The sequence below is a fragment of the Vidua chalybeata genome, chromosome 6 (assembly GCF_026979565.1).
Source record: "Vidua chalybeata isolate OUT-0048 chromosome 6, bVidCha1 merged haplotype, whole genome shotgun sequence".
Lineage (NCBI taxonomy): Eukaryota > Metazoa > Chordata > Aves > Passeriformes > Viduidae > Vidua > Vidua chalybeata.
In genome coordinates, this window is record NC_071535.1 from 28,303,819 (window position 1) to 28,447,997 (window position 144,179).

Consider the following 144,179-nt stretch of genomic DNA (forward strand, 5'->3'; position numbering starts at 1 on the left):
ACCAAAGTCTTAAGTAATAGAGCAGGCCATTTGTATCTTCTCTCAAACAACAAATCCTTTTAAGATCCCCAAAGCAAAATTAGTGCCATCTAGTATGCACAGGGGGCAGACTGGGGGTAGAGACTAATTCAGAGTGAATTAATCTGCAGTTCATTAGCAAACACTAATGTTGCTTTTGGGAATGAGGAAATTAGCAGGATTATAATTATAAGCAACAAGTGTTTTCATAAACATATAATTGCTTGTCAATGGTGTACAATATACCAGTAAGGCCATTAGGTAGGATTGATGCATGCCATAAATCAAATTTTCAGTAATGCAACAGATTGTGTTTATAAAATAACACCATTTCTGAAGAGCCATTATAGTGACCAAAGCAGTTTCACAGGTGTCAGCAGGCCTGGTGAATTGCAATAAGAAATTAATTAAAGTAAAATTTCTTTCTTTATCTTTGTACATTAGGCACCCTACTTACAGCTGTCAGCTGAATCCCCTAGTAATGACAGTAAACCAGCATTAGGCACTGAAGGAAGAGGTTCAAAGAGCAGATCAGGGTGTCTGGTCTCTGTCAGGGTTTGAGTGTGTGCACGCAAATGCAAGCAGTGGTGTGAAAGAGGCAGCCAGTTGCCAGTAAGTCTCTGTCTGCAGTGGTAGCAAAGTGATTGGCTGCCAGGGGATTCAGCTAAGATATTGTCTCCTATGGGGGCTTGTTAGGTTATACAGCAGACATCCTGCAAAAACATTGAATAACAAAGAAGCCTGGCAGGCAGAAATGATTGTGCTGCCTGTGGCTGCTCTAACCAGGCTCTTCTAGCAGGGTCACTGGATGGGACACTAGAAAGAGCATGAAAGGGATTTAGAAGAGCTACGTTGCCTAGAAACTGACTGAGTCTCTTTACAGGGGAGAAAATTCTACACAAAACTCTTTAAAGACTTCACTGCTTTTAGTGTCTTACAGAATGTATTTTGGATGCTAATTCCAAAGAGTTTTGTGAATGTTACAGAAGATCAGTTGTTTGTAAAACTTGCTTGATACAAATTTCATGAATGTAAACTCCTTTGATTCTAGTAAGGCTTAAAAGACAAACATTTCTACATGTATTTTGTGACTGTTCTAAATTTGATTTGCACTTTCTGCTTCATTTTTATCATTTGTCAGTTTAAAGGCCTGCATCAATGATTCAGACATTTGCAAGGTGATAGCAGTGACATGCAAATACACAAATAAATTAATTTCTGCAGTTACATCGATCTAGATTAATTATTGCTGTGTTTCTTATAAATGTGCTCTTGACAAAATTCTCAGGCAACAGCAAATATTAAATATTCTGTTTTTAAAAACCATAGAAACATACAGAACACATTGAAATGCTTCTAAAATTTAAATATTTACATATTCCTTACTGCTTTTCTTTAAACTAGGGAGGTTGGGGACACAAAATAACAAGGGTGAACTATCCTCTCATGGTTTAGCTTTCAGTTATTGAGCCAGTTCCTGAAAGAATCTCATGCAAAATTCTTTTTGTTTTACCTGGCTAAAGGATAAGTGGGGAGAGATGGGAGAAATTTATGTTTCAGTGAGTTGTAGTGGGACACAAAGACCTCTGAGAAATGTTGAATTCTTTCTAAATGTAAATTGTATAAATAGATAATATTAAAGAGAGATTAAGCCAATCCCAGTGAAAGAGAACTGTTTTGTCCAATATCCTCTGAAATCATGCACCCATACATATATATTTTGAGTAAAGGCAAATTTGAATATGGCAACAGGAAAATTCTCACATATCTCACCCAAAACATGCAGACTTCATATACAGTAAAATTGCTTCTGATTTCTTTTTATTCCAAAGACAAGAATTTGCAAGGTCTGTTAAGACATTTAGACCATGACGGTAATTTACATAGACAACAGAGACTTGTGTATTACAATAAAAATATATAGATACAGTAATATCTACCAAGATACATTGTAAATAACAACAGTTCATAAAACTCCACTAATGATACAGATCATTGTGATAATGTTGTGTTCAAAACCCTCTGGATTCATTAATGATAAGATCTTGAAGCGGGTCTTCTTTGGAAGGCATTTAATTTTATTTTGTTGGCATTTGTTACTGAATTACCTTAAGATCTGGATATCTTGTTAGGTAAAGGAAGTTCTTTGTTTAGAGCATTAATATACTTTATATATCATCACTATTTTCCTTTGGATTAATCTTGTTTGAACCAGATACTATGACTTTTGCAAGGGCATTCTAGTTCTTACAGACACTTTCAGCAGTATGTGCATCTTGAGGTTGATTCCAGAAGTACTCCTAAACAATCAAAGTTTGTTTCCTTCAGCAAAAAAAAATCTGTGATAGCTGTCTATATTTTGATTTTGAACACTGGGATTTCTCTCTTTTAAGGTCAACAAAATAGATTGCTTTGCTGGCACATCTGGCTTATGTATGGCTGAAAGAAAAATACATCTGATGCTTTGTAAATAAAATAACAGAAATTAAGTTTGTGTATAAGATTGAGAGACCTTTCAAATTCCAGCTTGACTCTTGGTGTTGTCTGACAGATTCCTCTTTTGGTGCCTGGAATATTAGTTTGATGAAACAAAACATTTCACAACTTTAGAATCTAATTGTGTTTTTTCGTTGAGAAAGGAAAAATAATTATTTCTAATAATTCACTTCAAAAATTAATTGCCAGAAAAGATATTTAAGTATTGTTTGATTAAGTATATGCACAGTTTTTTTTCCCTATTTGCCTGAAAATAAAGATGACAACACAACTAATTTGGATTCCTAGTTTGATGCTAATTGTGTAGGTCATTGTGAATAGTGTAGTACAATGAAATTAGTAAAAATTTCAGCCCCTCTTCATGGTCTATTAATGTAGCTTAAAGTACATGTATTTATTTTTAAAACAATATAGAGAAAACATATTCCACAGGATAGTATGTTAAAAAGGTATAAAAATTATGTTCCTGACAAGCTTTTAATACACAAATATGAATATGAAAAAACCATGCCTGTTTTATACTTGCATGAAATATGGATAACTGTACATAAAAATGATAAGAAAGAAAGCCAGTGTATATAAATGATATGTCAACAGGAATGAAATTAGGCAAAATTTTCAATAAACACTGAATAATACTCAGGTTCAAAAAATGGAAGGTTTTTCTTTATTTGGATGATATACATAATTTTGATTTCCCATGAGGAAAAATATCACTATTACTTGTTTAATTTTTGTTACAATGCTAGCTAGTTATAAAAAAGAAATATTAAACACCTATTTATGTTTTGCTTGAAGAACATAAAAGTATGTTATTTGTTGGTTAATAACTTTATAATAAAACAAAATTGCAATTTTCTGTTCTTGTTTAGAACACTCAATAATGTATTAGACAAAATCAACAGAAATTTGCCCAATTGCAAGTTTAGGAACATCATGAAAACCTCATGTAAGACCTTTCAGTCTGCTCAGAAAAACAGATGATAATGCTTACTGGCTGAAGAAGAGGTTTAGGTATTTTGCATTGTTCATCAAATTGTGATGATACAGTAGTAAGCTGTGTAATGAGTTGAAAGTGGCCTGTTTTCTATGCCTAGGTTCCCTAAAAACAATGGACAGCTATCATTTAAACCTGTGTAAATGCATCAAATTACAGAAATGGAAATATCACTCTAGAACAAGGGACATCTATAAATCACCATTAGAATGGTGAAATGTCAGGAGCCATTGATTTCAAAATGGCATTTATTTTAAAATATCTACAGTGCTGTATTCTCAAATACTGAGTTGTAGGTGCTCACATTCACCTATTGCCTTGGAGTTTTATAACAGATATTTTGGCATGCTCTTCAAGTAGGATAAACTGCTTTGATTCCAGGATATTTTTTGCTGTATGACAGACTGAAAGATGATCACCTTCCCAGCCAAGCATGTGAAAAAAGTCACTAAATATCATACTACTCTAGATTTGTTCTGCTTGACAAAGGGAGTACTGCAGAGGAGAAAAAATGCAAAAGTAGAACAAAAAGCAAAAAAAAAGCAAAGTAGAACACAGCACTCTATATCAAGTAGGCTCTTTGCCTAATAACATTGCTATAAGACACAGGTCACTTGCTCAGAGAGAATAAGGAATATGTTCATTCAGGCAGTCAGCTGAATCAGACTGCAACTTCAGGGGAAATAGTACTGAGAGCTTGGCATTAAATCAGGTTCCCTTTCCATTAGATTTTGAAATGCCTCCTGCTAGAAATAGTTTTAATGAACAATATGTGGATATGAAAATTAACTATGCAAATTTAAAATGTCAGGTGATGGTTCATCTATGTATTTGCTGTGTTCTTATTCCACACAATCTCAGAATCAACTAGGTTGGAAAAGAACTTGGAGATCATCAAGTCCAACCTATGACCTACCACCACCTCATCAACTAAACCACAGCACTGAGTGCCACATCCAGTGTTTTTTAAACCCCTCCAGGAACAGTGACTCCACTGTTTCCCTAGACAGCCCATTCCAATGCCTAACCAGTCTTTCTGTAAAGAATTTTTTCTAATGACTAGCCTAAACTTCCACTGGCACAGTGTAACAGAAGGATTTTTGTTTGTTCTGATGCCCAACATGACAAAAATGTATGTCTAACTAAACAACTTTCAAGATACTGTGAGTTTGTGTGAGAGAACCTGAGTTGATGAACACTATCATTCTTTTATTCTTTAGAAACTACATGCATCTTTATTCAGTTTAAGAGTCTAAGACGTCTGAATCATTGGAACTGAGATGTCTATATTCAAACACCATCCAGATACAGGTTTCTCAAAATTTTCAGCTCATGCCCAAGCTCAAGAAATACTGATTTTTATCTCTGTTTTCACTGACCTATGTTTTATAAACAATAAGAAATAATTATTCCATATTGTGTGCCAAAGCTTGAATAGCTATGAACCTTAGGAGTCCTACAGAGTCCTTCACTTTGATCACACCATACTTGTTTTGAGTGTTAACCTGATTGGGCCTCTCAGAAACATTAAATAATTTGGATTCAGTGACCTACCTTTGACTTGCCTGTCATGAGTCTGGAAGACAATACACTCATTAGAGTTTTTGATATGGAGGCAGTTTTTAAGGAGAATATTATCTTGTGTAAAAGGTACATTTACCAACTTGCATTGATTACCAGGCTTCATCTCAGGGAAACGTGAAAGCATGTCAGTAGTGACTTGCTACATTCCTGCACCACAATATATCACCAAAATTAAATTTCTAATAATGAAATTATGAGTAAAAGAATAGTTTCATGTGCCAATGTAAAATAAATTATTTAAATTCTAATTAATCATATGTTTAAAAAAATATAAAATAACTGGCTTTTTCCCACATTCATAATTTTTTAACATTTACTTTGAGTTTACATAAGGTCACTCTTCTTCATCTTTATCCTTTTTAAAAAAAATCTTAATGCAGTAGATTGAGAATTATGGTTTATATTGGAAAAATTATTTGAAGTTTGAAGACAATTATATCCACCGTATTAAAATAGCCCATCTTCAAGCACAGGTGTTCCCACTGTACAGAAAAAAAATTGCAGTGTGTTTTGGAGAAACAGGTACTTTATTTCTAGATGACTGATAATTAATTTTTCACCTAGGAGCTGTCTGCAACATTCACCATGGAACAATAGACATTTTTTTTTCCTTTGGTTGTTTCTGTGTTGTTCTGGAGTCCATCCCTGCCATCTTCCATCTGTTTTCTTACAGGTTACTTATGAATACAGATTTTGAAAAGAATGTGTGGAAGTTCTTCTGGAACACATATGTTCCCTTTGCTAACAAGCCTTTGTTTTCCTGTTAAAGAAATGTTTGCAATGGCCCCCCAAAGTGAATTGACCTAGGTAGGTCAGTAGTTTTGCTCAGGTCAGTGTAAGACTGTAGCATCACAAATCTTTAATTCAATAACTGTCTAGCCAGTTGTTTTTCAGCAGTTTGAATATGAAAAATAATACAGTGAAGTTTCTAACAATAACAGTCTCCATTTGTTATTTCTTTGTTGATTCTGTGGTTGTTATTCACTGTGTATTTTAAAGTAACTTTCGTTTGATACTCTATGAAACACATTTGAACCAAACTGCAGTAAGTATCAAGTACAGCGATTATTAAATATAGTTGTACTGAATTTTTCACAGAACAGCTGAAAATCAAGATTGTATACTGCAGGCTTTGATTAGACACACTATATTTTATTCTGGGTGTATGAATGAACTCATATCTACTGTGGATTGTTTAGTGTTTGTAATTAAGTACAGCAGCATCCCACCACATGTCTTTACTGCAGCATTGCTCTTGAGAGAACATTAAACTATTTTGACATTTGCTGTTGTTTGGCATGTTGATAGTTAGAATTCAAGGGAAATAGTAAGGTGGACCATTCTTGGAAGATATTAGGGCATGCAACAATTCAAGTATTAGAGAATTAATGCAATAATTAATCCCGCTCTATTCTGGTCTTCTGTGGCCTCACTTCAAGTCCTGCATGCAGTTTTGGGCTCAACAATATAAGGATATAAAGTTCTTAGAGATTGTCCAAAAGTGTATAAAGACAGCGAAGAGCCTTGAGGGGAAGCCATATGAGGAGCAGCTGAGGTCACTTGGTCTGTTCAGCCTGGAGGAGACTGAAGGGAGACCTCACTGCAGTTACAACTCCTTCATGAGGGGAAGTGGAGGGGCAGGCACCGATCTCTTCTCTGTGGTGATGACCAGTGACAGGACCTAAAAAAATGTTATGAAACTGTGTCAGGAGAGGTTTAGGTTGGATATTAGAAAGAAGTTCTTACTCCAGAGGGCGGCTGGGTGCTGGGACAGGCGCCTCAGGAAAGTGGTCACAGCACCAAACCTGCCAGATGGTGCGATTCTTGGCTTTGGCTTGCAGGGCCAGGAGCTGGACTTTAGTGATCCTTGTGTGACCCTTCCAACTGAGGATACTCTCTGATTTTATGAATTGCAATGTATATTCTTCCAAGGTTGTAAACTGCTGGGTTCCCAGACCATTATCAATGTCTCAATATCTATCATCAGGATACATTTTAGAATACTTGACTGACAAATTGACAGCATGAAGGTGATAAGACCAGAATTACAGGGTGTGTCCATAGCAGTCATAGAATTATTGCTCCTTCAGAAATTTATCCAGTCACTTCCTGAAATCATAGAGGTACTACTGCACTAAATCGCAGTAAAGTATTCTACAGCTTCTCTTTTCCTGTGCACTGGCTGATTATTTTGGAACTGCCTTTTCAAATTTAATGTCATGCATTTCCCCATGTCCTTCTACTGGGAGGACATAACAATCAGTAAATCCACATTTGGTGTCTCCGTGCCACTTATAAGTCTATAAAACAATACCATATTTTTTTTTTATATACAAAAAATCAGTGTCAATATTCCTTAAATGAAAATCTTGATTTTCCTTATATGTCTTCTCTCTATATATTTTTTTATTTATCCTGTCATTTCCTTTTAAACAGAGAGGTCTGAACTGCACACAGAATTCCAGAAGTGGCTGTGAAGGATGTACATTGTGGCATAATTTTTCATTATTTCTTTCTTAGGAAATATGACATATTTCTACAGTAAGTAAAGATTCTTCTCAATTGCAACTTAAATTTCCAAGTCACGCTTGCTGTTAACACAACTTATGCCAAATACATTAATTTTACTACCAGAGTGAAACCAAGTCTAGTTTTGTATTAAAAATAAAAAAAAATTAGGAAAGAGGAATGTTGAAAGGAAGCAAACTGTCAGAGGCAGTTCATTCATAAGTTTAGCATTCATACTTGATTAATCTCCACAATTTTATATTTTCAGTAACACACAAAAGTTACTAGTGGGAAAACACATTATGTAAAGTAAATATCATCTTTAAAAGTAATCAAACTCATGATGTTCAAAATTGGAGGTCAGTAGCTATTTATGATACTTATCTTTTTTTTTATTAATTAATATTTCACAGGGGATTTTGAAAATTATTTTACATGTTTGTCTGTTCCTGACCTGTATGAGAAATATTAAGCCACTTATGTCCAGTTCTGTAAACTTTGTATCTCTCATGACTAAGGAATTGAGTTGTATTCTGCCTTCATTTGAAAAGACAGGAGTCTGTGAAGGAAGGCAAGGGCCTCCTGCTAAATGGAAAAGGTAAACCCCCTCCCTCCAAATTACCACAATTTCAAAATAAAAAGGCTCTCAGGCAAAGATATGGGAATGGGAATAACAGTTCTTTACTAGGAAAAAAACTAAATTTAAAAAAAATGTAATTAGTGCAAACAAAACTACTGATAGAGTCAGAAACCTGACACCCTGAGGAGTCAGGGTGTTAGTGATAGTCCAGTTAAACGGTGGCTGCTCCCCCTGGAGTGGCAGATGAAATGCTGCTGAAGCGATGCTCCAGTAGAAGGGTGTAGTTTTCTCTGAAGGTCTGGTGATAGAGTAGATGGGCCTGGTCTTCCTCTGGGAATCCAGTGAAGAGGCTGCCTTGCTGTCTCAAGAAATACTGATTTTATGCAGGCAGGGATGCTTGGCTCCTCCCTCTGGGTGGAGCATCTTACAATGGGATGATGTAACTTTCTCAGTCATGCAGTGAGCCATTCAATGGCACATTAACAGAAGATATCTCCCTGGAGGGTGACATTGTTCTTGGAAAAGATAAGAAAATTGCCCAACAGATGGCAAATAGAATATATGCTTATCTTACAAGCCAGGACATATTCAGGTGCAAAATATTTTAATTTTAAATGATATTTCAATACTTCAAAAAGATACTACGACAAAAACAAGATGTATATATATGCATTTAGGTCTCTAAACACATAATAAATAAGTCCATAAAATCTATTCACATAGATAAGTCCATAAAATGCATTTTTCCTTTCAAATTTCCAAGCATTGTTATGCCTATTTTGCAGTTTGGGAGTTAAACTCTAGGAACTGAATTTTCAAGCATCTGTGCAAGCTCCTTAGCCATAAGGCTTATTGACCTGTCAACCTTCTACAGATAATTTCACTGGATATGGACATATACTAAAACAAAGATAGGCAGATATATGTGGCTATATATTTATACACATATGTATATAAATGAATGACTGGGGTTTTTTTCTATATGAAGTACAGATAAAAGAAATTCTGTCTGTGTTGTCTGATTTACAGGTTATTGTGAATCCATGAACTCATAAACCTTTAAGTAATAACATTTTCTAATAGTAATGACCTTGTGGTTTCATAATTTGATATTTTTTTCAAGTGGAAACATTGTTCTCTGTGATGATTCTTTCTGTTTGTGTGTATGGGCTGTGGATAAATATTAGCAAACATGAGAGAAGGGTAATAGAATGGTCAGCCATCATCTGCTGTGCAAGTTCTTGTCCTGTCAATTGATCTCAGTCACCATTTAAATCAATTACATTTAATGACTTTTAATTTGAATAGGAAAAAATGATATTTTATTTAAATGGAAAACCAATGAGATGGTTGTCACAACACTGAGGGATAGTAAGAGAGCAGAGCAAAACAGATAAGTGGCATATCAAAAGGGAAAATCACTGTCTCAATTAAAAGAATCTTTTGAATTTTCTGCCTTTGGGGTGCCTTTTTAGTGGAGATTGGTCTTCTTTATCTACCAGTAAGGAGATAATGAAGTTAAATAATCTGTTCATATTTTCTGTTTACATACTCAATGAATAGAACCTGTTCTGTTTTGCTCTAACTGCAGTATGAACTCAAAAATTCCTTTTTTTTTTTTTGTAACAGAAACGGTCAGTATGATTGCTGAAGGTGGAATTTTATGCCAAAAAAAAAGCATCTTTGTCGGTTTGATATGGATTCTCCCATCTTTTACTGAACTCAGAGGTCCTGAATATCCTAAGCAAATTCAGGAGTCATCTTAAATTGCTGTCCTTCATGCTCTTTGCCTTTCCTTCAATAACCTGTACATACTACACTTTGCATTTTTTTTAAAATACACAGAAAGTGCATATTTTATATTAAAAAAAATATATAAAACTGATGATTTCTACAAGAAATATCTCTTTCCCCTCCATCTGAAAACATTCTTTTATTTGGTGGCAAATAGCATCTTTTTTGTCTACTTCAAAGCCAAATTATTCCCCTTTCTAATCTCTAAGATTTGAATTATGTATTTATAAAAAATCTGGAGGCAAAGAGCATTTTGATGGTTTCAAACTATAGTTTGGCTGCTTATGTTTTGCCCCCTTGCATCTGAATATGCCAGTTTTCAAATACAAGGGCATATCTTACATTTCTTAGCCCTCCCCATGGGATCAAAGGAAGGAGGAGCTAAAAGTCACCAAAATATAAGGAATGTTCAAGCAATCCTGCAGTGCTACATTTGAGAGAGATTAGAATGCTCCCCATATCAGTGGATAACCAATAAATATAGTCATCTCAGGGAAGTCAGTTTTAAATTATGTTTAAACAAAGGAAACTAATCATCAAGAATGAGCCGTTTTATTCTCAATGTTCATCTTTGATTTTAAAAGCATTGTTTTACTGCACAGACTGACAGCCTATTTTATTGCTGTTTCCCTCTCTCATGAAGTACCTCTCCCACCTTTCTTTACAATTCCCAAATATTTACAAGAATATCATTGCAAAGGAATTCCATACAGGGAGGTTTTCTGACCTTTCTGATTCCTGCCTATCTAAATGCACTGTTCAGCTGTTCATAAACAAACTCTAAATGACACCAGCACAGTATTTTTTTCTTCTCCCATCAGATGTCACTACTGGACATCCTGCTTCTTTGATGCTAAGGGGGTATTTTTGAATTTTATATTTTTCTTGTTACCAAAATAAGTTATATTTATTGTTCATTATTCTTCATTACTGTTCACAGTAAGCAAGCTGGTAATGAAAGAGGCGCTCTGATCTACAAATATGTTTAGAAGGAATGTGGCATCTGCAAAGGCTAAATTAGTTAGGCTGAATTTTTAGTAGACCAGGTGATACAGTTAGAAAAATCTATCCAACTTTTGGTTAAATTGCTTTTTTTCTAGGTCTGACAATGTAGCAGATAATTTTAAGAATATCATGTGATAATTTCTCTTAGTGTAAAAGTAGATGAATTTGTGTATTCCTAACAGTGATTTTCCAAATCTGTTTGTCACTGTCTTACATGTGGGTTTTATCTGTTTTGGTCCCTTATTTCTGAAATATCCACAGAAGTGTTAGGAGTTTTATCAATCTGTTTTTGAAGGATAATTAATATTCAAATGACCATGGATAATTTTATTTTTCTCTCATATTAACTATAAAATTTGCCCTCATGTTAAGTGACTTTCACAAATTTCAAGATCCTTTGTGGGATTAAAAAGGTTGTACTTTACTCATTTCTTCCCTGGCATACCACTCATAAGAACTATTTTAATCTGGTCAAAATCTGTCTGAGAATTAGGCCCAAAGTCCAGTCTTTAATGATATAAATTAAAATGCACAGAAATTGTTGTATTTTGCAATCAAAACATTTCCTTTCCTTACCCACTAGAGTGAATTTAATTTACAATTGAGCTAGAACTTGATACATATACCTTCAGTACTTGCATATATTACCTTCTTCATATCATAAAACTGCATTGCAGCATTTCAGGAAATGCTGCCCCAGAGAGTGATAATATAGTGAGTGCTTCTTTGCATCAGCTATTCATTTTCTCACTGATTCAGAATGCAATGTTTTGAGCATCATTTTCAGGATGACATAACTGTAGGAGTCTAATAAATGTAGACATACTCAAAAAGAGTGTTTTTTACCGCAGTTTAGTGTACTGAAGAGACAGCTAACCTGAACCATTGTAATTCATCTCAGAAAAGAATGCAGCAAGCATTCTCTCATCAGAGTATGTGGTGGAGTTACACAGTTGCAACTTCATTCCTTCTGAATACCAACATAAAAACATAGCACAGTGCAATACATAGAAGAGTTTGAAAGAACATCCCAAGGAGTTTACAATCTGCATCAGATCATTAAGATTGAGAAAGCAAATCAGTTCACAAGAATGTAAATATTTTGTCAGACAGAATTCTGAGAAAATTTGTAATACATGTGTATAGAATAGAGGTGCTTCACTCTCTCCCCAGTCAAGTGACCTACCACTATGCATACCAAATGACAGATAATACATTTACACTGAGCTGCATGTATCTGATGCACCTACCAGAGAGACATGCAAATCAGAAAAAAAAAGAGAAGCACTGTTGAGATATATCCTGTTTTACTCTTGCTGGTGTATTTCTAGATCACCATCAAAAAGTGGCAAGCACAAAGATTGATAATGATATATTCATTTTTCTGAAGTCAGAAGAGAGCTAGCAGAATATCTGCATTGACATAAAAAAAAATTCTAGAACGTTTCTTTTTGTTTCATAATTTTTGTTTACTCCCTTGTAATTTTTTCTTTCCTTTTCTTCCTAGCTCTCTTGTCCTGTTTTACTTAGCAAAAAAAAGAAACAAAGAAATAAACAAAAAAAAAAAAAAGGAAGGAAGGAAGGAAGGAAGGAAGGAAGGAAGGAAGGAAGGAAGGAAGGAAGGAAGGAAGGAAGGAAGGAAGGAAGGAAGGAAGGAAGGAAGGAAGGAAGGAAGGAAGGAAGGAAGGAAGGAAGGAAGGAAGGAAGGAAGGAAGGAAGGAAGGAAGGAAGGAAGGAAGGAAGGAAGGAAGGAAGGAAGGAAGGAAGGAAGGAAGGAAGGAAGGAAGGAAGGAAGGAAGGAAGGAAGGAAAAGAAAGAAAGAGAGAGAGAGAAGGATGTGGGGAAATATTATACATAGAAATATTAAATTTTGTATCTAAAACTGGGGGCAAAAATAAAATATGCAACATTTGCATTGATATAAAAGTGGTAAAAAATCACTAAAGTACTTTGCTTCTTTTTACAATTTTCCCTCTAGAGTGCCAAATATTTTTTTTATTCACTTGAGTGATATCTTTAAAAGCTGTATTTATGCTTACTGCTCAATTCCACTGCCTCTTTTTCTATAGATGACAAGGAGAATTAGAAAACCTAAAGTCTGCCTACTTTTTTCAAATTTATTCATGTCCTTGTTTTGAATTTCACTTTCTGTTCTCTTCAATAACAGACAGAGTCAATAATTTCTTATAGTTCACTTACACTTGCAAGCTTGGTTTGGTTTCTCTTTCCCCAGATAGCTGTATCCAATGTATATTACCAAATTACTTCCCTTCTTAAATATTCTTTATTTTCACTTAATATTCTTTCCATCATAGCTTCATTTGCAATACCTTCTTGACCATGAACCTGCATGTCAAGTATTAGACTATAATGCAGAGATATAGTATCATTTCAGGCAGATTCATTTAAGGAGCCAAGATATAATTTAATAAAGATAAGTTAGTTAGGTGAAAGTATAGATTCATAAGTTTCAGGACAAACCTTACAAGCATGCCTGAGATCCTTATTACTGCTGGCTGGCTGTAGAAATTATTTTTTTTAAATATCAGACTTTTTTTATGCTCAATGTATAAGGCCTGTCTATATTTACAGCCATAGAAACTGAGTTTAATTTAGTGGCAAAACATGCAGAGATTTCAGTTGCACTTCTTTTTGCACCACTGACATATCCAAACTTCGATTCTGGCAGGCTAAGCCTGAGACCATTTACTTGAAAGAAGTCATAGGAGGAATAAAACCTTCTGAGACTGTATATTTTGGATTCATCCAAGATTGACCTGTTTGAGTATTTTCTTTGCAGAATGCGAAATGTACATTTTTATTCCACAGACTTCTCTTCACCATATCCCATTTTACTGTAGAGAATGAGACAAGAAAACTGTAGAAAAGGGAATACAAAGAAAGGGAGACCAATTTTTTTCTTTCTATTTGTTATATTCTCCTGCAATATTCATGGAAGTCTGCTCTGAGTATTTGTGATTATATCCTCACTGTAAAACTGTGTGGTTTTGATATGAAAAAAAGAGAGATTCTAAGACATATTAATGTCCTTTAGATCCTGGTATCTTTTGCATTGCTCTCTGTGTTGCTTCATGGTCACACACAAAACTATGTTAATTAGTTTTACATAATTTTATTTTTTCCTCTAGTCTTTTTTTTTTCCCTCACCCTTTTCTTCAATTCCATAAATTTACCACTATTATTTATATAGTAAAATATGTGAGTAGAATATGCACTCCTTCATCCAAACTAATAGAGCAGAAAAAGTGCTGGAGTAAGTGTTCCTATTTAGTTTTCTCTAGCATGAATTTTATGAAAATGTGTTCTCTGTATTTTAATCTAGTCTAATGAGATGTACAGCTGTTGAAATTTGTAATGGTGACACAATGCCAACTGTGCAAGGGTTAGGCTGATAAAATTGTGAAATGACAAAAATGATACCAACAATCTCCAAATAAAGTTGAGCTCATCTCAAGTTAACAAGGTAAATCCTCACTTATAAGCCTTCATTAGAATTTCTTATTTCTTTTCAAAGCCCCTGGTGAGGTAGGGATCAGAATCTTCTCTGAAGCAGCAAGAGATGGGAAGAGAAGAAATGGCCTCAAGATGTGACAGGGGCAGCTTAGATTAGATATGAAAAAAAATCTTCATCAAAAGAACTGCCAAGCATTGGAACAGACTGCCCAGAGAAGTGGTTGAATCACTATCCCTGGAGGTGTTTAAAAGACCTGTAGACAGAGCAGTTAGGAACTTTAGTGGGGGATATGGCAGTCCTGGATTAACAGTTGGACTAGGGCATCTGAGAGGTCTTTTCAAAATTAAATTATTCTATGATTCTATGAATAACTACCAAAACTTAATACGTATATATTATGTCTAAGACAGAATTCTAACAGTCTTTGGATGTTTATCTGACTGTTTAATTGACTTTCATTTTTCAGTAGCTAGACCAAGTCTTTAATACAGCAAATCTAAGTTGCTATTGCTTAGCCTTACAGATTTGTATGCCAAGTTGTGTGATTCACATCAAGCAATTAAGTGATCTAATGTTCGTTTCTTTTCTGACACTGTGGATGAACTTCTGATATGATACCCTCAAACCCGCCAGGTTGAGTTACTGCGATAGTTGAAGTTTAATATTGAGATGTTTTTTACTTGTTATTGCAAACATTGAAATGACACAGTATTTTATAGTCAAAATATATATTCTATTTCTTATGTTTGTAGTATTCATGAATTTATAGTGGATAGCTATGATTATTCCAGAAAGGTCTCAAGATGACATGACTATGCCTTCTAATGAAAAAGGATTCTAACAATGACAAACTTATGGTAAACTATAAAACCGATACAGAAATTATATTTTTTCTCAATACTTTTTGTGTCCATCATGTGCCCAGTGTGGCAGAAAATATTGGTAACACAGAGCTCTGCAGGACATCAGAGGCAGAGACCTGTGACAAGAATTCTTTGTGGTCAGACCTGAGAGGGCAGACATTGTGTCATTCCTGATCCTTCTTTAGTCCTTAGGAATCCTATCATCTTATTCTTCTCAGTGTCACAAATGTTATAGTTTGCCCTGTGTGCACAGAACTGCAACAGCTCCATAGCCATTAAACTCACAAGCCTTTTATTTCTCGAGCTACTTGTTACTACTCTCTGTTATGAAACCGTGGTTGTGCCATGGCAAGTAAAGGAAAAGAAGAACAGAATAAAAATGCTTGTTACAGATAAAGGAGACCCATCGAAAGGCCATTGAAAGCAACAAGCAGGTAAACACAAGCTCAGAAATAGTACACCTCAGAGCTGAGGCCTTGCAAACTCAATGCAAAGCTTGCAGGCTGCTTTTAGCAATGGCAGTACAGCAGTATGGAGCTACAGGCTGCATTAATGAACATGTTGCACTCACTGTCCAAACCATCATCACCACTGCAAACAAACCTACATAGGATCATCCATCTTAGCAATAGGAGACAGGTCTTCATTATTATTAGTGATTCTTGTAAAGCATGATGGGCTTTTTGTAACTGAAAAAGAACTTAACTTGGTGATCCTACACATTAGAGCTGCAAGCCAGTAGAGTGCCTATGTTCATATGACAGCCTCCTGACTTCTCAGATTTCTGCCTTTGCAGCTGCTATGAGTCCTTTTTTATTGAATTAAATGAGGACCATACTAAGCCCTAGGACAGGGTATCAGTCAGGTCCATGTTTGATGTAGCTCTGCTCAACATTAATTGTATAAGATTTCCCATTTGAGATTATCACCAAAAAGTATATCTATACATGAGCAAAAAGTTTATTTTAAATGAAAGCTTATTAGATGATATAAACTAGGAACATTCCAGAATGTATCCATGACTTGCAATACAGTTTCATTAATGACTTTATTTTAGTTTCTTCTTGTGTTTGAGAACAAATTCTCAATCATTTTTAGTAATCTAGCAAAAGAGATGCAATTGAACTTGATTTCACAGAGTTTTTTTTTTTTTTTTCCTTAACTGGAGAAACAGTGTGGAATACTGATGGGTAATCTGATATGCAGTCCATACTATGTGGTAATCACAGAGCTAGAACCATCTAATTCTGAGGCATTTGTCTTAAAAGAGAAGGAAGCTATTACAAAAACGTAAAAAGTATTTTTCAAAATTTATGTACTCATTATTTTTCTGGCCAAAACTATTGTCAGGAAACAGTTCTTGGCAAAGACACTAAGGGAAATGAATTTTATCTTCCTTGAGTTTTTTTGTAAGAGTTTTTTGACATTTTCTACCTAAAAAACAATTTAAAAATCCATAGACCATGAACCAAGTATTAATGTTCTTTCACCCCAATTATACCTAACAAGGTAAAATCCTTTGTGAATTTGTTTCCAGTGTTCTCTCTGTTCATTTGGTTTGTAGATGCCTTGCCATATCTTATGAACCTGACAGTTTGGCAATGCCTCCCTCAAACTGTAAATACCCTGACTGTTCTAAAATGTCTTGCTAAACTCAGGTAGGTAGGAGTTGGTACTGGAAAGGCCAGGAAAGCATTCTATAATGAAAACAAAGGCTTCCAAATAAAGGAAATCTCCAAATAAGCTATAAGAGCAGGATTTTTTGCCTCCATATTAAAATTTCCTTTCATGTGGTTAGTTTGCATTAAGTGGCTACCTAGGGATATTCTTTACAATTAGGTGACATATTGTTTGGGTTCTTGTTGCTACCCTATATGTATAACGATCTGAATTCAGATGAAAGAAGTTTTATCCCCCAATACCTGAGAGACTGCAAACCCCCTCCAAGTTTGCCATTTAAATCCCAACTGTGTTGTTGCCTTTAACTGTGTAAGACAACGAGACAGCACATTTTGTAGATTAAACCAATAAACTAGCAAACATAAAAGAAACAAATCTCATAATTGTGGATTTCAATTAAAGAAAGGAAGATCAAAGCAAACATTCTGCTTGAAATTGCACAGCTGCTATCTACACAAAATGAGAAAAAAAAAAATCCTTCTCCAGCTAGCCATAATTTTTGGGGTGGGGGAAGGAGGAGGGAGAGCTCAAACCCTGCAGTAGAACAGATTGCTTATGCTTCTCACGTCCCAATCAGTAATACAGAAATATTGAGTAATAAATTCCCTGCCTCTCCTGATCTGAGAAGCTCCCACCATCTGTGAAAGCCAATTTGTAACAGCTTTAGTATAAAGATTCAGTAAACAGACAATCACAAGCATTGTGCCAAACTGTACCAACATTTGAAGAACAAACATAAAGCCAAAGCATGAGTAACACCACGACCTTTGTATTGCAAAATTATCCAGCAACCAAAACACTTTTGACTGCAGAGATTTTTTTTCCTTCTTTTCCCTGTCAGCAAGGCGTGCTGGAGCCTGCACACAGCTCGGCTACATCTGTGGGCTGTGTACAGGTCTTGTCCTAATACGCTGAATGATTATTGATGGCTGGGGCAGTTCTGCTCTGCTGGTGAACCAATAATGTCAAGGCAGTACCTGCAAGATTAATTATAGGAGAGAATGGGCTCTGCTTTCCAGGGACTGAGACTTTAATAGAGACTGAGCATTAGTTTCAGGGGATTCAACAGACAGCTGAACAAATGCCTCAGACCATGTTATACATGCTAAATCCTGGCACTTACCTCTTAGCAGTACTGAAAGAAAAGTTTCAACAATTGTGCTTAAACTGCAAAAAACAGAGGGCTCTATAAACCAAATGCAAATGAAACAAACCCATACCCAGATTGCTGAAACAGGTTAGGCTCTATAAACCCATGTGAGTTTATTGCCCTCTGCAATTACCAAGGAGAAAAGAGACAGTAGCAAATTAGTCTAGCATAAGCAGAAAAGGAAATGGCTTTTTGGTGATTGACAGTGCTCAGTTTTTCAAAATACATATTATATTCTACACATGGAAATATAAGTTGGATCAAAGAGCAGAATATTTTATGCTGTTTCTTTTGCACCAGTGCAGTGGAAATTTGTACTCCACAGGGCATTTTAACTGAGAATATGCAGTGGATGAAGCTGCAGCCATGGCAACAGCTACATAAATTTTCAGGCAATGGCAGGCACACGGTACACAATTTAAACAGTATAACTCCTACACTGGCCTCAAAAAAAAAAAAAAAAAAAAAAAAAAAAAAAAAAAAAAAAAAAAGAGAAATACAAGGAAAAGAGGAAAAGTGGAGAAGAGGGTTTCAAATATGGCTTATTACCAAGTAATCGTACCTTCCACTTTATCAAGAGCTGGGCTTCCTGTATTTTGCTTGCGTGATCAGAGAGGCAGCTGGGAGCTTAACTGTATCTCTCTTTTACTTAAGCCCTCATAGATATTATTCCTCTTTATTGTTTTCATTATCTCCTATGCCTAATAGTTTTGGAAAACTCCTGGGAATTCTCCTGGGAAAACTCCTGAGGCCAAATTTTCAATGTATTGTCCAGCTGCCCACATCTTGTGTCTCTTTGTAGTTGTGCAATACTTTTGACAAAATAATCCTGAAATTAATGAGACCCACAGGCTGATGTGGCTCAGCACAGCAAAAGATAGGCTTATGAAATTAATCTCAAAAAGGGAATGAAATAAGTTCAGACTTCACTGATTTTTCAGTTTCACAATTGCTAAGTGCTTTACTGCTTTTCTTCAAACTTGAAACACCAACAGAACTATTAAGCAAATGCACTTGAGGCTGAAAGACCTACAGTAGAATGATATATTCAAGCTTTCATCTTCGTGTGCTTAGCTTCTGGGTGATTTCTTTCACAATGTCTTGTGAAACTCCACTGTCAAAATTTCATTGGCTACAGGTACATGGTGGGAGACCCTGAAGAACTTTGCACATCTCAGACTATCTAGGAATTTTGTAAGCCTAAACAGCAGTTTAGAGGTTGACCAAAGGGACTCAAATCCTGCTCCAAAATGAAACAGCAAGGCTCCTAAAAGTTTTTTCTGCATGCACTAAAGAACGACAATTTTAAAAATAATGCTTTCAGAACCAAAAGATGTAATTTAAGCTGGAACACACTGATGTTTTTTCTTGTTTCTTTTAAGATTTGTGTTTTAGTGACTGAGTCCCTGGCAAAGCTTAGAGATGCTGCTCTAAAACACACATAACTTCACAAACCTTGCTGTTCTGACAAAGTGGAGAATGCCAGCAAAATTATTTTGAAAAGAATACAATCAATTTAAATAGTAAACCCATTTTCTTCCTCCTAAGTCCAATTCATTTTTTCACCTAGCACCTGAGTGTAGGAAAGCATCTCCTGTTACAGCATTCCCAGATGGGGCTTGTGAAGGAGTGAAGCTAACATAGCTCGTAGCTATGTACATGAGCTAAGAAAAAGAACTGGTATTTGGTTTGTCCCTGTATCTTTTCATGCTAACATTAGTTTAAGCTGCTCAGCAGTCACACAAATGGTGCTCAGTTTCCTGTCATATGCCATAAAGAAGCAAAAGATATTAGAAGCCTGACTGACAGTAGAGTACATTACTCTGTTTGTTACCACCCCAAAGACAAGACTGGTTAACTAAAATGTCACATTATTACCAGCCATATTTGAATGAAGTACGATGTCATGGCTTTACTCTGTCTTTATCCCACAGTGGTTTGTGGACATGTGAAAAACATGACAAAATTCTGAGAGAATCATTCTCTTTGATGTTCTATTTTATCTTGTAGTCAAAGATTCTAGTGTTTCTCCTTAAACATCAGCTGGTATTTTTCTTACTGATGGTCTGAGTTTTGGATGAAAGACATGCTGAACTCAAAAGCCCAAACCTGGGTATTTTTTTCTCCCAAACACTGAAAAGTTTTAAAAAAGGAAATAAAAAATCTTGAATGTTATAAAAACATTTTTAAAATTTTGTGTAGATACTTCAGAGGTATTTAAATTGAAATAAACTTATAGTCATTATAAAATGAAAGCTCCCAGCAAGAGTGAAAAAGTTGCCTGAAAGAAGGTGGACTCAAACAGAATATGGGTAGGCCAAGTCCATTCAATCCAGAGTAAATCATAGGTAGGATAGGCTATTTTAAAACAAATAGGTCTCTTAACAATCATATTTAAAATTTTCCCCAAATGGCAGAATATATACTGAATGCTGTTGGCATGCAAAAATCACCCAAACTCAAAAAGAAACAGATTTATGTCAGAACTTCAGTGCAAAGCCTCTAGACATTTATAATATGACTTTTGAAGTCACAGACTTCTTATAATTTACTCTGGTCCAACTCTCCCTGGTCCAACCAATAAGAATGCTTCTGTCCCTGACACTTGAAAACAGGTGGTACAAATGTATCAGACACATCTTTGGTCAGGTGATAGGTATTTGGAAACAGTAGGATAAAGACAAAGTCTAGATACTTTCTCCTGTGTTCTGGAATGTATTATGCAGGTGTTATGACCTCATCAACTTTAGTTTGTACTGCAGTACAATGCATCATGCTAAAAATCACGCCCTGTCTGAATTTTCAATCATTCAAATGTTACCGAATCCCAAAACTGAATCCAAAAGGTAAGCAGCCTTTGGACAACATTAGCCAAGGTGACTTACCAAGAAAAGTAGTAAAATAAGGGGCAAGGAATTACAAAACAGAATGGTCATTCCTAAATGAGGTAATTCATCAAACTAAGAATTCGTTATTTAGCGCAGTGGACACTATCACTCTTCAGAAAAAGTAATATCCCACACTAGGCTTGAAGTATCTTTTAAGTGTTTAGCAAATAGTAGTTGTACCACTTTTACCTCATATGAATGTGGTTGCTGTGCTAGAGCACTGATATCGACACTTATATTTTTTTCTTGAGCTGCATGGAAAAGCTCCTGAAGTCTTTTAAAAAGTGATTCCTACTTTTTCTGAGCACCAACTTAGCGAAGTAAAGTACATCAAGTTATTTGAATCAATGATCAAAAGAGGCATATTTTCCCATGACAAAGTCAATTTCTGGCAAAAGATGCGGTAGAAATTTACTGCACAAAAAAGCACTAACAGAATAAAATAGCTTTTAATCTCCACCCATTTTCCTCCCCTCAGAGGATAATCAAGAATCTTAACAACACAACTGCCACATCCACTATGGTGATGTGTCCTGGCTTTTCAGGGTATATTAATTATTTTTTAATTTTTTTTTCTTATAATATTTATATTGTGTTTGTGAACTTCTAGGGAAAATAAACCCTACATTTGTGTGCAATTTTCTTACAGAAATATTTTTTGTGGCTGAGTGGTTTCACAGCTTTATAACTGTATTCATACAGTTTACCTCATGAAAAATGAAGGGAGTTCAAGATTTTTTGTATCTATACTTGCTGTAGTCAAGTGCCATAACTCAGGGAACATTATTCTAGATAGGAAGCTATTAATCAAATAAAAGTGAAATACCTACTTTCAGTAATGTGTGACTAGTGCTCCCCAGCCTCTGCTTGTGGATCTTCATCGTGGATCCCAAAGCCAGCATTTTAGCCCAGATGGCTGTAAGGGATGAAGGGTGACTGCAGTCCTCCCTAAAACAGAGGGTTGTAACACTACATGACTGTGTGTGGGAAAGGAAGACACAAGGATTGTTTTTCCTCACCATCATTTTTTTCCAGTAGTTCTGGGATTTTCTTCTGAAAGTCACATACACAACATTAATGGGAGTCAGAGAGAGCCAACTAGTAAGGGTATTCAGGAAACCAGGCTGCAACTATCCATTATCAGAATTAGGAATGTGTTCGGTTTCAGTGTTTTGAGCCAGGAAGGAAAATGGTACCTGAAGGTATACTTCTGGCTCTTCTGCAAGACTGAATTAATTTTGTCATTATCCTTGGGGTGATAAAATTCAATTTTGCTTACAGTACTTAGAAGCTTTGAGCTATCTGTGTTACTACCTCACCAGAAAGGAAGGATAATTATTTTTGTAGGAATGCCCTCCTGTGACACAGGCATCCTAGATTCTTTCCCTATCTCTAGGCAAAGCTTCTCATGAGGTCATAAACAATTCAGCATGTTTACAGGTTTAGAAGTGACCTGTGTCTTGATCTGGATATGTCAAAATTCAGGAAATAAGGAGTACAACTAAGAACAATAAGACTAGAGCAAGAAAATAAGTATTTGATACCATTTGCAGTAAAAATCTATTTGGGATAAACAATAATAAATGATATTTTATGTACTTTTAAAATAGAAACAGGTTTGGGAAAATATGAGACCTTCTACTTAATTTTCTGTTTTAAAAAAAGATATTTATTGAGGTTTGAGTTAGTCTCATAGAAGTACAGTTGATTCTGAAACTGCGTACTCAAGGATTTCTTTTCTTTGCGGCATCCTATTTCTAGGTCAAATGAGATAAAATTTTATGATTATATGAAAGGTACTGTCTTCTAACTAGATTTAATTCAGAAATTCATGATCTGACTTATCTGAGTTCTTCTTTCAGCAATTCACAAACTCTTCTCATTGCAGGTCAAATTGTGAGACTTCCTCCTCAAAAATTCTCTTTTCCTGCATTTCCTTATTTCTGGACAAAATGAAATTAAAAACTTAAAAGCTTTTTATTTTCTTCTCCAAGTTAATAAAAAATTTTCTAGTTAGTATGTCACTGATCATACCAGTTATCTCCTAACTAAGATTAGTGTGTTTGTTTCATTAATTTCTCTCTTTAGAACAGTCAGTAAGCACAGGGAATCTGAGATTTTTAAGTAGCAAAGGGATTCAGTGCATGGTAAAATAGACAATACATCAAATTCAAATACTTAAATTGAAGAAATCATTCATAATATTTAAAAAATGGATCAAACTTATTTTCAATTAAAATGACAAAGCTGACAACATCAAGCCCATATACAAGTAATGAAGTATGACTACTTTCAGTAGCAGAAGTGAATAAATTCTTTTGGTCTTAAGATTATGTACCTTGGTATAATCATTAGGGAACAGATTCTTATTAGCATAAGCTGCCATAACTACACTAGGAAGTTACTACATGTTATGCCATCTGAGAATCTACTTTGAATATCATACTTATTTGCACCTAATTTCAGCTGCTCTTGGTGTTTTTTTTATTTTTTTTTTTTTTTTTTGGTTTTTTTTTGGTTTTTTTCCCCCTAATATGAGGAGTTTTAGATAACTACCACATAAAAGAAATTTCTTTTGGAGCTTTGCAAAGACAACCTTTGAAACCTACTATGATGTACAGAGTATAATCTACAAATCATGTCAACAGCGTTTATTTCTTTTGATTTCACACTATAGCTCTAGGCATCTGCCATAGCAGATAGAAGCAGCTTTTGATAGCTCACTAAAGCTATCATACCAGCAAATGACTTGAAAAAAGGGCTAACAGATTTTGTAAAAACAAAAATAGGGGAGGAAAGTAATAGTAAAAGAGAAACACAAATCTGGCTTGTGCCAAAACAAAACATGTAGCTAGACCTGCCAGACTGTCTTCAGTAGTGAGGAGAACATGAATGTATGTTGCCCAGTACTCTTAATCTTGTCATGTGAAATAGTGCATAGTGGCAGAGAATGCTAGAGCTGATTGTTAATTGGAATAATAAGACTGGTTTATCATTATCTTACTACCTTTCCAGGACATAAATTTTGTTTGTGGAGGGTGAGGATGGAATGGTTCTGAAGAGGTGTTTTCAAAAACCTGCAAATTATGCTGGTACAACTGGAAATTATTTTGATTCATCTTAGGAAATGGGATTGTGTTTGATATCTTTTATTAGATATCTGAATTTGATATATTGTTCATAGTACCGAGCTCTGAATTTCCTCAATATTTAGAGAATCTAGTTCCACAACTCTTTCTGGTCTACTGAAAAGTTAACCACAAAATCTATGTGTTTTTATAGAAATCTTATACTATATGCTTCAGACTATAAAAGATGGTAAGGACAAAAGGGAAAAACAAACCTCAATACATTAAAATTTTATTGTGGAAAAATGGATTAGACATGGAATTTTCATCCTGCCTAGAAAGAGGGGAGGTGGGAATGGGGATGGTAGGATGTTTCCTTCCACTGACTCATACCCACGTATCTAGTAAAGTCTGAGCTGAACTGACATTGTCTGTCAGTGAGTTTGTTTACACTCTAGTTTTAGTTCTGCATTCCACCAAGCAGCAGGGAAACAGTTTGTTCAGTGTGCTTTGAAGTTAATGATGAGAACTAGATTATGTTAAGGAAACTTTCTCTCCAAACAAGTATTTACATGAAGAAGAGTCATGATTTAGCAGGTCAGAAAAATTCCAGTTGCCAAGGGACTTGCAGACTGCCTAAATGTATCCTGAGTACTAAACTCTGTATACACAAAGAATACTGCTTTGCAGCTAGCACTGACAGATGTGAGGGGACACAGGGTGGTCTGTTTCAGAAGCTCTGCAAACTACAGTTAAAAAGCAAGCAGTTGTAAGTAGCTTGGCTCGAGCATCCTGACATGATTTTTTGTGGAGGGTGAGGATGGAATGGTTCTGAAGAGCTTCTCAGTACAGCTGTCACTCCTGTCAGCATTACTTGAGCCACCACTGTGATAACGTGAACTCCCACCACTTCTGCATCATTCACTATGCTGTTTGATCCTAGGAAACCCTATTGCTCTACTGTGACTTCAAAGCTGCTGCCATAGCTGCATGTGTGGAAAGTTATCATCTACTGTAACTAACAAAAAAGTGCTGAAAATTATTAACCCTTCTGCCACAGACCAAGTTTCTATTTCTTAGAAATACATCCTGCATCAATGTCCTTTTAAGTTCCTAAATCAGTATACACTTTGGTCCTGGTTTCCATCTCTGGGACGGGATTTTCAGTTTGGTGTTCATTATTGAAGCTTTCACTTTTGGCACAATACTGGTCTATTTCTAAAGCCTTCAAGCTAGTACTCTATGTCCATAAATTAATTACAAGATGTAAGACTAGTGTCACCGCTACCCAGCAGCGTCGCGCTGTTTCTCCCAGCTCTGGGCAGCTCTGGCGCCTTTCGGTGCCGCCTCCCTCCGGAACTTGGGCTCACTGCTAATTCCCGTGTGCCGCTGCTGCTGCACGCCGGTTGGGGCTTGCCGGGTTCTGTTGCCCACGCGAGGGTCTGAGGCAATGAGGGAAGGAATTTGTCCAAATCACCCACAAAGGATAGTGGGAAGGCTTTATTGTCGCAGAGAGCTGCAGTGGGGGGTTGTGACCCGTGCTTCCCACACCCATGTGGGGAAATGGCGCCGGCACCGGCGGGGAGTGGGATGATATAGGGGTGTTACAGGGAGGGCAAACACCCCCCCGCCCAATGAATACAGACGCCGTGGTGCTGATTGCGGCCTCGGTTTTTGCTCTCCCCGGCTGCACGCAGCTCTTGGGAGCCCGGCTGTGGCGTAGCTTCCACGTGCTGCCGGGGTTTGCTGCCGCGGGTTCCCGGACACGGCTCCGTGTCTCGGGCGCGTGGGCCGGCCAGTCTCTGTTACCGTGCGCTAGGGACCCGGCAAAGAGGAAGGAATTTGTCCATTTACTCCGTGCTTGGCAGGAACGGTTTATTGGTCACGTGGCGTGGATCGATGGAAAGACGCGACCGCTCCCGGCACTCGCATGGGAGAAAATGGCGTCTGACTGCCGGCGGGATAGGGCTTTATAGAGGGGCAGGGCGAGAGGATCCACGGCCTGCCGGCCAATAGGGGCAGCTGCCGTGGCGGTGACGTCAGCAACAGCGACCAACCAGAGAACCCCACAGGGGCGGGCACCGAGCCAGAGCGGGCTGAGCGGGACCGTGTGGCTCGGGGCGGCCAGCACGGGGTTTCCCAGGGCCGGACGGCAGGGTGCTTACAGGAGCGGCAGAGGGGTAAGAGCCGGCAGCAGGCAGCATGGGGGCAGAAACCGCGGGGGGGAACAACACGGGGGAAATGCGGGATTACAGAACTTGACTTATTTTAACATAAATTAAAAACCCTAATCTAAACCCAAACTCCGGGATGCAACAGCTGATGTGTACTACAGCGACCAATAGGAACACAGCAGGGGCGGATACGGGGCTTCCGGGCGAGTGGGACCGTGGGATCGGGGTGACAGACACAGAACTCCTCAGGACTGGGCAGGGGAGTGGTCACAGGAGTGATGGGGGAACACTCCAATGGCAGGCAGCCTGGAGCGAGTAACCACGGGATGGGGGAACACGGGGGATGCACGAGGGTACACAGGACTCGGCTAACTAACATAAATAAGAACCCCTAATCTAAACCCAAACCCGGGATGCAACACTACCCAAACCCTAGTTATCTCTCTGAAACATCATCTTCAAAAGACTTCAAAAGTAGAAAATATTTCTTGAAATGGACCCTTTAAAAAAACCAACAAACCCAAACCACAAACACACACACACACCTGCCTAAAGCCAAAAAATAACAAAGAAATGAAAAACTATGTACACACAAAGTATGTACTCAAACACCTTCCTCATGTAACAGAGACTTTGGGTTGAGGTAATGACATGATTTCTCTTTGAGGCACTGGAAAATTGCAGCCCTGATTATTGCTCTGTAATATGATAGGAAGATATGGCAAAATACTGAAATACTGAAATACCTCATAATATACTAGACATGCTCTTGCATGTTGGGCATGTAATAATGATACAACTCATATACAAAAACTGGATTGTCCTCTAGAGACAGATGCTGATCTCTTATCTGTGGTGACCAGTGACAGGACCCAAGGGAATGACCTGAAGCTGTTTCAGGGGAGGTTTAGCCTGGATATTACACAGGATATTCCCCAGGTAAGTGGTCACAGCACAAAGCCTGACAGAGTTCACAAAGCATTTGGAAAAACCTCTTGGGCACATGGTGTGACTCTTGGGGTGTCCTGTGCAGAGCCAGGAGTTGGACTTGATGATCCTTGCAGGTCCTTTCCAACTCAGCATATTCTGTGATTCTGTGATTCAACAATATATACTAGGACAGAAGTACTTAATTACTTATCCTTGATTAATTGTTACTCTTAAATAAATTATATTTATCATTTAGTGTTAGGGCTTTAATAAAAAATACAGATATAATACCTAAGATTTTTTCACTTAATACTGGACAGCAAGTTACTTTTTAAAAAAAAAGAAAAAGAAGAGCATCTCAAGTAATTAAATTTTATTTGATCACAGAGATTTTAATGTTGTTCTAAGGCAAAATTTAAGAACCTTGTTAACATAAAATGTCAGAATATTTTAAAACATACTGTGAGGTCTAAACACCTTAGAAGTCCCTAGAAATGGTCAAACTAACAGCCAAGGAGGAAGCTTGATTTGATGATTCCTGGACCCGAGTCTGTGTTTCTATATAACTTCAAAGAGTTCTTCTGCAGTTCAAAATAAAAACAACCCATGATACTTTGGGATTTAGTATTAACACTAAATCAGGGAAACATTCCAATATTATTTAGTAAAGAGGAGGAGTCAATTCTAACATTCTTATGGATTTAGCAGTCTCTAATGTATTTCAAGGAAAGAAAGTCCTGTCAATAAACCTTAACTGTTTCCCTTATTCAAAGACCACTGAACTCAAAAACGATTTTATGAAGAGCCAGAAAGATTTAAAAGTTTCCATTTCCTCTGACTTTCATCTAGAAAGGGTGTGAAAATGATCCTGTTCTCCTTCAGACTGTCTGGATAGTAAGTTGCTATTTAGGCTTTAAGATGTGCACAGATGAGAGTTCAAGGCTTCAATGGGCCATGGAGATCAGTTAAGGAAATTGCACATGAGGAGTCACAGTGTCAGTGTGGCAGGCAAGTGTCAGTGAGGGACAGGTACTTTAGTCTTCCTTCTTATTAATCTCTGCTGACATTCCAGATCAAAAGGAAAAAAAAAATCATGATTTTCAGAGACTTCTAGTTTAATCAGTGCTTTCCAAAATTGTGAGAGGGAAACAAGATATTTCATCTCTCTTTTCCAAGAGTTATTTACAGTCTTGCCCTGAAATTAGTATCAATCCCTAACCATGCTCCCTTGTGCAGAACTCAGATGAACTATTTATCTCATCATATGTGATCTAGGCACTCTCTAATCTCTGAGTTTCACTTAGTCTAAAACTTTCAGAGTCTTCTATCTATTATTAGGGACCACTCTAACACTGATGCGCTCTTCTCTTCTTTCCTCTGTTGAATCTTGACTTTTCTCTCAAGACAGGATGATTAAATTGAAACAACATGTAGCCTGCTTAAGAAGATGAAGCTCTTATGGCAAGGTGCTTTCAGATCAAATTGGTGTAGTTCTCCATTAAAAAGTAATTAAAGAATGAACCTAAAATACCATTTATGCTGAAATGCACTTTCATCAATTCAGTTTTTATGTATGCAGTTGGAAAATTAAAAAAGTTATCACAGGAAGTTTCTTGAGAGCTGTACATTGTTTTCATGTTCAGCTAAGGTGAAAGCAATCTGATGAACCTATACACCAACAAAAAATTAGACCAAAAACTAATCAAACAGAACAATAATCCTGAAAGGTAAGCTTGAGACAGGTATTTTTATTTCCCCATTCAAAAGATGCCCACCAGTGTCCTTCATCTGACTCTTTTGAGGTCTGATCTGTTACATTTAAGATCTTTTTCTTACTTTTAGTTTTATCAGTCAAAGTTCCCTTTTAGAACATGGTTGCATACTTCAGGAGAAGGAAGCATAGAAAAGATGAGTTCATCTTTTTCTTAGGGCTGTAGCTCAACAGCTTAATGTTAAGAACCAGGAAACCATTCCCATCTAGCTAGGGAAATTAGATATGAGGTCTTTTCTAGAAGATTCTAAAGAGCAACACTATCATCTTGTTGAGTTTCGATTTTTTGGAAAAAGTATATCTACTGCCTTAGGGTGGTGGCCAAGTGGACAAACACAGATCAGAAAGCAGTCAGTGTTTTGACCTGCCTTAGGAACAACTACCTACCCAGCAGTGTCGATGCAAAAAATTAATCAGAATGCATACAGAAAGCTGAGCCATCTAGGAATGTTACTACTATTTTTCCTATGACAGTTGCACACAGTAAAAAAACAAAAATGATCTAATAATACTCTGCACCTTCAATGTCTTAAATGTCTTAAAATTGCTTCATAGTAAAATAACTGTGAATAAACTTCCACAGCAGCTACTCTGAATGATTATGGAGTATGATGATCCTTAAATAAAATAAGACTTCAGCCTCTGCTTTCCTTATACTTAAATGTCTTAATCTTTAATATAAATGTCTTCTCCACTAAAAGCACAGGAGCACTGCATCAGCAGTAGTCAGGAGAAACTGTAGTACCCAGAAAGCCAAACAAGTCATTCACTGAAGGGCAAGCCAATGTATTGGGCTGTGAGACTTTAACAGTGTTAAAATTAGAAGAGCATTGCCAGGAGTGTGTCTGTGTACTTTTGTTAGATGACACTACAAGTTGCAGTATGTAAAAAGCTGACAAAGGGAGAAAAGATGAAAGCAAAATCTAGGATATAACTAATGATAAAAAAACTCTTGGCAAGTCAAATTACTGAGAGTCTCATATCAAGAGCAACTTTGACAATAATGGGATTCCAGAGTCCATAAAATTAGTCATGATTCAAAGATAAAAACATCAACAATTTGCATAAAAGCTTTCCTTTAAAGATTTAGCACTGTGTACCAAATGAAGAGAAAAGGCACTACCATAACAGCAACACTTTAATATAGGTATCCATTATCTAATGCTTATATAATGGGAGCCAAATTGAGCTCATTATTATCAGTGCTATTATGCTGAATACTAAATTAACTCATCATAGAAACACACTTGCTTAAAAAACTATTACCACAACATCAGTGACAAGGAAAAAAAACTGCATGCAAACTTCCTGAGTTGACTAATTTGATTTCAGTGTTAACTTCTAATGCATTATTAATAAATAGTTCATTATACTTTAAGATAGCATTTAGTTTATTTGTGGTTTATTTGTATACATTTCATTTCTGTAATCTTTTACTGTATTGCACTTTATTCCTATGTAAACAATGCTGGTTGTTCTGATACAGATTTACAGTAAATGCAAATATGATATCTTTCTGTGTAATTCAAATTTGTTCTGTTTTCCAGAACCGGGAGAGGTACAAAAAGGGAGATGCAATTCAATGTAAACAGTAAGCTAAAGCTACAACAAAAGACTGAAAATTTTACATTTTAAAGTGGCTGGCATAAGTTTATTGTTAAAAGATATACAAATACGGTAGAATAGTAGATGTTTTAATGTAATAGAATCATGTATATGAAACTCCAAGTTTACTTGGAGTCTGCAAGTCTCGTGAATTTTTTTTTTTGGTACCAAACTAAAATGCAATATTTGCACGATGGAACATTAATACTCCTTCTTTCAGGACTGAATAAACCATGTCTTCTATTAAAAGTGGTATTTCAGAGTAATTTCAGAACTCCAATATGATTTTCTGGTAATAGAGTTTATGAGCAACAGAATAAAGGAAGTTATGATTCCTGGAAGGCAGAAGTCCTCTTGTCTTTATGACCATTTTAGCACTTTAAAAAGTTACTTAAAAGCTCCTTTTACCCAGTGTTTCACAAAAAAAAAAAAAAAAAGGCTATGATTTTTATTTACTTTTCTTTAATATTTTCATTTATATTCACATTACAAATTCAACTATTTGTCTAAAAAAATCACATTGGGTAAAACTAAATTGAAAATTAAAAGAGAATTGAAAAATATTTTCAAAGATAATTTCAAAATATTAAAGTATTCTTCTAAAATGAGTTTTGTAACAAATATTTTGGAAGCAAAATTGAAAACTAGTTCTCCTCCCATGAAGATATTTGGTATGATATAATCTTTCTCTGATGACATCCTTTTTACAGAGGAACTACACTACTCATATTGCTTCCTAGTAATACTGAGAGAGTATAGGAAAGCTTTAAAAAGGCGGAAGCTGGCTGCAAAAGGAAAGCAAAGTGATAATTCTGAGGAAATGTTATTTCTCTGTTATTAAATTGTATAGTGCCATTATCTTATAGAATGATTCACACAAAATTTCATCCTTATATTGAAGGTTTGAGCTATTCTCAAAAAGAAATGAGCTGAAAAAAGAATTACTATGTCATATTATGTATACAGATTTTGAAGAAATTTCTTCATTACTTTTTCATATTTCAGTGTCATCTTTCTTTTTGTGCAGTGGTCCTTTGTTGTAAGAGGACTCTTCAAATCTTACAGTCTGTTTCCATGGGGTAATTAAATAATATGTATACAAATCCGCTTATATAATGTAATTCTTTACAGTGGCACAGGTATAATTTTCATATGGTATGCACATGGACAGAAATTCCAAAACCTTAAACCAAAGAACTTTTGATTGAATGGAAAACTTGAAAAAATATCTTCTTGGGTAAACTTGAAAACCATTTAAAATATTCAAATATTTCTTTTAGTGGTACAAACAAAGAATTCAGAAGCATGCTGACCAGCCTAAGATGAAATATTTTATTTCATTCTCTGTTTACTTTTTCATTTGCTTAACTTTTTTTTTCTCTCTGAGAGGAAACATTCAACAAAAAGTCATTTCTGAAAAGCAAAAAAAAAAAAAAAGGAAATATTTTTAAGGTTTTGGAATGTGAATAGCTTCAAATTATGATCAATTAAAATTAATCAAAAAAATAAGACTGCCAATGTGTAAAGTGATTGTCTTATTTACAGATTTCTAATAATCAAAATAGCTGTATATTTATTTTTTTGAAGAGACTTTGATTCTTTCTTTTCTCTTCCCACTTGTTGGGGTAACAATGGAGAGATTACCAAAAGAGGTAAAATGTTATATTTTGTGAGCTTTGGTTTCTTCTCTCTTAACCAAAAAAAAAAAATTTTCTTCTTTTAAAACCAAAGCATAAAGTCATAGTTGCAGCGCAGTAGTCTTCATTGTTAAACCTTTCCTTGATTTTCTGCACTAGAACAAGGAAGACCTGACCAGCCTCTCAGCATTTTCATGGCACGTTTGAAGGCCCTATTCCAGTAGTTTGCCAATATGGCAAGTACAAATTACATCAATATTTTTAATGGAAGATGATATTTCAATATGGTTACTAATGGCTGGAATAACTGAGACATTACTCAAGCAAATTTTTGAGCATTGTTTTGCCAGTCAAAAAGATCCTCTAACAACAGCTATATATATATATATGTGTGTGTGTGTGTGTGTGTGTGTGTGTGTGTGTGTGTGTAGGGAAGAGTTACAGTTAAAAACAGGCTGAAAGACTGGTGTCATGTGTCCAGATAATTTGTTACATGATCTCTATTTAGCAGTCAGGATACACAGTTAAAAGCATAAAAGGTTGCTGGATTCAGCCTATCCATCCAGCCTTTCCAGCTCCCTCTGCAGAGCTCTCCTAAGTGACAGGGAATTTCCAGTACTTGATCTTAAACTGGATTCCATTTTCTTAACTTGTCCAAAGAGTACAGTCACGAAGCTAGTAAATGAGAGGCAAAGATAAAACCTTCCAGAGAGTGTTTCATCAATATAGGAAAGCTATTTGTTAGATAGTGTCCAAAGGAGGGCAGTGAAGAGGGTGAAGAGCCTTGGGAGGAAGCTGTAAGTGAAGCGGCTGAGGTCACTTGGTCTGCTCAGCCTGGGGGTGACTGAGGGGAGACCTCACTGCAGTTACAGCTTCCTTGTGAGGGGAAGAGGAGAGGCAGGCACTGATCTCTTCTCTGGGGTCACAGGGACAGAACCTGAGGGAATGGCCTGAAGCTGTGCCAGGAGAGGTTTAGGTTGAATATTAGGGAAATGCTCTTCACCCAGAGGGTGGCTGGGCACTGGAACAGGCTCCCCAGGGAAGGGGTCAGCACCAGACTGATAGACTTCAAGAAGCTCTTGGGGATGCTGCTGTGCAAGGCCAGGAGTTGGACATGATGATCCTTGTGGGTATCTTCCAACTCAGCATATTCTGTAATTCTGTGATCATATATATCTTGCATGCCTTTAATAGGTGAAGATAAATTGTTATTTAAAGGGATTTCTATTTCACCAGACTGCTAGTTTACTTAATTTTTTGGTTGCTGATCAGACAGATCCCATCTCTGATTTTGGAATCTAAGATGTATTATTTTCAAGTATTTTAATTGATTAAATTAATTTTCCTGAATATGAGTTTCTATATATGCACCCAAACCTATGACCACTGCAATCCATAAAGTGTCCTGGCTAAAGTCATTATCGTAACCTGCATTCCCTACATTTTGTTAGGATGGTCATTGCTTACATGTTGATCTTTTTCATCATCCTATGTTCTATATAGCAACAACGGTTCAAAAACAACCTTTTTTTTTTTTTTTTTTTTTTTTTTTAATGTTAAAGCAACCACCAGATGGCGACCTTACAATTGCATAAATAAAACACAAACCAAATTGAATGTGGATTGATTTTGTTTAGCTTATATTTAGTGGGTATTATTTATTTTTTTCAATAAAAAAGAAACAGAGCCTAAACTGTGCATAAACTGTCTCCAGGTATTTTAATTGGCTGCAGGTTTTATTAGAATCTATTCTTCATAGTGAATTCTTAGAGAATTTTGTTAGAGTGAATTCCTTAAATTCTTCACCTTTTCTTTCTCCACTGTAATACATTGTAGTTCTCTACTTATTATTAAATCTCTAATTACTAAAACACAAAACACTAGTATGAGGACTCACACAGAGTATGCAGTGCTACATTTTTCAATGAAATTATGGTCAACATTCCCATTTGTTCATTGCTTCCCATTTTGTATAGCAGCAAAGCCTTTTTAAAGACTTTTCAGTTTGCATAGCCAGGCTCACAAATTGATCTGTCTGTCAAACTGATGCAGGTGCCAGACTGATGCAAGTGCCAGACACATACTAAGAGCCTTTTCCAAAGTCTGAAGCCTCAGCTGGTAGGCTTTCTACTGCTTAGACTAAGCTTTGGGCCAATCCACTTTTTCCCCTTCAGCCTCTGTCTGATATATATCTAGGATAGATCTGATGTAGAAAGCAATTTCCTGTTAAAAATATGTCCAAAGAATACACTATTCTCCATCAATTTAAAATGGCAAAGTCAGGTATTTAAAAATAATTTTTGGCAATATATACTTTCGCCCTGACAAGCAGTGTTGGATTGCTCAATATTTGGTCATGTTAATTTAAAAGAATGAGTAGGAGTTTGTGGACCAGACAGACCAACTATGATACTCAAGAAGATAGTAGAACAAAGTGGCAAACAATCAATTTTTAAAAACCTAGAGGAAAACGTGTGGTGAAAAATAGCCATCATGGATTTGTCAAAGAAATCAGGTCAAACCAGCCAAATTTCCTTTCCTGAAAGGATGACCTCTCTAGATGAGGCAGAAGACAATAGATGTGGCAAATTTTGATGTTGGAATGAAAAGTTCCACTTAACATTTATGCAAACAAAATTTGGGATGAAATTACCATATAGGCACAAAACTTGTTTAAAATCATACTCAGAGATTAATTAGAATGAGTTCATGGTCTGACTAGACAGTCTGTGTTGAAGTGTGCCATCACTTTCATCACTAGCTTGTATGATGAAAAAAACTATAATTACTTCAGATGGCTAGAGCATGATGCTACTAACTCCAAGGCCCATTCAGCATGGGCCACCCATTTAAGAGCTGTACTTGATGATCCTTGTGGGTCCCTTCCCACTCAAACTTTTCCGTGGTTCACAGCAATTCTGTAAAAAGTTCACATGGACTACAGACAATCAGGTTGGGAGAGCTGACACACTACTAAGAGGGCTGGAATTCAGAGTAATCTTGGTAGACCAGAGAAATCATATAAAATCAAGAAAATGGAGTTCAGTCAGAGGATAACAAAGTATTGTTCTTAGAAAAAGGAAAGCAGATGCATTTAAGTTGCATAAAAGATGGGAAATAAGTAGCTGGAAATGGGAAATTATTCTGGAAGAATAAATTACTTCTGCAACACATTTAGGGAGGCTCACTCACTGTGGGGCAATGGAACTGATACATACAAATCATTATTCTGCTTTATTTGACATTGATAAGGTTTCACAGAGTATTACAACCAGTTTTGACAATGATGCTTTTGGGTACAGAATAACTGGGGTCAGTCCTGAGGAAAATAATTACAAGGACAAGTTATTTATAAAATTCAGCTGACAGAAAGGTTGAAAGAACTGATTTTTTTGGGTTGCAGAAGATTTCAGAGACATAAAAGTTCTTCAGTATCAAATAAAAAGTTTCGGTAAAGACAGCAGTACCTTCTATGCCACTAGATAGGGCAAGAAACAATGATCTTAGTTTACAGAAAGGCTTTCTCACTATAAGGATAGTTAAATATACCAGCCAGTTAATGACCAGCTTTGTAAACCCTTTTCTTGGAAGTATATAAAACCAAATTCAATAAACCTATAAAGGAGAGGTTATTCAAAGAAGCCTTGGGAGAAAAAATAATGGATGGGTTTATTCAAGCTTTTGAAGAAGTTAAATAGCTGTTTCTACCACTATGTTCATCAGTGGTAAAATCCTTAAAGAAGATCATCCATTGCTCCCTTTCAAATGGTTCCATTCCCTATTATTCTTAATGAAATTCAGTTAAGGTGCAGTGCTCTCTTTGAAAATTCTGATTGTTTCCAGAGAGAAAAGGCAGTGGACATCTTTCTTAAGAACAAATTGAAAACAATGGGGGGCAGATAACCATTTCAGCATAATCACCTAGAAGCTGGCAAGCTGTGAAAGAAGACAGTACTGTGTGGAATATTTTGCAGTATTCATCAGTTCTGTGAAAGGACCAACTTCAGGAATGAGACTATGAGATGAAAAATTCTTTTATCCTATGTGACATGAAGACAGGTTGTACCAAAGAATCCTACAACAGAGTTTCAACCAAGGGACATGGAAATCTTTACCCTTCTTTCATTCTAAGGATAATTGAAGATGAAGGAGTAGTATATGCTAAACCCAAGTAATTTGTGCTAAATTTTTAGAACTCATCCATGAAAGCTTATTTTCCAATTTTCAGAAAAAAATGAAGAATATAGCTTTGTTACAAAAGAAGATCCTTAAATATTTGCTTTGCATTAAAAGGTCTTTAGTATGGAATGGCAAGCTGTACTGCCACAGCAAGTGTTAATATAGTAGTAACCGTAACAGATGAAAAAATATTTTCTGATTGTACCTTCCAGTGAAGTCAAGGTGAAAAAAAAAGCCCCAAATTGTAAAAAAAAAATATAAAGAATATGTAAAAATAGAAATTGTATAGATAACAATCTTATATTTTCATAGTGGGCCACACTGTGAGAGAGAGAGACTTGCACAGTCTTGGCATTTTTAATTCATAGCACTTTCTTCAAGTTCATTTTGTTATGACAAAGAGTGAATATAATGCTGCATAGGTCTTAAGTGAAGCATTTACTTCATTATGAGTAATGTTGTATCAAACTGGGAAACCTGATATACAATGAAGATTACATAGTAAACAATGCAGTGGATTATATTTCACATACCCTTACTGTTCTTCAACAGTATGTGCACATCTTGATCAAGTCTAAGCAAAGCCACTAAGCATGCAGGGCTCTTACTTCCTCTAGAAAAAAATTTCACTGCCTATTTTTGCTATATTTTTTAATACATTTATTATTAAAGAAAAAATAATCATAAATTTTCTAAACCCATAAAATTGTTGAGCACTAAAATCACAGAGATAACTATGATTTTTTTAACTTACATTCTTAAGAAGGGGAACACAGAGAAGTGTCATGCTATAACTCCAGCCAGCAACCAAGTCCCAGACAGCCACTAGTTCACTCCCCCACCAACAGGATTGGGGAGAAAACTGGAAAGTTAAGATAAAGACAGGTTAATCAGGAAAGTAAAAGACACGCACACAAGCAAAGCAAAACAAAGAATTCATTCACTACTTCCCACAGGCAGGCAGGTGTTCAGTCATCTCCAGTACAACAGGGCTCCATCATGGATAATGGTTACTCGGGAAGACAAGTTCCATAATTCCAAACATCCCTCCACTTCTTCCTCCTTCTCCTCACTTTATGCACTGAGCATAATGTCATATAATCTGGAATATCCCCTTGATCATTTGGGGTCACCTGTCCTGGCTGTGTCTCCTCCCAGCCTCCCATGCACCCCCACCTTCCTCACCAGTCTGGCAGTACAAATAACAGAAAGGGCCTAGGAGCTATGTAAGCCCTGATCAGCAAAAAAAAAAATCTCTATTATTATCACTGTGTCCAATGCAATCCAAACCCAGCCCCATGCTAGTTACTGTGAAGAAAATTACCTCTATCCCAGCCAAAACTAGTGCAGGAGGGTATCAATGGAACAATTCAAAAGCTATAGGCTGAAAACTTCATATTAATTTGAAAAAAAGATTTATACTATGTGAATGTCCTATTGCATATGTTTTGGTTTTGAAACATTCACTACTTACTAATTTTACACAATTTATGTTACACTCATATAGCTGGTAATTTTCAGTTACTACTAATAAGTACAAGACACTAAAGATTCTTTGCAATTTTATAAGGAGACCTTTATTCCCAATCATTTTACCCTCTGCAGCAGTGTTACGGAGAGAGACTGAGGCTACCAGCCCTTCCCAAACCAATGATCCCAAGAATCTCTGGAGGAATTTGTGAATTTGAAGGTAAACTTTCTGTCTGTTAGAGAGAAGAATATCGAATCTTTAAACAGTTGAACAGATTTCTCTCCGTGCATTGAGTAACACTAAATCTTTTTCAATCTATTTCAGCTTCATTGTTCCCCTGCCATTTGAACAACTGGCCCAGAAACATATAACTCAAACAGAATTCAACTGAGAAGTGCACTACAAAAAAATACTCTCACCATACAGAAAAGTGAGTATTATATAGGTAATATTTTAACCAAACTAGAAGAGCTCTGACTGTGCACTAACTCCTATTTTGTGCTGCAGTGTTAACAGTGGGGATGATAGTTAGGATGCAGCTGGAAGGAATGGAATCTGGAACTTCAAGAAGAAGTTTGCTATCTATTTTGACTTTTGTTCCCACATACATTTGAAGAAAATTAGTAGCAAAAAATACAAACTTGGTAATTTGAAGACTGGTTTAAATCTTACTATTTTTCTTTCTTTCAACTATATAATAAAATTTTTAGTTCCAGTGAATTCATCAATTGCCCAATTAAGGACATTTTGTGAGAAAATAGAAACATCTCATATACTGTATCATAAAAAAGGAAAGATGATTAAGTGGTTTTCTTTGATAAACTCTTAGGCCAAACTATACTTCTAATCTGGTCATCTAGAGGCATTTCAGAACTGTGTGAAACATTTCTCATTCTGAAAGTAGATGATTTTTCTGACAGGCACATAATGCAAAATTGGACTATATCATAAGAGAAGGGAAGCTTGAATTGACTTGCTCAACACATATGTATTATACAGTAAAATCAGAATATAGTTATAAAACCATGGTAAGATTTATCACATTGAAAATTCAAAGAAACAAGCACATATTTTAAAAAGTCTAGAGTTTCTCCTCTGTAGTTTCTCTAATCTTACGTTGATTAATTTCAGTTTTTCAAATGATGAGTACTACCTTTAAATTTTTCTAATGTATTTTGAATACTGATAATTTTAATTTGAGCATTTGGAAGTTTGAGAATCCTCTGATGAAACTGAGATATAACTCTCATTGAATTACATTGCCCCCCTCCCCAAAACCCTTCCCCACCCAAATTTGTTTTGGTTTGGTTTTGCTTTGTGTTAGGTGCAGAACACAATGAGAAATTTATTGTTATACTCCTGGTTACTGCTATTACATGGGTTTTTAAAGTTGTAACTTTAATATTGTAATATACTGTAAATTTATAGTAATATAAATATAAATTATATACTACTACTAGTAAAACGAATATATACTAATATAGATTATATACTAATATAAATATAAATTTATACTAATATAAATTTAATATAGTAATATACTCTCCTTTTTATCAGAAAAAGAAAGCACTATAGGTGACTTGCATTCATTTGTGAATGTTTGTTTATCCATCACTTTTTTAGCTGGTTAAAACTACCTCCAGCTAATGTGTCATTCAGGATGCCAGGTGCCCGCCACCCAGGTTTTGTGGTGGTTCCTTTTTATAGATAAGCTTTTCCTGCTTTGGACAGAAGTTTCTCTCTTGCTATGCAAATTAGTTATCATGTAGAGTTTGTTCTTCTAGACCTTTCTGGAAATGGGCTGTAGGGCTTCAGGAGGCTTTGGTGAACTTCCACCCCCCTTCCACCCCCCGCTCTGGTTGATAGTCCAGGCTCGGATCTCAACTTCATTACAGCTTGCACTGAGCTGTGTGGTGCTTATTTCCAAAAGCCAGAACAAGGACTTTTGTCCCCAAACAGGCTGCCCTGCCTCTATATGGCCCCCTTCTCCAGGCACATCTTGTTCTTCCTCTCAGCCTGTTCTTATAGCAGTCCTCGATTATTTGGCTACAGGTGTTTGAGACTTACATATTAGCTCCTTATCTTCTGGGCTTCTACATCTGGACAAACCAAATATTTTTGGTATCATAGCTAAACTGAGAGAGAATAATCTGTGCAGGTCGAAGAAAGAAACATCACTTAGGTTTTTGTTAACTTACAGATTGTGAGATTCTATTACTTTTTAATCTTGTAAACTTTAAATTTCTTTTTAAGATAATTATTCTACTTGTTACCATAGTAGACTGTTAGTCAGAAAATATAAGTCAGTGAAAGCAAGGACTGTTACCCCACTTCATTTCATTAAACTCTAGTCAAGATTTTATATAACTAATATAATGAAATTGAATGAAAAGGGAAATGTTTGTTAAAACAAAAATGTTTACAGTATTGGGAACCCTCTCTTTCTTTTAGCACAAATATATTCTGTACTTTCCCAATTACCAGCACTTTTAAATATCAGGCTACAAAGGTAATCCTCTTATTATTATGATATGCAATTAAACTCTGATGTTACTTGGACTGCATATTTTTCTGTATTTCATATAAAACAAATTATTTTTACTCATTGATTACTTTTCAGTTATTTTAATTGTAAGGAAAGGATACTATTTATTGAATAATGTGTAATACTTTGTAAAAAACATCAGAAAGTCCAGCCCTCAATTTTTCAGTAAAGTATTATTGCTGTCCTAGAGTATCCATACAACAGTGGTTCAAAATTGCCCTTCAGAGTAACTAGCAAAACTGCAATTTTCTAATAAGTCATAGTCTCAAAATAAGCAGGATTGCAATATGGGTTCAAAATGAGCAAATATCACAAGTCTAATTCCTGGATTCTCCTGGCTATGCTATTTAGTAGTGATTCTAGATAGTTTATACTTTACAGCAAACACTTTCTATTAAGAAATTTGTCAGTTACTTTGATTATACTATTGTTGCTCAAGTAGAATGAAGCCCATGGTCCAGGGAAAGTCCACTTAAATAACGTAAACTTTTCAATTAAAAAAAATATTTTGTGTTAAAAAATGTGTATTGAGATTAAAAATGGATATTAGTATGAATAAAAAAATTTCCATTTACAAAACCTAAAACAGGATTTCACACTTATGAAAGGTACTAAGAATCAGCCCTAAGTGACTCTATCCATCAACAAGTGGGTGATACAGGTGTGAAATAGTCTCAATTTACTGTTCACATAAACTCCTCCACAATCTCATTCCCAGATAATGGAAATTAACTGAAATTTTGTTAGTGTGAGCATGAGAAGGCATTTCTGTATCACAGTTCTTCCTATTGTTAAGTTGTTGGTTCAGATTTTTTGCCACCTTCTATGCCATGTTTTTTTCCTTTTCTACTTGTTGAAAACAAACTATCCATCCTTGAAGTAAACAAATCTCTCAAACCTACAGGGATAGCAACCACTGCTACTATAAATCAAGTTTTTCCACCAAGAATTAACTCCTGAAAAAAGTGCAAATTGCTATTTCCATCAAAAAAAGAAAAATATCCTTATAATCTGCAGCATTCTATATAAGCAACATCATTACATACAATATCCAATATTAAACCAATTTAGTCTGATAGTTCCCCACTTAATCAGTTACTCATGAAATTAGAATTCTCGTAGCATAAGCCTTACCCATGAAATTCAGAGATTCTGGTATTGTATACAAATTGAGAAATCTCCTGAGTTTTTGATACTCATTCAACACCTAATTCATATGAAACTGAATGGTCATAAACTCCCAGCTTTTCATGAGCACAGTGGAGTACACAAGGTGGGATCATTTTCATCAAGTCAGAAGTGAGTTTACCCCAAAAATATTTTGCATTTATGAGTTCCATGTGGTTTTGTTCCAGGTTGGGGTATTATATATCTGGCTTTTTGAAGTAACTTCCTTACAGTTTAAGTCATCTTTATTTTTATTTCTTATACTTAACTTTATATTACATTTATGCCGACTCAAAGATCTAGCTACTATTTTAATGAATAAAATGCTTCATAATCAAGACATTCTGTTTTGAATGTAAGAGTGGTTAGGGCTCTTTATTTTCACAGTTTCCACTATAACTAACCTTTATCGTCAGTAGCAAGGTTACCTTTATAAAGAGCAATATTGTATCATTTGATACAAATAATAATGAAATAATTATAGTCATAATAACTCATGAAAATGAGTTATTTTCTGTCTAAAGGTAAGTGAAAGTTCTATAATTTCAGCTGAATTTATGAACTAATAAATAAAGTTTGAAGGGACTGCCTCTCAAAAATATATTAAAAGACAAAAAGATAGAATAGTTCATAAATCATGTGTTTCTGATTAAATCATTGAGAATAACTGAGATGGTGCTTGAAAGCCATAAAATAAGAAGGTGAAAAATTCAAGGTGTCCATGACAGTACTAAATCTAACAAATGAGATATAAGAATTTAGCAGAAAGATCCACAGAGTTTTTTGAGTAGCTCTGTTTAATTTTAGCCTCAGTAGTTTCCTCTATGGTAGCTATTTATACAGTGCTTTGTAATATAATGACTGCTGTTGATAAAGTAACCAACTTTCATAATTAAAGAAGTATTCAAAGCATGAAATTTTTAATACATTCTGTAAACAAACATATCCTGTGAGAGTGACAAGTAGTCATTGACTTATGCAGATTTGAATCATTCTCTGCTGAGAAGGAAGTTGTTCCAAGGATCCTGAGAGAAAGAAATTGTACCAAGGCAGACATCAGAAATAATTATTTGTATTTAAATTCCTAGAATTTTCAGGTATAGCTTGGAAAGTTTTCTTGAACTGAAGCAATCGAATTAATCTGTGCTTTAGAAGTATTAAATCTTCAATAAAATACAGAAATTTTTGCAAGCAGAACAGACTCGGAACCTGAAAGTCGTAAATTTGTTACTCTTCTGTTTTTACTGTTACTTTAGCATCATGAAGATAGTTAATACAATGAGTGTAAGATTAGATGTTTTGCTGTTTTGCTTGTCTATGTGAGGGATCCAGAGAATGATTAAGTAAATCCTTGATCCCACATTTTTTGTTGGCATTCAGTCATAATATTAGTTTAATGGTTGGACTCAATGATCTTGGAGGACTTTTGACAAAAAGTACTGAGACTTAATTATTTCTGTTAAACTTGTTTTATTTTTCAGTTATTTGTAAGATTAAGATCTCTAAAGAATAGAAGTGAATGTTCTTGGTCTACATGCCCATTTTTGCTACCTAAATTTTTGAGAAATATTTGCAAAGAAAAAATACTCAAATTCTTTCTATACAAATGTATTAAGTGTTCCCATAACCCATTCTCTGAGAAGTCATAAACATTTCACTCTGTCATCACCCAATCAATGCTTATTCCTTTCAATTATGTATCTTTATGTACTCTAACATTGCAACTACAGTTTCCTATCACAGGAATAAAAAATATTCCAGTGTACAAATAATGATCTCCCTTGGTTGCCTGGTTTAAAGAAACAATTTAATTAATAAAAAAATCATTAAAATGCTGTACAAAAAGCATCCAACTTATGTGTTCTCAGTTATCCCCTTGAGGATATCCACTGAGTATAGAACAAGCTAAAAAAAAAGAATCATAGAATTATGTAATTTTAAGAATACCCATCTTCTTCTGAAGGTGGAGTTCTTCAGATTAAATGTATTTGTATATTCTTACTCTGTATTTTTTTCTTTTTCTACACCTAGAAATCATTGATGCATAAGCATCTGAGAGACCAGTCACTCTTACTTTCAGGTTTATGTTGAACAAATGTCAGTGGGTGACAATCTAAGTTTTACTGGTGCCATAATCTAATTGAGCAGTACTGTAAATTGCTGAAATTCCAATAGCCTTTGTGGTGGGCACTTTATCATTCTGACACTCTTTTCCTCCAACACACAGGGACCATTACTGGTATGTCTAAACCTCTTTTGCACTGTAAGCCACTAAACTACTGACCAGTGAAAACCTGACCCAAATATTTAATATCCAATAAGAATTTATGAACCAGGTGAGTCACACATTTACTACATTGCTTGTTGGGACAGCCATTTTAGCAGTTGCAGAGCTCACATAAAGTCATCCAAACAGCAATGTTTTCCCCATGAAAATACTTAAGTGAGACTTGTCCACAAGGAAAGCTGTAGTATACATCTGCATGTTAATATCTCTACATATAGGTATATATTCTACTCAAAAAGGGCATCTATTGAAACTCTGGAGTTAATAAGGTTCTGAAAATATCTTCTTGATGAAGTCATAAGATATGTTAAAAGAAATGAAGTAATCAATGTTTAATATAAGAATGACTGTGTAATTGTCAGGGATCATGGCTATAGGCCAGATAAACTGGGGGGGAAAGAAACACAAAACAAGGAAATTTCAGCCTGGCTGTAGCTAGTTAATTTTGTCTAATGCAATTCAGTAAGGCCTGAAACAACCTACCATTGTCTTATTTAAAATAACAAGAGACCAGTTTAGCAAGTTATATTGGCATGGTGCATGGAATCTTTCTCTAAAAGTCTATCTGTAGTTATTGGGAAAACATAGCTATTATAATATTTTAGAAATAATCTGTCAGTTAAATTGAACTTCAGCATGTGAAATGTATACATCACGTAATCACCGTGTACATAAACTTGCAAATGAGGAAGTACAAACAAAGCAGTTGAAACACCAACAAAAAACACTCATGTAAAGACTAGTGATTAAAACTCCACCTATCTGCACCCTAGAACTTTATTAGTTAATCATTACTCAGTTCCATTCTACCTATACACCTAAAGTACCCTATAAAAAAGTACTAAAGTACCTCTATATTGTGCATCTAAAGTACTTAAACTAGAAATCATTTAATAAAATTTTAAAATTAGCTAAGCTTTAAGAATTCAAAGAATTAAAATGTCAATCTTTTCCCTTTTTTCAGTACCCATATCAGTGTCATATTGGTAGTTCTCCATATTTTAAAAACTGGATATACATTAGCAAGAAATACGATGCAACAGCTTCTTTTAGTCTCAGGTGAGAAGGGTACTTTGGTGCATGAACTGTAGAATGGTTGGTCAGAAGCAAGATAATTGACAGTCAAACTATCACTTGTCACTGTGATTGCTCTAAGCTGCTTCAGAGACAGAATGTTACATTGTCATAAAACTTCCTGAGGAACCACTTGATCAGATTAATGTGTCTACATCAAAATGAAGCTGTGAAAGCACCAGAGAAAAGACCACATTTGTAGGGAACCATCCTAATAGTTCATTATAAATTATATCTTTAATATCTTCTATGAAATTGTTTTAGGACCCACAAAATTTATTTTGCACAGAGAAGATACCTTCAGCATATATAGGCTTACAGAATGGAAAGTTTCTACATTCAACACAATAAACAAACAAAAATGGGATAAATATATTAGTGGGCTTGGATCTCTCAAATTTACGGGACAATGTACACTGTGATTTAACCTTAATGAGCTCATTAAGAAGCATAATAAACAAACTTGGCAAACAAGGGCTCAATCCCCTTTTTGCCCAGACCAGCCTGTCATATTAATTCACTTATTATCCATCTAAATCATAAAATTTCATTATTTATAACCTGTAACTTAATATCATGCACCTATGAACAAAAGATTTTTTTTTTTTGTTAGCTGATGTTGAGGGCACTCCTTCTTCTTCCTCCGTCTCATTGTGGGTGCCCCCTGTATCTCATTTGGAAGCAGGAAAGACTCAGTGATCCAGCTGCCATTAGATCCATTTCAAAAGTTTTTTTGGGTAAACCAGTTTTGCACCCTGAAGCTTGAAGGTTTGATCTAGACCATTTCCATACCTTAGTGAATTCTGAGGAAACGGAGAGAAAAAAAAGATAGTGGCTGCAGGAGACATCAATTTGCATGTGACCATAGATGCATAACAGCCCTTCAGCTCTTCCTGGCCACCTTTCCTACCTACGTGGTCCTCTTGATTTGACCTAGTGGTGCAGCTTCCAGCATCCATCAGGCCTTTGCATGAGCTGGGTTAGCCAAAATCTAAGCAGGAGTTGAGTGAACAGTCACGCTGGTGCAATAAAATACTCAAAGAAATACTTTAATAGATGTAAAACTATTCCTTTAACCTTTTAACTATACATGAAATGCAGTTCAAGGTGAAAAGGATATAAGACATTAAGCAGCACAGATATCCATTCCCCTTACAGCTATCAGTAAGATATATAAATTTCCTTTTGCAGTAGCCTAATAGCAGTTAAAGACACCAAGTATTTTTATGCCCATTGTTCTGCATAATTCTCTGTCCATTTTGTAACAGTATTGAACTTACAACACTTCTATTAGAAATCAAAGATCACAGTAAACAACTTTGATGCTGTCTTGCTGCATAATAGAGCAGTCAGACATCTGTGATCTGAAAAACTAGCTTGACATGTACCACATAGATTGTTTAAAACAGACCTTTCTATAGTTTCACAATTTAAATAAATATGCCAGCCTTCAGGTCCCTTGATAGCAGAAGAAATTATATTAGCTGTAGACAATCTAAAGAAGAGCAACAGAAAAAGATTATTGGATGGAAAAGTTGCTTTATGAAGAAAGATTTAAGTTTTTGTATACGATTCCTGTTTGACTCTTTCTTTCATCTAGATTAGATTAGATTTCACTAATCTAATTTGCAACATGTCATCTCAAACACCCGTATCAACACAACTGACAGGATAGTTAATCGCTTTGGGAGGAACAAGGGAAGCAGATAGGAAACAGAGAGACTGTAAGACTCCTAAACTAGTTTGCAATATAGAATTTTACCTATGGTGTAAATCAATCAAATTTATCTCATGAACCACAGAATCACAGAATTGCTAGGGATGGAAGGGTCCTCTGGAGATCACTTAGTCCAACCCTGCTGCCAAGGCAGGTTCACCTAGAGCCAGGTTACACAGGAGCTTGTCCAGGTGAGTTTTGAACATCTGGCAGTATATACTTAAGTAAAAAAATAATTGTGAAGGTCCCAGTTAAGTGATTTTAAAACAATCTACAGAAAAGTCTGAGTCCTACTGTGGTGGCTACCTGCCACGAGCTCAAGCAGACGAGATGAGCCGGCTAGCACTGCCTGTGTGAGGCCAGGTGGCCGCCACGTGAGTGGGCACTCCAGGGGTATGGTGTCTGCCAACCTGATAGTGCTGAGTGCTGCGGCGTGAATTACACAGCTTTGGTAGCTTACACGCTGAGAGGAGACAAAGGGACGAGAGAAGGACACTTGTTTGCGAGGCCAAAGAGTCTTTATTCCCCCAGGTGGGACAGGAACAAAATGCTTCCTGGACAGATGCAGTGACAAAATGCCAGAGAACAAAGAATGACAACACATTAAGTAGGGGGTGGGCGGACAGGGGTGGAAACCTGGCTCGCCCAATGGGGACGAATGATAGAGAAACGATATCAACTATAACAACCAATGGTAACATAACAGAGGTGGGTACAGCGTTCTGGGACAAATAGAGAGGCTAAGGTGGGGTGACTTATACAGAACTTTCTTGAAGAATCTGGGGCTGGTTACAGGATTGACAGCTGACAGGGAGTGAACAAACCTTGACTGATGGAACCAAATAAGGAGAAAACAAGGAGAGATGAGAAGATTGACAGGTAACTGTGGATCTGAGTGGTGGAAAATCTCAGTGTAAACGTCTTAGAACAAACCACTGTGAGGGGAAAAATAGGAAAGTACAAGGAACAAACCCAACTAACATTAATAAAACCCCTAACTAAATAAAACCAACCCACAACATCCTACCAAGGCTCCACATAGCCCTGAAGCAGAATGTGAAAGATAAGCTTGTTGAGAACACTTATCTGCAAATGAGTGGATCATAGCTGGGTTCTGGTGTTAGAGAACTGATGTTGCAGTAGGAGACAACACATAGCTGAAGCCTTAATGAAAAGGCTGTAGCTTGAGGAGACAACTGAATGCACAGAGGTGGGAAAAAACCATGGTGTGGGACCTGGTCACAGGTCCTTAGCTCAGATGATAAAAGTACTCTGCAAGAAGATGTGGAGAGTTTCAGTGGAGAGCAATGTTTTCAGTAGTGCTGTGTCTAAGCTAGGGTCATGGGTTTGATGTCATAGTAGATGAGAAAATGACAGAGGTTGTAAAATAAGAGAGCCATCAACATGTTTATTGCACATCATTATAGGTGGAGGAAACATTTCTGCCTCTGTTATTGCTAGTGTCATCAGTGGGGCTTAAATGAATTCAACTGATGCTCACATGGTGTTCCTAGAGAGGAAGCCTACATTAAGGAGGATAAAATTGCTCCAAATACCTGTCTTTTGTATACAACAGACATGCTTCTTAGAAATTAGTATCTTTCTATATATATTTTATGAAAACCTTAAAAAGTTTTATAGTTTAGAAACTAACTCTCAAAATGTATAATTCAATTCTCTGTTATGAATTGAGGCTGCTTTTTACTTTTACTTTATGATTACTGCTTTAATTTTTCCCTTCCCTTTCTGCAACACATATCTGTATTTTCACTGCTTTAGCGGTGAAAATAAAAATTCCAAAAGGAAGTTATATTTTCCCTATTCTGAGGCCTGTTTTCAGAAGGATGTTAAGAATGTTGTTCTCATGGGAAAATAAACTTTTATCATTGTGTAAGTGAAGCCTTTGAAAACCCAGAGATTATTCTACAAGTTTTAACATATGCAGAAGTTACAGATCATACTGCTTCAGACAGAAAAAAAAATGTTGATGGTAGATTTTTTTTTAACTCTCAGTTCCCAAGGGGCTTTTTAAAATGTATCTGCCAAATCTTAAAAGATTTTGCTTTAGGAAATTAGAACAGCCCTGCATTTGATTTTAAAAACCATTATTTCAAATAAATCCCAAGAAAGGTAGGGCTGCAAAGAATGAATAGAGCAAAATCTTTTCCTTTTTCTTAGGAAAATATTACGTTTGCAGTAAAGTAATAAAAGCTAAAAAGAAATGCAAACCATATGAAATCCATTTTATACTATGCCCCTGGGCTGTCACTCTCTTCCAAACTGCAGAGGACCAGACCAACAGAAAATCAAGGTTACTGAGCTAGAATATATATTCTGTCAAACATCTAGTAGAATTTGTGAAGGGGAACTTTGTTATAAGGAGAATAAAATTATACTTGTATTACTTACAGTTATTTGCTCCTTGAACAAGAATATAATTTTTATATATATCTCAAACAAAAAAATAAAAACTGAGAATGAAATTAATAGCAAATTTGTGAGTGTGTTTTCTAATTTTTCCTAACGCAAACATTGTGCTAATCTAAAGGCTATACAATAGAATTGTTGCAACTCATGAGAAAGAAATTTCTAATATTTTTCATTACAGAATATTTCCAAATAAATGTCAGAAAAGTTTTCTGCCCCTAAGCATTCACATCCACAGTCACATATCATGGTGTCTTTTGTCTGTTTCCAGTTGATTAAAAATTAAATAATTGATTAATGACATAAGTTAAATATAATTAAAAGAAATAATTTTTAAATTTTAATTTTAAAGTTGTAGTTTGGTGACTTTTGCTCATTGTGGAGAGAGTTGTAATTAATTAGTTTTGCTAAGGTTGTTCCAGAAGTTGGGAAATATCAGGTTCTTCGTGTGATGTCACATGTCGGGGTATTCAGAGGTTTTTTTTCTGCAGGTTTGTTTCTCCAAACTACAAAACATTTATTTTCACTTTTCATACATGCTTTTTTAAATTTGCACTCTGTAATAATCTTAAGTGTGCATACAAACCTAGTTAAGTTAGGCAGCATTATGCTTCATTCTATCTGATATAACAAAAACTGGGAACACCAAAATGTTCTTTAACACTAGAGCATGCTCAGTAGAGAAGTCTTAGGTGAATTTACTTGCTGCATCCTAATAGGTTTCTATCAGGCATATGTAAATGGGGGATCTTTAAAGATTTCCATCTTAGTGTTGTGTCTCCAGTTGTTAGAAAAAGTATAAGTTATAATCCTAACACTGAGGGTATGTGTTTTGTTACATTTCAAATTCCAGTTTTAACTATGGGGCTGCTACAATGTCTTGTTTAAACATTTTTAGCAATCCCTTTTAATTTGAGACTGAAAAGAAAGACAGGTTTTCATTAATTTATTTTCATATATGGTTGGAGTAGTCGTCTATTAGTAGTCTATTAGTAGTCGTCGAAATTTAAAAAAAAAACAACCAACTCAGTATCCAAGCAGCTTTATGTGAAAAAGCCTTGTAATAGAAACTGTGAGATGGCCAAACCCTTATTACCTAGCTCTACTACTTATGTCAGGTTAAATCTAATTTCTTATATTTACATGGAGAAAAATATTAATCTCACCAGGATTTATAGAAAATTATTCCATCGGAGTGAGAAAGTGACGGGGCTACAGGCTTGGCAGAAGTAGAATTGCACATACAACAGAAGAGGTTCAAAAGGCCTTGAAGACTTGACTACAAAAAAACACTAAACTTTAAAAAAAATCAGCTTTCTAAGACAAATGCTGTTCTATGTTGCTATTTCACATAATTTTCTAGATGAAAACCTTAATATATTTTCAAGTAGAATTTTTGCTAATTACTGTTATAATCCAGTCCCGGTACATTTACAGAGTGGGAACAAAAAGTTAGAAAATTATCCTCTATTCCCTGTGTAATCCATGACTTGAGGAATCAAAATCTGCCAGATAGGCACTTAACCAATTACTGTTCCAGAAAGCCATGTTTACCTAATTCTTTTTATAAGCAAGATAGTTTAATTAGGCAATAATCCAACTTTCATGGTAGCATGAGATGAATCAAAGAACATAATGTCATTATATCAGTTAAGGATATGTGATACTGTTCTTCTGGGAGTGAAATGTGCAGAGCCATTGGGTTCTAGCAGTAGCCATGCACCTCAGAGCAATTGGTCCTAATGAATATGGATGATGATTGTTAGAGAAGAAGAATCTATGTATGACTCTAGTCAAGGCTGGATTTTTTAAGACACTATGGTTGAATAAGCAGGAAAATCAAAAGATTAAGAGGATGCAGTATGTTACCTGTTGCAATTCCTCATCCACAGAATCTTTTATTTATGTTTGCAAAGTTGCTACATATGCATCTTTAGAAGCATTTTTAATTATTCAGGGCCTAAACCTTCTTCAAACCGGTTTTCTTAGGATCTGCTCCTGGATCATGATGCCTACAAATGTCAGAATTTTACAAAGAATAGCTAGGTTTACTAAATGATTTTAACTGAAGATTAAAACTGATTGAAAATAACATAATTATGCAAGTGCTAGGCATCATAGTTTGTACAATGACTCTTATGACCCTATTCCCTCTTATTTTATCCTACCTATATCGCCCTACTATTGTAACTTATGTAAGAGAAATCAGGTTTACACAGCATTTGTATAGTACCATTTACAATAAGTACTAAATTTGTTGTATGAATTTTTAACTGTAGTCCAATCTAATAATAACTATTCATGTTTAGTGAACATTCTAAGGAGCAAGATCTCTTTCTTACCTTCAAGAATTTCAGCTTTTTGATTATCTGTAGTTCATAATTCTCCAGCTGGTTGCCTCAATTGACACTTGTTTCTCCTGAAAAAGGATTATTTAAAAAAGTAGTGGTCAGCTAGGATAAATGGGGTGAATCTTGAGGTTTCTGGACTAACTCACAAACCTCTACATAAAATTTGTCATGAATACAGCCAAATGGTTTATTATTGCTAAAAGGAATAAAAAAAAAGATTGGTATATTTATTAGAATCATTAAAGACAAATCCTCCAAAATCAAGAACCTCTTCTGGATTCCATTCCAGGAAAGACATTTTGAGAAAGGGGACAAAAATGTTAATTTAAACAATTGATATTCCCTGCATGACTCTTTCCTCAAGTTTCTGCTTAGAGTTAAGGGCAGGGAGATATCATGAAGGAAATTCTGTCCAAAACTTTTTACATAGGAAAAGCATGACAGTTGGTTCAAAATTACTTTATTATCACATATCAGCCAAGAAGATAATTTCTTCAGAATACCCAACAACCATTCGGTAATCAGCTCTTATGGTTTGATGCAGACCACACTGTGTTACTTTCCAAAAAGCTAATTATCTATTTAGTTTTGGGGGAAGGCAGGAAGAGGTGAAGTTATCTTCTGTGTTCTGTGAATGTAGAACAAATAAACCCAAAGAAAACAAATAAAAAACCTATCACCACCAACACAAACAAACAAACCAACCCAAAATAAAACAACAGCCCCCTCAAAAACCAAAACAAAACCAAACAAAACAAACAAACAAACAAAAAAGCACCCAAAAAACCACCCAAAACAAACCCACAAAAGAGAAGTTTAGATATTTACATTGAATATCCATGATCAAGGTAAGCTATTTGGATAGGCATCTTCTCTGACTAACTGCATCCGGTAAGGGTTTGTGAAGTGGTGGGGTGGGAATTCAACTAATTGTAGTTGTTCTGATTAATGAAATCCTGCTCCTTTGGAACTTGCTGGGAGCACATATTGATCCCAGAGGTTAAGTCTTTAGTGTACCACTTTGTCATTCACTTGAGCTTATAATTTAAACATTGAAATCATATCCTGATAGTGTTAAAACTGTTGTGCTAGGCATGGCAGCTAGCATCCAGTATTCAGATCATCTGTGAATTTTAAGTAAGCAAAGTTCATGCTCAGTCTTTGTGGTTTATGTCATATTTTCTGGTGTTGCTTGACACTGAAGTTCTGCCTCTAGTGTCTGCCTTCTAGGTTCTTCTTATTTAAAAAAAACAAAAGTGAAAAAAAGAGGAGAAAGTCTTTATAATAAGAGAGGGGAGAATTAAATCCTTCATTTCCACTGAACACAAAACTGAAATTGATAATCACTGGTAACAATCCAGTCCGCTATCTGACCTAGTGCAGAGAAAGGACATCAGGATGCATCTGGGTGGGATCTGCTTCACATGCTGTGTCTCTTCTCTTTATTGCCAGTTGTTCAGGCATGAATAAAAAACACTTCCAAAGAGCACATTCACACACTGATGGAACATAAACTTTATCACACTGTTTAGCAGTATGAACATTCGGGATGCAAGTCAACCTCAGGGCACCTAGTCTTTAATGCTTCTTTTTTTTTACTTTTTGCAAGAACATGTCTGAACTTCACATAATATTAAAGGATAAGCCAGCAACTATGCCTGATATATTTTTTTTCATTCACATAAAATGAAAATTACACATGGTTTATTTTGTTTTACACATGGTCAGAAAATACTAAAAAGTCTAGAATTTAAAAAAAATAATTAACAATTTATTTCCTGTTGGTTAAGAATGTCTGCCTTCTAGGAATCAGAAGTTCCAGTTAATTTTCCATCCTATTCACCAAAAAAAATTAAATGACCAAACATAATGCAGTCAGTGGGAATGTAGGTTTGTCCAAAGTATCTCCATTCTATTAATGTATAAGATAGTTGACACCAGGATTATGTAACTTTTTTCACAGCTGTTTCTGGATATTCTGGATATTTTTTTGGGGTCCAGGAAAAAAAAAAAAAAGAAAAAAAAAAAAGACAAGGCCAGTACACCACTTATGCCTCACTTAACTCAAAAGCTTTAACCCAAAAGCCAAGGGTGCTTTGTAGTATTGGAACTGCATGAACATCCAAGGGTCTTTGAAGAAAGAGACCCAAGTCCTGGTTGTAAAATATATTTATATTATTGATCCTAGTTAATATGAAACATTTGACAAAGAGATTAAAGTAGTTTTATGAACAAGGCAGCAGTCCATGTGAGCCCAAAATTAATTTTAAAATAAATTTATTAAGAACTTAACTAGATACTGTTTAATTTAGCTTAGCATTACAATTTAAAGTAAATGCATAAATGTCTTCCCATAGGCTGTTGCCAGCTGAACAAGTAGTAAAATATATGTGTTCCTCACAGTTTTGGGACATGCTCCAAGCCTCATCAATGCTTCCCTTGGAGCTAAATTCTAGCACACAAAATATCCGATGAGAGTTGTCACTCTAATAAAGATACATTATAATTTTTATAATGCAGATTACATCCAACAGAGAGAATTGCAAGTGGTATCTCACTGTCATTTTTCAGAGGAAGGCTGGAACAGATATGGGCATTATTTGAAAAACAGAGCTCTTTAGATCCCCACTGGTAACATCAATACATTTGTACAAATATAATCCTATAACCTTTTGAGCAGCTGCCAGAGGTTAGATGACTGGAAACTATCCAGCAATTACTGAGTATTTTTAAGAACTACCAGTAGATCTGGTCCAAATTTGGTGTAGGAAGGTGAAGAAAGAAAGAGAAGTGGAGAAATAGAAGCAAAAACATATTTCTGGCTAAACTAGAAAAGTATATAAGGAACTCACATCTCTGTGACAGAGACCACTTTTTGTAAAAGATTTATTTGACTGTTATCATCGAGATTTTGATATGCACTTATAAGTCATTTACATGTACATCAAGATCTTTTCACATTAAGAGCTGAGAAAGAAACAGGAACAAAAATAAGTCACATCTGTGAGTTATAAATTGGAAGCATGATGGTAGGACAGCTAATAGCAATCTAAGCAATTTAAAAGAGTGCAAGCAGAATAAAGCACTTATCTCAAGGGAAATGTTCATGATCACAGCATAAAAACCAAGAGAAACATGCGTAGGGTTGTTCGGAAAGACAGTGCTGGTAAAAATTATAAATTAACTGCAGGAGAAGAATTTAATCCCTTCCAATAGTTTGGTCATAGAATATCAAAGGTCACTGCCAGATAAAGCAGTACCATACTCTGAATGGTAGAGAAAAATAGCATAAGAGCCTTGATTTCCATTTTTCCTTTACCCTATTCACTGGAATATCACATTGCATTATGTGATCCTTCAACAGCCTGATTTGTCTTCTCAGAAATTAGAATCTCAGGCTGAAGGAGAAATTAGTATTTTGTTGACTAATTAATTAAAGTAAAGGTGAACTTCAGGAATGTACTCTTCTTGATTGAGGAAGCTCCTCAATTTACTTATTTTTTTGGAAACTATTTATATTGGGGTTATGCTATAAGGTTTTGATAGCAGGGAGTGCTGCAGAAGGGACCTCTGTGAGAAGACAGCCTGTTTTGGACAAAGTGAATTGTACCCGTATCCAAATTGTACCCACTGCTGGCTAAAGCTGAGACTATCAAATAAGTTAGTGGTACCTCTGTGAAAACAGATCTGAGAAAGGGTAAAAACCACATTGTAGTATCTGTAAAAGAGACAAATAAGAAAGAAATGAAACAACCCCATGGACACCAAGGTCAGGGAGGCAGAAGGAGAAGGACATGCTTCAAGCACTGTAGCAGAGATTCCCCTGTAGCCTGTGGAGGTGACCATGGGCGGGTTGTCTGCCTGCAGCCCCCTGAGGACCATGTCAGAGAAGAGACCTACACTGCAGCCCAGGGAGGAATCCATGATGCAGCACATGGATGTGGCCTGAAGGAAGTGCACACCATGGTGAGCCCACTCTGCATGGGGCTCCTGGAAGAAACTACAGACTGTGGAGAGAAGGCCACACAGAATTACCTTTTTTTACTTGAATTATGGTCCTCCATAGAGGACCCACTCTGGAGCAATCTGTTCCTAAAAGACTGTCCATGAAAAGAATCCATGATGGAGCCACTCTTGAAGAACTGCAGCGCATGGGAAGGAAAAGTTGTTGCGGTTCATAAAAGACTGTATCCTGTTGGAGGAGGCACCATGCTAGAGCAGGGGTAAAGTGTGAAGAGGAAGGAGCAGCAGAGATGTGGTGTTGTGAACTAACTGCAGCCACTATTCTTCAACTGCACTTGTGACTGGCTGCTGGATGGATGCAACTCCATGCACCAACGGCCTCTAGGCCATCCAGACAGTTTTTTTGCCTGTTAAGTGTACACCCACTTACAGTATGAGAAAACTGTTTCTCCAGGAGTTAGTAGCCTGATATACTGTAATAATGACATGAAAGGCCATGTCCTTAAATTATATTCCGTTCTCTACCATATAACATGAATTTATATATATATATATATAGCTAACTCAAAAAGAGTTGTAACACAAATATATTTTTAATGTAAGGATCTGCTCAGTCTGACAAAGTACTAAACAAAGACAACTTGACACAAGAAAACAATCAGTTTCTGGAGTTAATCTCAAGTAAAAGAGACATACTAAGTGTTATTATAGGTATATAGGTATTTATAACTCTTGAGGGTCGACTCATAAACCAGATTTCAGTGACAAGACAAGAACCTGGTTTTGCTAAATAAAAGAAAGATACTTTTCATACTAAAAGATAGAACTGTGTCAGGAATGCACTAAGAGAAATGTCTTTTGTCAATGCCCAGTATAAAATCTTCATCGCAGAATATAAGCCAGGAATGTATAAATGCACAATTATCAACAGTGAGGGATTTTATGGACACAAGGAATCGCAACAAGAATAAAAAAATATTGCAAACAGAATTCCCCTTTTTAATGATTTCTTGGAGTTCAAATTTCAGGAGGACATTCAGACAAGAATTTTCTAGGCTAAAACAGTCTTAAAATGTTGTTGTAGACAATTAACATTTTCTCAACTTTATTCTGCATACTGTTGAGCAATTTAAGAAGTCAAAGACATGACTGAAATCTGAATGTGAATATTAGAACTTCCCCAGCCTACTCAGAGAGACATAGAAATTGTGTTTGATAGCATTAAGTGCTGAAGCAGTGATAACAATGGCAACATAGACAAGAGACCATTTCTCTGTCAATGTTTCACCATAACTAATGGGATTAAATAGAAGCAGATGAAACACTGATGACAGCACAAGCAAAGAGAGGGAAGTCTGCCCTCCTAACATCCTGCTAAGTGGTGGGAACAGGGTTGTCTCACATACCTGCATTTCAGGAGTGGAGATAAGGGCAACCGAACACTCCTTGAGGTCTCCGTACTTGACATCTAAACATTCTGCTGTTAATATGCAAGTTGAATTTAAATTCCTAAGAAGTTACTCACTAGGAATAGGTGAGCAGGCCTAAGTTCAGTGGCAAATTGGCACAAAAAGCAATGAAAAAAGGTGACCAAAAAAGGTGTGTTGAAACACAAGTCAGATGAGAACAGACACAGACAGGTGAAATTAAAACCAGCCATCAAATAGTAACCTTACATTGGCACACTAAAATATTCTGAGCATGGATCAGAATAATTATGCCATTAAACCCTTAACTATTATTGATTTTATGGAAGAAAGATCCAAAGAAACAATCAAGATAAATTAAAAGTGTTTCAAGAGTTTTCCCTTCTAGGAGAATTGAGATTTGACCTAACTGTCCAGGCTCTCCATTGTACATGAGATAACATAGTCATCACTTGGAGTCAAAATTGCAAGGTTTTTAAATGGTCAGTTTCCTTGGCACAGAATAGAAATTCTTGGCTTCTATTTTGCACAAACCTTATTTTCTCTCCTTAATTAGAGGATATACAAACCACTGTGAATATGATTACATATGAATGACTGATACATATGGATGACTGATTACATTATATCAGTATCAGACATTCATACAGCATACATGACCATTTAATTTGGATGACTGAGGCTGTAACAGACATATGCTTAGATAGGATAATAACGCTTCCTGAAATGCTTATTCTTGTCTTCCAAGGCATGTCAGTCAGTCTTTGATCAGCTCTATAAGAAATGCATTGGCCTAGAGAGTAGACAACCATAGAGCATGCAGCAATCTTTCTAGTAAAGCAAAGACATGCTGTGATCTCATAAAAACATGCCAGAACCATTTAATTCATGTGACAAATCCAACTACTTATTTATGGCAGATGTGCCAGTGCCTGATATATAGCAAGAATTCATGTGAGTTCACAATTAAGAAACATTTTGTCATATCTTTTTTTTTAATATTAAAAAAAAGAGTACAAAACATTATACCAGGGCTGTTTTGATTCACAGATCTCTTACTCATAAGGTTTTATCTAATTTATTATTTAGTCAACCTACCAATTAATGATGATATTTGATCTGTTCTATTCAATACCCAATACTTGGGTATTTGTTCCATGTTATTCAAAGATCCTTGTTTCTATAAGCTTTTATTTATTTATTTTATATATATGCATATGTGTGTGTGTGTGTTTATTTTATTTAAAAGGTATCAAATTAAAAAAAAAAAAAAAAAAGCTTATTTCACATGTCTGAGATATGCAGCTATTTCAAAGATGGAATGCAACTGCTGAATAAGACCAAATGGTAATTGCATTACAGGTAATTGGGAGCTAGGAGTATACTTTACCTGAAAATATTAATACCCAATTATTTATTTGCAGCCTAATATAAAGAACCAGGTATTTATTTGTTCAGTCTTTTTATAACATATTTTTATTGTGTATGTGATGGAAAATTTAGCAATTTTTCATGAGTTCATAATGGTGACCACAATTTCTCATTAAATGAGATTGAATTGCAGCTGCAATCTGCAGACATTGCTTGAATATGGTGACAACATATGAGCCCAGGATACTAGAAAACACAATTGCTCTCCATGTAAGTTGCCACCTACCCTTTATGATTTTCAGCTACATTGCTCAAAAAAACAATTTTGTAGGTTTCCTTAAAAAAAATATTTACTGCGCTCTACTGAAATACATCTGTGCCTTACTATTGCAAGTTCTTGGATCAAGGTCACATACTATCTTGTGGAGTGCCCCTGTTCCTAAGAGGCAGGAATTTGATCTTACCCTTCTTGTGTTGCTAATAACTCCTCCCTTGACCTAAACCCTAACTCCACCCCTGCAATACCCTGTAAAACCCCTGGTCTTTCATCTCTGTCCCACCCCTACTCCCTGGGGTATTAAATGGATTCTCGAGCTTTCTGAAAGGAGGACCCATCTCATTTGTTCCCATGCCCAGCACCGGCAGCTGCACTCTCCCTGGACACGATGAACTCAGTTGCAACACACTGCAACACTGTTTTAAATATTTTACATACTGTGGTATTTTTTAGCAATGGAAGCAAACAGGTCTTCAGGTTTCATTTTTTACCACTATGTGACTCAAAAAATAATGATAAAAAAGCAGTCCCTGATCTGAAGTATACTGACATTCTCTTCATATTATTTGAGATAATGACAAAAATGGATCAGTATTACCTTTCTTAGTCTATCTCATCCTTCGAAATTTCCTCCATTATTACTATCCAGGCTTAACCTTGATTAGTTTGTCAGGTCTACTAGAATCAGAGCTGTTACTGCCTTTCAAGTCACTCTGCACCGTATTTCTGTACTACTTAACTACTTAAGTTTGGTTTTGAACTCCTGCCAGATTAGACATTGTTAAAATGAGGTAAGTGGTCAGAGATCAAGGGTAGATAAACCTCAACATAGACTAGATCTGATGCTTGGTACTTAAAATCAACACCGTGAAATCCAGCTGTGAGGAAAATGAAGCATTATTTTAAACTACAACATGAGAACAAATACAACACATATACTGTTAATACTTGCATAGAATACCTGCTATCAAAAAATAAAAAGGATTTGTATTATTTTTTTAGCCAGAACAAATGAATAATATAGTTATTGTTGCAGTTGTCTGGCAATAACAAAAAAAGTCTTTTTTGCTAAGGTGACACATGATGATATCTTTCCAATAGACACACACAACATGAGGAAAGAGAATGTAATAACTGAAATATTTCTAAAATTTGGAAGAACTTTCTTATTGAAATTGGAACAATACGATATTATTTGTTGCTCCTATCAAACCAGCATAAAACCACATTAAAAAAACAAGGCATTAATTATACAATTTCTATCATTACGACTTGATTAGCTTTAGCATCTCCTGTGTATTTAAATGCATAGTTCAGAGACAGTATTGCTGTACCTAAATTGATTTCCCTCAGAGTAGTACATGATGTGGTATTTGATGCCCTTCAAAGGACACTATTAGCCAAGCTATAAAGTGTCTGATTTTATTAGCTTTGCTGGATTTTATCAGTTTGTAAATGTGTTATTTTCTCCATTTATTGTGCCTATGGGATCTAGAGATAGAGTGAGCTTCAGCTTAATATGTTGTTGGAAGGTAGCAGTGGTCTTACTTTAGCGCTCTGCACTAAAGTATTTTGATGTCATTGATGCAATGACATTGAAGGCAGAGTCATGAAAACACTAATGTCAGGGCCATTTATCAAGGCAATTCCTCATTGCTATAAAACTCTGCTGTGACATTGAATTCAACAATAGGTTTTGGTCTTAAATAGAGTGTGCTGTACAACTACTATAAGATGTAGTTAATAATAAGAAAGTAAGTCACAGATGTTTGACAATGAAGTTAAGCTGTTAGCATGGACTTCTAGGATGTAGGAGCTTCAGGAAAGGTTTAGTTATCATCACCTTTATTTAAGATTTGGGGGGTAATATACTGCAGCAGAACCCAATTTTCCTTATAGCCCTTATGAATAGCACAATATTTGCTGGGGTGATCAGCAGAAATCATCTTTTTTGCAGTATGCTGGTGTGAAGGGCCCACCTAGTATAATTTAGTCATGCCTAGTGTTTTTCAAAGCCCTCTTAAAGTAGTTGCCAAGTGAAAATGTAAGTATGTACTACATCTTTTGTGCAGTCTTATTCTCACATCATTCTATCTTCACACTCTATTCTGATTGCTAGATAAGTCATATTTACAACAATATATATTTTAGAAGATTTTCTTACCTGTCCAAGATTTTATCTGAAAACCAAGGCATACCACTTGAACATCATCTCCACAAAAATGGAAAGCCAAGAACTCTGAAGTATATCCACAAGTTTTGATTAGAAATTTTCTTTGTAAAAATAAAAAAAAGAAATACAAAGGAAATTAGAACAAATGTATGATGAAGAAGATGCCTATAATTTATTATATGAGGTATATATTGTAGATTTTTAAAGGGTCTTTTAATGTACTTGCATATATATAAAATGTTATATATTTTAATACTCTGTTGAGCTCAGTAATAGTCGCTTTTAATTACAGTAATTTCTTTCATTTACATAAATATTTCCTGATGTTTTAGATACTTTCATTTACTCCTGTGTTTAACTACAGGAATTACATTCAGAAATAGCAGTATTGATGCAATAGTAAAACATATTCAAAAGATGAACTATGAGAGTGAATAATTTAATATTTTGAAGATAAAAGCCTAAAAATGGGTATTTTAAACAGTAATATCTCCATGAAAAAGGGTTGCATAACAAATGAATGGATTTAGAAAAATTGCTAGAACAAGACAGAAACCATGAAGACAAAAATTATTTAAGGTCATGAAGATGATTCAATATACTGAACTTTTATTACATTCATCAGTGCACAATGCAAAACATGTAAATTCATGGCTACAGATAGGAATTATTAATGGTACTGGTTTCTCATCCTAAAACCAGCATTTTTTTAAAGTAATATCAAATTTATAGAAACAAGAGAATATCTATTTACTATCCCTAAAAAAAGAGTTCTTCAAGCTTGTTGCTATACTAGAATAATCTTGGCGTTCATAAGGCTCCTTCACCAACACAAAGGAGATGGATAGTATTAAGTGGCAAAACCACTCACTGTCAGAAATAAAGGGATGAGGTATACTCTTAGATTCTCTAGTCATGCTCAGGTCTTTATGTTCAGGGGTGAATATCCTTAGGAGCTCTCTCAGTCTTTACTGGATCATTTTTTAAATGACAGACATAACTGGGAGGTATTCTCTATTTTACCTGTTTTTAAACCAAACCAAACCAAACCAAACAAAACAAAAAAAAAAAAAAAAAAAAAAAAAAAAAAAACAACAAAACTGAAACAAAAAAAAAAAAAAACAAAACAAAACACACAGACACACAAAAACCCACCAAAAACCCAAAACAAACAAAAAAAACCAAACAAACAAACAAACAAAAAAACCCCAGAGAGTAGCCTTCAATTTTTAAGGTTTGATATACTTTTCCAGATTTGGCATCTGCTCTGAAATCTGGTTTGGATCTATGACCAAGTCAAAAAAAGAAAAGGGCAAAAAATGTTCTTGAAAATACTTTTTCATTTAGTTAGCTATAGCATTACTATAAACTGACTGTATTAGGTTAAAGATGACAAGCATGAGTCTAATAATGTCTTGTACAGGCAGCCCTGAAGTACAAGGGACCAAACAATACAAGCTACATCTTGTATGTGTAATATTCAGATATCTAATTTTTCCAGTGGCCATTCAGCTTGGGTCACAAGATGATTTTTTATTAAATTCCTTTGTTTAAAATATTCAGATTGGTATTTTGCACTCTGTTTTTTGTGTAGCTTGCAAAGAAATAGCATGTATAGTGTATGAGAAAATGAGGTTAAATTTTAATTGCTTTTTAATTTTTGGATGGGATATCACAGGAACTTAGCAAGGATAATGTCCGAGATTGAGAAGCAGGATGTTTTCTATTGACATCCGTGTAGCAGTTGTCTTCTGGGCAGTTTTCCTTATCTTCTGTTAATGGGCCCATCAATGCCTTGCCACATGACTCAGAGATAACTCCTCCAGGAGCCACTTCTGTTTAACAGGTGATCAAGGACCCACCATATGACATCAGCCCATTGTGAAATGCTCCGCCCAGGGAGGAGGAGCTAAGAATTCCCACCTAGATATATTCTGGGATTTTTAGACAGGCAGGCAGCCTCCCCCCATGTTTCCAAGAGGACACAGCTGGGGTTTCCACTAGACAACTACACCTTTTCTACAGGACCACTGCTCCGACAGAACCACATCTGCCACTCCAAGAAGTCTGCAACCACTCCAGTTTAGACTTCTACCAACACACTAGCCAAAGGGGTGTCAAGTTGTATTCTGACTTTATCAGTAGTCTTCCTTTTGTATTATTGCATGTATTTTGTTTCTTCTCCCTTTTCCCAATAAATTGTATTTCTGACTTGGAGTCTCTCACTGGTTTTGCTTTCAAACCAGAACAGAGGGATAGAGATACAGTGGGGGAAAAAAGTCTCAGAGACCACTGAATTACTAGAAATGGTGAAAAGTAGACTTTGTGGTAGAATTCTGGAAAGACAGACTGATTGCTAAGAGTGGAAGAGGATCTTTTTCTGAGGCAGGCTTTTTCAGCAGCAGCACTTATAATTTCCAAGATTTCCCTTGTTTCGCTCTGTTCTTCCACTCAGTGGAAATAGGACTAATGCTAAGATGCAGCCTTACCAATGCAGGAGAGATACAATCATCTCTGACCTGCTGTGAGCACTGAAACATGACAAAAGAGATTGCAGTGCAACTCCTTGTTCCACACACAGCAGCCTGTAACAATGTCTCTGTTCTGATGTTGTAGGTTGGGTTGATTTAGTTAGGAGTTTTATTAATGTTAGTTAGGTTTGTTCCTTGTACTTCCTTATTTTTCCCCTCACAGTAGTTTGCTTCAAGTTGTTTACCCCAAAAGTTCCTGCCACTCAGATCCACAGTTACCTGTCAATCTTCTCACCTCTCCCTGTTTTCTCCTCATTTGGTTCTGTCAGTCAGGGGTTGTCACTCCTTGTTGAGTGTCAATCCTGTAACCACTCCCAGCTTCTTCATGAAAGTTCTGCATCAATCACCCCACTTTAGCCTTTCTATTTGTCCCAGAACGCTGTACCCACCTCTGTTATGTTACCATTGGTTGTTATAGTTGATATCGTTTCTCTATCATTCGTCCCCATTGGGCGAGCCAGGTTTCCACCCCTATCCGCCCAGCCCCTACTTAATGTGTTGCACTTCTTTGTTCTCTGGCATTTTGTCAGTGCATCTGTCCAGGGAGAATTTTGTTCCTGCCCCGCCTGGGGGAATAAAAGATCTTTGGGCTGGCAAACAAGTGTCCTTCTCTCGTCCCTTCACCTCCTCTCAGCGTGTGAAGCTACCAAAGCTGTGTTGACCACTCTGCAGCGTTCAGCACTACCAGGGAGGCAGACGCCTGACCCCTTGAGTGCCTGCACACAGGTGGCGGCCACCTGGCCTTACACAGGCAGTGCTAGCCGGCGCTTCTCGACTGCTTGAGGTCGTGGCAGGTAGCTGCCGCATTCTAGATCTCATTTCACTTTAAGGAAGGAGAGTAAACTTCTCATTTGTTATACAGCTTCTCTACAATTGAACTCCATAGGAGAAATTTAGAATTCTGAATAAGCTAGTATTACTCTTAGGAAAAATATCATATTGCAAATCTGATTTTTTTTTTTTTTTTTTTTTCTTTTCCCCAAATAAGAACAATTGACTAGAATTTTTTTTTTTTTTTTTTAATAAACAGATTTTTTAGATGTTTGGGGAAAACAATGATCAGCCACCCAAATCAGTCAGCAGAATGTATTCTGGAATTATAAAATATTAATAAAATTTAGAATTCATAACTGCACATGATAGTGTGTTACACAAGAACCTAAATTTCTAAATGTATCATGAAAATAACTTGTAGCTAGATATATCAGAAATCAGTGATGTTATATATGTATAGAATTAATATTTTCTTGGTAGTTGAAAAAGGCTGTTTTTTTTGCAGCAGTTTTTAAGTAGATTACCATAGTTGCTTCAGAGTACCCTAGGATTTACAACCCCTAGCAAAATAGAAATTAAACAATTACCTGTGAGCATTTACTCTGAAGAAATGACTGTCATTAGATAATCCTGATCCTAAAAATTCTAAATGTCAATATAGTTACGTAAGTTTTTATATCATTTATGAGATCAAAATATTTTAAAGGAACTTTTTTGTAATTCATTCATATGTAATTTTTTCCCATATAGACGTATGTTAATTTAAATAAGTTTACAAAAGCAGAATGCTTTATTTTGTTTAAATAAAATGACATCTTTTTCCACCCACAAATGTTCTTTCATTTGAGATGGAAAACAATGTCATTTTGATAGAAAATCCAGTAAGCATCTGATGTAGTTAAAAAACCTAAATATAATTTATTTTTTTCATTAATTGTTTGTGTCTTCTATCTACCTCCCACCTCTATTTACACATTATTAAGTATCAGAAGAATCAAAGTAATTGATGAATTTAAATACTTGTTAAAGAGTGTCATGGTTTGACACTGGCTCAATGCCAGCGCCCCCCATGAAAATACACCTTCCTAAAATAAATGCTGTGAGATGCGATCAGGAACAGAGCAGAGCAGGTCTAAGCTTAGAAATAAAGAAAAAAAAACTTTTTAAAGCTACTTCTACTATAAAAGACACACAAACTAAATCCAGGATGAAGACCTTCTAAAACACTCCTCCTCCCTCCACCCAATTTCTAACAAATCACAGTGAGACACTACCCGGGATTCCTGATCAAGTTGCCACCCTTCAGATAATCAATACTCAGTCCATCAAGGGAGAGAGTAGTCTTGCACTATAGACCCCCCCAGGAAACACAATTGCCACTTTTCTGTGTTTTAATGTCACACATGGCAACCGCCCGGAGAAAATCTGCCAGTGTGACACTCTCCTTTCCATGTCACAGTGCTCTCACTACTGTGCATGGACAGACTGCTATAGGGCTCTTTTAAGGATGCTTTGCCAAGGACTAAAAGAAACAACAGTTCAGCTTCTCATTTTGGGACCACAGTCCCCCCCATTTTCTTCTTCCCCTGGGGCCGAGGGTCTCAAGAACAGAGATCATCTTCTTCCTGAGGACAGAGGGCATCACCACACCCTCCTCAGCTTTTCTCTGTTCTTTCCATTCCTGTGCTGGTTGTTGCTGAAACAGGTCTCTTGGCTAACCATTGCATCCCCCTAAAAATGCAGTCTCTGTTGCAGGAGAATTTGATTCAATCTTTGGCTAACAAGAAAAGTCCAGCCACAAGCCACTCCATCATCTCCTCCAACCAAAAAAATTCTTTCTTCTAACATCTCAGATCCCAGACTGTCTCTCTTCTACTTTAAATTGAAAAGGAATAATATTTTACAAAGCCTTCATTTCTCAGGAAAAGGTTAAAAGTCTCGGACTCCCCATACAGCTGAAATCTCTGCCCAGAACTCCAACTCCCACGGCTGGGTACCTTCCCCCCACTTCTCCTTCTCTTCTGCCAGTAAATTCCAGGTGCCATCAGGCTCTCTGTCTCTTTCACTCTGGGGCGAGGGGGAACAAAAGCATCTCCGTTTCTCTCCACCCTTCTGTCTGCAGGACCTGGCTCGCTTCCAGTCCTTCAGCCCCCTGGGCCTACCTCGACCAGGACACATGGCTTCCCCTCCCCCACCCAGCCTGTGGCTGGGCAGGGGAGAGTCTGCGCTCTCCGACGACCGGAACCAAAGAGAGCGTTCCCCTGGGAGTTCTCGCTTTTAATCCCCTGTGATCTCAGAGGCGTGTCCATGCCTTCAGTGGTCAGTCCAAATGCTAATATCTAACCCCGACCACTGATTGGTTTGACTACCAGCTTCCTGAGAAAATTCACTTCCATGTCAAACCATGACAAAGAGACAATGTAAAGTAATAGCAGACTGTATTAAGAAAAATATAAATTCTGAGGGAGAAATAAAATGTCCACAAGAATTCTTTTGTAGAAACCTGCTGTCTATTAATGTTGCATCCTGGGCTTTGGGTTCAGATTTGGGGTTCTGGTCTTTATTAGCTTACCGGTTCCATGTATCCCCATGTATCCCCTGTGTTTCCCCCCACCACGGAATTTAGCCCCAGGCTGCTGGACATTGGGTCTTCTCCCCTGCCACTCCTGTGACCACTCCCCATTCCATTCCCCGGCAGTTCCGTGCTCGTCACCTCATTCTCGCGGTCCCACTGGCCCTGAACCCCCGTGTCCGCCCCCGTCGTGTTCCCATTGGCTGTTGTGGCAATGTCACAGCCACAGCGTCTGTGTTCATTGGGCAGAGAGCTCCTGTCCTCCCCTGTCCCACCCCTATATCCCTCCGCAGCACCCCAGCCTCAGGGCCAGATTTGTCCAAGCGAGGTTGGGAGCGGTAACAGTTTCTCCATCGCAGCTCCTGCGACCAATAAAGCATCCAGCCTCCACGCGGATGGGTTTGGACAATTCCCTGCCTCTTTGTTTCCTTCCCTCGCCCCAACAACAAAGTGCGGCCAGCGCACCCCGGGGCACAGCCGCAGAAGCGCCCGGAAGTAGCGGCAGCACCGACCCTGATGAGGAGCCAAGGCGCCAAGCCATGTTCTCGGGAGCCGGTCGGGGCAGGAGAAGTAACGCGCAGCTGTATATTAACTTTTTTTTTCTATAGAGGGTCTATCTTGGATTTGAATGAAGAGAAGAGAAGAGAAGAGAAGAGAAGAGAAGAGAAGAGAAGAGAAGAGAAGAGAAGAGAAGAGAAGAGAAGAGAAGACCTCAGAGCAGCCTTCCAGTATATAAAACTGCATAAAGGAAGGCAGGAGAGGGACTTTTCACCAAGGGTAAGCAGTGAGAGGAAAAGGGGAAATTACTTTAAGCTGAAAGAGGGTAAATTCATGTTGGATATTAGGAGGAAATTCTCTACTGTGACACTGGGGAGATACTGGAACAGGTTTCCCAGAGAAGTGGATGGCCTTTCTAACAACTTTGTGATTGTAAGACTGCTACAAATAAAATAAGCTGCTTCTTTGTAAAGAAGTAAACAATGTATTTTATCACCTCAGCACCTAAAACTTAAGATATACTGACAGCGTTATACTTTGAGGATAGTATGGAGCCAACATTATTGGTATCTTATGCAGGTGATGATTGTGAAATCTTATATCAATGCATTAAATGGAATTAATAGTGTGGAATATCAGGAGCTTTGGTTGTGTGTCTGTATAGGATTGGTCATCCACACTGTAAAAATTATTGTTTCCACACCATTCCAACTCTGCAAGCTGCTTTTACAGAATCTACAAGTTGCCAAGCGTTGATATTAGATGTTAATGTTTGCTGATAATTAATTTTTGTCTCAGTCAGTAAATCATATATCTGCACTGCCAAGGGTCAGTCTTCTTTACCCTATGATAGGATCCCTAAATGACCCCAGGATTATGGCACTCCCAAGTAAACATTTATCTATGGTAATTTGCACTTTTAATTTGGCATTGTACTTGGTTAATATATGACTGTAGATTTGTATACCTGATTGTGGGCAAAAAATTTGAAAAATATTTAGGAAATTTAATTTAATTTCACCTAAGTGTCTGGGTTTTTTTGGTTTTGGATGCCTGGGTCAATGTACTCTGGTTGTGTTTTATATGATATGTTTTGCTCCTTGTTGCTTTGATCAAAAAAACAAAATTGAAGCAATGGCTTGCTGATATTTCTCTTACCATAGTCTGTGGTGTTCTAGTCTTCTGCATGGAAATGTGAATGTGTTTAAGGATATTGAAGAGCTAAGAAATACAAGCTACCATATTTATATTGAGAAAAATGTAATTTGTGTAAAAGTAAAAATGTAATTTGTGGTGACAAAATTGTGACTTAATTATGACAATAGTATTTGTTTACCAAGCAATTAATTTTGAATAGGTCTTCTATTATTTGTGATTCTGAGGATAAAAGTTGCTTGCTGGTAGATGTGATAAACCTACCAGAAGCATAGTCTAATTAAATTTATTTTCATTAAGAAAAATAAGTTTTCTTATTAAGTTTTAATACTTTTCCTTTTGCTATATCTGTAGTTAAATCCTTTTGCTTGAGGTTATATTAGAGGATAATCCAGCAGACACACTACCAACGTACATGATTAAAGTTCCATGAAACTGAAATTGCCTAACACTGTCCTTGACCAAAGAAAAAGATAGGAAAGTTACTTATTTTTATTACCATATACTTTATACAGCCATATTTGTATTTTCTCAAGATCTGTCTGCCTTTATGTGCTTCTATCAAACATGGTTCTTCTGCATTGCTTTCTAAAATCAATTCAAGAAAATCCATTTTAGAAGAGAAATAAAGGTTCAAGCTGTCAAATTTCGAAATAAATTTTGTTGGTGGTTCTCAGTAACTGTTTGGAAGTTAATCATAAAAGCGGTCAGCTTGAGGTAGTTATTGCTTGAGATAAATAATGCTTGGCAGGTTTATTTTAGTTTTCTGCCTACAGGCCTACCATTCTGCCACTGGCCGTTTGCCTTGATGTCTGTCATCTGGTTTTGATCTCTTCCCCATTAGTGTACAAAGTAGATCAAAACTAGGCAATAAGCCATTTGGACTCTTTAAGGTCAAACGTTTTCACTGCAAAGGATATGAAGGCAACTGCTTGCCAATAATTTTAACAAAATGTGAGAGAATTCAGAGCAAGTACATCTTCGACTGGATTTTAGCCATGAAAGCACAAAATCTCCACTATAGTGTTGTAGAATTTGGAAACAGATACCTAACAGAAGGCTATCTTGAGATTATGAAGAGACAACTGTTTGGCTCATTATAAAGTCAGATGTATTCTATGGCATTTGAGTGGACAGCAGAGATCCTGACATTACACATGGTCCATTAGAAGTGAATTTGAGTTTGGCAATTAGAGTTGCATAAACAAGATAGTTAATATATATGCGAATCACCCTGAAAATAACGTGCCACCTCTTTAATAAAAAAAAAGTCTTAATTTAAAGTACTATCTCTTTTACTTCACAATTAAAAAAATGATACTAGCTTAAAAAGAGCAGGAATAGGAATGGTATGACATCAGGGAAAATCAGATGCCTGTTCAAGTCCCTTATGTCTGATGATACCTGCACAGTTTAGCCCTTTTTCCATCTTGGCATAGTTACAATAAGAAACAGCACAGCAAAGTGCTATCATTATAGCATCACATTTAATGCATCATAGATAGTTAAGAGTAATGCATCTTTTACAAAGTTTGGTATTATACTTTTGCTATTCTAGTTTGCATTTTTCTGGAGCCTGCCATCCTGGACTATGGTGAAATATTAGCCACATTGGGATCAGTGGCAAAACTCTCACTGATATGGCTGAAATTTCAATCAGAATCTTTGCAATAATGTAAGTCTCTTTCAGCTAGGCAAATATTCCTATCTTATGCTTGATGGAAGAACAATGTAAAATGTTTATGTGATGCTTCAATTTATTTGACTGATGGTTTGTTTGTTTTTAATAAGGAAGGGAAATTCAGCCACTGGACCTTATATACCAGCATTGATTTATTACTTTGGGTAGCAAGTACCTGTTGCCTATCAGATGATGTCACACATGATCAAAAGTGAATGACTTATTTTTGCTTGTTGGTTAGACACATGGATAACTAAATCTGTAAAGTACTAATATATTCAGATTAATTGTCAGCCATGATTTTCTAGCAACCTGACATAATGTTACCTGTAGATTTGCAGGGTGACATTGACAAGGAGGAAATACTGTTGACAACTTAAAATATTCCAGTGCATCCATGTCAATGATTCATTCAAGAGAATTTCTCATACATCTATGCTAAGAATGCTAAGTGATTTCTACCCATAGAGAAGTTTTATCAGCACATTCAGTCTCTTTTGTTCACTAGTCTTGCCTCACCTTGGTATTCAATAGCTGTAAAACACTATGTCATTTTACACTAGGGATTTTCTTGGATGGTAAAGATTAACCTGTTTTACTGAGCAATTAATGATAAATAATATTGGCAACTGCTAATGTATATGAAGAAAAAAATTGCAAATACTACAAATTAAATTAGAAATTAGCTCTAAACATACTAACTACTAAACATAGCAATGATTTATTCTGGCTTTAGCATGGTATGAGGCAGGGGATGTATTGCAGAGTTTATTTATTCCTTAATTAATACAAAGTAGTTCATTGACCAAACTGGAGACATTATTCCTGAAAGATATCACCATGAAAGGATATGATATTTGACAAAAACAAAAGGCTAGCAAAGGAAACCTTGATACCAGCTAAGAAGTGGCTCATGCTAGAGCTTTTTATTTATATCTAGACAATAACTTAATAGCTGCAAAGTTTTACTGAGCTGTTGCCTTAAAATTATATGAAATCATCTCTGTTTAGAAAGACCGAAAGTCTTTCACAAGTTTTGACCTGCCTCAGGAAGGTAAAAATTTAATCCAAATTTGATAAAGAAAAAGTACAATTTAAAATTTAAGATTGTCATTCAAAAATATTTTACATCTTTCAGTGCTGTGTAGGACAAATCAGTGGGTTGGAATACTTAATCTATTTTCTATGAAAGGATGGAATCCATATGGATCAAGTGAATACAATTCTTACTAAGAATCAAATTTACTAAGGAACAGTTAAGGCTTTTAGTGGACAGTGAATGAACAATTTCTTATCAAATAAGCATGAAATTTATCAAATATATTTTTAAGTGTTTTCCTTCTTTGAAATGAAGTCTTACTTGCTCTATAAATAAATAAATTTTAAAAATTAATTTTTATTGTTTCTCTCTAAATCTCTATCTATGAAGTATTTTATCCCAGAAGTCCTTAGAATATTCTTGTCTACATAGTCTTTTAGTTCAGTGATTTTGCTTTTAATGGTAGCACTGAAATACTTTTCAATAGTGTTGAAAAATAGTATTGTTTTTCTCAGCATTTTCAATATGGAAACCAATGTTATTACATATTCCTTAAATATCATTTATGTGTCATTTATAACATTAGTCAAATTTTTACTAAGTGAATTTGATTGTCTTCTAATTATGAAAGAGCAAAAATGATTAAAAATACAATGTTTTCCTTAGTCTAATCTGGGAAGTTCAAAATGTCTGTTGGAAATGTTAAAATCCCTCTTTTCTTTATTGCCTGTATTCATTAAAATTTTGTGAGTAAAATCAATTTAAAGTAAGTTTAGAACCTTTTTCTTTAAATGGATGAAATTTAGAAATTATTACACAGCTCCTGGACAAATAATTTGCTGACCATTTTGTCTTTAATCAACATTTCCCATTTTTGAAAGTTTCATTTTGAATAGTGCCGTGCAGTTTTCCACTTTATTTAGTTTTTATTTTCAGGATACAAACCTGAAGCAGGCACTTCCATGGCTGAGAAAAATTATACAATAATTAATTGTACCTAAGAAGAACCCAAACAAAATCTGAATTAATACTATATTATGTAATGTAGATGTATGACATTACTATACTTTGACATGAAGATATTATAGTCCTGCAAATGCTACTGTTCAGGCATTTACATGTACGATCCATTTTATGGTAACCTGAAAAATAAATAATTTTCAGCAATTTAAATACAGTTTACAGAAAAGACACAAGGACTGGACAGAAATAAGTAAGCAAGCATATTTATTAAAAGCGCAGAAAGTGTGGTGAACTTGGCTGTCAGAGGAGGTGCCCAATATAGGGAGAAACATTTTTCACTAGAATGATTTCTTTCTCTATTTTCTATTCTCTCTCTTATAAATTAAAACAAAGGGGGGGAAAAAAAGGAGAAAAAATAATAAGAGTGAAGACAACTTTGAAAGATATGTTTCCATTAAGCTTAAAAATTCCCCAGTAACCTGTAGATTTTAGTAATTTCTGAATTTATGGTTGTGGTTTATTAAATTTTAGAACATATTTAATAATGCAAAAATACCAATATGCATGGTTAAATTGTAACTAAGTTGATACAGCCTATTACTTTGCTGGCAATGAGACATGACAAGGAAGTAGTGCAGTTATAGCCATCAGCAAAATTTGGGCATAAAGTCAGATATCCAGCAAAGTGCCTCCAGCATTTAAAAAGGGTGTGCTTTATAGTGATAATAAGGGCCAATCTTGAGTTAACATAGACTGTTGGAGCTTAAGAGAAATCTCTGGAAATACAGCACTTCAGTGCTGTCCAGAGGCTGGCCTACAGCACACAGCATAAAGCTCTACTAACACCAATCAATCAGTGGGTATCGTTTGGGATGATGGTGGGTAGCATGTACAGAACAACAGTTGAGGAGTTTTGTGTTTGTTTCCTTTCTCAGAAGTTCTTTTAATTCTCCCTTGCAACATCCTATTAGCTATTTTTATAAAATGGGATAAAACCTATTTGTCTCACTCAGGGGTAGAGAAAAAAAAAACTTGAATCTGTTCAAATTGATGTAACCTTTTTTTATATAAAATATTTTGGGGACATGTCTAGCACAAAAAACATGAAAGATGAGATCCATATGCTCTCTAACTCTTAACTACAAATGCAGAAAGGAAAGATATCAGTCAATCTCTAAAAGTCATTGGATTAAGAAATCTCAGAAAAATGAAGAGATACTGTAGAGAACATCACTTCAAAAATGTGCCAAGAACAAGGAATTTTATGTATTCTGTTGTCACTTTTCTTGTAATGTATCAGTCTACTCTGATAATAGGAACATAATAACATAGAGGTCATCAGGAAATATGTACTGGTGTTTGGCTAGGAAGACAGCTGCTCTAGTTGCTTACAGTTTTCAGCCTTAGGACATTGTTTATCTTAGCAGCCATTTCATTACGGCTCATAAACAGATCACATGAGAACTAGTCGTAAGAAATCTCTGCACTTCTATGTCCGACAGTACATCGCATGATATGAAAATGAGCTGTTCCAAAATGCTTTAAGGGTCAGAATTGAATTTAAACCATCTATAAGGTCAATTACACAGCCTTGGGAAGAGCAAAGTTCTTTATAAAGTGGGGAAATAGGCAGGAAAAGGCAGTTGTACCAAATGCATGGGGAAAGTATCTACTTACTATTTGTGGGTTCTATAAAAAAGTATTCACTGTTGTATTTTGCACTGGCTTGGTTCAGAGAACAGTAACAGCATCAAAATCCTTAATGTATTCAAAACCACCTACTCTATAGATCCCTGTTAGCTTTTATCAGAGTATTGTGATTTTTTTCTTAGCTCCTCTGGCTACACATACAGCCAGAACTCAAGATAACCAGAATTTCAAGGTGAAAAATTGTTGCTTATTAATACAGGAGTTTACAGGAGAGTTATAAGGATCAGAATTTTCTTCTTAGTTACCTTTGCAGGAGGAAAGAATCTTTTTCACTTAGTTATTTCAGTGTAAATTGCAACATATGTCCAAAATTATAAAAAACTCCCTAGTTTGTGATCTGAAAGAGGCTGATTTTTGCCCTTAAAGTAGCACAAAAGTAGCAATTAGTTTCTCAGAAATCTGAAGATAAAATAATACTAACTTTACAAGATTTGATGAAAGAATTGTACTACCATTTAAATGAGGAAAAGGAGATGGGACTGCAGGCAGTGTGATTGTCTTGGAAAGCCTCAGGCAGAGCTTTGGGATGTGCATGAGAGAAAGGGAGAATCTTACAGGAAGAACTGCAGGATATGGAACACTTCTGTAACATTTTCAGAAACAAAATCTTATAACTCAGATTTTTTTTGTTCCAGTGGAGGATTTGGGAGAAAGTGAACAGATCTGTTGTTCTGATAAAGAGCAAAATGCAGCATTTGCATTAACATCTGTAAATGAAGTTTGCATTGACATCTGATAATGGGGAAGTAGCATTACAACCCTTTAATTAAAACTAAAACCACAAATGATTGTCTAGGTCAGCAAATTGCTATTAAAACAGTGCCATATGCAACTACCAAGATATCAAAATTTGGCCATAAATTGGGTGAGATTGATATCCAGTCAGTGTTGATACAGTGGGATCACCCAGCTGGGAAGCTGGGTGTACTACACAGACGACAAAGAGTTAAAATCACTGGAGTAAGTGGAGCAAGTGTTATCTGCCAAAGTGATAAGGTTAATTTATGGCTCCTGGGTGAGAAGCAGATTTCTGCTAATCTCAACCCTAAAAGAAATCCAGAGACTGCAGTGCACTCAATCTGAGCAGCACTTACAGTCCCTAAATAAAGAATTGCTGGTGTATCATAGTGCTGAATTTTTGCTGCAGCAGAAAATGGATTTTCTGAAGTCACAGATGATTTGGCTTCACTAACAGCTGCAGCACTCAACATAGCAAACCTAACAGCCACAATACAAGCATCCAAGTACTTGGACAGTGTCGGGGTGGTTTCACACTCCCTTCCTAATTCTTTTATCTGACCATTTTTTTTTGCAGGCAATTGAATGATAATGCTGCAGCTTTAACCACTGCTGTGCTAAATTTTCTGGAACTTGTAACTCTAACTCAGATAGCAGCAACCCTAGATGTAAAAGATCTATCTTTTATGATTCCAAGCCAGAAACATGACAAGGATCTATTGGAGCTTATCTGGAAGGGAGAACAATACTTAACAGAGGGCCTCAGAGGTATAAGCATTCACCCCCACGGCACAGGCTGTGCTTGTCGAATTCCTACAAACATTCTCAGTCACTCCGGACATGAAATTAGCCAGAGATACCCTGAAAAGGTAGGGGAAATAACAACAGCAGTGTGGCAGGCATTTAATGAAATAGAATTTCAGTGTCCACCTGAGAAATATAAAGTCCAAACTGTTAAACAATTTGAGACACTAAGAGGTAACCTGTCCAAAGACCAACCCCTTTGAGACTTGTACTGTTTTCTTTTTCCAGGAATAATGCCAGCACAGCCTCACTGAAGGAACCAGTTCAGAGTGGGGCAACTGCCAGTGGCTTGACATGAGAAAGCTCACAGGAAACAGACAGGGAGATATGATCATGACTCTTCCCAGAGGCCCTTTTAACTTTTTGATTACTTTAGTAGTAGACAGGGAACTGAATCAACACTTTTTTTTTCTTTTTAATAATATTTCTGGTGTCTGCTCTAATTTATATATGCTTGGTTCTATAAAAATGGACATATACTGGCATATAGAAGTTAATTTACTTTATGACTGCATTGTTTGATAGATCATATAAATTATTTATACAATAGTAATAGTAAGTGAATACATGCATGCTTTATTATGGCTGCAGAAAATTCTGAATTAAAGGCATTTTTCCCTAAATGAGAGCATTACAGCATTTCCACCATACAAAGCAAACCAAGTACAGATTCTCTAAACCTATCAACACTACTTTCTCTAAGTTTACTGCTCACCATAGTGAAGAGTAAAGTGTCATGGTCATGACTAGATAAACTCTTGGGTGAAGTATAACAGGCCTGGCAGGTTCCGAAGTTCGGAGAATTTACAGTGCATGCTGCTTATAGCACCAATATAGTGATTGCAGGTGGTAGTAAGGGAAGTTTTGATTGTACTGGTGCCTCTAACATCAGTTCTTTATGCACATGTCTGGTAAGTCATTCCAGTAAGCAACAAAAAGTTGAGATCAGTAGAGCTTCCACATGAATGGTCTGTATTTGTGTCCAACAAATAGGAAAATGCTATAATTTTTTAAAATTTTGCTTACTCTTAATGCAACTTCACTAGTTGCAGGCTAAAGCCTGCTGATTGGCAGCACTTATAGATTTTTAAAATGTCATAGAAGAATTCAAGGTAGGTAATTCAATCCAGGTATTTAATTTAAGACTTCTCATTTATATTCTGGCAGCTTAGGAGATCGGAAGACATATGCACTTTTTAATTTCTGACTCTTTAAGCAGTTAAAGCTTCTGGCCAGAACTCATAACTGATGGACTGATAGACAGGATGGACTGATTAAGACACTTGCAGCATTACATTCCAAGTGTCTCTGTGCAGATTCTTCTTGACAAACAATTTTGAAATTGTATTCAGCTTCATTATTTACCATGTACATTTCCTTCTGCTACTGATGAGTGTTTTGACGAGTCACTTCACTGTATTAGCAGGGAACACTCACCTCAAAGGTGACCTTACTGGCCCAGGATAGTCATCTTACTAGTCACGGTGTCAGACAGTGGATGGAATCTATTCCTATAATGAGTGCACCAGGGATGGTACTTCACTCTGAAATGGTGTCCGGGCTATAGCCAGAAGGGAGGGCTTCTATTAAAATTAATGGCTTGCTTGCTCTGTTTTTATCAATGTGTTCCTGAAATTGTGCTCTTTCAAGGTTGCACAGCTGGTTTAATGCTGATTATGTTTTAAGCCAGAGTGGATAATTAAAAAGGTTAGAAATGAGTGTAGGGTTATTCATAACAGAAAAGATGCCAAGAACTATACAACCAAGGCATTTATTGATAAAACAAAAAAAAAAAATCCAAAGAAAAATTTACTGCAAAACCATTTGTTTCTGCTCTATTAAAACATTTACAACACATTAAAACAAGTCTCCAATTGATACTTCTGTTGCAGAAAGTTTTACATGAACTAGGAAAGCAAAATGCCATGAGTTCCCTAAATTTTATGGATTTAATGCTAGTACTAATTCAAGAGAATATATATTCTCAGTCCACCCCAGATCATACAAGTGAGATGATACAATTGATCATACAATTAATAAACACATGAATTCTGAAAGAAATTGTGCTATTACAAAGTCTGTATAATAGGCTATAAAGTTCCATGTTATGAAGTTTCATTTCATTAATTGGTTAATTTCAGTGTACAGGTATTTACTGCATGTACTGAATGCTAAGTCTCATTGACACATCTGCAGTAATATTTGACCACAGTAGTCCTATGAGTTTGGTCAGGAAAGCTTATTCCCTTGGTTTCTTCCACAACATTTAGGAAGTAGCAAGAAACTAATTTTATTATTTCACTGGAACGCAGCCCAGAGAGATCAACAGGTGTTACCTTCATATTTTCCAATGAAATCTGCTTTGGTTCCTCTGTTTTCATATTAAAGGAAAACTGCCTTGTTCCAAATGTTTTAATCCTTTTTTTATCTAAAAATGAGACAAGCTGTTTAGCTGGTCTGTTACCATTTCAGAAGGGTTTATGAGAGACCACTATACATACACAAGTAAAGTGATGGCATGCAAATCTGTAAAATAACCTGAGAAAAACTCTTTCAGAATTAATGGTTTTAATAAATGGTCTGATACAAAATGTATTTCTGTGAGTCAGTGTCTGCACATAGAAATTCATACCAATATTGTATAAGTATCAGCAGCCACTATATTTTGTGGAAATAAAATATGTAGTTAATGGTGCCGTTCAGCGAGCATCTTATGTTGTCTCATTTTATCAGATGAGGCGTGAGTAATGTAGAATCAATGTATAGAAAATAATGTTTCACAGCAAGGAACAGACATAGAGAGAATTATACTTTTTAAAAAGTGATTTTATAGCTTATGTAATCGTCTAAAAGCAAAATTAGTTCCACAATATTTTGCTGACGAGTCTACTGGTTATTCACACTGTCATAATATATAAAATGTCATTACTGTTATACCACTGCATCAGCTTTTCTAAGGTACTGCATAGCAGACACAATTAAGAACTAACTAATGTCCTCAAATTCTTCTTCTCCCGTCTCAGCGAACTCTTTTGAGAAAAATAGATTTTTTCCTCTAGGTCAGGATTTTATATGTGTTTTTAAGCACATTTTCCAAATCCTCCTCATTTAAGATTTCACATTCATTGCCAACTTTCAAGTAGATGAAAATTATTTTGCCTGAACTTCATCCATTTAATATCTGTAGTTATTTGCCTCAGGTCTTATCTCTGGAGAGGGAATAAAACCCAAACAGAAAAAAATTATCAAGAAATATTTTTAGGATAATAACTGGTACAGAGTAAAATTGAGATTTCTTAGATCTAGAACTAAGGCAAAGCTGACTTTCATTCCTCTTCCTGTAGTTTACCATTCCTGGGAATGGTTCAAACCTGCATTCAGAGGAGGTTCAGATGACATTAGGAAAAATATCTCTACAGAGAGCATGGTCAAGCAGGTTTCCTGGAGAGGTGGTTGAGGCCCCAAGCCAGTCAGTTTTTAAGAGGCATTTTGACAATCTTTTAAAAATAAGCTTTGACTTTTTGTCAGCCATGAATTGGTAATGTAATTGGACTATATGATCATTGTAAGTCTCTTCTAACTGAAAATATTCTATTTCACGTGTAGAAGTATTTATATATACTATATATACTTTAGCAATATGATATGTGAAGCACTTCCCAGATTAACTGTTCCAGTGTAAAAAAAGCCTAATGCTTTTTGAGTCTTCAGGCAAAGAGTAATCACAAATTAGGTCTTACAACAAAAAAGGTAAATAACAACTATGGTTTTTAACATTTCTCAATATGTGAATATAGCCTTTGGGAATCTCATTTATTACCTTCTATTTACATAGTGTCTCATAAGAATTTTAAGTGGAAGTACTCTAAAGCCTTACAGTATTAAACATGTACAACATTTATGACTTCTCTTTACCCTGAAAGACTGTTGCCCTATTAGATAAAAAAAAATATTTTTTTGCCTAATTTTCCCCACTTTATTTCATATTTAGGATTATTAAAAATCTTTAATTTTATTAGTTCTGAACTTCATTTGTACCATACTTTTGACTTGAACTAATTCTTTCACATGAAAGATGTGGACCTGCTAGAATGAGTCGAAAGGAGGGCCATGAAGATGATGAGAGCATCCCTCCTACAAAGACAGGCTGAGAGAGTCAGGGTTTTTCAGCCTGAGAAAGAGAAGGATTTGGGGAGGCCTTACAGAACCTTCTAGTGCCTAAAGGGAGCATACAAAAAAAAAGGAAGGTGAACTTCTTACAAGGGCAGATAGTGATAGGATAAGGAGGAGTGGTTTCAAATTTTGAGAGGAACGATTTAAGTTAAATTATAGGAAGGAATTCTTTACTGTGATGGTGACGAGACACTGGAACAGGTTGCCCATCCTTGGGTGGCCTATCCTTGGCTGTGTTCAAGACCAGGTTGGATAGAGCCCTGACCAATGTGGTCTGCTGGGTGATGTCCCTACCTGTGGTGGCTGAGGTTGTAATGAGATGGTCTTTAAGGTGCCTCCCGACACAAATCATTCTATGATTCTGTGATTCTATGTTATAGTGAAAAATGAGGTAGCATATGCAGATGAAAGGAAGATTCTGGGAGATCTAGGATCATAAAAACATTGTCAAACTGAAAAACAATACAGTTGAACAAACAATCACAATAGTCAAAATGCATTGGAAGACATATTCATAGGATTATAATATGTAAGGCATAGGATATCATTTTTGTTGGGGCCTGTGGGTTAAATTATATAATTACAAACACTAACAGTGATAAAAACAGAATAGATGAATATGACCGACGAATAAAAATTCAAGGAACTAAAATAATTTCTTTTTGGGGAAAAAAGAAAGGGACCAAAAAAACAAAGCTCCAAATGAAAAGACCTGCAGGGAATTTAATATGAATTTTCAAATATGTATGGTTTGATTTATTTGCCTCCTGCTGATTTTACCTTTTTCTGTTCTTCGTCTCTTAGAATTACTGATTTAAGAAACTCTACAGCATATGACAAAACACAAGTCAATATTTACTTGCTCCAAATAGATTTTTCATATTAAAAAAATAAAATCAGGAGTTTTTTTCATTATATCCATTAAAGACAAACATAATCAGCTCAATTTCAAGATAAAAAGATTCAGTTTAAGCATTAACAAAAACATACTTTCTTACTATAAATGAAATTAAGTACTGTCACTAGAATTTAACAAAATATAAAATCTACATTTGCTTAGAAAGACTTCATAAAACTTCTGCAAACCAGAACATTTATTTTTCAAGTAAATTGCGGCATGGGTTTTCGCTCTCCCCGGCTGCACGCAGCTCTTGGGAGCCCGGCTGTGGCGTAGCTTCCACGTGCTGCTGGGGTTTGCTGCCGCGGGTTCCCAGACACAGCTCCGTGTCTCGGGCGTGTGGGCTGGCCAGCCTCTGTTACCATGCGCTAGGGATCCAGTAAAGAGGTAAGGAATTTGTCCATTTACTCCGTGCTTGGCAGGAATGGTTTATTGGTCACGTGGCGCGGTTCGATGGAAAGACGCAACCGCTCCCAGCACTTGCATGGGAGAAAATGGCGCCTGGGTGCCGGCAGGGTAGGATTTTATGGAGGGGCGGGGCGAGAGGATCCACAGCCTGGTGTCCAATAGGGGTGGCTGCCATGGCGGTGACACCACAACAGCGACCAACCAGAGAACCCTGCAGGGGCGGGCACCGAGCCTCGGACTGAGCAGGATCGTGTGGATTGGGGTGGCAGGCACGGGGTTTCCCGGGGCCGGACGAAGGGGTGGTTACAGGAGCGGCAGAGGGGGAAGATCCGGCAGCAGGCAGTGTGGGGCCAGAAACCGTGGGTGGTGGGGGAAATGACACAGGGGAAATGCGGGGGTACACAGGACTCGGCTAGCTAACACAAATAAGAACCCCTAAAACCCAATCCCAGGATGCAACAATTCCCTCTTTTTCGAAATATAAAAAAAGAAGAACGGCTGCTTGATCTTCGCTCAGCTTCTGCTCTTGGCATTTCAGCTGCTGCAACGGCTGCCCTTTGCAGATGGATAGGGCCTGCTGCGATGATGCTGGGGTGGTTCTTCCCTGGGTGCTTGGGGATAGGGGAACTGGGACAACTTTATTACAAACATGGGGATTTGGGACACATGCAGACTGGGGTAGCTGGAAAGTTTTCCTGCAGCTTTGGGGAAAAACATTTTTTAAGGCGATTGTAGGGTCCTTTTTCTTTTTGCGTCGCCTGCGGTTTGATGCAACCCCCCCGATTGGTGGGGTCATCTGCTGCACTCACAGGCACCCTGATGTTTTGAACTACCACCTGCACAATTACTTGATAATTCAGAGCTCCTCTTAAGGCGCTGTGGCCTGCCTTACTTTTATCTTCACACAAGGTAGATGCGTGTTGGTTTTTCAGTTTTTTGGGGCAATGGGGTCTCCCTCCCCCCTCTCCCCCCTCCCACTGTCCCTGGGGGTGCCCTGCCCAGAAATGGACATTGAACAACAAAATGTCCTCTCTGATCACAGTGGAAGCACTGGCGTCTTGCTGGAGGCTGCTTTGGACCAGCGTTCTTTAGAGGCACAGCATCCAAGGCAACAGTGTTCATGGATGCCGCTTCCAGGACAGACTTGTCCTGAACCTCCGATCCCTCTACATGCCTCTCATCTGTCGGCTCGACCCGTTCCACGAAATCTGGAAAATTCTCAGAGACCCACATCGGCTTCCCCCTCCCCCTGCTTCCCTCCCTCCCGGGTCTCTGGGAACCATGGGAATGTGGAGGCAGGGGCTCCGATTCCACCCCCCTCTCCTTTTCCCTCCCGCCCAGACGTCTGGGGCCCATGGGAACTTGGAGGTAGGGGTTCCTGTCCCCCCCCCGCCTCTTCCCTCCTGCCTGGCTCTCTGGGGCCTATGGGAAGATGGGGGTAGAGGTCCCCGCTCCTCCCTCCCCCCTCTTCCCTCCCGCCCGGATCTCTGGGACCCATGGGAAGATGGGGACAGGGTGCGGGGAACAGGACGGGGGCTGCCTCCCTCAGGCAGCGGGGTTCAGATGGCAGAGCTCTCCCCGGTGGGGGAGGGCAGGGTCGATGACTCAGCAGGGACGACATGCAAAGGACTCGAGGGAACGCCCACACGAGGGAGAACAATGGGTGAGGGAGTAACCTGACCTCCCGAGGGGGCGGCGCCCACACCCACAGGGAGGAAGGTTGGGGTTGGTCAAAGGCGGGGACACCGGGAACAAAGGACAGAAAGGGGTTGTGGGAAGCAGAGACCCTGCCATGTGGCTGCCATCCATCTTGGGAAGACAAAGGGATCAACCACGTGGCCTCAGCCTCCTCAGAAGAACAAAGAAAGGTGTTTAAAGAAACAGAACTGTGCGGGGTAGCGCCAAAACTGGGATTTTCAACTGGGAAAAAGGGATTGGAAAAGGGGTTTAGGGTTGTGGCCTCAGCGAATCAACCGATCTCGCTAAGGCGGGGATGCTGGGATGGCTTGGGGGAGCCAGGAGCACGGTCCACGTTTGTGGAGCTGCCCTGCGTCTCAGATGGATGGGGTGCCCCCCCCCCCCCCACCCACCCGGGTTAGGGGAAGAAGGGGTAAGAGAAGGGGATGGGGAAACGGATTCAGGGGGAGTAACAGATTTTCTGGATGGTTCTTTCCTTTTCCCAACCGAGTTTCGCGCGGGGTCTGATTTTACCACATCTGAGATCAACAAATGGAATTTAGGGAAGCAGTCATCTATGGAGGGATCCCTACCGATCCCCTCTGCTAGCCTTTTTCCCCACTTGCTCCCAAAATTCTGTTTTCTGCGCGTCCTCGGTAGACAGACGGGGGAAAGCAAAGAACAACCACTGGACAAATTTCTTCGCTAAATTTTTTGGGTAGGGGCCCTTCACCGAAAGGATTTCCTTAACTTGGGAATAAAATTCCTTTTGTTGGGCAGATAGCATGGTCCCCATGCTTCTTCCACCCAACCCACCTCACCCCTAGGGCAGTAAAAAAAAAAAAATGAAAAAAAATGCAGGCGACTCCAGAGGCTGCCATTCGTGCTGCGTGCCGCACGTCCCAACCTCAGGAACACAGCTGGCCCTTCCCGTATTAGCTGGACACGTTTCCACGACTAAGACTGAAATCTCTGCAAAGAAAAGCTACCACCAGGGTCCGGGAGTCCCGAGAAGTGTCCTTTCTGCTGCCCTCCTGGTTGCGAAAGTTTGCACTTCCTGTCCCACGCAGGGCACACTGTGGGCGACGGAGACTTCACTGACGTACTTTGGAGAGCCCCTGCTCTTGGTTTCCTTGCGGCACGGAGTGGTGATCTGGCGCGTACCGCTGCCCGTTCTCTGGCTTGGTGGCAGCGCTTCCCCCTTGGCGGCAGCGCGGCCCCAGGCCGGCGGCAGTGGCTCCCGGCGCCGTTTCTGGAGCTCCACAGTGAACCTCCGTCCATGCGATCAGCTGAGCGCTGGCCTCGGCCCCACATTCGGGCGCCAGTTGCGGAGTGGGTTTTCGCTCTCCGCGGCTGCACGGAGCTCTTGGGAGCCCGGCTGTGGCGTAGCTTCCACGTGCTGCCAGGGTTAGCTGCTGTGGGTTCCCGGACACAGCTCCGTGTCTTGGGCGCGTGTGCTGGCCAGCCTCTGTTACCATGCGCTAGGGATCCAGTAAAGAGGTAAGGAATTTGTCCATTTACTCCGTGCTTGGCAGGAACGGTTTATTGGTCATGTGGCGCGGTTTGATAGAAAGATGCAACCGCTCCCAGCACTCGCATGGGAGAAAATAGCGCCTGGGTGCCAGCGGGGTAGGATTTTATGGAGGGGTGGGGCAAGAGGACCCACGGCCTGCCGTCCAATAGGGGTGGCTGCCATGGCGGTGACACCAGCAACAGCGACCAACCAGAGGACCCTGCAGGGGCGGGCACCGAGCCTTGGGCTGAGCGGGATCGTGTGGATTGAGGTGGTAGGCACGGGGTTTCCCGGGGCCGGATGGGGGGAGTGGTTACAGGAGCGGCAGAGGGGGAAAATCCAACGGCAGGCAGCATGGGGCCAAAAACCGCGGGGTGGGGAGGGGGGAAATGACACAGGGGAAACGTGGGGGTACACAGGACTCGGCTAGCTAACACAAATAAGAACCCCTAAAACCCAATACCAGGATGCAACAGTAAATATTTGAGTCATGTCATGTATCAGTTTGGTACCTGAGCTATGACTTCTATGCATAGCTTGACCTCTTATTCCGCTGGAGTCAGCTATCTATATCGTATACAAACAAAAAATTGTTTCTGGGCTCTGCAGTAGATTTTCTCTGAACTACTCTGAGGTTACAAGAGGAAGAAAGACTACCTTTACCTTGCTGTCAGATTCTGTCCATCCTTTACTCTCAAGAGGGGAATTAAGAGCTTTGGGCAGGGGACAGAGCATAAGGAGGATGGCTGGAGTTTAGCACTTGCTGATGCCATGAAAGGATGTAGAACTAGGGCACAGTGGCTGAATTGCCTTGGGGTGAAAGTGGGGCAACATTTTGTGAAATTACTGAGTGGCTTTCAGCAGAAAGCATCCTGTATTCTTTTGTTTTTCTCCTGTATGAAATGAGGAAAATACTGGAAAATATGTCAAGTGTTTGTTCTGCAGTGCAAAAAAAATAGCATGCATTGATAATCACTTTACTTTGTGACGCTGCTTTAGAAATATTCAAATAATACTAATCATTACTGAATTGATTTGCAATGAAGACAGTCAAATAATTTACTGTAGCTCTGCAAATAAACAACTATTCCTTATTCTCTTCCTGCTCCTGAGATGACCCTTGCCACAGGAACATGAAGAAGGTTGTGAAGTCTGCCTCCAATGCACACACATTCATGGAAAAGAAACAGGGATAAGAAACAGGGATAAGAAAGCTGGGACAGTGTTTCAGGAATCAGCAGTCTGGAAGAACAGGGAAGCTGACAAACCATATCTTGAATTAAATCTGTGACTGAATACAGCACCAAGCCTATACAGTAGTATTCCTTTGGACTTGGATGCAGTGTCCTGTATTACTGCAGTGCTTCTATAGCAGCTAACATGTATAGCTGCTCAGCATATTTAATTAGCTGAGGTATGATCCCACAAGTCTATAGCTTACAGTTCCAGAAGCATTCTCTTTGGGTGCCTCTGAATAGTATGGCACTCTTGCATAGAGCTACACCTCAAGAGCTTTACCACTGTCAAACTTATCTGGACATATATGAACTATGGATACCATCAAAATCAAATTCAGATTTTTCAGTCATGTAATTTAAAGATTATACTGCAGTGAATAAGGACATACAAAATTAGATTTCAATTACAGCTCGTGACATTTTCTGCACAAAGCCTATATATTCATTTCCTCCAATCCAGACTGTAGAATAACATAACTCATCAAATAAGCATGGTTTCATCATTACTTATTAATTTTGTTCTAATATTCCAGCAGATTAATAAAATATTTTATATCTTTTATATCTTAATGATTATAAAGGCCAATTAGTGTATGTTTCTGGTACTCTGAAATTCTGAAGAGAAGTAATAAACCCTTCTGCACCCAAGAAAGAATCAGATCAACATCACTGGTATTCAGCTTCTTGTCTGATAACTTGCCAAGTGTTTTAGCAATAGATTGCACAAATACTTTGAAGTGCTGGAAATCTACAGTAGTATATACACATATGAAATACAGAATTCAAAGTAACTGATTGGGTACCTCCTTAGATTAGATTTAAGGGTCTCTCCACTGATGCAGAAAGAAGGCATAGCAGATGTAGTATAGCAATATTAAGGAGCAGTCTTATTGTTATGAGAAACCTGAAGTGTCTGAATTCTTCATTATATTGCGGGGAGATGAGTTTTATCCTAAGAGAGTTGGCAACTGCAGAAAAGAATCTATGTGTACAGCATTTCAAATCTACATGAAAGTAAATTTCAGTGTCTGCTTTGTTTAGCTGCAGCTTGCAGTGTAAGGCTTGATTTCCAAAAACAGTTCTGCACACACCTAACACAGCTGTGGATGTAGAAATGAAATGGAGTCACCTCTGTCTTTGAGGTTCTTTTCTGTTACATATGTACAGCAAGTTATAGGGGGGAAGAGCACATGTCACATAGCTAGAATGGGATTGCCTGTGCTTATAACAGTTATTTCCACTTTGTGGGCTTATGAGGTGCTTCTTTAATTCATACACTAAATTCTGTCTCTGAAGGAAGCAAGCATAAATTCTTTTACCTTCAGTAAGAATTTACTACATTTAACCCCAGAATATGTAACAATATTCCATACTGTAGGGTATATAAGAAGCCCTTTCAGTGACTGTGGAAATGTAGCCACCTCTGGGATTCAATATAACAACTGTCCAACAGCTTTGCATAGTATTTCTATTCTATTACAGAAATTGAAGAGATTGTTACAATTTGCTAGAAACCTCAGAATAAACTCTAGGTGTAAAAATTATAATAATTATGCTTTGTTGCCTGAATTTCTGTTTACAGAATATATAGAATATCCACTATCCAAAAGCATCTATATCTTTGTACTTTAGGTTTTCCTCAAAGGAAAAAAATGGTTGTGAACATTATAAAATACATGTTATGATCATATATACTGTAGAATGAATTGTGATTTACGTAATATTCAAATACTACAAAAGATTTCACTAATTAAAGTTGCTTTAATACATGCAATATGTTCTTCCAAATACAATAATATATTCTTCTGAAATTAGAAAAGGAAGGCTTGTTAAACCATGATATGGGAAAACTGGTCCAAAATCTTCTACTGCAAATACTACCAAAGGAAAGACAACATAGTTTTTGTCCAGCAGACATTCCTTTCCCTGGATTCAAAATGTTATCTCCTTTCTCAATTATTGCATCCTGGGATTCGGGTTTAGATTAGGGGTTTTTAATTTATCTTAGATAGCCAAATTCTGTAATCCTGCACACCCCCTGTGTTTTCCCCTCCCCGAGGTGGTTCGTTCCTTGCTGCGTGCTGTTGGAGCTTACCCCAGTCACTCCTGCAGACACTCCCCATCCTGTCCAGAGTTCCCCGCCAATCACCCTGATCCCGCAATCCCATTAGCCCAGGGACCCAGGAACTGCCTCAGCGCCACCTCGGTTGGTTGCTGTGGTCGACGTCACCGCCACGGCAGCCACCTCTATCGGACGGGAGGCTGTGGGTCCTCTTGTCCTGCCCCCCATAAAATCCTACACCACCAGAACCCCGGTGCCATCTTCTCCCATGAGAGTGCTGGGAGCGGTTGCATCTTTCCACCGAACTGCGCCGCGTGACCAGTAAACTGTTCCTGCCAAGCACGGAGTAAATGGACAAATTCCTTACTTCTTTACCGGATCCCTAGTGCACGGTTACAGCGGCTGGCCAGCCCACACACCCAGGAAATGGAAGCCGTGTCTGGGAACCCGTGGCAAAAACCTCGGCAGCACGTGGAAGCTACGCCACAGCCAGGCTCCCAAGAGCTGTGTGCGGCTGGGGAAAAACAAAGCAACACCGCACTCAATAACAGTTATTTTTGTTAGCTCCCTTCTAAGTTGCAAATGGAAAATAAAAAGGAAAGAAATTAGATTCAGGTGTGAATACTATCAGTGCAATCCTTAATGAAGCTGTAATAGCAGTGCCCAAAATAATTTATGCTAAATTTTTTCAGTGTAGATAGTTTCTTTTGCACATACTCAGAGTGACAGAGAATTTGTTATTGGTATGAAAAGAAATGTGCTAAAGATTTGCATTTAAACTCTAAGATGAATGAGTTCAGAAATTCCTTCAAAACAAACCTCTTTTTTTCATGCCTGGCATATGAGTGCAAGTTCAATTTTTTTCAAAATAAGAATTTGTTTTGGAAACCCTGAGACATTAGCTAGCCAAATCTCTCAATAGTATTTTAATATAACTATTATTCAGAAGAACCTGTAGAAGGTTGTTACTAATGGTTTCTACTGCATCTTGAGAAAGATACAGCTAATTTGTAAAGCATGTCTGGTACAGAATCAGCCACAGTGTCCACCTAGGCCATGTGCAACTTGTTAATGCACTGTGACTTTGGGAAAAGACAACTGAAAACTGAAGAAAAGCACTCCAGCCACAGTCAGTATATTACAGTGCCTGCATTAAACATTGTGTTTTATGTGCATGCTTCTATTACAGAAGCTGAACTCCAGTAAACTCATATTTTACGAAAATCTTCCACTGAAAGGTGGAAGCAGATTTTCCTAACCAAATGTTGTGCTGGCAACTGAAATGTCTGAAGGATAGGGTCATGCTGCAGAACAAAGGTTCTCTAGAGTGGGAAGCAGCTCATGATTAATCTACTGATAAGCTTGTGAGTTGCTTCTCTGGTATGCATTTCTGTACATTTTATTAACTATTTTGGAAAACCTAGTCTGAAGGTCTTTTCTTACTTCTTTCCAATCCACAAGCCAGACTCAAAAGAATGCAGAGTGAGTTTGATATTCATTAGTAAATTCTGGTTTGATTAAAGAAGTTATAAAGGCCACAGAGGTTTAAATCTCTTCCTTTTTGAGTTTAACTGAGTCACAGTTATGCACCAAAATTGTGTTTTTTTCTTTGACACTTTTGGAATGATGGATGACTCACATTGATATTAAACTCATTAAGTATGTATTTTGTGAGAAAAACAACTACAAAACAGGTTTCATTTTAATTCCCCCATTCTTCAAGGTGCTTATTAAAATAGGGTATAATCTGTGTCTCTGAGAAAATGGCAATAAAATGTCCTAACTGAAAGCTGTATTCTTTATCTTTAATAAACAATATTTCTCTGTTAGTAGACAAGGCTATTTACTTATTATGTAGGAAAAGGTCACTTATATTTCTTTTGTTTCTATATTTTTGACACCAATGTGGGTTTTTTCATTGTTTGGACTATTTACTTTGCACTTCTCTAATACAAACTCCTTTGTCATTTACTGGACCCTTTTCCCTGTAGTCTGAAGTTCTTTTCCTTTTTAATTAGATTGACCTTTTGGTTCACTTGGTTGCCCTCAAAATGACTGAGAATGACTAGTCTTTTGGAAGACAAGTTGAAATCAGCACAGAGAGACTGAAAACAGTCATGTGAAATAAAAATATTTTATGCAGCTATCCAGCTCTATAACTGCATAATCGTTATGTTCATAGCCTCTAACACAAAGAAATACTGGCCTCTGCAAATTTTTGACATTTTAATGATGACAGGTTCTTTCTCATCTCCTTGAATGCTTTTATACTGCACTTTGTGACTAATGTTTTCAGAGTATATTTTTACTGTCCTATAATGATTTGCCTTTTTATCCTTCCAAGTTACAAAGGGTAAACTTTAATTACAAAGTATAAGTTCATTTGCTACTGTTTATTGCATAAAGTCTATTTCTCTTCTTTCTACCATTATAGAAAGAAATTACTGTTTAACTTACATTTTCTAGGTTAAAGACTGAAATAAATAATATATTTTTTTTTTATTCTGGGTGATTAGACATCATTCAAGTAGTTTAGAAAGAAATATAAAGAGATACCTTTACAGGCTTATATAATTGCCCTAAAAGCTTAAAAGGTGAAGCACAAACTCTTTCATTTTCCACTAGGAAGATGATAATCAGTAAAATTCACATTTTCATTTACAGCAGTTACAGCAATGTACCTGAAGCTAGGGAGCAAAGAATATCTTCTTTCTTGGTCTTTTGGGTGGTGAGAAGGAATTTATGTCTCATCTCTCTACTCAGTTGAAGGTTCTCTAATTTATAAATTAATATTAGGTCAGGAAAGGTTCATTCCCAGGCAGGTAAAGCTACACACCGTTCCCAATAATAATTGAAAGGCATCTGAAAAATTAAGTATGAGTTACTCAACCAATATTAACTTAATATGAAAGGGCTTTAGACTTTTCAAAAAATCTGTGAAGAAAACCTGTCTGTTTTGGTACTTCTGCATAGAACGAGAAACATTTCTCTTTCTGCATCTGAGTTGCATTCCATTATTTTGGGGGGCCTGGTTGATTTTCAAGAAAAGTGACTAGAGTGGCTGATCTAGCTAATCACTGAATACTGTCATACTTCCACAGCATGGCCCCTTGTGTTAACAGCCCGTGTCTCCTGTCTGTATATGTGCTGCAAATCAGGCCAGCTCTGAGCCTCGGAACAAGGTGTCCAGCTACCAGTGTTGGAATGCCACGAGCAGTTGCTGGAGGTTCCACTTTTTCCTCTTGGTGCTGACTTTTAGAACCAGTAGTTCAGTGAGAACTACTAAATATTGCTATTTTTGGAATAGCAGAATCACCATCTGTACTTCTTGTTGTTCCTTTGTATCTGCTTCTGTAAAGCCACACCTTGCTCTTATATACATTGATCAGCGTCTATCCAATGAATATTTCTTAGATCCACTTAGAAGCACTTCAGTTAATATCCCACTCCTATTATAACCTTTCAGAATGTCTACTTCATCTATTTTAAAGGGTGATAAGCTCTGTTATTTTCAGGACTACACCAAGATATTTTGGTTCTTGTATATAATAATCTAGAAGTACTACCATCAAGCATGATAATTGCTGTCTTATGAGGAAGCAGGAACATTTCCCCTACTTTGTTTCCCAATCTTTTTGCTCTAATCCTGAATATTTTTCTGTGTAAAACAAGGTAACAGAATCTTAGCTATTTGATACAAAGAATTTGTCAAAAAATAAATTTTTACATCTCTTTGAGCAGACAGATAATATACTCTTAGAGTTGGGTTTTTATCCCAGCTGTTTCTTACCAGTTCCTTAGCTGCAGCTGAAGAAACAACTGTGCTATCATTAGGGCATTTCTTCAGGCAGTGTAGGATTTATACTTTTTATGGAATTTTGTGCAATGAGGAGTTCATTGCTGAATAATTTTTAGAGTGTGTGTTCCTTTTGTTAGTCTAGTGAAATTCAGAGTGTTGTGGGAGATATTAATCTAAATATTTTTTGTAAATGAATACAGTGAAATTCTATTCTTTTCAGAGGAAAAGGAAAAGCCCTTCGTCTTCTCAATGATTAGATAAGTGTAGCTTAAATAGACAAAAGGGAGTGGCTTATCATGTTGTCCTAGACTTTCAGGGATAGCAAGTCAAAAAGATAAACAAAATTAATAACTCTGCACAAATTGTGTTCTGAAGAGGTTTTGTGTAATTTTAAAGAATAAATGTTTACTGTTCTAAAGTGCCACAAAGTTTAAGGGAGATAATCTATCAAATCTTAAGGCATTAATTAAGTAAAATATTAATAAAACTTTTCACATAACTGAAAGTAATCACTGCTTCATTCCTTAAGGAACCAGACAAGTTATTAATTATCAGCCAAGTTTAATATTTACTCAAAATCTCTGACACTTTTCATAGCAAAATAAAAATAACATTTTCATCCATAACTTGTGCCATAACAATTTTTAAGAAAAACAACTCTATTTTTGAATGCTGTTATAAACTAAGAAGATTGTCTTATGCGTTAAAATTATTTTCTATACATGTGCATTTTCACATTACAGGAGGAACTGGACCTACTTTTCTAATAACTCCTGAAAACCATACTAAGACATACCTTAAACACATTAAGAAAAATCGTATTTCCTCAACCTCCACAGTGTGCAGTTTACACAAGGTTAGTAGAATTCAAGTGTAGGTATGGTTTCTCATTAATTTAAAATTTATAATTTCTATTACCTGTAGAACTGACTGTTTTCTGCTTCATCTATATAGTGACTTAGTTGAAAATAAGTGTTTCTTAATGTATATTTTGAAATGGTTTGTTTCATTTCCTTAGTAATTTGATTAAGGAATTTTTAGAACACAAATGAATTCTTTTAAAGCCTTTCAGTGTATTGTGATATGATTATGTATTTTATATTAGTTAACCCTCATAGATACAGAAAAAAGTGAATTTAATTGACAGAACTTTATATAAAGCTATGGCTCCACAATTTCCCAACACTTTGCTTAAAAATGTGATAAGTGATTTATGTTTTGATTGATGCACATGTAAATACTACAACCCCACTCCTCTGTGACTAAGTCCCTAGTGGCAGAATGAGACTCACTGAATAAACTTTAATGGAGGAAATCTGAGAGAAGATGGACAAGTATCACTGTGAAACTCAGGGAAGAATGCAGGATGTTTGATCACAGCTGTTGCAAAAAAATGACTTTATTTCCCCACAAAGGGGATTGGAATGTTGCATCCTGGGCTTTGAGTTCAGATTGGGGGTTCTGGTCTTTGTTAGCTTACCAGTTCTATGTATCCTCATGCATCCCCCATGTTTTCCCCTCCACGGAATTTAGCCCCAGGCTGCCTGCAATTGAGTTTTCTCCCCTGCCACTCCTGTGACAACTCCCCCGTCTGGTCCCGGGAGTTCCGTGCTTGTCACCTCATTTCCGCGATCCCACTGGCCCCAAAGCCCATGTCCGCCCCCGTTGTGTTCCCATTGGTAGCTGTGGCCATGTCACCACCATGGCGTCTGCATTCATTGGGCGGAGGGCTCCCGTCCTCCCCTATCCCTTCCCCTAAATCCTTCCCCTATATCCTTCTGCAGCTCCCCAGCCTCGGGGCCAGATCTGTCCACGTGAGGTTGGGAGCGAGCTGCGGCTTCTCCATCACAGCTCCCATGACTAATAAAGCATCCAGCCTCCACGCGGATGGATTTGGACAAATTCCTGCCTCTTTGTTTCTTCCCTTGCGCCGACGGCAACGTGTGGCCAGCCCACCCCCCTGAATCATGGCAGCAGAAGCGCCCGGAAGTAGCAGCCAGCACCGACCCTGACAAGAAGCTGAGGCACCCAAGCCAGGCGCTCGGGAGCTGACCAGGGCCGGGAAAAGTAACGCACAGCCACTCTGGAACATGACCTTAATTTCAACATCTATGAACAGCTAAGTAGATAATGTGGAGGTATAAATGTTTCTCTCTGAGTTCATTAAAAGCCTGTGAAGACACCAACGGGCTTGAACTGGCTTCCACCCTTCCCAGCCAGTGAGGGGACTGTCAAAGTTTATACCAACATTGCCAGCCATTATGAAATCCATCTTTTACATAAGTGTACATGCTCAACATCATGTCTGAGTACTTTTAGTTCTCATACCCCCAAAATCTTACCTTTATAATGAGAGATTTCTTGGCAGCAACGTTCTCACACAACTGACAGAGGATTTGCAGGAGGCAATTCCAACTGGACTTATTAAGACCGCTATTTGACCTTTAATTTAGTTAATTCCCTTAGATTTTGTTTTGTAGTTTTCTAGGATTTGTTTCCACTGAAAAGTTTTAATTTTTTCAAACCTAAGTATACTAGTTACAAACTTTGCCACACATATATAAAGACAGGTGATTAAAAGCAGAAGACAACATTTAGGATACATTTAAAATCAATGCTGTTAAGTGTGTACCAATACAGTACTTTACAATCACAATTGAATTATTTAATAATAATATTAGAATGGGTATGACTTAATCCTAAAAATAGTAAAGAAAGTTGAATGGTTCAGCAGCATGGATGTTATCAGAAGAGCCTTATTGTTACTATTTTCAGGAGTTAGTGTGCATGGAGTTCTTTGTTGTTTGTCACCTTAAACATAGAGGTATTGTTCTCATCTTTATGATTAGCATACAGCTGATATTCTGGAAGCTTCTAAAATTCCAGAGCACCTGTAAAAACACACGTTTCCATTCAATAAAGATGGAAATGTAATTGCCAAAGAGAAATAATATCTTTGGCTTAACTTTTTAAAGTCTCTTTAATTCTGGAAGTTTCTATATTTAAAAAATGCCTGGTATTGAATATTCACAGAATTATGGTACATAAATATATTGCAAGATGAGCAAGAAGTGCTTAAACTATTGGGTCTTGTGCAGCATTTACCAGTAAAATCACTATAATTCTACAATCTCATCAATTCCAGGATACAGAAATGTAATGAAAACATTGGGTTTTTTGGTTTTTGGGTACAGTTTTGAATTTTCCTTCATTTCATTATAATGGCATTTAAAAATATACTGTATACATTTATGGAAAACATAACGTGTTTCTCAGAAATGTTATTTTATTTGGCATCAAATGGATAATGAAAGAGTTGTTGATCTGGCTGTTCATGTGAACTATCACACACACACTGCAATTCTTTCATCCCAGAGATAAAAATCTTGCCATTGTGGTATAATTTTAGATTATTATGACCCATAGCATTAAAGTGCCAAAAAGAATTCTGTGAATTCCCATTGTTGGTATGTCCAACCATCTTTGGGAATGATTCATAGCAAATTTATATTTTGTGAAATTTGTCTTTATTGCTTCATAAATGTCATTAAAATCAAGGACTCACACAGGTTTATGAGTATACTCAAAAATGGGTATACTCAAAAACTGGATATACTCAAAATATAAAATGAAAAGCTATGACAAAAACATGTCTCTACATATTATCAATCCAAGACAGCATGCAACAATAATCATGGCATTTTACTTCCAATAATTTACCTCTTAGAATCCTTTTGTTTTAAACGAATACAGAATAAATGAATACAGAACAAAAGTTTTCCCAGACTAATTTTTCTTTTCCTTTGTGAAGGGATAGAAGGAAAAGTGCTTGGTTTGTGCAACTCTATCAAAGAATCTCTTTTACTACTGTCTTTGTAGTTGGTTAAGCAAATACTGATAGGATTCAAGACAATGATTAAATTTAAGTACCTTAAAATTTTATTCTGCATTTTAGATTTTTTTAAAACAAATGCTTTTTAGAATGCATTTTTATAAAACAATACTGGCTGAACTTGGAAAATAATTTGTCATTGGTGTAACCATACCCATTTATTGCTGCTAATGTGTTGGCTTTTTACTAATACTTTAGGGTATTAAGAATAACATACTGCAACATCACTTTGTTACAGAGATGACGAAGAACTCGATTTACAATTATGCCCATGTAGAATTACTCTCAAAATGGTGGTATAGCAGGGAGGGATCAAAGAAACTGTTGTAGTGACTTATCAGGACTTTCAAACAGGGTTATGCACAGAAAAGGGCAGGGAGTTGTAGAATTAACTAAATTAGTAGTATTTTTAAGTGTTTTATACAGACAAAATCTGTACAAAGTTTAGGAGAGTGAAAAATGAGGCTAATCACTTTATAGTGCAATCACTTCCAGGTTATCCCCTTATAAACTATAAACTTGATCTGTTCTTATTACTGTTAAAACAAGGTTTAACAGGAAAGGCATAGATTGGTTAATATATCTGTGAAAACATCTTAGTTTTTGTTATTCTGGATACAGTTTTGCAAGACTGATGCCATATTATTCAGAAAATTAACTGGAAAACCATATTTTCATTTATAATACCTTCATAGGTTGCATTTTGGTGAGATTTTAGCAAGATCTTGTTATAATACTTTACTTCTCTAATATTAGAAAATAGAACAGAAGATCATTTGGAGCAAATCTTATTTTTTTAAATCTTATTCAATTAAGCCTCATTGCTATTTGGAAGTTTATACTCAAATTTTCTAATATGTTCCTGCTTCTTCAAAACAGTGATGCATGAAAAAGGGTTGGGTCATAAAAAGAGCTAAGGAAATGTCTCCATTGAAGTATCAACCCCGCCATGCCTGAAACCTAAGGGCCAGCATCTCACTCAGCATTAAGCACTCAACTAAACCCAAAGATAGTTCTCAAAAGATAGGAACAAGGAGCAATTTATGACATTAAAGCATTGAATTATCTCCTTTGATTTGATGTCTTTTTCAGTTGACTGTATGTAGAATTGGCATAACTTTTCTTCTTATATTTTGTCTGGAATTATGTGGGAAGGATTCATATGAAGCATTAAAGATGGCAGTAGTGGAGGGGAATGGTCTAGTGCATTTCTGCTCTGCCCTGTCACAGAACTCTGTGTCTGACTGGATTGCTCTGTCTACAAGAGGTAACAGCTCATTTCAGGGACCAATCATTACTTTTGTAAATGAGGAAATGTCCATAGCAATTCAGCTTCTGAATCAAGAAATTTAAACTATTCTCTGTGCCAGGAAATTAAACATTTTCTTGCATTTGTTATCTTCCTTGGGAAAAAAAAAAAAGGCTGATTTGTAGAGATGTTTGATATTTCATTGGAAGTATACAGCTTTACAAAGCATTCTTACAAAACTCACAGGAACAGGAACTGTGCAGATGAAACTCTGATGAAGTGCTATTGCATTTCATTGATTTATCATGAAAAGGCCAGGAGTATATGATGGGACAAACTGTAGGCTCTAATAAGCTTCCTGGAAGCTTGATAAGGATATGTTCAAAAGGGAGAGAGAATACTATTTAGATAAGGCTATATTCTATGAGACTAGAATGTGATTATTTGTCTGATATTCAGAGGCATTGTAAAAATTATGCAGAACTGGCATTTGGCAGGATGACCAGATTAAGTAAAAATGGGAGCTTTATAAGGCAATCTTTCTGTCTACAGATTTTTATTTTCAATTTCAATTTAAATTCAGTGCATAAGAAATACGCAATACAGAATACAGACAAAAATTTTCACTTCAGATTTCAGCCTATTCTGCTACAGGAAAAGAAAATTGGAGAAGGACAGAATTAAATCAACAGTGCCCTAAAGAGTGGCGTTCTGCTGTCTCTCCTGGCTCCGGAGCAGCTGCCGTGCCTGGCGGGGCACCTCGGCTCCTCTAATCCCGGTCCCGCTGCTGTTCCCGGGCACTGCGCACTCCAGGAAGGTGGGTCGGACGTTTCTACCGCTGCGTGCGAGGGACCTCGATAAAGGGGGTGAAGGAAGGACCAAATTCCCTGCAGCAGGAGCTGAGAGCATTTTATTGGTGTGTTCCCAGCTTCTGTGTTGGGGAATATGGCTGTGTGGCCCTGGCTGCATGGGGCTTTTATTGGGGGTGGAGCGGGGGGTGTCACAGGGTCTGGGGAAGCCAATAGGGACACAGTGGGGGATAGCACCGGGGCCCGGGGTGGTCCTGGGATGTGGTGTGGCCCAAGGGAGCCAACAGGGGTACGGCAGGGGCTGCACCGGGGGCCCAGGATGGCCCTGCGGCCACGGGGGGTGTGATGTGGCCCGGGGGGTGCCACTGGGCATGTGCCTGGGGCTGGCACTGGGGCCGGGGTGACCCTGGCTACAGAGGAGGGGTAACAGCAGGAAAGGACCCACAGGAAGGGACGGGGGGATGGGTGCCAGGCCCGCATGGTAAGGCAACCCGGGAACCAGCTAATGCAGGGGGGAAAACCCGGGGGATACATGGGTGTACACAGAATCTGCTAACACACATCAGAACCCCGATCTAAACCCAAAGTCTGGGATGCAACACTAAAGACCAGTAAAAAATATTAATAATGATATAAATAATATTCTCCATGTATTTGATCTATTTCATGCCAATTATTCATCAGTATTGAATTCAGTTTCAGATATGCAAGATTCTGTGATCGAATTTCTCAGTGATTCATAATAAATTAAGATAAACTGCTCTCAGGGAACCCCTAAAGGGATGAGACTTCATACTTGCCAAACTTACCTCAGTTATATAATATGTATGGCTTTTTTTGTGTTTGATGTTGTTCTGAACATTGTGCATGGGATGAAATGGAAATGCAGGTCTTGGCACAGTATTTTGTAAGTGGAGAATTTTGAAGTAAATGCCTCTGTGTGGTTGTTCATCACACTTCACAGAAAAGGCAACAGCTGCACTGCATCATCACTGCAGTTCCAGATGTTCAATGATGACAGAGTTTTCTTTTCTCATTACATATCGATGATGTAATGTTTCATAATATGTCTTACAGACAGGAAAAGAGAACACATTAACTTGATGAATCTTTCAGACAGATAACAACTGCAAGTTTTGAAAGGTCATCCTCAGATATAATTCAGATAGTACTTGCTCCCAGAAAAGAAAACAGATCTTTCTCTCTTATTTATGCTATTTTAAACCAAATCATCTTTCCTAAATTATGACTTAATTTTTTAAGTTTGTCTTCATCAGGAAAGATTTTGAAGCTGCAAATGACAAATAACAGATGAGTCCATAGTAGTAAATGTTAACAGACAACAGTTATGACTTTGATTGAGTTGTGTCAGAAATATCTCAGCAACTACTGCCTTTGTCCTAGGGTGACAGTCTTGTAAAGAATTACATAAAACTAAGGTCTTGATTTCAATCTTTTAGCACTTTTTATACTGAGCATTAGCTCAGTAACTGACAGACCCTGTTTTATTTCTAGTAAGTCATATTTTCATCATCATGTAAGGCATCCTTTAATCTTCTCTGCAGAAATAAAAGTAAAGTTTTTATATTAAGAATAAACTGATGCTCATTAATCTTTGGCTCAAATTCCTCAGAATTCCTTAAGGAACCCTTCTTTGCATTTCAGTAGCAAATCTTTCAAACATACATCTGCTAAAAATGTAAGGTAACATGATAATTTTCCAACATTATTCTGACATTTATGGAGTCGCTAAAAGAACATCAAAATGCAAATTTATAATAATAGCTGTTATTTTATCCTTAGGTAGTCCAATTATTCAGGCACCTATCTTGTATGTAGGAGTCACCATGAAACACCTCTGTTTTTAAGAGGGAGCAGTAGTTCTAGTGTCAGTAATGAAAAAGGATGCAAAGGATGCTTAAGACATGAATTGCATGTGCATATTTTTTTAAAAAATAGATTAAATAATGTAGATTTTAAAAATTATTTTTGGTACATGTAATTCCTTCTTCAGGTGTGAAACAGAGCCGGCTGATATTTGATTTAGAATAGAACAAAAGATCTGAGTATTATCCAGTTATGACCTTCATTTAAGCTGCTGGGGAAAAAAAGGGTATGGTACCTGGGGAACACAGGGGAGATAATGTCACTGTCCATGAAACAAAAGAGAGACAAATGTCACATTTGGGACACTGAGAAATGAGATAGGAGGAAATTAATATCTAATGAAGTCACTATGTTTGCTGAGATAATAATTTCCATAGCCATTTCTGCTACAAATTGTATCTTTCAGGCTCACCACTTTGAAATATTCCTTAGGTTCAGGACTGAAGTCAGAGGTGGAAAGATATTCCAAGATATACTCTATCAGTAAGTAGATGTTCATGGTTTTTATTGATCAAATATGTTCATTATAGGAGATATCAACTGTGTCAGTTATAAACAAAGGTGTACCAACTGAAGTCTAAATTAAATTGTGACTGCCAAATGAAAAAAATTGAAGAATTGAGACTATTAATTTTGTTCTAAGCTCACCCTGAAGTGATTCACTGATTCAAAGTGTGCTTCATTTTCACAGGAGAATAAAACATTAGTAGGAAAATAAAATGACCTAGTAAAAAAAAAAAAAAAAACAAAACTGAAATAGACCAACCAACAACAACAGCAGCATCAACAAAAAACCCAAACCTGAAAAACAAACCCCTCCAAGCTAGTTACAAGAAAAATAGAGAAATAAGCTGTTGCAGATGTTACTTAGTAACCATTACTGCTACAAATAAAATAAAAGAGTAGAAGATGAATCTGAGACAACTGGAAGTACACGATTAAAAATATCTTTTGTCTTGCACTTGAATTGCTCTCAGGACATGCAGCAAAGAGAGGATCATATTATGATATATTGTGCTTCTGTTTCTACTATTATTGCATTTTCTCAGATGGAGAAATCTCGGCTATCTTGCTAAAAGCTAAACAAATATTTAAGACTGTTTCTAACTTTACGTATAGTAGGAGCTCAATCAAAGCATAATCCTTGAAGTAACTTACTGAATCTAGACATAAAAACTTGCTTTAGACAATAAAAAGTGCAGTGGTAAAATTTTAAAAATATTTTTATACGGCTTGGGCAGAAGTAAAAAGGCTTTGACCTGAGAAAAATATCCTACTGAGGATATTTTTCACATGAATATTTAATTTATCTACATTTCGGCTTTCATGTTTGCTTTCTAAAAAAAGTAGGTCTTTAAAGTAAAAAAATGAAATTTATGCTATTCAAAACAAAATGGAAAGTGAATATGAACAGTGATCCCCACAGCTATAAAAAAAGCTTTATACAATATTAATCAGATACATATATGTGTATGTGTGTGTGCAGTTCAGTCAGACAGCATATAAAAAGCCAGATTATGTAACTAGACAACCGAACAGCCCTTTTTATAAAAAAATAAAAATTGTTCAGAAAAAAGCACCAGGAGAAATATCAACATTAATATCAAGATGTGTTTTATAATGTAGCTGCTTGTGAAGATACTGTGATTTTTTTGGTAAGTGCAAATTAATTAATTGCTAGGAGAATGATTATTTCTCAGTACAAAAGTACACAGTCCATTTTGTTGACCTAATTGAGACATGCAGAAACTCCAACTAATTTGGCATGAAACAGATACATGTTTCCTTTTCAACGCGTTGCAGTATAGTTATCAAACTGAAATGTCCATCATGAATTTGACAAATTCTTCTCCAAAAGTATTATAATAAATATATTATAGATGAATACATTTTTTATGCTTGAAGTTGAGTTTAAAGTATTCATAAATAAAATCCTGTCATGAATCAAAAAATTCTCATTATATTTAACACAGTCAGATAATATCATATTGAAATTATTACACAAAAAAACGTATTGGAAGAATTCCTGTATGATGTCTGGATATTACTGCTAACTAGATTTATACTTTTATTTATGCTATCTTAATGCCCTAAATATGAAACAGAGACATTATTACACCAAAGTGTTTTCAGTGTGTCCCTCAAAAAAGTATCATTTCCCTGACAATTTTATCTTAATAAGATGTTTGCAATCAAAGTACACTGGGCACGACGTAGTGTCCTAATAACATCAAGATGGAATCTGTGATGCAGTTTGAAAAAATGTTTTCTGGATTATTTTGATGTTTTGCTGGACTGCTTATGAGTATGTACAACAATTCTTGTTAGAAGACATCAGGTCAGAAAATGAACATATATTTGGATCATAGGGTTTAAGTTTAGGAACCAACTTCAACTGGCCTTTGCAGGTTATGATTCATGATTTTATATTGCCAGTAATTTCAGCTGCTTACGTGTAACTTTCAAGACAGTAGTGTACAGAAAAGGTCTGTGAAGTTGGTCATGAGCAAATGTAGCAACTGGACAGCATTTCAGTACTTCTGAACAGGCAATGAGCAAGAGTAACTTGGCTTGGATTTTTTTTTTGGAAATCATATATACATCTTCGTGTACAGTTGTCATTCAAAAAGAATTTTAATATGTAAATCCAAGAATCTTTGAGATGTTCAAGCACCTCACAACCACTTGTGGGCTCCATTAAGAGTCTGTTTTTATCTACAATAGGATATTCCCAAATAATTTTTGAGAATGAGATTTGAGTTTCTGTCTTTTTCCTGAAATACTGTAAAAAATGATGCCTCCTCAGGTATTAACAGTTAATCACACACTGAAAGTTCTAATGAAAAAGCAAGTTCATATGTGAAACAATAAAAAATATTGTTAAAAGTATATTGGTGAGTTTGTCTAGAAAGGATTAAAATTGTATTTGACTCACTGAAATACTGGCATTCTAATACTTACTGTACTTAATGTAAATGCTACCACTCCTTTTAACTAATTATTTAGGACTCATATAGAAAATGTATCTTTCTGATCTCATGCTGTAGATAAAACTTACTGAAAAAGCCCACAATTAGCCAACCAACCAAACAACTAAAAAAAGATAACTGAAAAACTTTCAGATTATTTTGATAATATATTTTTATTGATATAATTCCTTTATTGATGTGAGCCATAATAATTCTTTTCATAACACATTAAAAAGGAAGGAAGAGATAAAGAAAATACTATTCCATATACAGACTCTCAGAATCATGCAATCAATAGGGTTTGAAAGGGTCTCTAAGATCAAGTCCAACACTTAAGCTAACATTTTCAAGTCCACTTTTATGTTCCTAAATGCCATATCCACATATTTTTTGACCACTTCCAGGAATGTTGTTTCCACTACTCCCTTGTCAGCCTATTCCAATGCTTGATAACACTTTTACTGAAGGCATTTTTCCTAACAGTCAAGCCATACATCCTTTGGAACAAGTTGAAGCTGTTTTCTTTTTCCTATCAAGAGTAGAATGGGAGAGGTGACTGACTTCCACCTCCTACAATCACCTTTCACGTACTTGCAGAGACCAACAAGGTCTTCTCTGGGCCTCATTTTCTCCAGGCTAAACACCCTCACATCCCTCAGCTGCTCCTCCTAAGACCTGTGCTCCAGACCGTTCCCCAGCTCTGTTGCCCTTCTCCGGACACACTCCAGCATCTACCTCAGTGTCTTTCTTGAAGTGAGAACCCAGAACTGGACAGGATCTGAGATGCAACCTCCCCAGTGTTAAATACAGGAGGGAAATCATTGCCCTGGTCCTGCTGGCCACATTACTGCTGATCCAGTCCAGGATGCCATTGTCCTTCTTGGCCACCTGGGCACACACTAGCTTGTGTTTAGCCATGTGTCAAACACCCCCAGGTCCTTTTGCATTGGCCATGTTTCCAACCACTCTATCCCAGCCTGTGGAGCTGCCTGGGGTTGTTGCGACCCAGGGGCAGGACTCAGCACTGGGACTTGTTGAACCTCACACTGTTGGCCCTGGCCCATGAATCCAGCCTGTCCAGCTCCCTCTGCAGAGCCTTCTTACCCTCCAACAGATCAACACTCCCACCCAACCTGGTGTCATCTGCAAACTGACTGAGCATTGGATCCCTTAATTCAGATCATTGACAAAAATATTACACAAGTCTGGCCCCAGTACTGAGCCCTGGGGAATTGCACTTGTGACCAGCTTCCTGCAGGATGGAACTCAATTCATCAGCACTCTCCAGGCCTGGCCATTCAGTTTTTATGAAATGAACACTGGACTAACTCAAGCCATGACAAGCCAGTTTCCCCAGTAGAAATATAATTTATTTTATAATAATGTAGGAGACCATGGGGATATTATTTCTTTTTTATTATTTATTAATTATTAAGACTTTTTTTATAATATGTTATTGCCTGATTTAATTTGGTTTAACTAGATTCTGAAAAGTTTTGATGAAATGATATTGATGGCTTCTTCCTAATTACCAGTTGTGGCCCTTACACTATTTTAGTGCTACTTGACCTTTCTGCAGCATTTAATAATGGTAACTGTGGGATACATTTTTGACACCTGCAATAGCTCTGGTGTTTTTGACTTTTTCAGTTTGTGTTGCCCTCCACTTTACTACTTATCCTGAGTTTGACAACATGGTCTTCTGTGTCTTCCATTTTGTAACTATTTAACTGAAATTCTGTACTTGGATTAAGGTTTCTTATAAAATACTGCACCCTATTTTGTCCCTTTTTGGTTCTTATCAGCATATATGCATAGTAAAATAATGGTTATTGTGAAGTTAATTCAACTGATTTTTAACCCTCTAAACAAGATTCAGAAAGAGTCAGGAAAAAAGAATATCATCATATTAAAACTAGAAAATTATGCATTCCTTAAAATCATGAAGATTACATCTTTGGTTCTGTTTAATTTGAAAAAATGAAACTGAAATACAATAAATGATGATATATGTAAAGGGTGAAATTTGCCCATGTGCAACAGTCTCTTTTGCCCTATTGTTACAGTGAGCTGGTCCTATGCACTGAAGTAAGTTTTGTCACTTATAGGAAGCTCAGATGTTCACCAAGAGAACATGGAATAATGAATAGACTTTATTCCCCACCTTACAATATAAGCTAATACTGTGAAATCTATGCCTGCTTCTCTTCCAAATATTAAAAATTTATTTCAGCCTATTGAGAACAAGATTTTCATCTGTGTATGTGTTTCTATAAATGTGGGGTAATTGACAAAATTGATTTTGAAAGAGGCTCTAACAATGGCAGTAATTTGAATGGCAGATGAAATAGAAATAGGAGAAGATGATGGGACTCTAGAGGGACTTGAGCATTGAATATTGAGCTAGGTTATGTATTGATATTTAGGAAGGGTTGATACTTAAAAGTAGAGTAATCTTTAGGTTTCTTCACAAGAAAAATTTGAAAAAACTATAACCTGACTGAGAAGTCATCTGTTCACAAGAAGTAAAAAAAAAAACCTATTGATAACCAAATTTCCCCTGATAAGGTTTTTTTTTTTTTTTTTTTTTTTTTTTTTTTTTTTTTGGTCATTTGGAGTGTATTTTATACTCTTCAGAAGACTCTAGATTAGTAACCAATTTACATCAAATTTGTTTATGTTTACTGAAAGCAAGGATGGTGTAGTTTTTCCTGACCACCCACAGAGGGAATAAAAAGTTTTCTTGGCTAGAGACAAGCTCAGGCTTGTCTAGATGTTCTAATGTAAAAGATGAGAGATATTTTATTCAAATTTCTCTTTTATGGTTTTTGTGGGTTAACTCTGGTAGGCAGCTAAGTCTCACACAGCTGCTCGCTCTCTCTTCCCCACAAGGGATGGGAAAGAAAATCAAAAGTGTGAAAAATCTCATGGGTTGAAATAAAGACAGTTTAATAGGGAAAGCAAAGGCTGCACATGCAGGCAAAGCAAAAAGCGGAATCAATTCAGTACTTCCCATTAGCAGACAGCTGTTTAGTCCCTTTCCTGGAGAGCAGGGCTTTGTCATGATTAGCAGATCTTGAAAGACAAACACCGTAACTCCAAACATCCCCACATCCTCCCTCTTTGGTTGATTTTTATTGCTGAGCATAATGTACTATGACATGGTAGTATATCATGGGATATCCCTTTTTTCAGTTAGGGTCAATGTGTTCCCTTCCAATCTCTTGTGTACTTCCAGCCATTTAGCTGGTAGAGCAACATGAGAAGCAGAAAAGGCCTTGAAACTGTGTAAATGCTGGTCAGCAAACTCCAAAATATAACACTACATACTTTGTCTTTCTTATGAAATGGCTATGGCAATAAAGACATTGAGCTGTTTTGATGATATTACAATCCTAAGTTGACAAAGCTTGGCAGAAGGCAATATATGGGAGTGAGTGGAACACAGAAGCATCTTATAGGGCAGAGCATTCTTGTGGATATTGGATAGAACAGACAGAAAACAGTCTGGCTGTTTCTAAAGCCTTTAAAAATTACTTCAGCTTAGTGTATTTTGTTTAGAACTTTTTTATGCAATGGAGATATGCCAACATAATGTGTCCTTTAGCTCCTGTTTATCATATTTAGAAGATTATCTCAGCCAAAACCAGTGCACTTCTCCTACAGAATATATATCTTAAGAGTTAGTGAATAAAAATATATATTTATGATAGCACAGCTGTACATGGGGGCAATATGCCTTGCAGTTACTCCTTGAGTCTCATTTGTTATGCATTGGTAATAATGCCAGTCTCATTCCTGTAATATTAATGGAAAGAACATGCTGGCCTTTTAAATAGAGCCTCTGATTTGTGGCATTATTCAGCTGAATAACTATTTAAAGCTTGCACACAGAAATATTTGCTGTACAGCACAATTACTGAAGTGCATTATCAGCATGAGAGCGTTATAAGACCTGTCGATTCTGAACTTTAAAGATAGGGAATGTAAAATTCCTATTGAAGTGAAAATGTTACTAGGCAATGTGAAATGACAACAATGGTCTCACATAGATAACTGCACCAAAGAAATTTAAGGGTTTTTAAAAAATTATTAGTAGTTTTTGCTGTAAAATGCACCTTGCCACTGTTGAAAATACTCTTTAGCAAAAGGAGGCAATTGTAGAAAATATTTTACAAGTTGATGATAAGAAACATGCTGCAAATTTGCATGAGCCATGAAATATTCCGGACTTAAACATGGAGAAAAATGATTATAATAAAAACATCTGTCAAAAATTATCTTTTAATTGTGTGACAAATATAATGGGAACATATGAAGAGATTATCAATATACTCTTTAGAATTACCTTTACTATGTCTTATCCTATTACTGGTGATTTTTGAAAGATGATAAAGTTGACATAATTTGCCACTACAGTTTTTAATGAAAAATAAACATGCAAATGTACTTCAGGGTTTTAATTTTACTAGTCATTTATATCCCTAAAATATATGCTTCAAGTTAAATAAAGTTTATAATGTGTATAGGAGTTGTCAGAGTAAATTAATCAAATATCACAACCATAAATTATCAACACATTAAGCAATTTACCTATTACAGTAGGAATCAGATATTTCAGGTTTTCAGCATTGAAGATCTCAATACTTTTAGTGTATAAAATATACTGTTTTCTCTAGAATTTTGAGTTAATTTATATGCTAGAATTCTAAACATATATTAGTTTGAATATGATTACTATATTATAATAATATATTTTTGTTATTAATTATTATATAAATATAAATACAAATGTATTACTATTATAAGAAATAGATTAAAACAAGAGAGCTAATTTCTTCTGGTTTCATTTGGTCTCCAGGAAGTATTCTGTAATCCTCCCTCATTTTGACAAAATAACATAAGGTAATATAGTCTAAACATTAAGGTATTTTAATACTAACTTCTGCTCTGGATTGATATATACACTGAAAACCAGAAATTCTTTAGCAATGTCTGTCAATAATAACTTTATTAGTTCGCTTTAGTTCCTGTCTCCTAGTTTCAAACTCAGAGTAAGGCTCTTTACTCTCTTAGAACTTGTTCTTCTTTATGTAGCACCTACTTGGGTCAGTCATTCAGCACAAATCCATCTGAATGTTTCATTAATGTAATTTTTGGCCAAATCTCCTAATGTCAGCTACTGACACATTTCCTAATGTCAGCTACTTCCTGGCCATAATGTCTACTTATGGCCACTAAAGCAGAATGACAAAAGGAAATTAGTCTTGCTTCATATGTTTTTATATACATGTATTACTTTAAAAAAAATGTTCTGTTCACAGATTTAGACATGGCTGACTTAAATAATAAGATGCATTAATTAATAGTTTGCAACTAGTATCCCTTTCTTCCATGAATCCACGGACTGAAAGAGCAATATATGTAAACAGTAATGTGGCATAACTGTGCTGGTCAAAATGGCAGCCTTAGAATGTAAGAAATATTATCTCAATTTACTTTGTGTTGCTAATTTTGCAAGGGTGATTTGCAAGGGGAAGCTTCCAGAGAGAAAGTCAGACTTCCAGAATTCCCTGATCATTGTACCAGTTGCAGAGGGACTGAAAGTAAATTTTGTTTAGTCATATGAGTAATTTATCACATTATCTAAGATGTATGTCTTGTTCCCACTTTTCCAGCTACAGTGTCCACATTGTCTTTGCTGTTTTCCTTAATCCAAAACTAAAAATATTTTCAAACAGAGCATGCGACATTAGCACATTTTGGACTGAAAATGTCATTCAGAAAAGTTGCTGTAATTGATATTTTTGTTGAAAATTTTATTAGAGAAATCTGAGGAGGAAACAGCAAAGATGGAGATCAGGTGAGCAATCTCCTCAGTTTAGAGCTAAGATAAACTAAAAGGCGTAAAACAGAGCTGAATGGCTAATCTAGAGCTGAGACAGCCAGGCCTGAGATACCAGCAGTCTGACAATACTCCCTGCAGTGCATATATTCCATCAGTCTGGCAGCAATGAATTTATTTAAGGAGGGACTTGTGATATGTGCCTGATTTCTGTAGCATGCATATGTAATTTGTTTGCTCTTGGTTAACAACTCTTTTTTTTCCCATTTCTTGTTTTTTATTCTTTCCACCTTATCTCACTCTTTCTTGAAACAGATGACTCTTGAAAAATAAACAAAAAATACTGGCAGCTTTCAGGCTACCTTTCTATCTTGAACTTAACAGACAAATGGTATGAAACTTGTAAGCACAGTAGTCAAAGCTGCCTTTGCAATCTGTTGTTTGGCAATTTTCAATTAGGAGGTGAAAAGATTTAAATATTTTAAGATATGTAATTTTGCTATCACAGATCAGCACTTCAGCTATGATCTTCAAAGAAAGGAGTGGGAGAAGCCAAAGAGGAGTAGAGTTTTGGAACTGGCCAAATGATCTTTGCACTTCTTTTAACTTTTGGCAGCCTTCATGCCCTGACTCTTACAGACAGATCTCTCAGCCCAGTTCAGGATTCCTGAGTGTAATATGTGGAAGGATCTTCTGGCAGGAATCATAGCAAAATCAATATCTTATTTACAAAGGAATTACACATCAGGTCTTGGCTCTGTAGAAATTTCACAGCGCCTCTCTCTTACAACCTTAATTCTACAAGATGCTTGAATATTGGATAATGGCATGAAAACAACATAAACCAGATCTCTGTATTTAAAATCTGGGAAAATGTTGAGACTGAAGCCATATTTGGGCATATTCTGTATTGAAAGTTATTTAAGTTATATTCAGTGTAAAAAAATCAAACAAGGATTGTCAAAAAATAGCTCTCCAGATGGTCTTGTTAGGTCCTGCAGTTTTCATGCCCAGAGTGCCAGCTACTGGGGGATGCAGCATGACTGGATTTAGTGCCACCAGCTGGAGTCAGAGGGAGGGCATAGAGAACTTTGGCCTATGGTGATGGTGACTGGAGAGAATGGGTGGCCTTAATGCCAGCTTATGGAATGGGTCAAAATCTCTGCTGCCAGCTACTGGGACAGGTATGTTATGTATCCTGAAAACCAGCTATTGGGGGGACTGCTGTGAGTGAAGCTAGTGAGGAGGTCAGTGCTGGTGGCTGGAGCAGATCTGCAAGTTGCAACAACTGTGCCCTAGTGCTCCTCCACCTGCTGCTGGAGCAAGTCAAGTGTTGTACCTGACCCAAAATGATGTGTGATGAGGTTTGTGTGCCTCATTCTCTAGCCAGCTTCAAGATCAATGATCCAGTGGGAAAATGGCCCTTGGTCCAGCAGTGACTTTCAGGGCAAAGAGTCTGTGCTGGTATTCAGGGGGACCTGTGAGTGTGGGGTGACTGTGAGACAAGTGGGAATTCAGTGTTATTTCACTTTAATCCTCCCCAGGGGACCTCTTAACAAGCTCAGTTACCCTGCCCCAGGGGTGGGTTGTAACACTTGCCCCTCCTCTTCCCCTACAAGGGGGTTGTAGACTGTAGCGAGGTCTCCACTCAGTCTCTTCTTCTCTAGAGTGGACAAACCAAGTCATGTCAGTCATTCCTTGTCAGACTTCCCCTCCAGATCTTTTACCAGCCTCATTGCCCTCCTTTGGATGCTTTCTAATAGCTTAATGACTTTTTTATATTCTGAAATGTGGACGAAAAATCAAAACCCTACAATTCCTATAAAGATTTGTAGGGACGGTATGTTTATTACAGCGCTGGGTGTATGTGGGGAATCATTCCCTTTCAAAGGACATATGTGCCCCTGAGGACTCATGATCCTTTTTTATTACCCTTAACTAATTTACATATGCATAGAATTTCACAATAAGTTGATGCATATTCATTCTGCTGATTTCGCATTATACCTACAGCTAGTTACACTTGTAGTCAGTTTTTGTCAGAAAGTACAGAAAGAGCTCCTGGATCACTCTGCCCTGTTTCAAGGTGTCTGGGGAGTCTTTATTATCTCTTATCTCTTCAGCTGGAGCAGTTTTATTAGTGTTGCAACGTTACCAGACTAAACAGCATATTTTACTTATGCTAGTAAGCTCAAAGCGGCACATTTCACCTAAATCCAAATGGATTTCTACCCTGTTAAATTTTCACTCTGTCTCAATTATGGTGACCAAAACTGCACACATTTAAGTTGAGGCCTCCCCAGTGCAGAGCAGAGCAGGACAATCCCCTCCTTTGCCCAGCTGGTGGTGCTGTGCCTGATGCCCCCCAGGATAGGGTTGGCCCTCCTGGCTGCCAGGGCACTGCTGGCTCATGTTCAATTTGCCATAGAGCAAGACCCCCAGGGCCCCTTCCACAGTGCTGCTCTCCAGCCTCCCATTCCTCAAACAAACCAGGGTTGCCCTGTGCCAGGTCCAGAATCCAGCTCTTTCCCTTGTTGAACTTCATACAGATGGTGATTGCCCCTCTCTCTGCAGAGGGTCTTTCTCTGCAGGAAGGAAGGCAACTTGTGTGTTTGCACTAATGTTGTGTATGAATGTTGTATATAGGTGGTGTTGAAAGCAGCACCATGGTTGTGGTGGTTTGTGCAACTGGCAGTGCATGGGACACATACTGAGTTTTGCTACTGGGTGAACCTGCAGTTTGACACGTCCATGTCTCCAAGTGTCCAGAACTGGGCTCCTACAATAGGGCAGCAGCAATTACTGGGAAATTCCTGGGTGTTGAGTTGCTGAAACCAGTGGCACTCCTAACATGCCTTAACAATCTGTGGAATAAATAATAAATAATAATACTTTCTGAGTACTTAAAAAAGTAAACCAGTTACAAGTTTTAACCATTCAGAGAATAAAGCAACTCTTTCTTCCCTTGTCTCATAGAAGCAACAGTGACAAAAGCTGTATAAAAAGCCCTGAAAATAAGGAAGCAATTAATGCCAATTTTCAACAGCATTTTTATTCTAAATATTAGAAAACCTAGATTTTTTAATCTAAAATATAAAACCTAGCAGAATCATCCAAAATGTTCAGTCAATATAATTGTTCAGAATAAAGCTGGTTGGGATATGGGACTTTAGAAGATTTATAATTTTAATTTTTTTCTATGTGTAAAATGACTTTAAAATGCTAAAAATAAAAATCTTATTTGCATTTCAAAGTGGATCTCAGATCCAAGAAAATTTAATGTGAAATGGTATATACAGTATTATAAACAGATTTTAATGCCCTGTTCAGAATTTTTCTTATTTTTATTATTCTGTGATGTCTTTCTTTGGGAAACTAGTCAGTTTTATATATCAGAGTGAATGCCCTTGGTCATAACTGAGACTATGTTTAAGGGTGTGGTTTATTGTTCTAAGCATATACGAACTCACAGTGTGTGAGAATTCACTTAAAATTTTTCTTCAAAGTCCCAACCTCAAAATAACTACATGCACAGGGAAAGGCTGGAGTCAGTCCTTGGTAAACAGAAAGACCCACAGAATAGATGGGGCTGCAGCTGATAATAAATCTGCTGAAAATCTCACATAGAATAAAGCAGAAGCCAAGAAAACATTTTAAATTTTTACAAAGTGTATTTTATGCTTCCTCTTTGGCCAGTCTTGTGTGCAGAATCCTATCCTTAGAGACAATAAGACGATTCTGTGAGGAGAGGTTGAGAGGACTTGAGTTGTTTAGCCTGGAGAAGAGAAGGCTATGGGGTGACCTTATTGTACCTTTTCAGCACAGGAAGGGAGACTACAAGAAAGGTGAAGGACTTACAAGGAGGGCATGTAATAACAGGACAAAGGAGAAGGTTTTTAAACTGAAAGATAGTAAGCTGACATTAAGTTCTAGGAAGAAATTCTCTGTTGTCAAGGTGGCCAGGCACTACAGGTTGACCAGAGAAGCTGAGGATGCCCCATTCCTGAAAGTGTTCAAGGGCAGGTTGAATGTGACTTTGAGCAACCTGGTCTTGTGGAAGGTGGCCCTGGCTGTGGCGCAGTGGTTGGAGATGGATGATCTTTAAGATCCCATCAGACCCAAACCATGCTATGGTTCTATGACAGGACCTAGAATGTGAAAAATACAAAATTAAGGTTATTCATGCTATCACTGATATGCATGTATAATCTGGCTTCAGTAATGTAGTTAGCATTAAAGATTTTCTCTGGCTTTCCATTAGTGAGTTATATAAGGTTATCTCCTAAATATAAAAGCCAAAAAATAAAGACAGAAAAAAGTATTATTTGCAGTTATAAAGTTCAGTTCTATCTTTCTCTTTAATGATAACATTATCCAGATTACTCATTAGCCACAAAACTGTTTAGATCCCTGTAGCTGAATCCAGACATATAATTTATTCAATAAGCTAACCAAATATAATTTATTATTTCATAGTTTAATCACCATTTTTTTCTGTAGTAGTTACAATGGCTAATAATTTCAGCTTTTGTGTCTCCTGTGTCACCAACATTTTTCTAAAAACAGCAAAAATACTGACGTAAGAGTATAAAATAGTAAATTACTTGCAAAGAAATATTGTGCCTTCAATATAATTCTGATTTTTATGTTAAAATGTCTGAACTCACTAGCTGCAAATAGTAAGTAGATATCTTCAAACTGCTTTACTCTGAGTGCTTGATATTAGGTTGGTATGGTTTAATCTACAGTAAAAACAGGTGATTAATTTCCTTATAAAAGTTTTTTCAAGAACTTCACTATTTGTTTAAGCCCCTTGGACTGCTTTTTCATTGCATCAGTATGTCCCAAAATTAGCTTTTTTTCTACAAATTTCATATTACAAAAATATTCACATATGGAAAACTGCAGCGTTAGCTTTCGCTCTCTCCGGCTGCACACAGCTCTTTGGACCTGGCTGTGGCGTAGCTTCCACGTGCTGCCGGGGTTTGCTGCCGCGGGTTCCCGGACACGGCTCCGTGTCTTGGGCACGTGGGCTGGCCAGCCTCTGTTACCGCGCGCTAGGGATCCAGTAAAGAAGTAAGGAATTTGTCCATTTACTCCATGCTTGGCAGGAACGGTTTATTGCTCACATGGCATGGTTGGATGGAAAGACGCAACCGCTCCCAGCACTCGCATGGGAGAAAATGGCGCCTGGGTGCCGGCGGGGTAGGATTTTATGGAGGGGCGGGGTGAGAGGATCCACGGCCTGGTGTCCAATAGGGGTGGCTGCTGTGGCGGTGACGCCAGCAACAGCGACCAACCAGAGAACCCTGCAGGGGTGGGCACCGAGCCTCGGGCTGAGCAGGATCGTGTGGATTGGGGTGGCAGGCACGGGGTTTCTGGGGGCTGGACGGGGGGGTGGTTACAGGAGCGGCAGAGGGGGAAGATCCAGCAGCAGGCAGCGTGGGGCCAGAAACCGTGGGTGGGGGGAAACAACATGGGGGGTGTGCGGGATTACAGAACTTGACTTATTTTAACATAAATTAAAAACCCTAATCTAAACCCGAACTCCAGGATGCAACAGAAAATTATGCTATTTCTCCTGTGTCTGGGAAATTCAGCCAAATTTACTTTCATATAAAAGTTTCAGAATAGCAGAAATATTGTCTCCATTTTGTTCCTCAGTTAATTTCTTTTTTTCCCAACTGGACATGGGGCATTCTGTCCATGGAATATACAATGCAAAGCCTATTAAAAACCAGGAAAAGGAAAAGGAAAAGGGAAAAAAAAGGAAAAATACTTTACTTTTATTCCAGTGTCAGTAGCCACTTAAATCTGATCATTGAGTAGAATGTTGTGGTTTTTTTGCACTTTCTTCTGGGATATTGCAAATGCACTTTGTTACAGTACAGGAGAAAAAATCAATCTGTGCTTGCTTGAAGTTGCAGGTAACAGTATATTGCCCTTTGGTCATTATGTTTCTCTGTGTATTTATATTCATACGTTATATATATACAATATATATACATATATACAATAAAACAATACCTTGAGTGCTCCATTTTGATAATGTCAAACTGATTTTCTGGAATTCTTATTTTTAAATAACTTTTCATCTAATTAGAGCTGTCCAGTTCAGTTGTCACAGTGAATTTGCAACATTTCTGCTGTTTCTCTCTCACTTTCAGTTTCTAAAACAATGGGACAAAAAAAACCCCTCTTAGCCACATGAATAAATATGCACCTTGAATACTTATTCAGAAGAAGTTGAAAATATTGCATCCAGGGACTAATATTGCATAATATTAGGCAATGTTGCAAATGGTTGACAAGTATTATCCCCAATGTCTTATAATGAGAACAGTTTATCAGCCTTGGCCAACAATTGTGATCTTTGGGTAGTCACATTTTTTTATTGTTTAGTCATTTTTTGTGGGTTTTTGTCATGGTTTTGGGTTTTTTTTGGTGTTTGTTTGTTCTTTTGTTTTATTTTACAGTTTTTTAGTTTTGGTCATATTTGTTTTCAGGGAAAGGTTGTGTCAAGGTCATCTTAATTTCAAGATTGTATGCTTCCCTGCGTGTTGTGCTCCTTCAAATTCAAGGTAATGTATTAGCGTCAGAAGAACACTTAGAAGGCCAGACAACTCTTTCATCATAATGCTCTGTATTAGTCTCTTTACGCCCTTACCCTGCCTACTATTTTCTTGTAACTGTCTTTTCCCTTTTAGTTATTCCATTTTGCCTCACATAACATCTGCCTTCCACTTCTGCATTGAGAATGTGTTTTACTGGGCTTAGAAATCTATGAGTGCATAATATCACTACCAATCACCAGTGGGAACACAACCACACCCTAACTAGGCATGCACGTGAAGATGCAAGATAGAAGAATTAAGAGAAACATACAATCCTGAGATTCATTGGTTAAAGAAACAAATCAGCTTGTTCTGTCTCACTTCAAATCCTGAATGCTACTACCATTTAAATTATAAGTTACTGTTAAAGCCAAGGTTAGGCATTGCAACAGTTGCTTCTGTCTACTCTATATGAGAATGTTCTGACTTCTCACCCTAGAAATAATGAGAAAAACTCTTGACATCATAAGAAATATCAGATTTAAAAAGAAAATATTAAGAATTGTGAAATATTGTAATAAATATAGCCCAAACATGGAAAGGGTAAGTGATTCTTTTAGGTACCACAGTATATCTTGTCCTGTGAAGAAAATAGAAACCCTGAAGAATACAATTTGTTGTCCCAAGGAAGCTATGCACCATTAAAATTTGTTTAAAATAGGATAAAAACCTTAAAATTGAGTAACAAAATTATTGCCAAGAAGCTGCAGTTGGATTATGATTATTATTTTTGTATTTTTTTTAACCATAAAAACTTTTTGAACAACTGTCTTTTGAAACCTGTGTAAAACCCCAAATAAATTAAATTAATAATATCTCCCCAGTAACTGCATCAGGAAGTACACTTTCATGACTGTGAAATTTGTTTTGGAAAACTGAATCTTTCTATGTAATTGAAAATTTAAAGCTATTGTGTAGTAATATGTATATATTTTTTCAAAGTGACATTGAGTTTAAGTATTTGACCTTTGTCACTGTTTTATCAATCTTGTCTTCTTCTTCCGTTTTATACCAATTCATCCATATAAATAATAGGCTGAACTGCAATGCCCATGATGCACATAATTCTAGCCCCAGAAAGTGAGCAGACACAGCTCTGAACAGTAAAGAATTTTATGACCGCTATGCATGGTTAGTCAGCATGTTACTACTTCATGAAAGAAGACTAAATACTAGGAATAAACCTGTAATACAAATCACAGACAAAACTATGAAAATGCTGGTATGTACAAATTAGTAGCAAGTCAAAATGAAGATTTCTTCAGCAAAATAAAGAAAAAAATTAAGTATCTGCAGCGTTCTGGTGCTTCTTCTGGCTCCGGAGCAGCTGCTGCGCCCAGCGGGGTACTGCGGCTCCTCCGGTCCCGGTCCCGCTGCTGCTTCCGGGCTCCATGCGCTCCGGGAAGGTGGGTCGGCCACTTCTACCGCCGCACACGAGGGACCTTGATAAAGGGGGTGAAGGAAGGACCAAATTCCCCGCAGCAGGAGCTGAGAGCATTTTATTGATGTGCTCCCAACCCCGGTGTTGGACAATATGGCCACCCGGCCTTGGCTGCATGGGGGTTTTATAGGGGGTGAAGCGGGGGGCGTCATGTGGTCTGGGGAAGCCAATAGGGACACAGTAGGGGAGGGCACTGGGGCCGGGGTGCAGTAGGGGCGGTCCCGGGGTGGTCCCGGGGCGTGGTGTGGCCCGGGGAAGCCAACAGGGGCATGGCAGGGCACAGGAAGAGACAGGGGGTATGGGAGCCAGGCCACATGGTAAGGCAACTCGGGAACCAGGTACTGCAGGGCGGGGAAAGCCGGGGGATACATGGGGGTACACAGAATTTGCTCAGATACATCAGAACCCCGATCTAAACTCAAAGTCTGGGATGCAACAAGTATCAAATATATTAAAGTATCAAAATCAAAACCTTTTCATTTTAATCAGAAATTTCTGAATTAAGGTTTTGACATGAAAAGTCCACGTGACAGTATGAGATGAAAACTTCTGCAGCAATTCTTTATTTGGCATGACAGCTAAAAATGAAATGCATGCATTTTGTGCAAGATTTTTTTTAATCCAGTCACATTAAAATTATGTATATGACAAAATACTTCATTGTTATATGTGAAGATAGAGTCTTGCATAATTGAAGAAAAGGATGTGAATATATCTGCAGTCTGTGACCTAAAATTAACCAGTTTTTAGTTTAAATCCTTTTGAATTGTAGGGTGTTCCCACAAATAATACTTTAACATTCCTAAAGTGTTATAAAATTTCCAACATTTGCTGGTTGCCTTGGTTGCAGGCAGTAACAGATGTTTCAAAACATAAGCCAGGTCATGAGCCACAGGACTGAATAAACAGCTTTAAAAAAATAAATATATGAAATGCTATATTAATTATACTAACTTGCAAAATTTCCACTGGCTTGACTCTTTACTTCTCCTGTAAACAGAGCCAGAAACTTGGTCTGAGTCAGACAAGCCCCAGCGTACATTGTTCTGCCAAGTTGCAGATGTCATTTATTCTCTGCCATTAAATTATAAACAGACTTTTAATTTACTTAATATCTAGAAGAGAGGAAGTATGGTCCAAAAAATTTACTTTGGAGCCACAGGTTCTACAAAAGTTTGGAATTTCTAGTAACCTTTGATCTCTAGAGGAGAGGGACAAATAATGTTTCAAAAGTGTATTTTGCTCTCAAATGTTCATAGCATCATTTTTTTCATAAAAATAACCCATTTTCATGTGTTGCATCTTGGATCATTCTTTTCTGGTTGATTCCTTCTCTCACTTGCATGTGTGTATTTGTAAGTGCTAGTGGAAATATTTGCATAACACCTGCACTATCCTTTATTTTTCTCTGCTTTTGCGGGTACCTTCTTAGTTCACAAAAAAAAGCTGCTATTTCTTTGAGTCTTACTAGAGATGAAGGTGTTTATTGTTGATATTATATTTTAAATTCCCAGTGTTTCTACTGGGGAAGCAGAAATGTTTATGAGGTGCAGTGCTGAATTAATTGTTGTATGTTACTACAATGTTTTTCAGCAAGTGATTTTGATATTAAACCTTCTTTGGAATTTATATTGGGCAGAGGATAAGGTTAATAGAAAATTATTTCATATATTCTCCCTTTACATCTGTCTAAATTTGACAGAGCGGTGTTGCAGAGAATGACCCAGAGGTCAAAACATTTAGAGTGCTTCCCTTCTAATAATTTCTTTTTTTCTATTGATTCTGTTGAAATTTGGAGGAGAGTAGTGGATGCTACAGGTCTGTAGACTTTGAAATAGAACCTAAAGCTGTGTGAAAGACACTCTGAATCCAGTTGAAACAGTTTTATCTGACCATTCACCAATTTGTCTTCACTGGTCATGAGCTGCCTGTGACAAAGTGTTTCTCCTTGGGTTGTGAAGGTAACTCTCCACAATGCTTCTTCCAACAGTGTGACTATTGACTTGCACTGATAAAGGTCAGGCAGCTCCTACATTTGTTGGAAGGGAGAACACTAACTCCAGCAATGCTCTCTGAGAAGAATTTAACCTTCAAATGACAAAAAAAAATGCTCAAAAGAGCTTCAGCCAGCTTGAAAGTTAACCTTCTCTCCAAACAGATATGTGGACTTCATTGTTGCCCCAGCAAAAGAAAAATAAATAAATAAAACAATTAAATGCATAAAGAATCCAGGAGTTATGCACCTCTCAGGCATTTTATTTTTCAGTTTAAAAGGTTGGTAGATGGTATGGAAAGAGTAATTTTTAGACTTCTTAGCTTCCAAAACAAATAATTTCTTCAACTTTTAAGAGCATTGTGCACAAAGCTAAAGCATTGCATACATTTCTTTTCTCTATTGTTCTGATGTCAGATCAAAGGAGCTGATTCCCAGTGAAGCACAGCAACCTAGTTAGCTCACCTTTGAAAATTCTTCTTTATTTGCTATCATGCAGAGTCAAGCTCAGAGCACAGCTGAGGTAATTGAAGGTTTGTAAGGAATCAGGCTGTTACTGATCAGGTCCTGTGGTACAAGGCAAGAGGGATGACAGTGTGGTAGCAGAACTGCAAATGGGAATGAAGGCTCACTTTTCATCTTGATGGAGTGTAAAAAATAATATTTTTAATTTTTAATGCAACACATTTATATTGTGTCAGTTGTGGCAGTAGGCTCATATTGCATATAAATGAAGATGATTATTTGGTTTGTAGGAGAGTAAAGAAGACATTATGATGAAGTGTATATCAGGAATGCAATAAAAGGGAAGAATGTGTGTAAGTCTTGGCTGTTTAGAAAAAGCATTGCTTTCTGAGTTTGGGCACTTTTATTTTAATGCATTATAAGTGTCAGAGTTTTAAGTTTGATATCTGGCAGATTCGAGACTCTGTGAAAATCATCCTTAATGGCCTTTCTGCCTCATCAGTAGGGCCACCATTCAAGTAACAAAGTGCCAATCAGTTGCTCTTGTTTTCCTTTAGCTTCAAGATATTGCTGGAGAGCTTTTTGCAGAGATCATGATCTCTCTGCTTGATCTACCATCTATTACAACTATAGTTAAAGATCTTCAGGCTTATCCCTTATAATCCCCTAATTTCTTGACTGATTTTTTTTTTCTCCAGAATAAGACATAGCTTGCTAAGTTTCATTTCCCCTTGATGGCCTCACCTTCCTTCACAGAACAGGTTTTAGTGTATCTGAAAGACAAGGAAAATAAAAAATAATAAAAAAGATAACTGTGTAGTTTTATTCAAAATATGAAAATGAAAGATAAACAAATACGTTCTTCTAAGGTGTTTCACTGTACTGCTGCAGATCTAATTAAATTGATTTTAAAAAATGAAAATGAAATTTCATGGTCAATTAGTAAGTGAAATAAATCACTTATGAAAAAAAGAATACAGTATGAAATCAGAAAAAATATGTGAATTATACACAGTTCTTATGCTGAGTGAAGGAAATAACCAAGTTTGTTCCTCTTCTCTGGATGTTTTTTAAATTTATCTGCCTCAGTTATAATTTATTTTTGGCTTATCAAGTTAATTCTGCTTATTATAGTCTTACAGTGCACTGGATAATACAAGTATTTATCTTAAAAACATGTGCCAAATGGTTTCATGAGTTTCTGGAAATTAACCAGAAAAAAATTATAATATTCTCTTGGTATAAAATCGAGGAAATACTGGTCTGATTTTCAGCCATTACAACATGGAAGTCATTACCATAATAGAGCAAGATACTGCAGTTCACTGACACTTGAATTAAATGTAATAATCTTTATGATTAGTCATCATATTTGTTAACACTTAATTCATACAAAAATAACATGGTATTAAAGCATTTGCTTAAACTTAAGTTCCAGACAGCTTTTTGTATTTTATTTTAAAACTTGCCTTATAGTTTACAGAACAGAAAGATGTCTTTTTTATATACTATTGTGAATAAAAATATCCTAGTCAAACTTTTATTTACTTGAGTGTGTAGCAAAGAGAAACTAAACAGAATAAACAATAAAAATAACTCTGAGTTATTCTATAAAGAAAACAACTCCACATTCTGCAATGTAGGACACTTCAATTTCAAAATTAAAAAAGAAAAAAAAAACAGAAAAAAAACCCCTACTTTCTTCTCTTATTTTAAGGTCCAGACTGTTAATTTCTAAATATTTTCATATTTAGGAGATCACACTGGAGATGAATATAATAACATTTTATTGGTCCATAAAAAACTCTTTATCTGAACCACCTGCCATTTATATTCCTCCTCTTGACACCCAAGTTGCATCCAGACTTCATCACCTAAATTGTGACTTGATTTGTACTAGGACATACACCAAGAATAGATGATGTGAAGCACATGAACTAAATTTCTTAATTACTGAAGAGTTCTAATGCTAAGGAGTCAGTTCAGGATTCCATGAACTCTAAACTGCAAAATCCAACAGAGAAAGGAGTTGAATCTTTTGTTAAATCCTAATTTCAGCTACTTTGCTAATTAATTACAACACCACCCCTCTCCCCCCATGCCCAGTAATTATTACCTCACAATTATCAAGAAGAATGGGCAAGCACAAAGTGATAAGCTTTCCAAGAAAAAGGTACAAAACCAGGTCTTCCTTGCATGAATATAATTTTTAAAAATAATTTTTTTTACCATTCTTCAACACAGTGCTCTGACATTTCTTAGATTAATCTGATGGCTTCAAGTGGTGGTGCATAAAACTTTGCAGTCTACTGTATCAAATGTACCTGAACTGATCAGGTAAACCATAGTGACTGAAGCAATTACTATCTTGTGTCAACTGACTCAGAAGAAGGTTTCAGAATTGGCTTTATCCTGTTAGACAGAAGCAGCTCAGAAATTTCATTTGTAGGACTGCATTTCCTATTATATTATGGTTTTAAAGCACTCTAGTTTTAGTAATGTTCTTGCATTATTAGCTAATAGTACATTAGATACATGTGATTTAGGAAAGATATATCTTAAAGTGTAATTGAAAACTTGTGACTTCCCTCACTTTGTAATTAATTCTTAACTGATGAAAGAAAGGAACTGTGATCTTGTAGCAGCAATTGAATTGATATACAGGGATATGTCACACTGCTATTTAATAGATATTCTTGAAATTATTTAGGAAGTATTAAAATGCAACAAAGTCACTTATGATGTAGCTTTTAGGTTCTCTAATAATATCAGAGAATTAATAATAGAATTAGAAAATAAGTTATTACTAAGTATTATAAAAAATTTTCTTGAAGCATTTTCTAAAGGATAAATCAGTATTTTTCCTCAGCCAGTAGGCTTTGGCTCAAAACCTAAACCTCAGGGCTGTGGTTTAAGTAGAACATGTGAGGAAGATTATAAGGATATCCTTAATAGAGAAGGTCAGAAGTCCATCATGTTCAGTGGCCTCAGTCCGGCAGGGACCAGGAGCATATACTTATGGAAAGACTATGGGAACAGGTAAACATATGATAATAATGCTTCAGAGGAAAAACTTGATAGCTTTTATTAGTTTGCATTTGAGGTATTTCTGCATGCATGACTGTAGCTGTGTGCTAACTAGTGCTGGCCGGATTATTTTTTTCTTCAATTGATGTAATTTCTTGAACTTTTTGTTCTCACAATAACTTACAGTATTTTGCTCCAGTTTAGATATTTAATGAAAATTAAAAAATTAATGTCAAGGCAATCCTTGACTATATCACCATACATTATTTTAATTTGATGTTTCTCAGGATGTTTTATTATTAGAAATAAATAGAATCATAAAAGATCCTGAATTGGAAGGGGTCCACAAAGATCATCAAGTCCAACTTGTGACTCTGCACACCATGTGTCTGAGTCTTGTCTAAATTGCTCTTGAGCTGTGTCAGGGTTGGTGCTGTGACCAGTTTCCTGCGGAGGCTGTTCCAGTGCCCAGCCACCCTCTGGAAGAAGAACATTTTCCTATACATCTCTCTGCCTCAAAACTTTGTAGACCTCTAGCATAAAGTTAACTCATTGCAGTTGCGTATCTGTGCATTTTTTGGGTTCCTACAATTGTATAATTTCAGTTTCTGTGAATATCTGGCCAATATCAATACCTTGAACAGTTTATGCTATCTTTAATGAAAATATAGCTCTTCCAATTTTCTAAAGAATTTATTTTTTGTCCATCAAAAAATCCTTTACTATGACACCGGGAATGTTTTTGAATGCAGATACAAAGTAAAAAACCTCAAGCATTTTGCAGACAGAATATATTTAATTTCTATAACAAAACTGTGTTTTCATATATAGAAGCCACTCATTCACAACTTCTGTATATGAAAAATACTGGTGATGAATTTTTTGTGTATTTGGTATTTTCTCATCTTCTTTTTATATTTGTTAAAGTTGTATTTAAAATTTGAAATTTCTGATATAAAATGCTCTCTTTTTTTCCCCTTTTGCTACTAACAATACTAGATTATTAAGCAAAGTAACTTTAAGTATGAAAAAAATGGCATTTGAGATAGTACAGCCTTACTGGTGCAAATATCTTTTCATTTCCTTTGGTTATTTTTCCCAAGTGGTAGTTACTAAATGACTCACTAATAGCTACATTACACCTTTCAACAGTACATTGATTTATTTCATTTGCAAAAGCAAGTTTATTCTTCATGTTTTTTGGAGTAGCCTGCCCAACTTTTGGGTTCTGCCAGTTCAGCAAAACTTAATTTTTCCAGCAGCTACCCCAGAGATTTCATTTTTTACAACAAATGAGGGGTTTTGTTGCACTAATAAAACAAGTTTATATAGAACTCATTTCAAAAGCTACCCAGCATAAAATACACCTCTTTTAACTGACCTGAACATAAGATCTTAATACATCCATTATGTTTCCTTATATAAATTTTCGGTTTACCCAAATGGGTGGAGACATTGTGGTTTAAATGTTTAATTGCCCCTGATCTCATCTATGGAGCAGGTTCCTTTCTATGGCCAGGCTACAATTTGATTATTGTGGGAATCTCTGCATGTAGAATTGAAGTTCAGGTGGGGAACTGGTCTACATAGGCTGTGGGCACTTAAGACATAAAGACTGCAACTGTTACAAAGGTATTATTTTTCAATATGTAATCTATTATTCTCAGAGGTAGTTTACCACAAAAACAAGTATTTTCCCAAGAAACTTAATTTTATTGAAAAGTTGTTTCATTTAAACTGAAACCGAGTATAGATAAAAGTTTTTCAACTATGTTTCTTAATCTTAGAGATCCAGGCTTAGGCTGTTAAAGCCTTTGTGCAACCTCATAGTGCATCTTTTGCAAAACAGCTCCTTTTTACTATGATTTTTTTTTACATCTGTAAACAAATAGTTTGAAAAGATCTCAGAATACTGTGTGTTTTTTAAAGCTTTGTTTTTGTGTGTTCTATTTCTCAGTACACAGGAGATTGCACTAAATATGATACCACCTCTATGATGATATTCTATAAGCGTTTGTCTATTGATCTTCTAAAATAAGGGTAGATCACCAGTTATTTGGTCTTTTCTTTCAAAAAGAAAACCAGTTTCTTCCAATTGGAAGAAAATTTATTGGGGCAGGGGACAAGGGGGGCATAGAGAGCAAGGAACAGAAATTAAAACACCTCTCTTATATTTCTTTTTACATTGTTTAGTAGGAGGGTAATAGTTTGAAATGCTTCATTAGTTTTGTTGTCTTGCAGATCCTGTACTGAGAGGAGAGTGATGATCCTTTTGACAGTGCCAGCTGGAAGCAATGTCATGTACAGGGTGTAAGCAGCTGACACCCTAGGTTCTGAGCTGGAGGAGAGATTTTTATCTGTAGGAATTTTCAGAGAACACTGTTACTAGATGTTCAAACTTTCTCTGTGTTCCCTTAGGCCCATCTCTAATACAGGCCCAGCTGCTGAAGTAGAGAGAAAGGAAAGCACAAGGAAAATGTAACTGGTAGGAGCAGAATAGTAACTGCAGCAGTGAGGAGGTGCTGTGGGGTTATTAAAGCTAAACTACAGCATGTGCTGACGTCAGATGGAGCAATCTGCCTCCTGTAGCATCCTAGAAATATGTATAAACATAAATGCTTTTCTGAGGACACTAAAAAAACACGTTAGCTCAGTGAAAGCAAACACATTACCTCAGAAAAAATTATGTTACTCTTATAACATTATGTTACATTCTATGCAAGATAGTACATGACTGCTGATTCTACAAAAAGTAATAAAAAAACTAGATTTACAGGACTTTTGGCTTATTTGCTGAACAATGTTCAATGACTAGAGGACATTCACCATTGCTAAAGACTTTCTGCTTCCTGCGAATACTGGCTTCTTGGTAGGCACAGTCCTGTTATGCAAACAATATAACTTTTGCTCTCATGTAACTAATTGTCTCAGAGGAATCTTAAATATGTTTCTCAGATGAACTCGATATTTTTTCTCTGCTTTGCACTATGACTCCATAGATCCACAGTCCAACAACTATTATCATTAATCTGGCACCCTCACATAGAATATGTCTTTACAGTAACCGCTGGCTGTTGTATTTTTAGTTTTATTCTTTTTATAAATTGACATTAACATTCATTCTTTTCTTGTCTGGAGAAGGACAACCAGACAATGTCCCAGAGGACACAGGACTGAACAGTGAGCAGTGCATTTGTTCCTCTGCTCTGGGGAATTTAGTTGTGACCACGCGCAACTCAGTCAACTGCGTTCTGCTGCAGTCACCACCACTCGTGAAGCAAAGATCATAAGAACATTGTTGGATGAGAAACTATGTATCTTAACACTGATGAAATGCTTTCACTATGCCTTTGTTTTACACTGAGAACTCTTAACTGTGTCTTGAATAATGTAGATTTACATACAGGTAAAACCCAGGCCTTGTAGCCTTTCTAATGACTGATTCAGCTTCCATTATACTGATGCCAGGTATTACTAACTGGCCAGGGTACCCCTTACAAGCCTGTAAGTCCATCTGAGAAAAAATTCTCAGCTGTCTTCAGAAATCTCAGTCCTGTGGGTGTTTTATTGTACAATTTGAACATGCACTTACAAATAAATACTTTCTTTTCAGAAACATATGGTTTATTTTTCTATTTGTTTTCAAAGTGGAACTTCTATTTTAAGGCAACAACATAAAAGAGCTCAATTACAGAATTTAATACAAATTATTACAGTGGTCTGAATACCAGTGCCACTGTGTCCAGAAAACTACTTGTTCCAAATAAACCTAAGATTTTCTTAGGTCAGAAGAAGAGTCAAAAGCTCTGCCAGACAGCTCCTCAGTGGATATAAGACCCTTATTCACTACCATAGAGAGGATATTTGCACCACACCAGGTGCAGGTCTGCAGGAAGGAGGAAACAATGCTCTCTTGTAGAATTTGAGAAAGAAATAGTCTCCTATCTCCTATGACACTTGTTCTTTGACAAGAAGACACCCTTATACTGGGACCAAAGTGCTAAAACTAGAGGCACAGAGGATAGAAGTACAATAGAGAAACAGAATTTCAAAAAGGGTTGTTTCTTTCTTGCATTAAAAAAGCCTAGAAGTGTGGAATTGGTTTTTCTACTGGTAAAGACCCATCCGGAAACATAATTTATAATGTTATTGTGAGGCATAATTCAGGAAGAGATAAGAGAAAGGCTTGCAGGGCCTGCCACTAGAATGGAAATCACACAGAGATTGATAATTTTGAGATCTAGTTATCAAATCCTCACAGAAAGAAAAAATTGTAAGAACTTACACTAATTTCCATTGCAGCAACATTGCAAAATTTATGGATAGATCTTCTCTTTGGCAGCCACTAGAGGACAACCTGATCACATACTTCTAAGTTACTCTGACGTTTATACCCACAGTGGCACACAGGCACCAGGAGCCTTTAATCTACTGCCCCTTCCCTCTGACAAAGCTCATTTAAAATGCTATGAAAAGCCAAAATTTTTAAACATATGAAAAAAACAAGTGTCTCACAGGTCTGTGTGAGTATCTGTATGAACCTGATCCCAAAAGTTTTGATCTCTAAAGAAATGTAGAGTTTTGCACAGCTGTCTGGAAACAAAGCAAAGGAATTTTCATGAAAGTAAATAAACAAGGAGTATGGAATAGTGTGACGTCTGATTTGTTTGGCCTGAACTGATTCAGATATTTTGAAGTACGTTCATCTTATGTTTTTAATAACATTTTAAATAATTACCATAAGTAGTCTGGAACATATATATTACAGTATTGCCAAAAGACCTCAATTTACCATATGTAGCAATAATGTACAGTGAGAGTTTCTTCTCTAGAAGCCCTACAGTCTGGGCAGTCAAGGCAGAAAAGGTGATAAAAGAAAAAGGTGGTGGTGGGGGGAAAGGGTTCAGTGCCATGCAACAGCAGAAACAAAGGGGTGAAAAGAGAGACCGTAACAGGATCTGTCCTGGTACCTCAGAGGTGTCAGTGCAAGAAATAGCAAACACTTTCTCCCTGTAGAGATTTCTCTTAACTTCAAGAATAGGGTATTTATAGTTTCTGCTTTTGAGAATAACTTTTTTTTTTCATTGAAATCACTCATCTATATAGTTATATAAATATGCCTAGATTTTTATTCTCATGCTCATTAGAGAGGCTGGCAGAAGGAAAACTACCTGCTCTTCTAGCACCCTGAAACCTTTCAGTTTTCTCCTGTGTACTGTGTCTAAGAGTGAATTTTCCTCTGACTGCAGGTATCTACAAACTTCTTTTATAAGCTAGGATATTCCATATATTTACCCATATAAAGAATATAGTGCAGTCTGGAACTTCCCTATCTCAAATATATTTCCTCCTCCTTCCCATTTTTGTCAGACTTTCCCCTGGAGTAAATCTCATGACATCCAGTTTCCATCTGTCCACACTTTGCAGAGTAGGATCTAAAAGGGGCTTGTGTTTTATCTCATTTTACATTGAATCAGATTTTTCTACAAAAATCAGGGTTTCTGGCCCTTAAAGGGTTAGTAACTAAGTGTGCACTGAAAGCTCACTGGGGTGGGAAGGCACAAAGCATTAAGTCAGAACAGCAATAGGGAAACAATGTCAACACAAGGACAATAAACACTGTTATTCTTAGTGCTCCAAGAATAACAGTGATTATTGTTCTGGTTTAAACATCATGTTGTTTTCATAATTTTTCTGGACAACAGCATAGTGTAAGAAGAAGCACTGGGATGACCTATAAGGAGATTTTAAAATTATAAAACAAAGAGGAAGAGAAATGGTTTTTTGCTTATGTTAATTTAGCATTGATGAAACTTTAAGTATGCTGAAGCCATAACACCTAGACAGATGTGCATACATATTTATTTATTTCTTCTTGACAATAACAGCTTCTGAATTACCACAGCACACAAACAGCCATGTGTATGGCCCCATAAAGGATCCCTTTCCTCTCCCTCATCTGCCTCCTTGGTGATACATCACTCTCTTACACTTTGCCTTTCAATGAGATTGTAGGATTTTGAAAGGAAGATCCTATCTATAAATTATGCACCAAGCTAGTTGAAAGCTGTTGAATAAGGCAGCATATTGACAGTGTATCACTATTCCCCACATGAACACTGGTATTGAACAGGTAGCAGGGAGATATCTGCCTTTTATGTGTACCTCTATATTTATATTCACTGCCACTAAATAGATGTTGTGAATCACTATAAAATTTGTCTACACCGATACTAGCTCACATTGTAAAATACTTGCAATACCTTCATAGTTAGACCACATCCAATAATGCCTCCCTGCTGCTCAAAGACCACCTCACTATTCTAAGGGAATTTGCAAATTTCAATACCTTGTCTGAGGTGTGCATTGTGCCCCACTGCATTGTCACTGGAGACGTAACAACACAGTATATAGTGTATAGCAACTGAAAAGTAACAGCTCACTTTTCCCAGTGCTGTTCCAGAATGTTCCAACTCACATTTCAGCAACAGTTTGGACAGCAGAGATCCAAGGGCCAGCTGTAGAAAACACTGGTTTCAGGCCTGAAAGCATAGGTCAGCACAGCCCAGGCTTCTAATTTTCCTTAATATCTTTTTGAAAGACTTTTATTAATGCCTGGTTCTGTCAAACAACCTTCTACAGGTTTAATTCCTGAAATACTGACAGATCTTCAGAGAAACATATCGAAATAGTTTTTATAAAATGAATACATAAAATATTTTTTTCATGTTTGTTTTGAATTTTGCAAAGTCACTTGATGAAACCAACCCCACAAAATAGGACAATTGGTTCCATTTATTATATCATATTGGGATGTCTTTTTCTCTTATTCTCTTGAAAAATCTCTCTCAAAAAACAGGCATAGGTATGAAGTAAGTCATTATGTATTCCAGCCAAAGGCTACTCTGCTTTTTCTTTCTTTCTTTCCAGAAAGCCCATAGTGTTCTCATAGTGTTCTACAAATGCTTTGTCTTTGTCCCTTTTGATTTCAACTGCTGCAGACTTAAAGCAAAAACATAGCATGGACTGAATTATATTGAGGGAACTTTCACCTGCAGAAATATTCTAGCTTCAGAGTACAGTCCCTTCCATTTCAAGTCCCTGTCAGTAATCATATGAAGGAAAAGTGTAACAGCTAAGGCCATGAACAAGCAACAGAAAGAATCCTCAAGAGAAAAACACAACAGTATAGACTCCACAGGCTTGACCAGAAAGAGCAAAAAGAGATGACTTACAAAAATCAAACTACTTTTTTCCACATGAAGCACTTAGACAATCTGAAAATGGTATGGTTATACAACCCTGCCCTAAGCAGTATGATCATTGCCATTCACAAGGCATGAAAAAATCTTTGTGCATGCCATACTGTTTCAAATTATGGAATAGAGGAAATGGTTACAGACACAACAAGAGATTTCATAAAGAAGGTGCTTTTCACTTATGCTGGAAAGCAGGGCCAGGCATTGCAGGGGAAGCATGAATCTGTAAGGACACATAACCTACAGCAGATCAAGACTTTATGCATTGGTGCTAAGCTGGACTGTGCATAAGAGGCCAATAACCTTTTAGCTGATAGAACTGCCTTCTCCAATACTCAGCTGTTTAAAGGTGAATCACCTACAAAAAGAGAGTAGGAAAAAATAGGGAGGCTGACATGCAATAAGTTTTGCCATACAGGAGTTTACTTCAAAATCTTGAGCACTGGGCTCAATCACATAATGTTTGTGAATACAGGACTCAAAAAGCACCTGCCAAAAAAACTTTGGAGCACAAGTTCCTGTCTTCTTCAAGGCAACTGTATGGTTGTGGATGTAACTGCCTGTGTGAGACAGATGTTTACAGAGTGGTGAAGCACATAGGTGTTTCTAACCTTTCATGACTAGAAAATACACAGCAGACTGTATTGCCAGAAAGAGTGCAATTTTGCAGCTCATATAAACAATCTAAGCTGGCACTAGACTGTTAGATTTCAATACCATTTTAATCATTACACATTGTGGGTCTGGCAACACAGATATTTACCCCAGGGTCTGATGCTAGTATTTCAGCTGTCCTTGCAGTTTTCTGCATCCTAACTCAGATGCAATCACATTACCACACCTCAACAACCCTCAAGACCTAGCAGCAATATCTGTGTAGGCTTCAAAAAAGTTCATACTTCCCAATTCACTCAAATTTAAGCATTTCAAAAACTGTTCCCCAGTTTGTACAGTCAATAACCTTGATGCTGTTTCTGGAGACTGGCAGAAATTAGCAAAGGCTGACTTTTCATTTAGCATTTCCATTAGGTTGTGCCCATCTCTTATGATTGAGTTTGGTACGGCTGGCCAGACCATGCCAGAAATCACATGAATAATTATAGACACAAAGGGATTTTACAGTGTTGACTCTGTTAGCTAAATTAGCTGTTGGTGGTGAGGGCTGCAAGACATCTGTTATTCTTTCTCTTCCTACAAGCAATTTGTCAAAACCAGTCATGTTTATGGCTGTAAAATGAAACATTGGAATAAATTCTTGATTTCAAACAGTCCAGGCATATTAAATTATTCTGTGTCTACTTAACATTATCTCTGGAGAAATGAAGAAATGGGAGTAAAAAACTATTTCTATCAATAGAAGCCACTTAATGTTTCTGGCAAAGAAAATATAGAAGTAACTATTCTAGTCATGTGCCCTAAAAGTGAATGGAGAAAGAACAGAATGGAGGTAGAAAAGTAGACAAATAAAAAATAAAGTAAGAGCAATATTACAAGAAAAAGCAATAGTAATTGATTTTAAAATCAAATAAACTCTGGAAAGCTTCCAAATGAAACTGCTTCACAGAAACACAAAATAGTGTGAACAAAGAATGCAAAAGTTTCAGAAATGACTGCAATAGCCCCTCTGGATTTTATGTTTCATATATCATGTAGCCATTTGAGTAAATGGCATTATTTCTCAGTTTTTCCATTGCTTATTTGCTTTGCTGATCCTTTTCATGCCAATCTTAGAACAGTGACTTTGGACAACTATCAGAGTAAGACTTGAGTAGTATCAGCTAAAATTTTAACTTTAAATCATTATAGAATGGATCAGCAGGAGCTCCAATTCTAAGTAATTTTTCTTTTTTTTTTTTTTTTTCTGAATCTTGTACCTTTCAGTAGTTTTCCTCCTGAAGTGTGGGTGCAGAGGTCAGAGTGTGCTTTTTGGGTTGTCTTTACTCAGTTAACTGTAACATAGAATGCACCAGTGCTTTCATATGTAGGTAGATTTCAACCAGATTTTTTTTTTTTTTGGTAGGAAATAATTACTGTTCTTTACATCACTTTCTTTCACTTTGAAACAGTAAGAAAAAGGTCACATCTGACTTTGAACAATTCTGCAGATGACCCTTGGAACACTTTTTGTCAGCCTTATTTAGCATTTCCTACCAAGGGCTGAACTACATGCTGAGTTTGATGGGTTTTTATTACTAGTGATATTAGACCAGCTTCCCTGCTGGATATCAAGTTCATGTATCTAACTTCCTTCCCTACGGCAGTTTTTCCCTTAACTAAGTGTGAGCCTGTTTGTCCCTACAGACTCCTTTTAGACATATAATGCTTTCTTGGTTTCACATCGAATGAAAAACTAGGCCTTGGAGGCATCCTAATTTATATGCTTATCTGAAAATGTCCCTCCAGCAGAAATCACTTTGTAAAAGTGATACTATGGCATCATATAAACATACTTCCAACATAATTTTTCCATCCCAATATTCATTTACTCATCAAAACAATTTTTATCTCCTTTCTCCTTAATTCATATTCCAGCTCTAGTATGGCAAAGATAAATTCAACATGCATCTGATTTATCTTAGTAACATTCTAAGTCCTTTTAACTAACTTTGACACCAACTGAAAAGTTGTTTCCCAATTGCACATAGAGTGATGTTTATACTTTGGTACCTCAAGGGTTTTTTGCTCTTCAGTGAGTTTCATTTGATTGTCTCAGATTTAGTGAAACAGGTAATTATTTTCCTGAAGGCACAACAGGTTTTTTTTAAAGACTTAATAAATGTTCACAGTTTTAAAGTTGAAAAATATTTAGATTAGGTATAAAGAATTACCAAATACTTCTAAACATAAAACACCTGTTCAGGGCAGGAATTTTCATTGCCCCCTTTCCCTTAAATCCCATGCTCATCCAGGCAGACAGAAAATAGGGAATCCTTCATGCCATGCATTCTGTGTGTCTGTTGGCCCTATTGGTACTGTTTCAGGGCATGTAGGCTGTGATTTCAGTAGGCAACTCTCTCATTCTCCCTTACATTCATCAATCTACAGATCTTCTGAAGCTCTGTCCCTAAGCAGAGGGGTTCCTCTACCTGGACACCATTAGTACAACCTAATAATACCCTGTACAAACAGATATGATTAGATTAACTCATGGATGTTTTTGTTTTGCTAGACATGAGTAATGAATTTCCCCTAAGTTTGATCTTTTTTTTCTGATAAAACGTTTAAATACTGAACACTTTCAGAAACTAATGTGAAGTTCAAAGTGTAAATTAAATCTACCACATAAAATCTAAAGTATTTTAAACTGAGAATTTTACATAACTGATTATCTCACAGCAAAAGTGATAGTTACTAAAAGTACTAGAAAATAACACAATGAATGAAAAATTATGTGCTTTACAGTTGTATTTATTTGCCTTATTCTTTTTTAAGGAGAAAACTGATCACAGAACAAAATGTAGAAATTCAAAATAAAGAAAGTGTATATCTAGAGCTTATTTCCTTGGGCAACAAAATACCTAAGGCATATATCTCTGCAGTTTCCAATTCTAATTAGAGATAATAGGTGTGAAATGAAAATCCAGACTCAAACAACATTAACTAGCACAGAATATGAATTTTTTTCATACACTAAGTTTTAAGCAGGTACAAATCTAAATCTGTTCAACTGATAATATTTGAAGCCTTGAAATGGTTTTTTTCTCAGCCTTTACCTCTACAATAGAGTGCCCTACACTTTTTGTATTTCAGCATACCCTTGAGAGTTATAAGTTGAATCTCTTTAACTTTTCCATCAACTGTTAGTATAGAATTTTAAAAGAACTTTTCAGCATTTGCTGACTTTTTTAAAATGTGTTTTGCAGAAGAGGTTAAATACTAAACTCATATCTTAACTCTCATTTGTTATTTAATTTGGTTCCAGAAAATTTTTCCTTCTGTCTTGCTCCTTTTCATACAAATTCAATGGATCATATGGATCAAATGAGGAAATTAATAAATAAGAATAAAAAGTCTGCCAAAAATCCCTACTGTGCTCTCACAAGCAGATGTCATTTCCACAATAAGTTCTTCCACAAAAATACTCCTTCCTTTTTTTTTCTTTTGCACAATTAGTATTTATAAATACCCTAAAGTATATGCAGACCACAACATTCTAATATACCTACTGGCTGCAGTAGTTCTCACTGGCAATGAAATACCATCCAAGCTGTGTTTGGAAAAATGCAGCCTAACCCTGAACTTCAAGGCAAAATGGTGTTGAGCATGAAGTAACTAATCCAGTGATTGCCAAAGCCCTCTCTTTTGCTCATCTGTAGTGGGCTGACCTTGGCTGGATGCCACCAAGCCACTCCATCACTCCCCAGTGAGACAGGGGAGAGAAAATAAGATTAACAACAACTAGTAGATTGAGATAAAGCAAAGAAAGAAAATGAAAGAAAAAAGTTTTTGAGCAGTTGCTCCAGAGGGGCAACAATATAAAATAACAAATAACCTTCCCCCCCTAGCTTTTATATCTGAGCTGACATCATGTGGTTTGGAATATTCCTTTGGTTAATTTGAGTCAGCTGGCTTGGTTGTGTCTTTTTGCAAGATCTTGCCCACCCCCCGCCTCTTGTTGGGAGGAATACTAAGAGATGATGCTCTGCCAGCCAGCTTAGCAGTAGCCAAAACACTGGTGTGTTATCACCACCTTTCTAGCTACCAGTGCAAAGCACAGTGCTGTGAGGGCTGCTGTGGGGAATGAACTCCATCTCAGCCAGATCCAATACAGCATCACAGCTGTAAAAGGCGTTTTGGGACCTTCCCGCAGCCCAGCACCCACATTTTGTTTTCAGCATATTTAACATTAATGATGCCCTGGCTCATGTGTGTTATGGGTAGAAAAATGTATTGCTAATTTCCTGAAAACTGGAAAAGGATAATTTGAACAGCTCCCTACGCTTAAAAGGTTTTGGTTTGTGTCACAGCTAGAAGAGGAAGATTCACCAAGGATGTGGACTATGGAGTCTAGATTAGTGTTTTGTCTATTTTTTTCCTTGTGGTAAGTCAATTCAGAGAGCAATACATACAGTGTGCACACTTTTTTCATATTGGATGGATTTAATATTCATATTCATATTCATATTAATTTATAATATTTCATATTCATATTATATGTATATAATTTCATATGATAGACCCAAATGTTCATTTGCCCTATTTTATTTGTTATATTTAGTAGAACTATGAAAATGATTACTATAGAAATAACAGCTATTTACAAAAATAAATAAATAATAGTCTTTGTGTCCAAATAATTATTTATCAGCATGAATTTGCTCCCAAAGCTAATGTAAATGAAAATAGATTGAACATTCAGTGTTGATCAGAGAGACACCATGATGTACTTCTAACAATTCATTGAAAAATACAGATGGGAAAGGGTCAGTGCATTTATATTCCTAGCTGTTATTTGGACAGATGGCCAGTCACTGCAGCTGAAATATTTCCCCCCTAATTTAAAATTAATGAAGTACAAGAGATTCACTAAATTGTTTTATTTTTTAAAATATTTCCTGAAAGAAATAAATGTATTGCTGTCTTTTTTCTCCCTCCTCCTACAAGCAGAATTTCTGTCTCACTCTGAAGCTGCTGCTTAGAAAATTAACACCTAACACCTCTCACCTATATAAAGCTTATGATTCTAAGATCAGAGTACAAAAATTTACTATCATTTTTACAGTGAAAAAAAAAATCTCTGTGCTTTGGTGGAGTTTTAGGTGGTTTGGGGTATTTTTTGTTTATTTGTAGGTTTTTGGTATTGTATGCATGCATGTTGTTTAGACTTGGCTTTGATAGAGTATCTTTGGCCTAAGTGAAACTGGGAAGAAAATTCCAGATTTTTAAATGAACTTATAGTTTTCTGTACCTATTATTCTCTGAGAAAAAATGTTACATTTTAAAAATTGTATACTTTTTAATGTAGTCTTCCAGCCAGAACTGTTACCTCAGAAAGTCTATTCCCAGAACTATGTGAACATCATTGATGATGTAATCACAGATGCTTTTGACAAATAAAATTACAGTCATAACAAATAAGTCACATTGGCTGGAAACCAGGAAGGAACAGGGAAAAACCAATGTTTATTGGAATGGAAATAACCAAAGTGGACAAGAAAGGAATGTTTTTAAGAAGATGGTTAAAAAGAGTGAAAAGAAAAGAACAAATATCAAAAGTTCAGACAAGAATCCTGGATCTCATCATTTCAGAACTTAAGAAAAATGTGAATTTGAATATAAACATATCAGACCTGTCTCAAGACATATTTTATCTAAGTTCTTAACTCTTAAGACCTTGGTCCTTATCAGTCAGCATTTTTTTGCATATGATACACTGATTTATTTTACTTACTACAGGTGAAAATCATTTAGCTAAAAATCAAAAAGCTCTTTTCTCTGGCAGTACTACTTTTGGCTTGCCCTCCGAGTTCCACTTTAACTGAGCAGAGCCATCATCTCTAATAAACAGTAGCAGTATGGTTTCAATATTCATGTTAGATGACTCCAAATGTGCAGTGCATGGAACATTTCTGCTGCTGGATAGGCAACTTCAAGTGAACATGTATAAGATTCCTTTAAGAGGAGACAGATGTGTAACACTACCTTCTCTGAGTGGATGAAAGAAAACACTGATGTTCTGGAAATAATAATGTGCCAGTGTTTTTCAAGATAAAAATACTCTGCATTTCTTCTTTACCTGGCTTAAAAGTAAATAAAAAATCAGAGGAAAAACATTTTGAGTTTTTTTTTAAAGACATCTCTGCCTATTACTGTTCTGAAGTGATTGAAGCAACTGTTTGACGGTCAAGGGAAAGTCTCAACTATGTAATCAGACTATCTTAATATTGTAGACTAAATGTGATAACAGATGAAGAACATGGAGCAACAGTTAGTCAGTCTTGAAGGTATGCCTCTGCCCACAAAACCACAGCAGGAACATAAAATGTCCCTACTAGGTTGGTAGAGAAAGAGTTAATACAAGCTTAGTTTGAGCTTGTTGTGTTGACACAGCTGCAGACTATGACAATAAAATCAACCTAAGGGAGGGTGGCTTTTTGCCATGATAACTTTGGGGTGCAGCAGGCTTTCTGAGGTACCTCCGTGTGTCACTGTTAAATGAATAAAACCACTGGGAGATATTTTCAGCAAGCATTACTTCATACTGTACTGTAGTTCCTTTAATTTGTCTTGTGTTGTTACCCAGAAGTGAGTGCATGTGATGGATATTGTTTGTAGTAGGACATCCCAAGATTTGTTTGGGACCTCATATATGTTAATATGAAGTTCTGTACATGGGTGACAATCAAGAAGTGCTCAGTAGCTATTACTGGGATGAAAGGATTCATTATGAAAGAGGCCAGCTTTTGCAAGGACCAGAGCAATAGCAAAGAGTGAAAGTAGTGATATTTTCTTTAAATGAGGGAGGCATTACATTGATTATAGAATACTTTCTCACAGGTAGCAGTACTTCTGCCTCAAGTGGTGCAAGAGATACTATATCAACATACTGTTGAGAACCAGAAACCATGTAGATACCTTTTTTTAATTGCTGTGATATATGGGTTTTTTGGTCCATATTTGAAAAGTGTAAAGAAATTAAGAACTTTGAGCACAGTTTAATAACTAATGAAGTATATTTGAAAGAATTGTACTAACAGGGCTTTGTTTTTCATTTTCTTTGCCACAAACAAAAAAAAAATGAACAAGTTGCATTTATTTCTGTCTAGTGTCAAGGCAAATTGCAAGCACAAAATTTGCTATATTCTCCAAATAATAAATCCAAGTTTGTGTAGTTTGTAACTAGCCCTGTTTACCCATAATTTTTACCAGGTCTGAAATTGCAATGTTGAGGCTCAGATTAAAAATTGACTGTGTGTACATGAGTGTTATGATACTATGTTGATTTCAAAGATTGTGGATAGAATCTATGCTTCTCAATTAATACATTTTTTCCAAACTCTGCTCTGAAAAGCACATTATTTTCAGCAGGATAGAAGGCTGAGTGGTACAACTTACACCTTCTAACTGCTAGTAAATAGAACTCAGAGGCAGTGACTTCTTTTTTGAAATCTTTTTGTATTAAAACACTTCTAATCTAAAGTCCATTTCAAGTCATCCTTCAGTGGGATGTATAGAAGCCAGTAGACTCCATAATATTATTATAGTCATTATTATTATAATGACTATAATATTTGCTTGGTAGGGAAGAAACTGGAAATCGAGAACTTCAGTCTGTATTACAACCATTCAACCACTTGCAGTGCTACCTTCTACAACAAAATACTGCCCACATACCACCAAATAATTCTGTTCCTCTCTAATTTCAGCTTTCCAAATAATGAAGTGTAGGCATCTGTCAAGATGGAAACTAATTTATTCAGAGTTAAAATGCAGCATTAAGATGGATACTTTTTTTTTTTCTTTTTCTTTTTCCCTTTCCCTTTTTAATCTGAAGCTTTGAGTATGCACATGGAAATTTGCATACATGCAACCAGTAAAGTAGTTAGTTACACATCTCATAAGATACACAAGTTCCTACCCAGTCAGAGGAATATGAAAAATAACTAAATTATCTGTACTTTATTTAACAGTCCAGTTGAGCATATGCAGAAAACTGGGATTTTACCTATTTATTTATCCTTTCTTATTATACATTTTTACATTCACATTCTTCACAAAACAAACCAACAAAATGCATTTTATAAAATACATCTTTACATTATACTGAAGTGCAGCTCTGTTTAATGCAGGTTTAAAAACCTCTAGTTAATGAGGTAGAATATACTTTCAAAAAGCAAAGAAAAATCCTTCAAGTTTTCTTCAAATAAAATTACAAATAATCTTTGGAGAGAAATCTCATCACCTCCAAATTTTTTTAAATGGAGAAGCAGGAACATAGTTAACTTTTCCCATTATCATGCAGACTTATGTTAATTCTTTGGAAACAATGGACAAAAATTACAATATTGAAGTCATGATTTCATGAAGAGACTTTCCAAAGCCCTTTCCAAAAAGTTTCTCTGATCAATGCAGATGTGTGCAACACACTGCTGTTCAAATTGGAACAGGATACTTATGGGAAACACTTAGGACTGAGCCTGGATCTATACTGTTCTCTCAAAGGTCTCTATTACAGAGACTTTAGGAGTGATTTTTTTTTTTTCTTTTTCATTTGATTTGCTCCTGAAGGACCCTTGAAGCTCTAGCTAGAGAAGCCAACCATCGTGAAAAGGTCCTTCAGAATTATTCAGCCTTACACATTTCTGAGGCCCTTTGGTTATGACTAATATTCAAGGATATGTCTCCTGAAAAGAGAGAACAGATTTCCAGGTTGCTAAGGTAGAGAATATATGACATTAGGTTCCATTATATTTCTTTAAAAGTTCCAATCCTGTAATTTACTGACTTTCCTTTCCTGAAATGATAGAAACATAACAGGGTTGCAAGAAAGATGCCCTCTGCATCACAACGGATTGATATATTACCTCTCCTGGGGTTTAGTTCCCAGCTGTCCCAGCCCACGTCTTTCATCATTTCTCTAATTTATCCCTATCTTTTCATAGTCCTAAGAAACAATGCTAGCAGCAAAGCAAAAGGTATTTGACCTTTGCAATGGATAAAGATATAAAATGTCTTCAGCTTATCTAGCCTCGCTTTTATTTATCTATCTATTTATTTATTTATTTCAGAAAGTTGTCTCCTTTAAAACGGTGTCCCTAGTGCCAGAAATGTCTTCAGCAATCCTTGCCAGGGTAACAGTTGCAATGTAATTTTTTTGGCCATTGATGTCCACCTGAGCATCCTTGAAACTACCTCAGTAGCTGTTGAATACAGAGACAGTCAATGCTCTAGATAACTTTTCCTTCTCTGATTTATGCTGACTTTTCCAACAATATTATTTTGAACAGGGAAATGAAACTAGTGTTTGTGATTATAGGTGGCCATATAGACAAAAGTCCAAGAGGCCTGAGTTTTGACCTCTATTAGAAATAAAATTATCACTGTGCTTTACGGATTTTGCTTTCTTTGCCTGTCAATTTCCTGCTCTCCTTCATCCCCATCACATGCAGCAGAGGTGAGCACAGTAGATACCCTCTCTGTTGAACAGATTGACAAACTCAGCCGCAGGTTCCTGGGCTTTCCAGTAGAACTATCACCTTTCCATTCATGCCACGTATTTTCATCTTCTGATGAAAAACATCATAGAAAAAAGTAATAGGCCATTGATTTGGAAAATAACACCAATACAGTAGTCAGTATATAATGTTTCCACCATCCTCACTCCACTTGTGGCTCAAGTATTAACACAACCTTGCCATCACCACACCCCTGTCTTGAGCATTAGTAGTTTTGTTTTGTTTAATTCATGTGATGGTGCTGTGCTCCTGGCAGAGAGCCATCCACAGCTACTTACACATTCTGTCGCTTCATCTGTAAATCTGGAATCATCCATTGGTTTAATTTGCTCTTCAGGCCTGGAAAGGCTGCATTTTGACAGACTGAGACTATTCCTGCTGGTTCTACTAAGCAGTTTGACTGCTGTTGTTTCATTGAGTCTTATTGTATGGTTTTACCACCTACATGCCTACCCCTAGAAAACTTCATTTTGTATAGAAGCTTTAAATATTTTTTTAGAATATAACTTTATTATGTGGTTTGGAATATGCTTTCACACAAGGAATATATAATTTCAAAGCATACTTGTATATCTTACTATGAAATAGAAAAAAGACAATGTGAAATATCACCGCAGGCCCCCAGCCGGGTAATAATTAGCATTGACTCCATGATTGCAGAAGGCTGATCAATTGCTTTATTATATCATCTTATATTATATTATTCTATACTTATTAAGAAACTCAGTAACCCTTACAGCCAGTCTGATACAGCTTTGACCTAATTGGTCAATCAATCAAAACACCATCCAGCATCCAATTAAGAAATCACCCTTTCGTAAACAAATCTCCATGACACATTCCACGTGTGCACAACAGGAAGTGCAACAAGTGGAGATAAGAATTATTTCTCATTCTTTTCTCTGATCTTCTCATGGCCTTCCCCAGGAAAATGCCTGGGAAAGTCTGTGCCTGCTCTCTGTGGCCAGAGAGCTGCTACCACAGTGAAATCTTTAAAGACAGCCATCCTACACAGTGATAAAACTTGCTTGGGTTCTTTCACAGCAGCATCCCTTCCCTCTGACTATCTTCCTGAAGTAGGTGATTGTCTTCTATGCTATATGGTTTAACACTCCCTTATTACATCTGACTACAGGATCCTACCTCACTCTCCTCCAACAATATAGGAACAATTGGAAATCGAAAAGTAATATGCTTGAAATTTGGTGGAGTAAGTGTTTTTTGCCTTTTCATAGGAAATTAGACTTTTGTTCTGAAAAGCCTATATGCAGACTGAAAAAATATTCAGACTCTGCCCAACAGATATTGGATGGTAAAGAATCTGACTCCAAATGCCTAATGAAGTCATACGATGTGACAAAATAAGAGTCATAGAAAGCAATATTTTGCAATATAATTTGAAATACATACTATTATTTTATATTCTGAGCTATTTTATAATTCTGATATATAATATATATATTTTACTTATATTTTACTTATTCCATAATATATAACAATATAAAGTATTAATTACTACTTTTTACATTACATATTTACTATGTTTCTGTATACATGTTGCATGGGTCTCTGCTTTAAGTCTTCTAAGTCTTCTTTCCAAGGGTAATAGCCCCTGTTCATACTGAAACTCTACTCTTTTTTTTTTTTTTTTTTTTTGTTCAGACAGATCTTTCTGAGTAATTTATCTCTGTTAAAAATCACTTCCATTGCACAAGTTCCATAAATAGGTTTAGAGAGTAGATTAAAAATAATACAAAACAAATAATAATGTCTGTTGCTGATAAGTTCAAGTACTACAGGTAGATGTTTTGCTTCAGCAAAACATTTAAGCACGTGCTGAATTTCTTTTTTTCTTTTTTTTTTAGGATATAGTTCTGTTTCTGCTATACTTTCCCAAGAATTTATGAGTTTTTCTTCATCTGTTTTAGTAAGGCTGGCATTACTTTTCTGACCTAACAAATCCACTGCACTTTTTCAAACTCTAATTTAATTTTTGAAGTTGGACCTCTTTGATCATTAATTCAACTCTGATGTAGTATCCATCTAGGCTTCCAGCTAGTGTTAAATGTCTTCTTAGCTCATCTTTTCTATGTATCTTATATTCTTATTGAAGTCTTGCAGGTGGTCTTGACATGCTTACAAAAATTCTCAGCAGTAGTGAGAGCTCTGTAGTGGAAAAGGTTTATATATTCCAAATGTAGAGGAGAATAATATGTCAAGCAGGCAAAGACTGAACCTGTGTATTATACTTTTCAGAGTCTGGACTGTAAACTTCTTCAGCTTTAAGAGGTTTTCCTTATAAAAATAATTCTATAATTCTTGCACTGCCTACTCTTTTGAAGGTATGCTTAAAACAAATAATTAATTATAAGCAAATATATATAACATATACTGACCCTACATTGAAATAGGTGAAGCAGAGAGGGGAAGTGCAGAAAGGACATTCATATTTTATCTACAGACACAATTTAAAATTAGATACACTTGCATTGGGAGTGGAAGACATAAAAATCTGAAAATCAAGTTTGGAAATGTAGACAGTAAAAGGAGATTAATGTAAATGGTAGAGAAGTTAGATGGTGTTAGAGTGAAAAATGTAAAGACAAAATATATCTCTGAGGCTTTGGATAAATACTCATCACTAAAGATTCCCTCATCTATTATTCTATCTATTGTTATCAGGCATTCACAGACTGTTTCAGACTAAGGATTGTTTTAGCATGTGTCTGTTGTAAAATGGTTGTGGCTTTAAAACCAGAGTGAAATCAGTGTTCTTTACAGCCTTGTTATTAGGTTTCAAAGTTTCTGCAACAATGAAAACTGCTCTTGAAAAGGAATTAAATTTAATAATCAGGCTATTAACCAAGGATATTTGCTGCACATTACACAGAGACAAATTAAAAAGATTACTAAAGCTTCCAGAAAACATCTGTTAAACAATGCCAAATTGATGATAAAGAAAATTGAGTTGCCTTTGCAGTTAAGTTTAATTCATCTGTACCTAGCATAAAAGAGCTATCAAAGACAACAATTCATTTATTGTTACTTCAGAAATGTTATATCTATGAATCCTTAAAACCTGAGACCTAACTTACTGCCATGTTTTTCTTTATCTAAATTGATGGAAACAAGGATAGATGAGTTAAGCTCCTCCATCTAGAGGATAAAGTTATACCTTTATTTTATGACACTATACAAAGATATGGAGCCAGTTTTCATTTTGATTTGACTTCAAGTAAAGAAAAAAAAAGACAAAACAAGTCGTGGGAGAAAAAAAAAAAACAACAAAACAAAAAAATACTGCAGCCCCAAGGAAACCAAACCGCAGATGGTTTGTTTTATCTAGCCTTTTAAAATATTGGTAATAAAGAATGTAGGTGTAAGATTTCACACTGATGAACTATTATCTGGTTTTCAATCTTCAGTTTTTATTTTTGTTTTATAAGAGGTGTTTTAATTTCTGGAAGTAATTGCTATTTCCAAGTCAGTAAAGAGCACAAACCAATGAGAAGACACTGACAAAGTGAAAGCTGGTACTGAGATCTATATTCCTGCTATATGCATTTCATAAGGTTTGACTTTGGACTGCTTCTAATTAATTTTTGTGGATTGAGTGCCCATTAGTGATTAAATGCAGGATTTTAATTTAGTTTTGTCCAGAAGAAGTAGAATTGGTAAGTTTGAAAAACAGTCTGCAATGTTTAACTAAATTCAGTGCTAGGGAATGATCAGGAAACTGTCCTCAAACAATAACTCAAACAAAAACACTGACAGAAAAAGGAAACCAGTATGACTACTTCATGAAAAATTAGATGCTATTAGCTCATGCTGGTTCACACATTTCCCTACAAATAGAAACATTAATTTCACAGGTGCTGGGATAGACAAATGAACCTTAATCTCCTCTCTCTCCCCAGCCCCCCCCGCCCCCCGCCCCGTTAATTTTTAGTTCTACACTTGCAGTTCAAGTTGAAGACTTTCTGATTACCTTATAGCTCCTTTTCTTCATTGAATTATTGTAGATTTTTTAAAATGTGAACAACTTATTCCTGGTTTATGTACCCACTTAACCTACTCATTTGAGTAACAGAGATCAACTACCAAAAATTATGGCAATTTTACATGTTAGAATCGCATTTGGTTTAAGTTGCCCTATGAAGAAAGTAGGTTTTAATAACAAAGTCCTGCTTTTACTTACCAGTAGCAAGAATTAATAAATTTTAATTAACTTCTTAAGATGTACCTTAGATCTTAGACATCACTGCCCCTTTTTTAATCTTGAAATAATATTTTTTTCATTAGCCTCTTCCATTTTCCCTTCTCAAACAAAATATTTATAAATGGAATACTAGCAAAAAATAAAAACTATAAAATAATGAAGCAATGACACACTGTAGAATCCTAGCACTATAAGACAGTTCAAGCTGGACAGGATTCCAGAAGGTCTGTCACAGCTGGGTCAGATGTAAGGTACTGCCAGGCTGCTGAGGGCTTTGGCCAGTGTGGTCTTGAAAATCTCTGCGAATAAAGATGTCACAACCTCACTTAGCATCCTCTTTCACTGCTTGATGCCTTCATGATGGAAGAAAAAATTTCTGTTAGACTCACTTTGGACTTCTCTTGTTTTAACTGGCTCTGTATTAATGATCCCCTTGTAGGCATTGGGAGGCTGCTATTAGCTGTTTCTCTGAGCTGAACAAGCAAACTTCCTCAGACTTTTCCCACAGAACAAGAGCTCCAGCTCCCTGACCCATCTTGGTAGTCCTCTACTGAACAAATACCAGTATCTTAATGCCTTTCTTATATTGGAGGAGTCCCAAATCTGGATGGACTATTTTATAGATTAGTCTAAAAAATTGCAAAGTAGAGGAGAACAATGATTGTCACAACTGTAAGCACATTCTCTTTTCTATGAGCTTAATTTTCTGAGTCCCACTGCTAGCAGCTGCTGTGGAGAAAGGTCGAAGTAAGGATCTGTTCCTCCCTCCCTGGAAAGTTCCTTCTCAGCTAGAGGTCTCACAACTAAACAACACTGCAATTGTGTAGCAGCCACATCTGTTCCTAAGCCATGCTGCCTTCATTCTACCTCAGCCACTGATTTGCATCCTGGATTGACTTCAGACCTGCCTCACCCCAGTGAGTCACAGAGCTTAAACTGACTATGTAAACACCATCTTCCCACCTATCCTGATCCTGGCTTAGTGACTGAACTTTCTGACTCCTTGTCAGTGAGGTCAGTGCCCTTTCCTTCTCCTCTGCAATCCTCAGGTCCCAGCTTGCCTTTCCATCACAGAGCAGTCCATTGCTGCAAGTCCTTGATAATCTCTTCTGTTGAGCGACTGGCTCGGCTTCTGCCATGCCAGAGCACACTGGGCTCAGCTCACTGCCTGACAAGATGCTTTTGAATCCCCACTTTCCACTGTTGCAAAGGGATCCTCCTTTCCAGTTGCAGGACCTTTCATTCATCCTTTTTTAAACGTATTGGCTTATTTTAAAAACAGCACAAACTATTTACATTATTTCTTAAGAAAATAAACATGTATAAGCTAAAACTTATGCACTAATATTTTGCAAACAAGCAATTACCAAAAAAAAAAAAGTGTTAATCAAAATGAAAAGCCTAAGACAAGAATTACATTCACAGATTACATAAAAGAAGCCCACTTTAA